General features: G+C 33.5%; 6 protein-coding genes and 1 long non-coding RNA gene across 8 annotated transcripts; 6 read left to right on the forward strand and 1 right to left on the reverse strand.

The window, feature by feature from the left end:
- The first annotated feature begins 4474 nt into the window (after nt 1-4474).
- LOC111699959 (uncharacterized) lies at nt 4475-24654 on the forward strand. Of its 2 annotated transcripts, none has more exons than XM_023470763.1 (8): nt 4475-5083; nt 6490-6601; nt 7906-8079; nt 10273-10430; nt 13432-14067; nt 17855-17933; nt 20247-20320; nt 20871-24654. In XM_023470763.1, exons 1-8 carry the CDS (start codon nt 5072-5074, stop codon nt 21183-21185), a joined length of 1560 nt encoding a protein of 519 aa, XP_023326531.1. In that variant the 5' UTR covers nt 4475-5071; the 3' UTR covers nt 21186-24654. The 2 variants fall into 2 exon arrangements, with proteins under 2 accessions (XP_023326531.1, XP_023326538.1); XM_023470770.1 differs by having other exon boundaries at nt 20247-20325; nt 20871-20977.
- Nucleotides 24655-26907: 2253 nt separating this feature from the next.
- LOC111700023 (serine/threonine-protein phosphatase 6 regulatory ankyrin repeat subunit C) lies at nt 26908-28975 on the reverse strand. Its single transcript, XM_023470839.1, has one exon. It carries the CDS (start codon nt 28843-28845, stop codon nt 26947-26949), a length of 1899 nt encoding a protein of 632 aa, XP_023326607.1. The 5' UTR covers nt 28846-28975; the 3' UTR covers nt 26908-26946.
- Nucleotides 28976-36761: 7786 nt separating this feature from the next.
- LOC111700015 (uncharacterized) lies at nt 36762-74328 on the forward strand. Its single transcript, XM_023470826.1, has 30 exons — nt 36762-37115; nt 38470-38579; nt 38896-39009; nt 39833-39920; nt 42397-42612; nt 42796-42851; nt 43001-43014; nt 43094-43178; nt 43757-43868; nt 44508-44667; nt 47662-47772; nt 48036-48093; nt 50142-50221; nt 51356-51488; nt 53155-53195; nt 57226-57411; nt 58826-58890; nt 60826-60946; nt 61088-61249; nt 61330-61442; nt 62077-62119; nt 62776-62877; nt 63091-63166; nt 63902-63962; nt 68025-68169; nt 68493-68529; nt 69395-69500; nt 69996-70105; nt 70675-70783; nt 73883-74328. Exons 1-30 carry the CDS (start codon nt 36762-36764, stop codon nt 74006-74008), a joined length of 3294 nt encoding a protein of 1097 aa, XP_023326594.1. The 3' UTR covers nt 74009-74328.
- A 9820-nt stretch (nt 74329-84148) lies between these two features.
- LOC111699770 (uncharacterized) lies at nt 84149-98688 on the forward strand. Its single transcript, XM_023470506.1, has 6 exons — nt 84149-84265; nt 85548-85619; nt 92027-92097; nt 94215-94325; nt 96895-96953; nt 98521-98688. Exons 1-6 carry the CDS (start codon nt 84199-84201, stop codon nt 98660-98662), a joined length of 522 nt encoding a protein of 173 aa, XP_023326274.1. The 5' UTR covers nt 84149-84198; the 3' UTR covers nt 98663-98688.
- A 433-nt stretch (nt 98689-99121) lies between these two features.
- On the forward strand, nt 99122-108403 carry LOC111699725 (uncharacterized). Its single transcript, XR_002764804.1, has 4 exons — nt 99122-99224; nt 103504-103544; nt 103873-103927; nt 107680-108403. It is a non-coding gene; the product is annotated as an uncharacterized LOC111699725 (long non-coding RNA).
- An 8112-nt stretch (nt 108404-116515) lies between these two features.
- LOC111699885 (leucine-rich repeat serine/threonine-protein kinase 1) lies at nt 116516-130153 on the forward strand. The gene is made up of 6 exons (XM_023470645.1): nt 116516-117067; nt 117159-117241; nt 117590-117848; nt 118676-118883; nt 119057-121529; nt 125156-130153. The coding sequence occupies exons 2-6, from the start codon at nt 117204-117206 to the stop codon at nt 129756-129758; spliced, it is 7581 nt and encodes a 2526-aa protein (XP_023326413.1). The 5' UTR covers nt 116516-117067; nt 117159-117203; the 3' UTR covers nt 129759-130153.
- Nucleotides 130154-141845: 11692 nt separating this feature from the next.
- Nucleotides 141846-144161, forward strand: LOC111699717 (uncharacterized protein PB18E9.04c). The gene has a single exon (XM_023470448.1). The coding sequence runs from the start codon at nt 141846-141848 to the stop codon at nt 144159-144161; it is 2316 nt and encodes a 771-aa protein (XP_023326216.1).
- Nucleotides 144162-144179: the final 18 nt, after the last annotated feature.

Below are 144179 nucleotides of genomic sequence, written 5' to 3' on the forward strand. Positions count from 1 at the left end.
TGTCGTCTTCAATGTTTTTTAACTTTAGTTTATTATGAAACTGAATATAATTGTTCTAAACTAGACTTTTCAATTTCAATTGTAAACATTTTCTCTTTGTAAACATTGTAAAACAAACACACACAAAAATTTCTCAGATCTATAAAAACAATTTCGTGGATTTTCAAAATTTTCAAAAATAGAATTTTTTTAGAGGCAAATTTTTGAAAATTCGATCATCAATAAACCTTCCCTAGTTTGGGCCTGATCGGTTTGACGTTTATTGGATACAAAGGAATTGAGTTTTAGCCACAAACTAAAATCTTCTTATCCCAATATCTTAGCAACCTGATGGTGCAAACCTTTGATATTTCAAACTTAGATTACTTTATCTATAAGTATTAATAGTTTGAAATATCTAAGGTCTACGACATTGGTATACAAAGATAAAGAGATTAGAAAATCAGAGTTAGTGGCAAAAACTCAACTCCTTTATCTAATATTGCAAATGAAACCTATGTAGATAAACTGTCCTTGATCTACGCGAATCCAGCTGAAAATGCAGTTCTAAACTAGACTTTTCAATTTCAATTGTAAACATTTTCTCTTTGTAAACATTTTAAAACAAACACAAACAAAAATTTCTCGGATCTATAAAAATAATTTTGTGGATTTTCAAAATTTTCAAAAATAGAATTTTGTTAGATTTATGTAAGAACTAACCATGTTTTTATTGTTTTCGACTATACATCAATTATATATTCATATGTTTACTAGTTTAATATATTTTATATCTCAATCCTCGTTGCGTTTAAACTGTACCATTATAATTGTGTGCAAATAAATAGATTAAATTAAATTTATGATTAAAAGGATGAGCAAAGGCTACATCTTTTCTCTTTGTAAACATGTTGATTTCCTTGAAAAAATCATTAAAAAATACCAATATAATAGAAATATATTCAACACTTTGCAAACAAACTTTAGCTTGTCGTATTTACAATTTTAGTTTTTCATTAAATACATCTATTTACTGATTATTTGCGACTAATCAATTGATCAATCAATTGATCAATAAGCAAATTAATCAATTACCAACGCCCCCCTATTGTTTTATAATGGTGTAGTGTTGTTTAACTCGGCTTGGATATAAAGATATAAACGCTTAAAAAAGGTAACTTTGTAGATTAGTTAAAGGGAGTGTTCGCGAAAAATGAAAGGGGGTATAGGCTTAATGCGATAAAAAAGCGCTTTTGGTCGCTTCTAATCTCACTTCTATCTGTTGCGTCTATAAGGAGAAAACTGTTAAAAACTACTAATACCGAAGAACGTAGTGTCCATACAAATTCAGAAAGATGCAACATACGACTTAGACCGTAAAAAAATCTATTTAATTTCAAACAAATCATTCAGATATTACACCCTATGGTCATTGATTATCTTTCGCCACATTTGTATATAGTTGATTTTTCATAATATGTTTTAATTGTTATGATCAGAGAGTTACTTATAAAAACATTTATTCCTGTTTCGAGGATTTTTGGTAATGAAGACACATTTTCATATTTTCCAGGAATGTTCGAAAACAATGTTATTTTAAAAAATAAAATCAAAACAATTAGAGCAATAGGAGTAATCCAAATTTCCAATTATCTCCGGTTCCTCCATGTTTTCTGTTATTGATTAAAACTCAGTTATGATATATAAACACATCGAATTTCTGAAATCTTTATATATGAGTTTATTTATAAGGTTCCTTTAATTTCATTTACTTGAATTTTCAATTTTCTATAATTTGTACTTTGGTCTTTGAACGTAAATTTTATAAACGTATTTTTAAAAGACGACATTTATACAAGTAGTAACCATCCAAAGGATGTATTCTTACAGCTTAGCTACATGAGGCCATTCCTTCTTTCATTACATTGTTGATCGACCATGTGAAGTCTCTGAACTGTGGTCGTACTGTGGTCAATTGAGTTATCTATCTATCAGATAAGAATTTAGCATGAGAAATCTGGCGGCCACACATGGGCCACACTATGGTCCTCCAAAGTACGACCACTGTTCATACATTTTGATCGAGAGAACGGGCTCAGTGGTCAACAGAATAATATGAAATCAATCTTAGTTAATTTAATGCTGTGAAGTTCAATTATAGTTCAAAAGCAAGGGTTGGAAATTTACGATTGAATCTAACGATGGTTAAAATTGCAAAAGATTAACAGATAAATTATACAGTGATAACCAGAAAACAATGGAATAGGAAGACGACATTCTAGCAATACTTACGGGTAGTTTTTTCTGGACACTTCTGTCTCATACTTATTGGACTTTTTAAAGTTATAACTTGATTACAAAAGTTGTCCTCCTTTTTTGGTTATTACTGTAAGCCAAAAACCGATCAAAGAATTAGCAGAAAAACTGGAGAATACAGTCAACCTTAACTATGTAATTGTTTATACAATTAACTTTTTTTAGTTTTATGATTAAGGAAAATTACACTGTTAATCAAAATTTAGAAATGTTTAAATCCCAGATATATGAATATACAGCAAGGTTTTTATAATGTCGTATTCTCAACATATTTAAGATCAAATGCCGCGGAAAAACGAATTTACAATATCAATTGCTGTCCTGCATAATTCCTTTTTAACTTGAATTAAAAATAAAAAAACAGTTTCTTAAGAATTATCAAAAAACTTCATGACTCTACAATGATATTTGGATATATTTTCATAAATCATGTTCAACCCTTTGAAGCTAAGAACATCTCAGCAGCTTTCTTTTTTTGCAGCCCAATGATGAAGCATAACAGCTGTCATAAGCTTTTAAATAAATTTCAAGACGACATTTCATGCACTTTTGCTATGCACAGGGTGTCCCACAAAACATGGGAATTCAATAATTAATTAGATATCGTCTTTGTTATGAATTAGCATTGTAATACCTGATTTCAAAAGCCATAATAGTGTTATGTCTGCTAGAGTTTATTTTATAAAAAGGGTAAAAGACTGTAAAGATGTGTCTATAATGTCTCCGCAAGATAAACAGTGAATACGGACAAGTTTACTCTGTTTGTATACTGCAATTTTCTTGTTTTACTAAGTACAACCGTGTGCAGTCAAAACATAAACAAACAAACATAGCAGACGAAACAATAACAGATTACAGCTTTCTCAGTAGGTATCACTATACTAAATCAAAGAATTATTTAAAAAGACGATATCGAATTTCGTCACTGAATTCCCATGTTTATTGGGACACCCTGTGTTTCATTGTGATATGAAAGACGATTTCTCCCAAAGAATTAAACATACCAAGCGTAGTGCGTGACCCATTAAGAGTATACAATTCCCCATGTAGATGGAAGCTAATTTACTGAAGCTCTTTTCCCTTATGCACTAACCGCAGCTCTCTGCCTCCTAGCGTTTCCAACCCGCAGTGTATGGATCAGAGCGTGTCAGAGCCTGACCAAACCATTCTTAGACTGAAAAAACGCCCAGTAGTTTTAAGATATAAAATCCCATCTGATTCCAAAGCTTGCCTTGCAAAATGATATTAAACTAATTACTTTCCTGGATAAAAGCAAATAAAAATGATGAATTCAATATTCAATTAAAGAAAATTCATAACAAATCTGAAAAGTAGCAAACAAAGAATGATGCTTCAGCTCTTGAATTCAAAGATCCAAAGTTTTAAGGCAATTTTTGACTTTTGTCCACAAATTCAATTTAAAATTGTTTAACAGGCGAAAGTTTAATCTCTGTGATCCTAAAAAATAGTAAATTTTAAGAATGAAAAGAAAATCCTTAAACAAATATTAGAATTAGCCCAACCAGCTCTTAATCTTGATTAGTGTCATAGATATATTCAAGATGTACCTACATTATGCAATACATGTGTCATTATATCTTACATTAGTGTAGAATTATGCAATACATGTGTCATTATATCTTACATTAGTGTGAAATTATACAATAAATGTGTCATTATATCTTACATTAGTGTGAAATTATGCAATACATGTGTCATTATATCTTACATTAGTGTGACATTATGCAATACATGTGTCATTATATCTTACATTAGTGTGGTGACATTATGCAATACATGTGTCATTATATCTTACATTAGTAGGGTGACATTATGCAATACATGTGTCATTATATCTTACATTAGTAGGGTGACATTATGCAATACATGTGTCATTATGTCTTACATTAGTGTGACATTTTGCAATAAATAACATAAAAATGCTTTGAAAAATTTGTTTCTGTAGTTTCTTAGACTTTTTTACTTGATCTTAAAATTGTATTTTTCAAGAAATATTTTTGGTGAAACTTTCTTATTTTTCATAATTAAATATTCAGAACCTTTTTATCTATCTTCTCCCTTTAAACCCTCTACACCTACTCCACATTTACACCTTCAATCTTCATTCATATCTGCAACCCCTCCCTTTCCCTCCCCTACTACAAGCCTGCTTAAGCCTGTATTCCTGCTTGAGCAACACAGTGTCCAAGAGTGGATCAATGTTCCTCTGGTATTCTACCACTAGAGCTAGAACTCAGTTCTCCTAATCTCTCATCAGCTTCAAATAGTGAAAACAAATATTCCGCCATTGTTTAGTTTTTTTCTCTTCATGGAGAATGTATTGTTTATTGTGTATTATTGTGTGGTAATGTGAGTGTTGGAATGAGTGTGTGTGAAGGAGGATGAATGTGTATATGGAGGAGGGTAGAGGGAGGCTGCTAGGATAGCCAGGGCTGGAGTGTTCTCACCAACCCTGGAGGATCCTCACACTCAAAACTAGAGTTTACCACACCATCTCCAAGGGGGTGTGGCAGTAGGCGTGGCGACCTTACTCCCTCCCGCCTCCCTCATTAAGGAAACTGAGCTGAGTGAGTGAAGATAAAGTGAGGTTGTGTGATCAGGTTGGATCAGAGAAGGATCAGGAGAAGGATCGGAGTATGGTAGACCTGGAGCATCTCAAGGCCGAGATGAATGGTAGTGGTTAGGATAAAAGACTGGTATTACAAGCCGAGGAGCGGGGGCGGGACGTGCTGGACACGCCCACCCCCAATCAGCCATGTCTGGAGAGGTAGATCAATAAATTAGTGTCTCCCAGTAATTTGACATAAAGCGACAATCAAGCTTTCCAATCATACAGAATTTATTTTTCCATTTAATATCATTGTTAAGAAAGGTTTTAATACCTGGAGAAGGTTCGAGATGTTTTTAATTGTTAAAGAAAAGTGTCAAGTCAGGTTGTCATTTCTTGACAAGGTTTTTAATGTCAAAGTTATTATGTATGTCAAGTTTTATCCAAGTTTAGTGCTTTTAATGATTCTCGATAATATTAAGGTTGTCAAGGATGTCAAGGGTTTCAAGGTTGTTAAGGATGTCAAGGTTGTCAGGCTTAACAAGGTTATCAATGTTATAGAGCTTGTCTAAATTATACAGGTTGTCAAGGTTATCAAGGTTATCAAGGTTGTCAAGGTTTTTAATGTTGTAAAAGTTGTCAAGGTTGTCAAGGATGTCAAGGTTGTCAAGGTTTTTAATGTTGTAAAAGTTGTCAAGGTTGTCAAGGATGTCAAGGGTGTCAAGGTTTTTAATGTTGTAAAAGTTGTCAAGGTTGTTAAGGATTTCAAGGTTGTCAAGGTTATCTAGGTTGTCAAGATTGTCAAGGTTGTCAAGGTTTTCAATGTTGTCAAAGTTGTCAAGGTTGTCAAGGATGTGAAGGTTGTCAAGGTTGTTAGGGTTAACAAGGTTATCAAAGTCATAGAGCTTTTCTAAATAATACAGGTTGTCAAGGTTGTCAAGGTTTTTACATTTTGTCAAAGTTGTCAAGGTTTTCAAGTGTGTCAAGGTAGTCATTGGTTGTCAAGATTGTCAAGGATGTCAAGGTTATCAAGGTTATAAAGGTTGTCTAAATTGTCAAGGTTGTCAAGGTTGTCATAGTTGTCATGGTTGTCAAGGTTATAAAGGTTGTCTAAATTGTCAAGGTTGTCAAGGTTGTCATAGTTGTCATGGTTGTCAAGGTTGTCGGGTTTGTTAATATTATCCAGGTTGTCAAGGATGTCAAGGCAATAAAGATTGCCAAGGTTGTCAAGGTTATCAAGGTTATGAAAATTGTCACAATTGTTAAAGTTATCAGATAATTTGGTTTAAAACGTGTTTGCTGAGATTTTTACTTGATTTTAAACGGATTGGAGTATAATATGACAACGCGTAAACCACTGCTAAATAAACGGATTGATTAGTTGACAATATCAGAAATGATGAAGTGATTAAGCTTACTTTTTCTCTTTTTAAACATCTTTAACAGTTCTTGGAGTATAATATGACACGCGTAAACCACTGCTAAATAAACGGATTGATTAGTTGACAATATCAGAAATGATGAAGTGATTAAGCTTACTTTTTCTCTTTTTAAACATCTTTAACAGTTCTTGGAGTATAATATGACACCACGTAAACCACTGCTAATCAGTTTTAAATCTTCAGGATCGACGAGGAACTGGAAGCTCGGACAGGAGACCGGTTAAAGTCTGGAACGCGAAGAGAAATATAAAGAAGGCTCTTGTGGTTGGAACGTACGACGAGTTCCTTCGGAAAGGTAAGACGGAATGTTATTAAAGGGACTGTATGCGTAGTTTCATGTTTATCTGATAAATAATGTGGTGGATAATTGTCGTTTTTCTAGGCTTAAAAGTCATTTGTAGAGAAACAACCATTGTAAATAATAAGTTTTCAAAATAATAAACATAGATATTGAATTCATACTTGATAAAACGAAGCTTTTAAGGGTACCGTTGTAAATGTGTTATGTCATCTTTGCATGGATGGTCACTTAAAATTACGCTTACAGTCCCTTTAAAGGATTTACGGATATTAAAGTCAAAACGCTGGTTAATTCATAAAAATGGAAAAGGACAAGAGTTAAAACCATTGGATCGTAAAAGGACTAGGATGGATTTCAGGAAACGGGACGTTTAGACAAGAAACAAAACGTTTATTCATGAGTAAGAACGTTTATTCGGAAAACAAATCGTCTGGAACTTTTGTGCAAAACTTCTCAAGACGAATATTTTAGAGAAAATATTTTAGAGAACGGACTTTTTCGCAAAATTCGTCAAGACGGATATTCGGAGAAAGGACATTAAGGAGTAATTGGGATTAAAAAAATGGTACAACGAGTATTGGAACTCCAAAAATTAATAATTGTATACCTAGTAGAGAAGTGGGAAAGGAAGGAAGATTATTTCAAAAATTTTATTATTGGTTTAAAGACTACGAGACGACAAAAGAATTTTTTAACTTTAATCATTTATTTTAGTTCAGTGTTGTGGGCAAAAGCTCAAGCATACAAAAAACCGATATATCAGTAAACCTGTTTTAGTTCGTTATAGAAGTCTTTCTATTTTTGAATTACTCAAGATTGTTAAAAATATGTATATCCCAACGTTTTGTGTTACGCCGTTGTTTTATTTTTCCTTAATCTTAGCTATGGTCGAGTTTAGATAGACAATAAATAATTTTTGTCAGACTTAATGAAAATGGAACTCTCAGACGTACACCCAATTGAAGTGTGTCCTTCTGTCCTTTTTTCTGTCAGACATTTTAAAAAAATCACTTTTTATAAGAATATTCATCTGTTTTTACGTCTACTCTTTCCTTTCGTGTTTTGCAAACTCTGAATTTTCTAGCTCCGTAAAAACGTTTCTCTCCTATTCTCCTATCTAAAGACGCAAAAAGAATAGTTTCAAACCACACAACTCTTAGTTATGACACCAGAGCTGAAGAAATCTATTATTTATTAGTAAGGAAACTTGACTTTGAATAGAGGACGGTTGACGGGAGAAGAACTAAAGAAAATATAAATAATGGCAAAATAAATCTATTTCATCCTTAAATATTAAGGACGGGAAAAGCTGTGTCTTGGAGGAGGAGAATCCCTCCGGGTAGTCCTAGAGACTGATGGAACCCAGGTAGAAGATGCAGAATACTTCCATACTCTACCAGAGAACACAATCTTTATAGTTCTCCGAACCGGAGAAGCTTGGACTCCACCAGGAGAAGATATTGTATCTCAAGGTAAGAATCTAATGTGTTTAGGTTAGGTTAAGATAAACAGATATTCACTAAGTTTGCTGTTTTGTAAAAGGAATACAGGGGGGGGGAGGAGTTGTCTAGACAACATTTTTATTAAAATTGATTATTTTAATCTCCAGCCTGAGCTAGGATGGATTAGTTTCTAATGTTGACTTTTTACTGCAAAGTTTTGACTTCTGGATATTGAGAAGTCACGTTTAAATATGATGGATGTAAAGTTTTTATATCAAACTTTCATTTATCAGAACATCAATTCTCAATCCTTGTATTTGTACATAATATACATTATGTTTTGTATATCTCTATTATGTACATAATATACATTATGTTTTGTATATCCCTATTATGCACATAATATACATTATGTTTTGTATATCTCTATTATGTACATAATAAACATTATGTTTTGTATATCTCTACATAATATACATTATGTTTTGTATATCTCTATTATGCACATAATATACATTATATTTTGTATATCTCTTTTATGTATGAACTTTTATTTTTTATATACCTTATTCTTTGAATTTTTGTAAAAAAAAAATCATTTTCCTTCTAACTTTATGAACTTTTATTTTTTATATACCTTACTCTTTGAATTTTAAAGCTCAATTTTCTTTAACTCTAATAAATATATTTTTTTTCTATTTACTTTTAGAGTTCAGGTTTTTGCTCTATTTATTTATCTCTATAAAGTACAGGATCCAGAATATGAGTTTTCATGATTTCCAATTTCATAGAAAATGTTTTGGATCAAAGTTTACGTTTTATTCTTCTTCGTTCAGATTATATTTTACAAAAGATTTTAAATTTTTCTTTTCAATTTTCAAAAATAAATCCAATTTTTTAAAATTTTCAGATGATTACGGGGAGGAAGGGGATAAGCTTTTTTTTCTTGTTTAATTATCAAAGGAGCAAGATTTTTTTTTACAAATTTATCAATATTTTGAGTAAAAAAATAAACTTTTAATATTTCGTATTATTTTCTTGCATTTGTGGTTTAGCTGTATTTCTTTAAAGTTCAAAGATATATTTTCAGAAATTGTTCTAATTATATATATATCTTTCAGCAGATAAAGATTTAAGTTTTTCTACGTTGGGCTGAAAATGAAACACATGTTTTTAACTTTAAAGGGACTCTGCACGTAATTTCAAGTGATCCTCCACAAAAATTTCTATTCCAATATATATATATATACATATTGGTATGATCAATTCACAACGATACCCTTTAAACCTCTATCCAAGTAACATTGAGAAAGATATCGTCATTTTTCTCTTAAATAAGTGTTGAATTGTGTTTATTTACTCCGTTGTGTCTGAAGCATATATGCGCAAGTTACTTAATAAGGAAACAACAACTCAAAATAATCAACTTTTGGCCAGACAAATAGGGATATCTTATTCATCCTTGAGCAAACAAAAGTTTAACGGGTACCATAGTAAATCACACGTGCACTTTATAAACTGTGGGGCCCCTTGAATATAGGTTTACAATTCCTTTTAGATAATTGTTTCACGGAGATGAATTTTTACTACAATGTTTATTGGGCAAGAGGAAAAACGAATTTGATTTTTAAAATTATTCTTAAACCCAAAATGTTTTTAATCTTTGTGACAGAAACAATCTCAAGAACTGACAAGGGTCAACCCAGACCGAAATATATTTTCAATAAATGTGAAACTAACATCTATTTTGTTACTCTACAGTTTGGTCCATCATCCATCACCGAATTTTAAACCCAAAAATGTAATTTGATCAAATATCGGAACAATTCCTTTTTAGCACAGTTTTGTATAATTTACCTATTGTAGCTATATTTTCAAGGAAAATAAGAAAATATTATGTATACATGTAATGTATAGTGTTTATATTGTGTGATAAATAAACATAAATCTCTATATATATATATATTATATACCTACTGCTGCAGATATATTTAATATTACTTCTATTGTTGGATAATCAATGCTTTCTTAGACAACAACAGAAGTTACTTGCTAACAGAGTTTGATCTTTGTATCTCAGTCATTTTTCTAGCTTGAAATGTGTTTAATTCGTTAATTTCTCCATTATATTTGGTGAATCGAGAATGCCCCTCCTCAATTGAAAAGTCACTTGTTTTAAATATTTTCCTTTATAAATAAAATTTGTTTATTAATATATTTCAGTGGTATCTACTATACCAAAGATAGTGTGTGAGACCCTGGCAGCTCTAGGTTTGCAGGAGGAGATTCCATCCTGGAAGATCATGGATAACAAGGGGAAGATAACGGTGGTTCTTCATTGGGAGAAGGATCATCCACCTGGTCATCCACCAAACCTACAGGTAATATTACTCATCCATCATCCACCAAACCTACAGTAATACTACTCATTCATCATCCACCAAACCTAAGTAATATTACTCATTCATCATCCACCAAACCTACAATAAATATTACTCATTCATCATCCACCAAACCTACAGTAATATTACTTATTCATCATCCACCAAACCTACAGTAATATTTTTCATACATCATCCTCCAAACCTACAGTAATATTACTCATACATCATCCACCAAACATACAGTAATATTACTTATACATCATCCACCAAACTTACAGGTAATATTACTTATTCATCATCCACCAAACCTTTTAGTAATATTACTCATACATCATCCACCAAACCTACAGGTAATATTACCCATTCATCATTCACCCAACCAACAGTAATATTACTCATCCATCATCCACCAAACCTACAGTAAATATTACCCATTCATCATCCACCAAACCTACAGGTAATATTGCTCATCCATCATCCACCAAACATACAGTAATATTACTCATACATCATCCACCAAACCAACAGTAATTTTACTCATCCATTATCCACCCAACCAACAGTAATATTACTCATCCATCATCCACCAAACCTACAGTAATATTACTCATACATCATCCACCAAACCTAAGTAATATTACTCATTCATTATCCACCAAACCTACAGTAAATATTACTCGTTCATCATATACCAAACCTACAGTAATATTATTCATAAATCATCCACCAAACCTACAGTAATATTACTCATAATCATCCACCAAACCTACAGTAATATTGCTCAAAAATCATCCTCCAAACCTACAATAATAATACTCATCCATCATCCACCAAACCTACAGTAATATTACTCATTCATCATCCACCCAACCAACCAGTAATATTACTCATCCATCATCCACCAAACCTACAGTAATATTACTCATCCATCATCCACCAAACCTACAGTAATATTACTCATTCATCATCCACCAAACCTACAGTAATATTACTCATTCATCATCCACCAAACCAACCAGTAATATTACTCATCCATCATCAACCAAACCTCTTTTACATATTACTGTCATCCCACCTTTATTCATTTATATTCCACATTGCTCATTTTATTTCATCCATTTTTAGTCATCCACCATCTTAAAGGGACGATGGATGCAAATTTAAAGAAAGCATAATTTCAAGTGACACTCCATGCAAAGAGGGCAACGTCCGATTCACAACGGTACCATGGAAACCATTGACTGTTGATTGAGTAAAGAGAGCTTTTTGTTTATATATATCTTGAAAACCACCTGAATCCCTCTGAAACGCGGTGTACGCTGTGTACAGTTGATGCGCTACTTGTGTAACTTGACATTATCGAATCTTTTGCTTTTAATAACTATAGAGGAAATCATAAGAATCAGCACTTTGCAAGCCAGATAAACGACAAATATCAGCATTATTGAGCAGTTAAAGGTTTAAAATGTACCGTTGTAAAATGGGCATATAGCTTCTAAAAAATGGAGGGTCACTTGAATTTACAACAACCGACAGTCCTTTTAAAATTCATCCTCATTCTCCCATTTCTTTACTTAACCTCGTCCACCCATCCTGAGCCATGCTGCGGAGTAAGATATTGAGGAATATAAGTCCCCGGGGATTTTGACTCTATACAACCGTCCCCCTTACCTCAATGGCCCTCTATAAACCCCCTCCCCTCCAGGGCCTCAGTGCAAATCATCCACAGTTTGTGGGACGAGAAATATAAAATAAATTGTGTAATTCGTAGACAAGGAGAATAGGAACATATTTTATGGTTCCGGTATCCGGTATGTCGAGTCCAGAACCTAGAGCTGAATCTAAATCTAAACTTGAATATATCTGATAAGATCAAGAGACAAGCCTAGATCTTTACAAAAAGCTAAACCTTGATTATAATACCTAAATATATCTTTTATTCAAAATAAAAGGATATGTGATCCCAGTTCTAACTCTATTTCTAAACCAAGATCCAATTAAGATATGCAATTATTTCTGTACCAAGATCTAAGCCTAGATCTAAACCAAGATCTAAGCCTAGATCTAAACCAAGATCTAAGCCTAGATCTAAACCAAGATCTAAGCCCAGATCTAAACCAAGATCTAAGTCTAGATCTAAACCAAGATCTAAGCCTAGATGTAAACCAAGATCTAAGCCTAAATCTAAACCAAGATCTAAGCCTAGATCTTAACCAAGATCTAACCCTAGATATAAGCCAAGATCTAACCTTAGATCTAAACCAAGATCTAACTCTACATTAAACCAAGATCTAACCCTAGATCTAAACCAAGATCTAAGCCTAGATCTAAACCAATATCTAACCCTAGATCTAAACCAAGATCTAAGCCTAGATCTAAACCAATATCTAACCCTAGATCTAAACCAAGATCTTTTCCTAGATCTAAACCAAAATCTAACCTTAGATCTAAACCAAGATCTAACCCTAGATCTAAACCAAGATCTAACCCTAGCTCTAAACCAAGATCTAACCCTAGGTATGAAGCAAGATCTAAGCCTGGGTCTTAACCAAGATCTAAACCTAGATCTAAATCAAGTTCTAACCCAAGATCTGAACCAAAACCTAAACCAAGGTTTAAATCAAGATCTACCCTAGATCTTACTCTAGATCTGAACAAAGATCTAAACCAAGATCAAACCTAAGATTTAAACAAAGATCTATGCCTAGATGAATAAGCTATGGATCCAACAGTTAAAGTAGAAGAATAGACAGATAGTGTAGAAGTATTGAATACCAATCTTAATATATTGGGAAATGTAATCCCCCCCCCCCCATCCACCACCCAATCCAAACATAATATATATGACAATAATTCAGTTGTAAATTAGATAAAAACAAGGTGAGATGAAAATATCTCACTATTTATCTAAAGAAAGAAGAGTGCCAAGTTTTGGAGAAAACATGGTCAGAACCATGATATCATCAAGATCCAAGACTTATCCTAAATTTTGTTTCAGGTTGGGTTACCTAACTCCAGTCTGAGTAGAGGACCGTCAAGACAGTCCTCCACCACCTCAAACCTGGCAGGGAGCGGGGGTAGACTACTCGGAGTAAATCCTAGATCCAGATCTTCCGTTGCTTCAACTCCTTGCCTGAGCAGAGATAATTCTCGAAACTCGAGTTCAGATCCTAGGCATCTCCACCAGCAGCAGGGGCTGATGATGCAAAACAGTGGAGAGTCAGGATATAATATGCATTCTCTTATATCCAAGGAAGGGAAGAGAGAGAACGTGAGTAACGATGTCTACAAGAAGTGTGTCGGACAAACCCCTCAGGTGACTGTGATAAACGCGGATTCTGATCAAATGCCTCCTGGAACAGCTAAAACAAGTTCAGCAGGACACCTGCTAGGAGCCAGACCTATCATTCAAGGAGCTCCAACTCCCCGCCAACTCTCAAGGCAGGGCAGCTCACTTGAAAGCTCTGCATTGCATACGCACACTGTAGAATGTGCTGGAGGTGGAGCTAGGCTGCATCAGCCGACCACTAATCACAGTCGAGGCTCCCCTACTTCCAACGAATGTGATTTCCACTGCTGTTCTCTGCACGCGGGTCATTCTACGCACAAAAATGCCGCAACTTCGCCAATACAGGTGAGATTACAAATGAGATTGAAGAACTAACTTACCTAACTTACATAGTTCAACTAATTCTCTTTTATTCATAAATTTCCATCTCATGCAATAGACTTTCTACTTTAATTTCTTAAACTTCAAAATTTCTACACAATTTTCCCTAGATTTCAAATGAGAACCTAGAAAACTAGAAAACGAAACGCTTAATCATTTCTCTCTCTCACACTAGATCTTTTCTTCTCTCTTCCAGTCCAAGGCTATGCTATGGATCGGTCGAAGAGTTACTGATTTTCAAATAACTTTTTGTCCTTCTATCTTTCATAAGAAGTTAAAAATATACCCATCCCTTCAGGGTTATTATTGATATACCAGAGTATCCTGTATCCAGGGTTAGTATTGGTATAGCGGAGTAGGATTAGTTTACTGTATTCAGGGTAAGAATTAATATACCGGAGCAGGTTTAGTTTACTGTATTCAGGGTATGAATTAATATACCGGAGCAGGTTTAGTTTACTGTATCCAGGGTTAGTATTGATAAACCGGAGTATTTATATACCTGAGTAGGTTTAGTATCCAGGATTAGTATTGATATACCGGAGTATTTATATACCGGAGTAGGTTTAGTTTACTGTATCCAGGGTTGGTATTGATATACCGGAGTAGGTTTAGTTTACTGTATCCAGGGTTAGTAATGATATATATACCGGAGTAGGTTTACTGCTATCACCAATATTGAAGATGGAAGTAGACATTACACTGCGTCGAATATAGAAAACTATTGGTAAAAGGTTTAGTTCCAAGCAGTTAGAAGCAGTTAGGATGGTCAGAATTCTTTTCTTAGATCTAGTTGATTATTCCTAACTATAGTTTAAAGAGAAAACTTTCCTGTTACCGGGACCTATCTTTCCACACTCACATCTATTAAATAGAATGTTTCACACTCTGCAGATTACAGACCAATTACAGAACATGTTGCCTTACTCCATGGTGGAATTGTCTTCTATAGATGTGTCAGTAGGAGCCAGAGTGAGGTTAAGATTAGGATCTGCAAAGTTAAGAGTATTACATCTTAAATATCGAAGTTTTTGTAATATGTTTGAGTAGTGAGTAAGTGTTTTATAAGTCTCTAAGATGATGACAGAACAGCATGAAAAATGCTTTATGTAAATTACACAAATAGACCTAGGTTGGGTTTTATTTTTTTTAATCCTTCTAAATACCGGTTTTTTTTTAAATTTTCTTGGGTCTATTGCGACAAATTTGCAACAGGCCAACGAGGGAGGGAACCTCCGGACGCCATGAACCTCCACTGTGCAGACACAAGCCTCTCAGATTCGCTAAACAGACCTAGCCTCAGCTATGCAGTAATGAGCATGCGCAATACATCAAAATGTGCCTGTGTAATACAGGAGTCTTTAAATAACCTTGCGTTTATCAATTATCATAAATAGTGCCCAATTATGATTAATAAAGTGGTATATAAAACTTTAAACATTTTTTACATGAAAAGGAAAATATTTAGAGAAAAAATTTGAATTGAATTTCATTTAATCTTTTATAATCTTTGATTTTAGCGATACCGTTTTTGTAGTTCAAATTAAATCTAGAAAATTTGTATCATTTATTTAAATCTTAACATTTTCAAAAAAAAATGTATTGTATAATCAAAGATTACAACAAAACAAACTTAATTTACTCCAGAAATATTTCTCCAAATATCTCCCTTTCTGCTTAAGAAATGTTTAAAGTTTTAGTATAAATCTTATAAACCACTTTATGAGTTCATATATGTTTCTAATCATGACAATCAATCAACAACTCTAATCTTTAGTAAAATTACTTTGCCACTAGGTCAAAACAAAGCTGTTCTGTTTGATGGAGGCTCGTTAACTGCATGGCGGAGGCACGGTTTGCATAGTGGAGGCTCGGTCTATCTGGAAAATCTGGGAGGCTCATGTCATCCGGGGGTTCCCTCCCTCGACCAACTAATAAATCATGTTTCATATTTTATAGATCTTAGCTCTGGATCAAATAACAGGAGGGTGCGATTCTGATTATTGTGATTTTTATCCTTAATCGTAAAGAAAATATTGGAAACTAGAGCGTGCCAAAATCTTACATGCTTCGTAAAACCATTTCCGGTGTTGTATACTCCAGGATAGATCGGAGCATGATATTTGAGATGTATGTATAATGGTTACAGGACTCGCAAAATAATATTATCATTATTCCGGACAAACAAAGTTCGGAAGTTTTTTTTCTTTACAGAAGCAAGATAAACAATTATCCGGAGAAGGTTTACTCCTATTAGATAAACATTATACCCGGAGTAGGTTTACCGTGTATTGGAGTAAGACAAACAATATACCCGGAGTAGGTTTACCATGTTTTGGAGTAAGATAAACAATATGCCTGGAGTAGGTTTACCGTGTATTGGAGTAAGACAAACAATATACCCGGAGTAGGTTTACCATGTATTGGAGTAAGATAAACAATATGCCCGGAGTAGGTTTACCGTGTATTGGAGTAAGACAAACAATATACCCGGAGTAGGTTTACCATGTATTGGAGTAAGACAAACAATATGCCCGGAGTAGGTTTACCGTGTATTGGAGTAAGACAAACAATATGCCCGGAGTAGGTTTACCGTGTATTGGAGTAAGATAAACATTATACCCGGAGTAGGTTTACCATGTATTGGAGTTAGACAAACAATATGCCCGGAGTAGGTTTACCGTGTATTGGAGTAAGATAAACATTATACCCAGAGTATGTTTACCGTGTATTGAAGTAAGATAAACAATATGCCGGAGTAGGTTTACCGTGTATTGAAGTAAGATAAACAATATGCCCGGAGTAGGTTTACTGTGTAGTGGAGTAAGATAAACAATATGCCCGGAGTAAGTTAAAGGTGTATTGGAGTAAGATAAACAATATGCCCGGAGTAGGTTTACCGTGTATTGGAATAAGACAAACAATATGCCCGGAGTAGGTTTACCGTGTATTGGAATAGGATAAACAGTATATCGTGAGTAGGTAAACTCTACATAGGAGTAAGATAAACAATATTCCCTGAGCAGGTTTACTCTGGTCTGGAGTAAAATAAACAATATACCCGGAGTTGGTTTACTCTGGTCTTGAGTAAAATAAACAACATACCCGGAGTTGGTTTACTCTGGTCTGGAGTAAGATGAACAATATACCCGGAGTAGGTTTACTCTGTTCAGAAGTAAAATAAACAATATACACGGAGTTGGTTTACTCTGGTCTGGAGTGAAATAAACAATATACGCGTAGTTGGTTTACTCTGGTCTGAAGTAAGATAAACAATATAACCTGAGTTGGTTTACTCTGGTCTGGAGTAAGATAAACAATATACCCAGAGTAGGTTTACTCTAGTCTGGAGAAAGATAAACAATATACCCAGAGTTGGTTTACTCTGGTCTGGAGTAAGATAAACAATGTACTAGGAGTAGTTTTACTCTATGTCTCAAGTACCTGAATATATCTTCATTAGTCATAATATATCAGAAAGCATTCAAGGTTTTCTTTATTTAATCTCAATACTTGGGAAGCTTTCTATGGAACCTAAAACATTGTTTAAATATTACCGTACAATTATAACAATTTATGTCCCGGGTTCGAAACTGCAGGCTCTCTGGCTAAACAACATATTTATTTCAATCATTATGACGTAAAGAGCCGTGACTGGGAATATAAACATATTGCTTTGATTTTGAACATTGAAGCTGCCTGTTTGATATGATGAGCTGACTTGAATATTAACCTCAGTGTTGTTGTTTAGGCGGAGGATGGTAGACGAACATTACCAAAAGGTGCTCATGTCAGATTCGATGTTGAAACCAGAGGATCTCATACTAAATGTAATTTTGCCACGGATCAAACTTTAGTTTTTTAATAACTTTACAGAGTCCTCAACTAAAAACCATCTAGGTTTTTTTTAAATCCAGGTGCACCCTGTTATATAGTCTATATATCCTTGTACACCCTGTAGTATATTCTATATATCCTGGTACACCCTGAAGTATACTCTATATATCCTGGTACACCCTGTAGTATATTCTATATATCCTGGTACACCCTGAAGTATACTATATATATCCTGGTACACCATGTAGTATACTCTATAGATCCTGGTAAACCCTGAAGTATACTCTATATATCCTGGTACACCCTGTAGTATACTCTATATATCCTGGTACACCCTGTAGTATAATCTATATACTGTTACACCCTGTAGTTATACGCTATTTATCATGATACACCCTGTAGAATACTCTATATATCCTGGTACACCCTGAAGTATATTCTATATATCCTGGTACACCCTGTAGTAAACTCTATATATCCTGGTACATCCTGTAGTATATTCTATATATCCTGGTACACCCTGTAGTATACTCTATATATCCTGGTACACCATGTAGTATACTCTATATATCCTGGTACACCCTGTAGTATACTCTATATATCCTGGTACACCCGGAAGTATACTCATATATCCTGGTACACCCTGTAGTATACTCTATATATCCTGGTACACCCTGAAGTATACTCTATATATCCTGGTACACCATGTAGTATACTCTATATATCCTGGTACACCCTGAAGTATACTATATATACTGGTACACCCTGTAGTATATTCTATATATCCTGGTACACCCTGTAGTATACTCTATATATCCTGGTACACCCTGAAGTATACTCTATATATCCTGGTACACCCTGTAGTATACTATATATACTGGTACACCCTGAAGTATACTCTATAAATCCTGGTACACCCTGAAGTATACTCATATATCCTGGTACACCCTGAAGTATATTTTATATATCCTGGTACACCCTGAAGTAAACTGTATATATCCTGGTACACCCTGTAGTATACTCTATATATCCTGGTAAACCCTGTAGTATACTCTATATACTGGTACACCCTGTAGCATACTCTATATTCTATACACCCTGTAGTATACGCTATATATATCATGATATACCCTGAAGTATACTCTATATTTCCTGGTACACCCTGTATTATACTTTATATATCCTTATACACCCTGTAGCATACTCCATATATCATGATACACCCTGCAGTATAAATCTTGTTTCTTGAGAACCTAGAGAATCCTATTATTTTTTACCAAAGGAAAACATGGTAATTGTCCGCACTATCTATCTATCTTGTATCCTCTATCTATCTATCTTTCTATCAATCTTTCTTTCTATCTTTCTATCTATCTATTCCATTGTCTACAGTTCTATCTATCTATCTATTAATCAATTTAGATTATTAGCAATATGTATATGTACTTTCAATGTAAAAAAGCATCATGTTTTCTTTTCCTGTTTTCCAAGTTCCAGGGGCGTACGAGGGAGGGGCCTTTGTGCACGGCCCCCACGCGTGCCTCCCCTGGGAGGGGGGCTCATTTAATATTACAATTGCAGACTTTTTGAAAAATAACCTTGGATTCTTGATTTTAAAGACAGTACTTTTAAAGCTTTTCATTATCTTTTTTTAATCATTTTGTAAATTTCTTTTTCATTTCTTCAAAGTTCACAAACCTATAAAGAAGTTTAACTAATATAGAATCAATTGAGAGGTTTAAAGTGAATGCAGACATAATTTCAATTCTGATTCACAACAATACCCTGCTAACCTTTGTCTGATCAAGTATTACATCAAATATCCATGTTTTACATTTTGAAAACTGATATAATAATTAATCCTATGAAAATATAGAAACCTTTAAGAAACGTTTCTATTTTTCACCCCTTGAAGCTTACACCGCAGTATTTAGAGGGATTGTCTGATGAGTCCACTTAAGAAAATTACATAAATAATTTATTAACACTTGTAATATGTAATACATGAAAAACTTTGGAGAAAAAAATCATTTCATCCTCCGCTATTTTGATCCACAAAAATCCTTACAAAACTAACATGAATATATTTATGTTACTTCGCCCCCAGGGTTTAAAAGTGAACACTCCTTTAAGTATTATGATACTGTCAACTAAATATTGACTATCTCAACCGGGGAAACACTTTTTACTGGATAAAACATCATTTTAGAACGCCTCGAGGGCAGTGCAAACTATTTAATGGAAATTCCGTTGGAAGTTATTTACACCAAAAGCTTGTCGCTTGATCCGTGGCAAAATGGCTCCAGGTGATGCAATCATACAGATGGATGAGACGGAGAATGGAGGAGAAAGTTCAGATTCTGACGGAGATGGAGGAGAGGTGAGGTATATTTTAATTCATGATCATAATCAGTCAATCTCCAATTTCTAGAAACATTCATTATTTCAGGAAATTTTTAAATTTTAGAAAAAAGAAATGATTCATATTCTAAAAGTGATACTTTTGATAATGACCGTCTGATAATGACCGTCTGATAAGGATCGTCTGATAATGACCGTCTGATAATGACCGTCTGATAATGATCGTCTGCAAAATACTTTACGTCACGTGATAAGGTTGACTTACTCGTTTATAACTTGATGCTCCGTGACTATAAAATACCTAAACCTTTAATATATATATAAATATAGTAATAGCTTGGGGACCCAGCTTTTCCTGACAATATAAACGTTCCCTTCTGAAGTCAACCCATTCAACTAAGAAGTTTCAAAGTAAACTTATAAAGTTTCTCGTGGTTCTACCGATTTCTTTATTCAAAATTGGAGGCAAATAGGTCAAGGGGTTCCTGAGTTATGATTGGACATACAAACAAAGAAACAGAGATTACTACTTATGTATAAATAGGGTTCTTGATATCGTTGTGTTGCAGGGTGAGGAGGGAGTGACAACCACCAAATTTCTTCTCCTGGTTGATCAACTGTCTATAGATCAGAAGCATCATCTCTCAATCAAGGATATTGGAATCATCCTGGAAAGGTTGAGCAGTAAAATTCTGGATGTAGAGAGGTTGGATAGGGATAAGGAGGATACGGATATATTCAACTGGACTATTAAAGCAACCATTCGTGGTGATGTGATGCGAGAGTTAGGAGTTATTTATAACTCTAATTACTATTCAATCAGCGAGCATCCTGCATACCTACCAGACCCGGCTTCTCCAGAAACAGAAGAAATTGGTGAATAAATCTAACCCTGTCTCAAGACGCAAGAACGCGTCCTATTCGTTTACTCACGATACTTATGAGGAGTTAAAAACTTTGAACCACTGCCTCCTTTAAAGATATGAAAAAATCTAGTAAATTAGTTGATTTTAGGACATCTCAAAAATAATGTAAGGTTGCATCAACGTTTGAAATAGATTAAAAATAGTGTACTGTGTACATTGCAGTTTAATTACACGGTGCACTGCATGCACAGAATAACAGTACTGTTCTGTGCAATGTACACTGTGCACTGCGGAGAATAGCAGTTTTGCGCTGTGCAGAGCATATTACTTTTGTGAAGTGGATGTTGCACAGAATTACTGCACTGGGCAACAAACATCATAACTGTACTGTGCACTGTGCATCATAACTGTACTTTGCGGCATAACTGTACCATGCAGCATAACTGTACTTTGCACTGTGCATCATAACTTTACTATGCAGCATAACTGTACTGTGCACTGTGCTACATATCTGTCCTCTGCACTGTGCAGCATAACTATACTGTGCACTGTGCAGCATAGCTGTACTGTGCACTGTGTTACATGACTGTACTGTACACTGAGCAGCATAACTATACTGTGCACTGTGTTACATAACTGTTCTGTGCACTGTGCAGCATAACTATACTGTGCACTGTGCAGCATGACTGTACTGTGCACTGTGTTACATAACCTTTCTGTGCACTGTGCAGCATAACTATACTGTGCACTGTACAGCATAACTGTACTGTGCACTGTGTTACATAACTGTACTGTGCACTGTGCAGCATAACTATATTGTGCACTGTGTAGCATAGCTGTACTGTGCACTGTGCAGCATAACTATACTGTGCACTGTGCAGCATAACTGTACTGTGCACTGTATTACATAACTGTACTGTGCACTGTGCAGCATAACTATATTTTGCACTGTGTAGCATAGCTGTACTGTGCACTGTGCAGCATAACTATACTGTGCACTGTACAGCATAACTGTACTGTGCACTGTGTTACATAACTGTACTGTGCACTGTGCAGCATAACTGTACTGTGCACTGTGCAGCATAGCTGTACTGTGCACTGTGCAGCATAACTATACTGTGCACTGTGCAGCATAACTGTACTGTAAAACAGAAACCAAGAAGTTTAACCATCTTATACCTTCAAGAGTTATTTAAAAGTTTTAAGCTCTATAAATTGTTGTCTGAGCAGAACAAAATCATGCATCTACTCAAGTACAGCTGACGTTGAAATCCCTAAATTTAAAGTGTCATCTTTCACGTGTTTGACTGAAAGTACCGCAATATATGTTAATGTCCCCATCTCATGTTATACCCTCAGTAGAGGGTAAAGTACGGGTAGCAGAATATGCTGAGCATGTGCCAAACCAATCTCTAGGTATTCAAGTAGTTCTTCGAGAAATATGTCCGAGTCCGTATCTGCCTCTACAGGTGATATGTTGGCTCGGGAGAAAATATCTTTCTCCTATTTATTGTGAGATTATACTTAGACCTATGTTTCTCTATGGAATCGTATTCTAAGGTATCCGCTAAAGCAGGAGAGAGAAAATTAAATATACACACAAACATTTTTTGTCAAAATCCCGTCAATAACAAGATTCTTTAATATTCAAATTATTTGTAAACCAGTTTTCCTGATGCTGCATTTTCTGGTCGCATTTAATTCATATCAATTTAGAACATTCAGTCACAGAGTAATTAAATTGAGAAATGTTTTTGTGTGAAGATTGTTGTTCGAAAATTTCAAAATTGTATATTTTGGACACATCTTCCAAGGTGTTGAAGGCTGGTATTTGATTTTAATAGCCGCCATTTTGATTTACATATTTCAACAGAAATTGCGGGAAATGGAAAAGAAAACTGGCGGCTGATTAAGTAAAACTCTGGTGTTCAACTTGATTTATTTGCTCCTGATGGGGAGAATGCCGCGGAAGAGTGCCACAATTGCTACGAATTTGGTCGTAATTTCAACAGTTTTAAAGAAAAGGTTACTTTGTAAACAGGATTGTCTTTTTTTAATTCTCAATTTCTTAAACACAATTTGGTATTAATTCATTAACAAATTCCTAAGTTGTAAACTTTTCAGTTGCTCATTTCTTTATATGAATAATTAGCATAAGTATATTGGTATATTTAAGGCATAATAATAATCATTTTTTGATTCTAGAAAATATGACTAGTTTTTACATTTTACAAATTATACGCAGTTTTCACTTTTTGAAAATATTTGTTGTGATGCCCCTCCCCTCCCCTTTACTTGCTCAAAATATGAGTGTTAACTATCAGTTTAAACTGAAACCGAGCAAGCTGTATATATTAATAAAAAAATCAATAATAGCGAATAAACACATCGCAGCTTTGGTCTTGAAAAATGTGCACAATAAACCGCTCAGGCGTTCTTTTATACTTGCAACAGGATAGAAGAAATTACAAAATATACGAAATGTTGTTTTTAATAAATTCTACGACAGTTTGAATAATTGGTTGCTGACACTGATATATTTTTTAACAAATGTTTAATGATGCAAAAAAAAGCCTTTTAAATAAAGGATCTTTTATATAGTAAAATATTTATTTTTATGTTTTGTTTCAAGATTTTATTCTAGTCAAATTATATTATAATGATTTATTTAAAATATCTGTTGGAACCCTTCTCAATCATTGAATTCTAATATTTATTGATTTAAAGTATGTGTACAATTCACTGTACACTGTACGGATCTCTGTATGTGTACAATTCCCTGTAGACTGTACGGATATCTGTATGTCAATTCACTGTACACTGTAAGAATCTCTGTATTTGTATAATTCATTTTACACTGTACAGATATCTGTATGCTTTTCACTGTACGGCAAAGTGGGCAAAAAACATCAAATTCACGACAATGTACAGCTCATTTTCACCGCTCAGAAAGTTGATTGTACAGATCACTTTGCTTTATAACCCACTTTACATTTTCAAGTCAGTGTACAGTTTATTATGAATTCTGTGTAGTAGTTTGTCCACTTTGCAGCTCACTGTGCGCTGAACAGCTGAATTTACACTGTACAGAAGACTACACACTGCAAAGTAAACTGTACACTGTATAGTTCTCCATGCAGTGTAAACTGTACATTGTATTGTCTGCTGCAGTGTATAGTGCAGTGTACAGTATACTGCAGAGTGTACTGTAAAGCATACTGTACAGTACATAGAGAATCCGTTAACCGAAAGTCAAATGACTTTAAAGATTCCAAATTTTTTTAAATGATGATTTGATGAAACCAATGAATGGGAAGTGGAACCTCAAAGGTTTGGTTCCTTATCTCCGGTTCTCTGAACCCTGTCTCGGAAAACTTCTGAAGAGTTTTGTATCTGAACCTTGATAAAGATCTGAGAGAGGGAACCTTTACCTGGTTTTATCTATAAATAAAGTTTGTTCTTTGGTGCTAATATAATTATCATTTACTTTGCAGCTCTTGCAGTGGGAGAGAAAACATCAAAGAGTTAGGGGAAGATTCAAAATAAGAAAAAAGGGGGATTTTTTTTAAAGGTTTGATCACTCAAGAAAAAATACTTTTTATTTTCAACGTAAAATTAACAAAAGTAAATTTTTTAAAAGTATTTTTTAACATTTACATGTTTCATAATATAAGGAAGAAGAATGACGAGATTTGTTATGATAATTGTTAAAACAACGAAGAAAAAAGATATGTGGAGTTATTATTGAAATATTGAAATGAGATCTCGAAAAGAGTCGAGAATGACAAGACAACTTTCAGAATAAAATCGTATAAATCAAAATTAATTGGATTACGTTATAAAATGAAATTAGGAGAAAGAGAAAAAGGATGAAAAGTATAAAAGATGAGAATGAGAAATTGAAGGTTAGAGATAAAGAGACAAGTTGGGGAAAAAAAGAGAAAATTATGAAGACCTGGAGAAAAATAGGACAGAAAGGAGAAAAGAAGGATAAAACTGTTATGATTTAGAGAAAATGAGGAGACGAACGAAAAAGTCAGGATGGTTTAGAGGAAGTTAGGATTAGATCGAATAAGATTGAGAATAATTTTTTATGTTCATTAGTAAATTAAGAACTAATTAACAACTGAAATAAAATAGAGAATATTCTAATATCATTAAACATATTTGATTGAAACTATTGCAAAATGATTGAGAATATTCGGATAGGATTGAGAATATTCGGATATGATTGAGAATATTCGGATAGGATTGAGAATATTCGGATATGATTGAGAATATTCGGATAGGATTGAAAATATTCGGATATGATTGAGAATATTCGGATATGATATAGAAAATTCGGATAGGATTGAGAATATTCGGATATGATTTAGAATATTCGGATAGGATTGAGAATATTCGGATATGATTGAGAGTTTTCGCGTAGGTTTGAGAATATTTGGATAGGGTTGAAAATATTCGGATAGGGTTGAAAATGTTCGGATAGGGTTGAAAATATTCGGATAGGATTGAGAATATTCGGATATGATTGAGAGTTTTCGCGTATGATTGAGAATATTCGGATAGGGTTGAAAATATTCGGATAGGGTTGAAAATATTTGGATATGATTGAGAATATTTGGATAGGATTGAGAATATTCGGATAGGGTTGAAAATATTCGAATAGGATTGAGACTATTCGGATATGATTGAGAGTTTTCGCGTATGATTGAGAATATTCGGATAGGGTTGAAAATATTCGGATAGGGTTGAAAATATTTGGATATGATTGAGAATATTCGGATAGGATTGAGAATATTCGGATAGGATTGAGAATATTCGGATAGGATTGAGAATATTCAGATAGGATTGAGAATATTCAGATAGGATTGAGAATATTCGGATAGGATTGAGAATATTCGGAAAAGAACTTTTAAAAAAATATTTTTAATTAAGGTTGGGTAAGACATAAGATAAACATGAACTTTTTTAACCGCTAAAGGTAAGTTGACTATGCCAACAGTCTAATATATATCTACATTCATATTTATTAGAGTGTCGACTATTCACAGCAAGGTCATAATGCAAGGAAAGTTAATTGCAGTTGAGTTTACTCTGCGTACCTATTGAAACCAGTTCTCTCTGGGCGGAATTTGTAAACAAGTATAGATGCATCAGTGTTCGTTTAGTATCCGAGATGGTTAAAAGCATTAAATTTTGATAATTCACATAATAGTTTTCTATGATTTCATTTTCATTGATTTTTTGTGTGAAAGACGGATCTCATGTACGTCAGAATTTGACATCTGTCTTGTGTTTACATTACCGTATACTGCAGTACAAAAGATGCGTACACCTCTGAAATAACTTTCCTTGTATTATAACCTTGATTCCCAGAGAAAGCTCAACTAGGAAGACGACTTAAAATTCCTTTCTTCATTTAGAACTGATAAAATATTTCTGATGGAAGCAAGAAATCTAAAAATATATTTTTTTAAACAGAAATCTTTTTTCTAAACGGAGTAGGTTGGCATGCTTATATGCTTTAAAAAATCTTAGTGTAATATGAACCAAGGTTGTATAATAAGGTTGCTTTCTTTCGATGCACTCAATCAGTGACGTCATATAAGGATTTTATATCTATATTTAAGAAACGACATTTCTCGTACATTGGAGCGCATCGAGAGTAAGCAACCTTTTAATACAACTTTGATATGAACACTTTAAACTATTGATATCTATAAATTTAATAAAAGAAATTTTATTTACACTATTTAACATAAATACTTCAATATTTTTAACAATTTATCCTGTTGGAGCATTCTTTTCTTTTCCCTGATTTTTCAATCATTCCTAGGATAGTTAAACAGTCCTTTTCCTTGGCATGATCTGCAGGACTCATCCCCTGTCCGTCCTTTACACCCTTATCCGCACCTTCGTCCAGAAGCAATCGAACCAGACTAATATTTCCAAACCTGCAGGCAAGGTGGAGGGGGGTCATCCCACTGTGATCCCTGTAATCCTTATTAGCTCCGGCTTTTAGTAGATTTGTGATATAGGAGAGACCGGTCTTCTGACTTGCTGCATAGTGGAGAGGAGTTCGTCCCAACCTATCTCCAGAGTCAAGGATATTCACTGCATCCGAACCTTTCTTTCTCAGGATATACTTTACAATAGCCTCACTTCCCCATCTAACAGCAAAGTGTAGAGGGGTTGCTCCTACCCCGTCCCTGGCATCAATATCAGCTCCGAAGTTGACGAGGAACTCGAATACATCCTCTCTACAGTTTATTGCAGCATAGTGTAAAGGTGTCTTATCATCCTCATCTCTAACATCAACCTTGTAGTGTCCTGTCTGGAGTAGGATTCTTATTACGTCAGGTAAACCTTGAGAAGCCAGGTAGTGAATAATCGTCTCCTTAGACTCTTCATTTATATACAGGGTTGGATACTTCTTAGCCAGCCAGAGTAATATAGCCTGAGAGTCATACATGTTAGCGTATTCAGTATACTTCCGACCCTCTGTATCCTCCATATATATATCCGCTCCACATAGACATAGAGTTTTCACAGCATCTAGAGAGTTACATAGTATTGCGTGATGAAGAGCTGTCAGTTGCTTTTTATCCTTAACATCTACAGATAGGCCTGCCTTCACAAGCATTTTTATATAGTTGGATTGATGGTTTCTAGCAGCATGGTGGAGAGCAGTTAAACCTTTAGAATCCTTACTGTTGATATCTGCTCCTTCCTCAAGTAGGATTTTGGCGGAATCAATCCGTCCTGATATAGCCGTGTGTAATAGTGGAGTTAATCCGTCCTCGTCTTTAATTGAAACCTTTCCTCCGTGTGATATCAGGTTTGATACAACAATAGTAGTTTGGATCTCAGTTGCAACATCTTGAGAGGATCCACAGCAGAGATGTAATCCTGTTTTCCCCTCCTGATCAGTTAGGTTTACTTGACACTTATATCGGAGAAGAATCTTGACACAATCACAAAAACTTCGCTCTGCAGCAAGATGTAGTGCGGTCTGCTTATCTCTGTTTTGAGTATCTATAAATCTTAAAACATCCTCGTCCGTTCCCTGCTTCTTTGCTCGGCAAATCAGCAGGTTCATAGTTTGGGAGAGTTCCCTTAGAGCTGCAATATGAAGAACTGTTTGACCAAACCTATCCTTTCCCTCCATATAGGTTTCATAATCAAGCAAACTCTGAACAATCCTGGTGAAACCGTTCTGTACAGCGTAATGAAGAGGAGATCTCCGACAAGTATCAATAATCGATCCGTCCGCTCCTCTAGCTAGTAGAATCATCACAAGGGTTTGCCGCTCATCCTGACATGCTAGATGTAGCGGAGTAAGCCCATCACTGTCCTGTTGGTTCGGATCTAATCCTTCGTCCAGCAGTTTATTGAGTTTAAACACATCATCGCAGAGAACTGCGTGGTGGAGCTGAGTTCGATTATTATCTTTAGGTTTAATAATTGGTTCTCTTTCTATCTCTTTAGCAGAGTCTCGCCCGGAGTCGGATTCAAGTTCAAGTTCAAACTTCTTTCTCCAGGCACTGTCCTTCCTGACAGGAATATCCTTGACAGTATCCTTATCATCCTCCTCTTCATCCTCACCATCAGCCTCGTTCTCAGTATCCGTATAGTACTCATACTCATCATCAAAGGAAGACTCTTTCTCTTCCATCCTCAAATTCCTTTCTAATCTTAATATCTGAACCAAACCACGTCCTTGTATCTCTATCTAAGAAAGAAACCAAAGAATAGAATCTCTAGAACTGAGAACGAATCAAGGCAGTAAGTAGTCTCCGGGTGGGTTGAGGACTGAACTATGTTTGAGGATAGTTAGATCATCTGCGTGTTTTAGAATTTGCTGACATCGTCACTTCCTAGTCAAGGAAGAAAAATTACGAGGATAGATAAAAACAAATATGTCACGAAAATAGAAATTTAATTTTACCATTTTCATCACAGGTCCAACCTTATAAAAAAAAACTTTTTGAATATATTTTTTTATGCAATTTGCTACGAATCGACCCATAAGGTCCACTTTGTGTAACGGAAAAAGACGACTTTTTGTAAATATCACGAAACATAAGATAAATTCAATCAGAGGAAATAATTTCGTATTTTCTGGTGTCACAAATTGGCAGCAAAGGTCTAAAGGAAGAAGATAAAAAAGTTCATTTTAGAATCTTTGCTTCCGACTTCATTCTACAAAATCATTTCAGACAGAGTTTTTTGATATCAACCTATTTGAAGTATAAGCTGACAGCTTAGAGAGTAAAGGGAGTGTTCACTAGTTTTAAAAGGTAGAGAAAGTGCCGTGGAAAGTGACGAGTGTTGTTATGGGCGATAAATTTGTCTAAAACAAGTAAATGCTTTTAAAGGGACTGTTAAGGGAAACTGAAAGGGGGTACATATCATTTTTAGGCGTCAGGAGCCTGTACCCCCTTTTATTTTACCTTAGCAGTCCCTTTCAGGAGTCGTGAATTAACCATACAGGTGTATAAGAGGACAATAGCCTTAAACGCTATGTCTAACCAAGTATTAATTAGATATCCATGATTTTGTTTTCAAAAGTTCCCAGCTCTGATTATTTTCATTTGTGATTTCTCTGCAAGAGGGACTTGCGCATTTCTTCCTAATAAGAAACTCTTTATTTCGAGTCAGAAATTACGCCATCTTTCACATTTGTATAAAATCAAGGTTTCAAGGGTACCATTGTAAATCAGTTATTGCCATCTTTCATTCACGCTTACAGTCCCTTTACAGTCCCTTTATAGTCCCTTTACAGTCGACCTTTTACCCTATTTTTATCCGGCCGTAGATGAGATAGATAGATAAGAAAGTTTTATAAAGAAATTCGATCCCCATTCAAACATTAATAAACTATTTCGAACATTTGTCCTACAATCTCATTCAGAAATCGCAAATATTCACTTTAGTATAATATCAAAAAAAGAAAAGTTATCATTACAGGTTTATACAAAAAGATCAAACGTTCTTTATCAGATAGTCTGCAAAAAGTTTTAAGTTTATTTAACTATCAATAAATAAACACGTTTAAATTCCGATGATGAGTATATTTATAAAAACCTGAAGAATTTGAACTTTCACAAGAAAGGTAAGGATCAGAAGCGTCATATTTTCTAGTATTTTGAATTAAAGGAATTGAGTCTTTGCCACAAACTCTGATTTTCTAATCACTATCTCTTTGGAACCAAATGTTGCAGACCTTAGATATTTCAAACTATGAATTCTGTTAGATCAAATAATTTGATTTTGAAATATCAAAAGATAACAACATCGAGTTCTAAAGATATTGAGGTTTAAATATTTGATTTTGTTCCAAAGACTCAATTCCTTTAGAAAGGTTTCACGGAAGAAAGTTAAGAAGAAATTCTCTGATTTGAATTAAACTGAATGAAAGTTGTTGAAGGAAGTCTTTATCTGGTACCAAACCAAATAATATCTTTTAACCAGCCAAGAATCTGGTACCAAACCAAATAATATCTTTTAACCAGCCAAAAATCTGGTACCAAACCAAATAATATCTTTTAACCAGCCAAGAATCTGTTACAAACCCCAATAATATCTCTAAACTAACTAATAATCGAGTACAAACCCAAATAATATCTCCAAATCAACCAATAATCTGTTACAAAACCCAATAATATCTCTAAACTAACCAATATAATCTAGTACCAAACCAAATAATATCTCCAAATCAAGCCATAATCTCGTACCAAATATCATGCAATTCTAAAATGTATATATGCTATATACATGAAAACAAGAAAAGATTATTTAAATCTTGAGTATCTAAATATAAGGGTAATCTCTGTTTGATTGTTTGTACCATTGATCATAATTCATGAACCACTGGACCGAATTTCCTCAATTTTTTTTGGAATCTCGGTAACTGATTTAGAAATTATAATCTGAATAAATTGAAATTTACAGGACAAACTTCGGTTCCAGCCAAGGCTGGGTTCCCAAGCTATTAAGAGAATAGTTCTGAAGAATATCTGAAGAAGCTTTTATTACAATTTCAGTAGAAATTTTTAAATATTTAAAAAATATATTTTTTCCCCTTTTAACAGTTTCAAAGTTGAAACGCTTAAAAATTCTTTCTTTGATCAAACTTTTAATTTAGCTTCATATTCATTCATTCATTTAAAGTGTTTTCTTAACCTTTTTTCAGCTTCATGGATTTTAGGAAAATTATGAACATGAAAACTTAACATATGTGTAAAAATATTCTCATAAATCTAAAGGAATTGAGTCTTTGCTACAAACTCTGCTTTTCTAAACCTTATATCTTTGGATTCAAATGTTGTAGACCTTAGATATTTCAAACTATGAATTCTGTTAGATCAAATAATATAAGTTTGAAATATCAAAGATTTACGACATTGGGTTCCAAAGATATAGAGATTATAAATTCAGAGTTTTATGGCAAAGACTCAATTCCTTTATTCTTATATATGTATTCTTTGATGAATTAAATAAAAACTGAAATAATAAATCTTTATTATACATAAAATACGAATCTCTGTATGTTTGTAAGTTTGTTCATAAGTTATGAACCCCTTGACTGATTTGCTTATATTTTGGTCGGCCGGGTGCATGAGTCGTTAGAACCACAGGATTGTTTATATTTTGTTTGGTTCTCTATATTTTGAACACATTGTCAGTATTTGAACAATTTTTTCGTAGTTTAAACATATTCCACGTATTTTGAATATAACGTATTTTCCATATTTTGAACATACTCTCCGTATTATGAACATATTCTCCGTATTATGAACATACTCTCCGTATTTTGAAGATATCCTTCGTATTTTGAACTTATTCTTCGTATTTTGAACATATACTTCGTATTTTGAAAATATTCTCCGTATTTTGAACATATTCTCCGTATTTTTGAACATATTCTCCGTATTTTGAACATATTATCCGTATTTTGAACATATTCTCCGTATTTTGAGCATATTCTCCATATTTTGAATATATTCTCCGCATTTTGAACATATTCTCCGGATTTTGAACATATTCTTCGTATTTTGAACATATTCTTCGTATTTTGAACTTATTCTTCGTATTTTGAACTTCTTCTCCGTATTTTGCACATATTCTTCTGAAAGGAATTGAGTCTTTGCAAAAAATTCTGATTTTCTAACCACTATATCTTTGGAAACAAATGTTGTAGACCTTAGATATTTCATACAATGAATTATGTTAGATCAAGTAATCTGAGTTTGAAATATCAAAGGTTTACAACATCGAGTTCTAAAGATATTGTGGTTTAAATATTTGATTTTGTTCCAAAGACTAAATTCCTTTGGACATATTCTCCGTATATAAGACATATTTTTCGTATTTTTAACATATTTTACTTAATTTTGAATATGTTTTCCGTTTTTTGAATTCTTCGTATTTTCCGTTTAGTTTTTTAAGGAAGTCATTTTTTGCCACAACCTCAAATTTTCTCATCCCTATATCCTTGTAACCTGATGGTATAAACCTCTGCTTTTTCAAACTTAGATTATTTGATCCAACAAAGTTCATATCTTGAAATATCTAAGGTCTATTCAATTAGGTTCTTAAGATATATATTAGAAAATATAAGTTTGTGGGAAAAATATTTTTAAACAAGGTTTTCGTATGTTCTTATGTCAAACGTAGTTTTCCAAACAAAGTAAAAATATATATGAATTCCATATTTTTTTAATCAAAATCAAAGTATTTTTTAAAACTAGAAATTTGAATAAGAGAAAGAATTTCTTTTCTCACCTCTATTCAAAGTTTGAAACACTATGTCATGTCTAACCTTCAAGTTTGGTTTCACTGGGACACTACGGAATTATATTACTCCTGGGACACCCTTGACTTATATTACTCCTGGGACACCCTGGAATTATATTACTGTGTGTATAAAGTCCAGATCAAGCACCACATGATTTAATGTGTCATAAGAGAAATATTGAGAATAAATCAAGTTGACCGGATCATCGCCTGATTAAGTTTAAAGTATGATAAATTACATTTACAATTTATTAAGATTACACAAACTTTCAACCCAGGGGTTTAATTCTAACAAACTCCAATTTTTACAGTTTTGATCCGTTTTCATCGGTTCTAGATAAAGTATTAAAAGGTTCCAAAACTAAACTAAATGTTCGAAGAAAAAAAGTAATATTGAAATAAACTAAAACTATTACTATGATGAATTTATTCAGCTAATGGGTAAAAGTATTGATGATTTATGAATGTGATCCATGCAGAGCCCCCCTGCTGGCCTTATAACGTAACAAGTATAATTATAATGTTGCTAGTCAATAAATTCTTTACCCGGTATTTTCCAGTTTTTTTTGTAAATCAATTTTTAACAATATTTTTATTAAAAAAAACACTAGTCCATGTTTGCTTCAAATATTTGTTTGCCATTAAGAACAGAGACTCAGCTGGCAAAAGTATATTTATGGACTGTCTGAAGTGTTTCAAACAATTTTTATGGACTGTCTCTAGCCCTTAAACTATATTCATGGACTGTCTCTAGCCTTCAAACTATATTCATGGACTGTCTCTAGCCTTCAAACTATATTCATGGACTGTCTCTAGCCTTCAAACTATATTCATGGACTGTCTCTAGCCTTTAAACTATATTCATGGACTGTCTCTAGCCTTCAAACTATATTCATGGACTGTCTCTAGTCTTCAAACTATATTCATGGACTGTCTCTAGTCTTCAAACTATATTCATGGACTGTCTCTAGCCTTCAAACTATATTCATGGACTGTTTCTAATCTTCAAACTATATTCATGGACTGTCTCTAGCCTTCAAACTATATTTATGGACTGTCTCTAGCCTTCAAACTATATTCATGGACTGTCTCTAGTCTTCAAACTATATTCATGGACTGTCTCTAGTCTTCAAACTATATTCATGGACTGTCTCTAGTCTTCAAACTATATTCATGAACTGTCTCTAGTCTTCAGAACTATTTTCATGGACTGTCCAGTATCCATAGCCTTCAAACTATATTTAGAGAGCGTCTATAGCCTTTAAAACTACATATATTCATGAACTGCTTCTTGTCTTCAAACTATATTCATGGACTGTCTAGACTTCTCCATACAGCGGTAGGCAAATATATCAATACAATGAAGACGACTTTTTTATTTTAGTTTTAATTGTTAACAAGGTTTTTCGAATTCCAAGTTTACAAAGTAATTAAAGAGAATCTTTTTAATTGACACCTTTTATTGACTTCTATGTTTATTTGTATTTATGCTTTAACAGCTTGATATAACTCAAAATTCAAATCGAAAGTTGTCTCCATTTTATTGATTTAATCGCCTACCACTGTAACTACATTTATCCATTTTTTCAAAGATTAAAAATTTATGAATTTCTTTTTTAAATCCGAGTTGTTTTACATTCCAGGAGAGATCTTTTTACTTACAATTCAATTTACAGAGAGAATGTTGAAAATTTGCATTGTGTCAAAAATACTGTGCATTGACATTGAAATAACGAAATTGTTGAAAAGAGTTGAAAATATTTGAAAAGTTTTACTTTCTATTCAAACAGTGGATTTGGACTTGTTCAATGCATTCAATGGATTAATAATTCATGTTGATAATATTTTCATTAAAAGTTTGCAGTTCTAACACCCGACCCTCTGGACCGGAACTTTAGGAGATGATTCCTGGTTAAAACCCGAGTTTACTGGTTTGTAGTGAGAACCAGAAAACAATGGAATATGAAGACGACTTTATAGCAATACTTAAATGTATTTCATGTTGTTACAAAGCAAGCAGTTTTACTAGACACTTATCAAATCACTAACTTAGTGAAATGGGTCTGTTTACAATGTACAATTGCTGTATTTCATGCTTATTGACTTTTTAACATTATAACTTTATTTTTAAAGTTGTCTTACTATTTCAGAATTTTCTGGTTATCACTGTATCCATCAGATATCCTGGTTTAAACTCCAGTTTGAAGGTTTACATATCTCTCCGTTAATCTCCGCTCACCCTGCTCAACCAGGGATAACATGAGAAATTCCCCCTTGAGACAAAGAAACTGCGTCTTTCCAACCCAATGTCGAAGACCTTTGATATTTCAAACTATGAACTCTGTAAGACTATATACTATATAGTCTAAGTTTGAAGTCTGATATTTACACCATTAGGTTGCAAAGATATGGGCATTAGAGTTTGTGGCTAGAACACAAAAAAGTAAAAATTAGTCAGTGGGGGGTTGAAATCAATGGCAAAAATGTAGTCTTAAAAATCGGTGCAATATTAGTGTGCGTCCGGATACTCTTTAGTACAACTCGACCATCTGTCATTGTTAAAAAAAAACAGAATAATATTTGTCCTGCTGAGTCTGTTTATTCATTCCTCAATGACTAGACATGTTAGAAAAAACAAGTTTTTTGTTTCTAACCATGAATAAACAAGTCAAGTATTGAGAATAAATATAATATTTTATTATTATTATAGATTACACATTTCGAAAAACGTATTTTATTTTTCTATTTTCTTTCTTTAACAATGGACACATTATTAGAGATGATTTAAACAAAATAATCTTTTTGAATAAATTCCAAGGTTTCAAAGAAGACAAAAATTGTTCAATAATATAGAAAAAATGCACAATTTGCATATACAGGGTGTTAAAGTCGTTTATTCAATGCATGCCAAAGAAAGTGAAAAAACGAGGCGCATGGATCGAAGACGATATATAAGTCGTCACTGAATTCCCATGTTTATTGGGACATTCTGTACAGTGATATCAATAAGGGTGCACACAATGGTTGACGCAAAAGAGTGTGGCGTACATGAATAATCTTTATATGATTAGATAATGACATAAATAATGAGATTGATGTCGTAATTTTTACGTGACCCTACAGTGAAAGGTAGAAATGTTCGATAAATTCAAAAATATCAATCGCAATATTGTTTATTTTAGTTTTTTTTTTAATACTAGAAAAATAAAGGTTAAAAGCTTATTGAAGGGGATCGAAACTCGAATTGAACATATTTTCAAAAACAAATATTTTTACCTGGAAAAATATTTTTACATCGAAATCCTATTTAATTCAGTCTATTGCAGATATTCTTATAGATTTTCCAGAAATCTGTCTGTCCAATATTCTATTCTACTCATCTATTCTGTCCAATATTCTATTCTACTCATCTATTCTGTCCAATATTCTATTTTACTCATCTATTCTGTCCAATATTCTATTCTACTTATCTATTCTGTCCAATATTCTATTCTACTCATCTATTCTGTCCAATATTCTATTCTACTCATCTATTCTGTCCAATATTCTACTCATCTATTCTGTCCAATATTCTATTCTACTCATCTTTTCTGTCCAATATTCTATTCTACTCATCTATTCTGTCCAATATTCTATTCTACTCATCTATTCTGTCCAATTTTTGCATCTATCCTATATAATCCTAATATTTAAAGCAATGTGTGAAGAACTAAGGCGGGGGAGGTATATCTAAAGCAATGTGTGAAGAACTAAGGTGGGGGAGGTCTATTTGTAACCTTGTTCTATCTGCAGATGGTAGAGGAAGAAGATTATGATGAAGAGTTTGTCCTGGAGAACAAAACGGGCTCCAGTCCCAGAGGTAGGCCTAGAGAGTCGAGAACTATGTCTGCAATGAGTCGGAGAACTGAACTAGATCAGCCTAGACCCTTGTCAGCTGACCGTCAAGAGAAGAATCTTGGGGAGCCTAGGAGTTTATCTGCTAGAAGAAGTTCCCTTGACGAGATGGGTTCCATCAGTGTAATAGATGGTGACCTTAGTCCCAGTACTAGTAGTCGGAGAAGGTTTGTGTTTGATCATCTCTGGGGTATACCTGGAGATACAGGAGATACTCAGCTTAGGTTTCTTCAACAAATTAATAAAAAGAAGGTATGATATTTACGTTTTCTGTACGGTTCTTTATTATAAGAATATGTAAATATGTATTTGGTAAGAAGTGTTTTTTGCTTATTTGATTTTGTCTTTAAGCAAATAATTTTACCGGCAGCTTGAAAATCATCTTTCAAAGCGAATTGAGTCTGTGAATCCTGCAAAATTGCTGTGTTTCTTGTTTATTGGACTATTTACAATTTTTACTACTAGTTATCAGTCGTTTTCCTAAATCAACAGTTTTATGGACCTCACTGTACTGTACTGTATCAGGATACTATGTACTGTACTGTACTGTATCAGGAGACTATATACCGTACTGTATCAGGATACTATATACTGTACTGCATCAGGATACTATATACTGTACTGTATCAGGATACTATATACTGTACTGTACTGTGTCAGGAGACTATATACTGTACTGTATCAAGATACTATATACTGTACTGTATCAGGATACTATATAATGTACTGTAATAAGATACTATATACTGTACTGTATCAGGATACTATATACTGTACTGTATCAGTAGAATATATACTGTAATGTATCAGGATACTATATACTGCACTGTATCAGGAGACTATATACTGTACTGTATCAGGATACTATATACTGTACTGTACTGTATCAGGATACTATATACTGTACTGTGCTGTATCAGGATACTATATACTGTACTGTATCAGGATACTATATACTGTACTGTATCAGGATACTATATACTGTACTGTATCAGGATACTATATACTGTACTGTATCAGGATACTATATACTTATCAGGAGACTATATACTGTACTGTATCAGGATACTATATACTGTACTGTATCAGGAGACTATATACTGTACTGTATCAGTAGAATATACTGTACTGTATCGGGAGACTATATACTGTACTGTATCAATAGAATATATACTGTACCGTATCAGGAGACTATACTGTACTGTATCAGTAGAATATACTGTATTGTATCAGGAGACTATATACTGTACTGTATCAGTAGAATGTATACTGTATTGTATCAGTAGAATATTTACTGTAATGTATCAGGATACTATATACTGTACTGTATCAGTAGAGTATATACTGTACTGTATCAGTAGAATATACGTAACTGTATCGGGAGACTTTATACTGTACTGTATCAGTAGAATGTATACTGTATTGTATCAGTAGAATATTTACTGCAATGTATCAGGATACTATATACTGTACTGTATCAGTAGAGTATATACTGTACTGTATCAGTAGAATATATACTGTACCGTATCAGGAGACTATAAACTGTACTGTATCAGTAGAATAGGTACTGCACTGTATCAGTAGAATACGTACTTTACTGTATCAGGAGGTTGAGTACATAGTCCTGACAGGACGAGAGAAGAATGAGAAGGATGAATCCTGGTACTGGAGAACATTTTCGTCCTACTGCATTCATTCGTCCTGGCATGGTTTCAAGTAAGTATAGAGTATGCATGACATGTTTTATATTGAGTACATAAGGTAATTACATTAGCACCTCATGTGTATGTACTCCAGGTATCTGGTGTACTGGAAGGATATATATATATATAGATGTACTGTATGAACTCCAGGTAACTGGTGTACTGCAGGGATATATATATATAGATGTGCTGTATGTACTCCAGGTAACTGGTATACTGCAGGGATATATATATATATATGTAATGTATGTACTCCAGGTATCTGGTGTACTTCAAGAACATATTTATATGTACTGTAAGGATATAGTTATGTACTGTATGTACTCCAGGTATCTTGTGTACTGCAAGAAGCATTTATCGGAGAGGATAATATGGTTCCTCCTGTGTCTGGCAGGTTTAGCTGCTGCTATTGTTCTCATGGTTCTTGGTACTACAGAGTTCAGGTTTGGATTTATAAATCATTAGCTCTATATTATATTTAGAATTAGACTATAAGACCCCTTTCGAGTTTACAGAGATATTTGTATTTTTTTGTTGTTTACTGTTTTGGTTTAATTATTTCTTATATCTAAAAATATTTAAAGTGTCATCAACCATTTACCTTTAAATCTTTATCTGATCTTTTTTCTTCTTCTGATGTTAAGAACATTTATTATTTCTTTTTCGTCTCGTCAATAAACCAGAGATCCACAAGTCCCTTCATAGAAAACCCTTGCACTAACAAAGATTCATTTTCATTTTCGTTGATGCCCAATTTCAAATCTAAAATAGCTTTTATTAAAATTCGTTGAGACTGGATAGTGATATCTCTTAGTGTATCTTATTTTTGTTCAGGACTGATTATCCTCGATACCTCTGAGGATTATATTATTATTCAGAATGGATAATGTGGTTCTGGATATCCCCGAGGATTATATTATTGTTCAGGATGGCTAATGTGGTCCTGGATATCCCCGAGGACTAAATTATTGTTTAGGGCGGATAATATGGTCCTGGATATCCTCGAGGATTATATGTAATATTGTTAAGGACGGTTAAGATATCTCCGAGGATATTATAATATTGTTCAGGACGGATAATTTGTTCCTGGATATCTCCGAGGATTATATTATTGTTCAGGACGGATAATGTAGTCCTGGATGTCTCCGAGGATTATATTATTGTTCAGGACGGATAATGTGGTCCTGGATATCTCCGAGGATTATATTATTGTTTAGGACGGATAATTTGGTCCTGGATATCTCCGAGCATTATATTTTTGTTCAGGACGGATAATGTGGTCCTGGATATCTCCGAGGATTATATCCCCCGGTTTCCTGATCTAATTCTCTGTCCTGTATTCACTATTAGCAAGGGAACCAAGAGATATAAAACTAATTAAACAAAATAAAATTAGGAGAATAATTAAAGAATAATAAAGCGTATTTGTATGTATTCTAATTCGGAGAAAATCAAGATAGTTAAAGAAAAACTATCTTTTAGAAATGAATTTGAATGAGAATTGTTTATATGCAATACTTTATTCTAAAGATCGAACTTAAAGTTTTTTCTTCGATATTTTAACTGTAAATGAAGCTTTACCTTCCTTAGCTCTCAATTTTTCAGGAATATTACTTGGGAGAGACACCTAGCGGCCAAAAAACGTGTAATATCTGTCTGACTGATTGAATAAAATTGACTTTGGTGGAATAATGCTACTCCGTATAATTAAACGGGTTCTACTCTCTTTTGGGTATAAAGCGTTTTTATCCATTTTCTCCCAAACAGAAGTAAAGTTTGTAGCGATAAACCCGATTTTAATTCTGAAAAAGCCTAAAAAATCGTCTTTGATTTTTAAAAGGGTTTCAAGACTAAGAAGTTTTCAGTGGTACATCACAAAATTTAAATTTCAAGTCAAGCAAATGTTTTGGTACACAATTTTTCATTTTGTAGCTATCAAAACTCAAAGACGAAATCGTGGAACGTCCCGTTTATAGTTCTATTAGCTTATTATTATAAGCCCCTTGACAGCGACCATTGTAGGCGAAAATATTTATATTCAGAATATTTACTTTAACTTACTGGTTCCTCAGAAACTGAATGCACTTTATGCATAATTTAATTTCAGATTTTTCGCAAGTTCGATTAAATATTCATCGTTTTGAAGATGAATATAAATCTTCAGAATATGTTGGGCCTTGCAGTTCTTTAATAAAGATATATACAATGCATCTGCAGTATTTTTAAAGACTTACATTTAGCTACAGAGCTTCCTATATCAGATTGGATTATCTCCTAGGTTTAAAGCTGAAAGACGTACATAATTCTCGAAAAACCTAGTGTTTTCTAAATGCAAATTTTTATAGTAGGCGTATACAATTTTTCTAATTAATTTAATCTCTCTGAATTTTCTGATTAGTCTTGAAAATCGCAATTTAGTGCAATAAACAATCCCGAAATTATGTGGGGCAGGCATCGTCTGAATGAACTATAAGTCACGGTTTGGATGATTAAAAAATCGTCAAATAAAGAGAATTTGAATGTTCAAAACATATATAAGCTATATAAAAAGATGAGACTGTAAAGACGACTTGAACGCCTAAAATACAACGATCCGAAGGTTGAATAAAGTCTCAAATACATTCTTTCAATTTCTTATTTCATGATCTTCCAGAGAAAGAAACAAGTTTACAGCCGTTGGGAACCATGTCTGTATGTCAGGAAACAGACAGTATAAAATTCCGTCGATCGTCTCCGAAGTCTCATCCTTTGTGGGTAACCCTGTACATCACATACAATGTAGAGTAGGAAAAATCTAAACTTGGAACCAAATTAGAGGTCAGCTGAATCACAAGTTTTAACTTTTAAACAAAGATTCGTGAAGCTCAACCAATTATAAAGTTCTTAAAACTGTAGATACTAAGATACTATATAGCTTGATGATCTAATTATATATAAAAGTATAGAATAACATTGTAAACATCGTTAAAACAAAATTACTAACAAGCATATTTGAGTCTTGATACAAAAACTTGACTCACCGCAAACTGGAACTTATATATTTTTCATTTATTTAATCAAGGAATGAATTTAACTTCCATTTTGATTTGCTTCAACATAGCTTAAAGAGACTGTAAGCGTAATTTCAAGTGACCCGGTCCATGTAAAGATGGCAAGGCCCGATTTAAAACAGTTCCATGTAAAGCTTTGTCAGTTTAAGTATGATAGATATCCATGTTTTTGTTTATTTTAATTGTTTATTTTCATTTGTGGTTTTTCTCTACAAGTGACTTTTGCATTTCATGCTTATAAGAAAAAATGGAGAAATTATTAGAATTCAAAACTTTTCGAGTAAATAAAACGACGTTTATGATCAGATTATGTTTTCAAGTGTACCGTAAATCGGGCATTGCTATCATTGGATGGAGGGTTAATTGAAATAACGCTGATGGTCTCTTAAATTAAAACCCGTTTTCAAAGTCGTGTGAGAAATGAAAGAAATGAAAGAAATCTGAGGCCGAATTTAAAGAATTTTAGCCGCGGCCCGGGCTCAAATATGGTTGGTTCCACTTGTATTAAATTTTTCAAGATTTAAGCCGAAGCTCAATTGAAACCGGTTTCTGGGGGATTTTAGACGCGGCTTAAATTCATTAAATTTGGACTCTGAACATCCTATATTATATGATTATGGTCATGCAATTTAAGAAGTTGTTCGGCCAAAACCCCCTTGTTTCTGTTCATAATTCTGTACTCTCCGCTCAGAGTTTTTTTTCTTTTTTTCACGGATTTTATGTTTTCTATGAAGACTATATTTGGTTTTACTAAACTGGCGTAAATATCTTGGATTCTAGAAAGATGAAGTTGAGAAGCTCCTTCCTCCGATGAAACTTCTTTGGGACAGTTATCCTGCTCCCAACGCAGGGTTTTCCCAACCGAATAGCCTACCCTGGAGAAACGAAACCTGGCCGGTTCAACAGCTCTTCTCTAGGATACTAAGGGTTGGAGCAGGGCTGGGAGGGTCGGATTGCTCGGATATTGTAAAAGAATGTTTGAAGGATGGGATAAAGGAAAGGATGAAACCAAAAAAATATTGAACAAATTTAAATTAAACTTAAATTAAACTTTTAAGCAATCAATGTTTCTATCTCCTGTTTCCTCCTGTATCCTCCCGTATCCTCCCGTATCTTCCTGTATCCTCCTGTATCCTCCTGTATCCTCCTGTATGTCTAATATATGGTTTTCTCCTGCAGATGGATTGCTGCTCTTCCTCCCAAGTGTACGAGGGAGAACATGGAACCTGTATAAGGAACAGGATTAATTCATTAACAAATATTTGAATATTTTCTTGAAATGTTTTATTATAATGTTTAAAGAACTGCTTGAGTACTTTAATCGATTTCTTCCTTTGTATATTTAAACTAGTTAATGAATTGCAATTAACCTGTATTGTGCTAGGATCCAAGGTCTAGGTATTAGAATAATAATTTATAAAATATACTCTAATAGATTTAATATACTATGTACTAGGCTAATAAATCTATATTTTAGGCTCTGAGAGAGATAGAAAAGGAAATGAAAACTTGAAAATAATCTCTGGAGATTTGAAAACTGTTTCTAAAAATCTCAATATCAGGCACACTTATAAATAATCCATACAACCTTATTTATAATTTCTACATCACGGTAAGGGGTTACAATTAATGTTCAAATTAAAAGATTATTTGGAAAAAATCTAAAAGAAAAGATGTATCCAAATATTTAGGTATATTTTAGTAAAAAAAGTCAAACATTTTTACATTTCTTTCAGAGACTGTTTTATTTGTAAAAAAATGTTTATTTTTTTTTGAAGACTTTGGTGGATTTGGGACATTTTTTCTGGCGTTTTTGTGAGAAAGACTTTCTTCCAATAACATTACTTTCCTTCGGTGACTTAATGCGATGGATCCGAGTTTTTTTTTATAATTTCTCACAGAAATATCATCAATAACCCTTTATTTAAACGACATTAAAAAAAATCTTGATTTTCTAATGTTACAATCAAGGTTCTAAATTATAGAATTGTACAATTTTATAAAAGTTTGAATATTATCAAAACATGATTTCCCATTATTTCCACCCCGCCATTAAATAGTTTTTCTTTGTAACATATTGTGATTTTTTTGCGTAAAAATCTCAATTCATCCCCTATGTTTTTAATGTGTACTGCACTAGTGTACTGCTTGGGAGCGTAAAATCAAGGAGAATTGGTCCACCGATAGTTTCTGCAAAATATTTTGCTAGTTCAGGACTCTGTGACTCTCAGTGGGGAGATAAAGAAGCACGGGTAAGTTAATCTCTTTAAAAATTCAAAAGAACTGACCTTGTATATTTTAATTTAAAGCGAACCTTTAGTCAAGGAAAGCTATCAACGATTCACAACAGTATGTATTTATTTGAGAAATGAAGGCAGAGAAATTGTCGTTTATTCTCATTTTTTTTATATTGTATAAAAACAAATTCAAGATATATTTTAAACTTTGGTTTAGAAATTCATGTACTTTCTCTAGATAAAACTAAGTATTGAGATTTATGTTGCGTTTAGAGGAAAAACAAAGATATCTCAGTCAGAGCTTCTTAATAAAAGGTTGTAAGGGCATCGTTGAGAATCGTTTATGACAATCTTTATGTTTCCATGACAAGGATATCCTGGAAGTGAAGAGTTGGGAATGATAAGAAAGATAAGGAAAATGAAATTAAGAAGAATGATTTTAAGTTTTGTTTTCTTATCGTTAGAAATCATTCTTTTCAAAAAAAAATGTGAATATTTCAAATTCAAGGAAAAGTAATTGAGAATTTTATTTTTGGATATTTTAATTCCGAAAAAATACTAAGTCGAACTTCAGATTTCAAAAAAGTTGTTGGAAGGGGGGGGCGTACTAGATCGTGAGAGCATCATCTGAATGATGATCCTACTCGTTTTCAGGTATTTTGTCGGAGTTTAGGGTTTAGTGGTGGAATTAAATACAAGGACGAGGTTAGACCTACTCCAGGTCCTGGGTTTGGTCAGCTCCTGGGTAGGTTCAACTGTAGAGGAGATGAGATCAATGTTGGAGATTGCATCCGGGATACTCAATATATGCCAGGTTTAAAACACTATATATGTATATATTATATAAGAAAATAAGTATTCAAACATGATTTGAAGTTTTATTGTATCTATACAATATATATCACTGTCTAGGATATATATATTGTATATATATATCAGTGATGAAATATCAAACACCATATTTGGTCCACTATAATGTTAACTATAGCTGGCTAAACGGCTGGACCAAATGGGCAGATTTTTTTGGTAACCCTGGGGTGACATAGGCTAAACAATTAGGTCATTTTTGAAAATCCATAGGCTCAAAATTATGATTTAAAAACCAAGCACGGGTAAACGGTGGGGGTAACTATGAGTAATAATATAAACTTGGGGAGCGCCGTGCTCTCCAGCTAGTTTATAAATATATAACATGTATATATATATACATATATCAGAAGGATTAATGCTCTGCACCGTTTACAAAAATTGTAGATGTGATAACCGCTACACCACGGAAACTGTTGTTGGAAACATTTGAATATATTTGTTTATGTATGTACTTTTATAAGTTATATTCTGATGTGTTTGTGTATTATGTATGTTGATGAATGTTTTATATATATAAATATATATATTCATTCTTACTGACGATTGCATAAAGCATGAAACATTGTGTTTATTAATAAAATGTTATAAGAAGATTATTCCTTTTTGAATGATCTATATTTTTGTATATATCAGAAACATTAATGCTCCACCGTTTACCAAAATTATATTTACTCTTTTGTACCTATACTAGACTTCCAGGGTGCTTCGCCCATCTTCTATTTCAGTTGTGAACATTTTCTGTTTGTATCCATTGTAAAACAATAAAACAAAGTTCGCGGATTTTACAAAAATATTTCGTGGTTTTTCAAAATATAATAAAAACTTTTTAAATTTGAATCATCCATAAACCTTCCCTCATGGGGTCATGTGAGGTTCCACACAAAATTTGGACCCGATGAGTTCAGACGTTTTGACGTTCATTGGATAGAAACAGACAAACACCCACCCATACAAGCAAAGTATATACATACATGTCCTTTTACAATTTTAATTCTGATGTGTAGTTTATGTCTATGTTAGGAAATGTTAGTAGACTGCTGAATCACAAAAAACCAAGTTATATGATTGTGTTGTATAAGCAGAAATAAACATAAAGAATTCAAACGAGCCCAGGGGAATTTACATATATAACGAAAAAATGCATACAAATTATGCAATCTTTAATTTGATTTATTTTGTTATATTTACATGTAAAAGTGTGGTTTAAGCATTTTTGATGATTGTCAAATTTTAAAATTATATGTATAATGTACATTGAGAATTGCACATATACATATACGTTCTGTCCCAGGTCGAATTATCTCCAAACTTAATCACTGTGAACTAGACCGAAGGAGAGGGTTTATGTGACATTACTGGTTTGACTTGGTTACCTTGTAGCTTTGATTTTTTGAAAAAGTGTAAGAAAACTTAAATTTATCCGGTTAGTCATGATTGGAAACTAAATTTATCCGGTTAGTCATGATTGAAAACTAAATTTATCCGGTTAGTCATGATTGGAAACTAAATTTATCCGGTTCGTCATGATTGAAAACTAAATATATTCGGTTAGTCATGATTGGAAACTAAATTTATCCAGTTAGTCATGATTGAAAACTAAATGTATCCGGTTAGTCGTGATTGAAAACTAAATTTATCTGATTAGTCATGATTGAAAACTAAATTTATCCAGTTAGTCATGATTGATAACTAAATTTATCCAGTTAGTCATGATTGAAAACTAAATTTATCGGGTTAGTCATGTTTGAAAACTAAATTTATTTGGTTAGTCATGATTGAAAACTAAATTTATCTGATTAGTCATGATTGAAAACTAAATGTATCCGGTTAATCATGATTGAAAACTAAATTTATCCGGTTAATCATGATTGAAAACTAAATTTAGTTTGACGTGAAACGGCAAAACACAAAAGATACAAAAGAAAACTCGGATTTTCTGCATGCAAATTTTTTAATTAGTTTTACACAAGATTTAAGAATGACGTTTCCTGGGAATTTCAAAAACCATGACTTTATTTCCAGTGACATTTTGTCTTCGGACTTCAAAAAATATGACTTCTTTACCTAACTTTATTTCCAGGTTTTTTAAGAACATTTTTTCCTGTGACTTTACATGATTTCACTAGAATGGGATTATTTAGTATGTATTTGTACTGTACAGCTTGCTCTTGCTAGCTGAACTTCGGTCCGGTACATGAAATGAACTGGAGAGTACAGTGCCCTGTGTCTTATAAGATTGGTGTTGGTTAGGTAAAGTTTGGTTAAGACAGGTCGGTAGGGTTGGATAACCAGATTTAATATAAAATATATTACAGTAAAACCCTTAATAAAGAATACATCGGAAGAATTTATCAAATGTCGCCTTACAATTTTTCAATCTGTTTTATACTATATTACATAAATTTCAGTATTTGTGAAAATAAATAAATAGCCATGAATATATGCGGGAACGCTTTTAAAGAGTTCCATATAATCATTTTATTAAAAAACTAAATATCTGCAACATTCCATTATCAGAAAGTGAAGAATACGACATTTGATGAACTCTTTCGATGTATTCGTTATTAAGGGTTTCACTGTAGGATATTAGGAAATCAGTAAAATCTAAGAAATACTATCGATATGATAAAGTCCTTCTATCATATATTTATATTTGAATGTATATGTTAGCTGGCCAAACTGCTGGGCCGAATTGGCTGAAATTTTATGAGGAAACTCATGGGTACCCTGGGGTTAACATAGGCTTAAAAAATTCGATTTAAAAAAAAAAATTTAAAATTTTACGGGCAATGCCGGGCACTTCAGCTAGTTTAACAAAATATGAAAAAACGTAAAACGTAAAACATAAAGTCAACCGAAAGACTTAGTAATGAAATAAAACCCATTTAACAGATCTACAGATTGAACTATTTTTATTTTATTTCAAACTTTTAATCAGATGATTGCAGTACACCAACCAGTAGTACAGTACAGTGTGACCCAGGAGGTTTAAATGGAGAACATAAACAAACAAAGACGAGCGGAGCTCCGTTCTTAAAATATGGATCAGGGATAAAATTCTGTCAATGTTCATTTTTTTCACTGTCGATTGCAATCTCAACTTTAAAACTTTTGATTCATATTTCTAAGAAAATGAATGACCTTCTTTTATGGTTAAAGAAGGGGGGAGGTCACTTTTGTAGGGTACCGTTGTGAATCGGGCATGCCCCCTCTTAATAAATTTTTAGAAAAATATTTAATTCTTTTGAAACATTAATGTTTAATGTCTGGCAAAAACATGAAATCATTGTTAAACAGGATTTTAAAATTTAGGAGAAAAATATTTTTGTAAAGAAGGTTTCGGGGATTTAGAAGCAACAGTATTCTGCAGGTAACTAACCCTACCCAGATAAACACTACTTACCTTTCTAACTACCTACCCAGATAAACACTACTCACCTATCTAACTACCTACCCAGATAAACACTACTTACCTATCTAACTACCTACCCAGATAAACACTACTTACCTTTTAACTACCTACCCAGATAAACATTACTAACCTTTTCTAACTACCTACCCAGATAAACACTACTTACCTTTTCTAACTACCTATCCAGATACAAACTACCTACCCGGATAAAAACTTCTTACCTATATAACTCCCTACCCAGATAAACACTACTTACCTATCTAACTACCTACCCAGATAAACACTACTTACCATTTTTTAACTACCTACCCAGATAAACATTACTAACCTTTTCTAACTACCTACCCAGATAAACACTACTTACCTTTTCTAACTACCTACCCAGATACAAACTACCTACCCGGATAAAAACTTCTTACCTATATAACTCCCTACCCAGATACACACTTCCTACCTATCTAACTACAAACCCAGATACATGCTACTTATCTATCTAACTACATAACTAGTTACATGTTTACCCACATATCTAACTACCTGTCCAGATACACATTACCTACCTATCCAACTACCTACCCGGATACACAATACCTAACTATCTAACTACCTACGTACCAAGATACATATTTACCCACTTATTTAACTAACTAAACAGTTACATATTTACCTACCTATCCAACTACCTACCCGGATACACAATACCTAACTATCTAACTACCTACGTACCAAGATACATATTTACCCACTTATTTAACTACCAAACCAGTTACATATTTACCTAACTATCCAACTACCTACCCGGATACACAATACCTAACTATCTAACTACCTACGTACCAAGATACATATTCACCCACTTATTTAACTACCTAACCAGTTACATATTTACCTAACTATCTAACTACCTACCCAGTTACATATTTACCTACACATCTAACTACCAACCTAGATACACGCTACCTACCTATATAAAGGGTGTTGAGAAAAAAATACACTTCACACTTTTTTCTCTCACAGCTCAGGCTTAATTATTACCCGATCATGATGAAATTTACATCACGGTGTCTCTCAGGGTGGACACTAATCTGGAGTATACTGTATCCCACCATTTCCAGACAAAAGCAGAACCAGTTCCTTCACTTCTCCTTCAACATGGAGAACAGCTGCTGGGGACCATTACTATAAGCTGATCGGACCATATTTTATTGCATAAAGACATGTATCTTACTTTCCAAATCTTTTCCTTGTGTAAATTGTCTCTTGCTGGCAGGACTAACTTGTAAACAGCCACCGCAGCCAGCCTTTCAGCTGTCAGCAATAGTTTAAATCAATGTTTGGTTTACACCTGACTATAACCACGAAGTTTAATAATGTCCGGCCTATAATTGAGAATAGTTGGGCCATGGTAAAAAAGAAGGTTGCAAGGAAGAAATGTGAAAATCTCTATCATCTGAAGCAGTGTGTCGAGAATAGGAAATCCCAGCCGGGTAGGCTGATCAGTACCTTTCCCATGAGATAAAGCAATTATTCAGAGCAGGGTTGACCAAATCCGACACTGTGATATAAATTTTATTATAATCGGGTAATAATTAAGTCTGTGAGAGAAAAAAGTGTGAAGGTTTCTTTTTTAGCACCCTTTAACTACTAACCCAGATACACACTATCTGTCTATCTAACTATCTTTTTACCTACTTATGCATCTATGTGCACATTTTTTCATATATTTACTTACAAACAAGCCACACCACAACAATATATTTATAATTCAGAATATTATTTTTCTTCAAAAAAAAAGTAATCAGTTTTTTCTTCAAAGCCTTAATTAGAAAAACTTTATTAATATTTGATTTCTCTATGATAAAATCATAATATCTATATTGTCAAGATTTTAGAAGACTCTTCAAACATGATTCAATCCCTTTATTGACTTCACAATATAAATATTTATATTTCTAAAGAAAATAACTCGAAATTGTGTATTTTATCAAAATAATATATTTTTAAAGAATGCTTGGCTGGAGTGTTGGGAAAATTAAACCAAACCAAACACTTCGAAATCCAGTAGTGTACACAGCTTCATGTACAGGTGTGTAAACAATACACTGGAACCCTAGTAGTGTACACAGCTTCATGTACAGGTGTGTAGACAATACACTGGAACCCTAGTAGTGTTTACAGCTTCATGTACAGGTGTGTAAACTATACCTTGGAACCCTAGCAGTGTACACAGCCTCATGTACAGGTGTGTAAACAATACACTGGAATCCTAGTACTGTACACAGCTTCATGTACAGGTGTGTAAACAATACACTGGAATCCTAGTAGTGTTCACAGCTTCATGTACAGGTGTGTAAACAATACACTGGAATCCTAGTAGTGTACACAGCTTCATGTACAGGTGTGTAGACAATACACTGGAACCCTAGTAGTGTAAGTATTCGTATGATTTATCACTCAAAGCTTTTTCTGTGGGTTTATTAAACTTATTTAGATTGAAGACTCAGAGAAATAAACGTTCGAAACCTTATTATCATCCTTTTGTTATGAAGAGCGTTGAGAGAAGGGAGTCTTACGATCCGGTCCTGAGAAATACCACACGGTACATATATTAGGTCTTTAGGGAAATCGCTAAGTAGCGAAACAATATCGCTAGAGCTGGATTTTCGAACATTTCTGGAACATATGAAAATGTCGTCTTCATTTTCAAAAATCTACGAAACAGGAATAAATGTTTTCAAAAGTAACTATCAGATTGTAAGAAATAAAAAAATATTATGAAATATCAACTATATACGAATGCGTCGAAAAATTATCGATGATTATTGGTGTAATTTATTAATGATTTTTTAGGAATTAAATTGATTTTTTTACGATCCGGGACGAATGTTGCAACTTTCTGAATTTGTATGGACCCTACGTTCTTCAGCATGAGTCGTTTTCAATAATTTTCTCCTTATAGACGCAACATATAGAATTAAGATTTGTAGCGATCAAAAGCGCTTTTTTTCGCAGTAAGCCAATACCTCCTTCCATTTTTCGCGAACACTCCCTTTAAGATGTTGTTTAAATCTGGAAATCGATATTTTAGTGAATCCACCAATTTTCAGATAGAACACCAAGGGCATCTCATTTAGCGTTGATATCAAAGGGTGAATAGGGCAGTTAACTCGTAAAAAGAAGTACCATCTGAAATTACGTATACAGTCTCTTTAATGTTCAGGAACTGAGACGCATATCCTGGATTGTAAGACCAACTATACGGAGAGCGGATTGTCCTGTGACTCCGTCTGGATTGAATGTTCTCCGGGGTTTCCTCTCCGGCTCCGACTTGATAATCCTCTCCCTACTCTCAGGAACAACATCATGTTAAACATTTCTTATTTTTTATCAAAGGATTTTTATATCAAGTTTATTTACTAATTTAACTCACATTGTATTTCCGTCAAAACCGGAATTCCTCAGAAGTGTCTTTAATTGACAGTACTTTGACAGTACGTTTACAGAACTGTTTAATGATCTACCCTATATACCTGATTGATAATACTAAAATTTGGCCAATTTGGGTTTGATCATGACCTCCCTTCAATTAGAGAGTGAGTTTAACTATATTGGTAGCTCTTATAGTTGCCTGTGACCAAATTTAATGATATTTGAGAAATTGTTGGATGGAAGCAAGAATGTAATGCAAGGAAAGTTAATTGCTGTTGCGTATACTCTGCGTACATATTGAAACCAGTTCTCTCTGGGCGGAATTTGTAAACAAGAATAGATGCATCAGTGTTCGTTTAGTATCCGATGTGGTTAAAAGCATTGAATTTTGATAATTTCGATATTTCACATAATAGTTTCCTATGACCAGAATATTTCATTGATTATTTATGTGAAAGATGGATCCCATGTCAGGCTTCGACATCCGTCATGTGTTTACATTACCGCCCAGTGACAGTACACTGCAGTACAAAAGATGCGTACACCTCTGAAATAATTTTCCTTCCAAAGTTGAAAGAGCATAACTTGTACCTGCTACTTTGTCTAAATTCATGAAAATCCCTTTAAATCACTTTTTCCGATTTGAAAACATTTTAATTAATTAATTAGAATTTGAATTAAATAAAATGATGGGATGCACTGATCCTCAAGTCTCTTTAATTCTATTCCTTCTCAGAATTACTTTTTTTTCCCAACCCGTTCCAAGTTTCCTTCTGTAGTTCTGTTTCATACAAATTCGAATTTTCTCAAGAGTTTAAAATTAACGTATTACCTAATTACAATGGAACAAAGAATAAGGACCGGGGAATTGAATTAATTTAACATTTACTTTATTTTAGAAAGAAATTTTGTACGTTCATGCAAAACTTAAATGATAAGACACGCACCTCAACCTAAGTCTGACCGCGTCAACCTTGTTGCACGGCTAGTCCTATTGAGTGTCTGCTTTATTTACCCAATGTCCGGGCGATACAGTACAAACTGGGACCGGAAAGGTTGACCCGGCTCGGAAATTCAAATGTACTACGGCTGCTCGTAAAGATATTGATTACAAATTTTACATCAATTTCACTGATAAAGTTAACAGAACTGCAAGCATAATTTCAAGAGAGCAATGCTCGTTTGAAGATAATTGTTTGATTGTTTACGAAGAGAAAATTCCGCAGATAGAGCAACAATCAAAAGTTAAAATGTGCTTGAAACGCCCTGAAAGCCTAGTATATTACAAACGAAATGTTTTTTTATATTTCAGCTTAAAATAAAGATAAAGTGGGGTTTGACAAAATGTAAATTAATTCAGTCGGGACAAGAAAGTAAAATTATTTTGTCATCAGGGATATTAAATATTTTCTTCAAAAACTCAAATATGTCAAATATTATTGCCAAATTTTTATATTTCTAAATTAAATCTATTCAAATATTTTTTTGTAAAATTCCAAGGCTGCAAAAACTGTTTTCTATTGTAGAGCTAACACCATCATAAATAATAAATATGCCAAACAGAGTTTTTACATGTTTTTGTAATTATAGTTTCTCCGAAGTTGGACTCGGGATCGGGAATTCTACAGCAGGTATAGCTAGCTAGCTAGCTAGCAGGTGCAAATATAGCTAGCTAGCTAGCTAGCTAGCAGGTGCAGGTATAGCTAGCTAGCAGGTGCAAATATAGCTAGCAGGTGCAGGTATAGCTAGCTAGCTAACAGGTGCAGGTATAGCTAGCTAGCAGGTGCAAATATAGCTAGCAAGCTAGCTAGCAGGTGCAGATATAGCTAGCTAGCTAGCAGATGCAGGTATAGCTAGCTAGCTAGCAGGTGCAAATATAGCTAGCTAGCTAGCAGGTGCAGGTATAGCTAGCTAGCAGGTGCAAATATAGCTAGCAAGCTAGCTAGCAGGTGCAGGTATAGCTAGCTAGCTAGCAGGTGCAGGTATAGCTAGCTAGCAGGTGCAGGTATAGCTAGCTAGCAGGTGCAAATATAGCTAGCAGCTAGCTAGCAGGTGCAGGTATAGCTAGCTAGCTAGCAGGTACAGATATAGCTAGCTACAAACTTCACACCAAAGTCAACAATGTCAAAACTTCTGCGGCTAATAAAATAAAAAAGTAATTTAGCATGAAAAATACAAATTAATTTATTTTCCAATCCTTAATTAATTTTCTAATGGTTCTTAGAAAAAGAATGGTGGCCTCATCACATTAAATATTTGATTGAAAGAATTTTTAGGACATTTAAGGAATCTCACTCTTTTTAGGGCTGCAACTTATCTAACACTGAGCTAAGAATTATTTTTAAAAATTTCTCAGGAAAACAACGTCAACCCTTATTTCCACCTCCAGATTGGGAATAACTAATTTCTTTTAAATTAAAATAAAAGTGTTAAACGGGGTAGAAAATTATAAATGGTCATTGACAATACGTTGTCTCGTTTTGAAGTTTTAAATAGGCACCAACAAAATCGTTTAAGATTCCAACATTTCAAACTGTATTCCGTAAAATTTTGCCAGGAAAAAAGCTAAGGAAAAATGGTTCGTTTAGAAGAAAAAAGCGTAAAAGTAAAATTTCTCATATCTTTGTGGAAGTACGAAACTCTTAAAATATAAAAGAGGAGGTTAAAATTGGATTAACGAGAGAGTTAACAAAATACATCTGTTGCCACATTTTTCTCCTAAATCAATGTATAAACAATAAAAAAAAAATGTTATTTTGAGAAACTCGAAAAATATTGTTGAAAATTAAAAACAAAATAAATATAGTTTTCCCGCTCCATTAATTAAAGATAAAAAAAATAATAAAATATAATTTTTGAACCGTTTTGAACCAAGGTATAGAGTTTAGGAAAAAACTGGTCAAGTGCTGTCCTAATATGTCACAATATAGTTTAAACAATTTAAATGGTTTTGCCCTTTTCCCGAGATTTTGTATAAAAATAATGGAAATTGTATAATGTGTATACGCTTCCATATCCCACCCTAATTTCCTTGCATAGTTCAAGAGTTTAATAATAATAGTTGCTCACTTCTTAATTTCCTTGCATGGATCAAGAGTGTAATAATAATTATAGTTACTCACTTTACTCTTCCATACCCCACCTTAATTTCCTTGCATAGATCAAGAGTGTAATAATAATAGTTACTCACTTTACGCTTCCATATCCCACCCTAATTTCCTTGCACAGATCAAGAGTGTAATAATAATAATAGTTACTCGCTTTACGCTTCAATATCCCACCTTAACTTCCTTGCATAGACCAAGAGTTTAATAATAATAGTTACTCACTTTACGCTTCCATATCCCACCTTAATTTCCTTGCATAGACAAAGAGTTTAATAAAAATAGTTACTCACTTTACGCTTTCATATCCCACCTTAATTTCCTTGCATAGTTCAAGAGTTTAATAATAATAGTTGCTCACTTCTTAATTTCCTTCCTTGCATAGACAAAGAGTTTAATAAAAATAGTTACTCACTTTACGCTTTCATATCCCACCTTAATTTCCTTGCATAGTTCAAGAGTTTAATAATAATAGTTGCTCACTTCTTAATTTCCTTGCATGGATCGAGAGTGTAATAATAATAGCTACTCACTTTACGCTTCCATATCCCACCTTAATTTCCTTGCATAGTTCAAGAGTGTAATAATAATAGTTACTCACTTTACGCTTCAATATCCCACCCTAATTTCCTTGCAGAGATCAAGAGTTTAATAATAATAGTTACTCACTTTGCGCTTTCATATCCCACCTTAATTTCCTTGCATAGTTCAAGAGTTTAATAATAATAGTTACTCACTTCTTAATGTCCTTGCATGGATCAAGAGTGTAATAATAATAGTTACTCACTTTACAACATTTCTGAAATCAATAAGAATTCTTTCAATATTATCGAAAGAAACATTGAATAAAGTGCACATATTTGTCAAAAGGTTTAATAAAAGGTTGATTGTACATTTTACAATATGTACAATGTTTAAAATAAAAACGAAAAAGAGGGTTTATTTTGTACATATGTCTTGTACATGCTTTGGAAACATTTAACGGGCTATAAGAGAACGCTGTGATGTATACAATGTTTGTACCCCTCTGAGATAAGTACAAGTTTATCAGACTCTACTGCTCGAGAAAATGTGTTATATTAAAGGTTGAAAATAAATTGCCTTTAGTACGTCAATATGTATACATAGGAAACCCCAAGCTACACAAATTAGGGTTTATGACTTAATGGGACTGTAAGCGTAATTTTAAATGCCCTAAATGCAATTATGGCACTGTCATATTCACAAAGAAACCCTGAAAAGTTTTGTATGATCAAGTATGAATTTATAGATATTGATCATTGATCAGGATATGTTTTCAAGTGTACGGTTGTGAATCGGGCATTGCCATCCTTGCATGGAGGGTTACTTGAAACTACTCTTTGAGTCTCTTTAATTATCTATTATGGTGCAGAATTTCAAGACTTTAAAAGTCATCATTTAATGATTGATTGGAACCTAACAATGTTTATTTTTTGAGTTACTTATTATTTTTTTGCCATTTCAAGTTTTTCTATCTATATTCTGTTTAATTTCTGGTCATTGTAAAAAAAACATCTAGTATAACATTGATTTTTTAAGCCCGGCCTTCCTACCTTGCAGCGCACAGGAAAACTCAAATTTTAGTTTCAATTTTTATTTTTGTTTTGATGCCGGATTGATTGGATTGAAAATCCCCTAAAACCGAGAGAACATGCATCCTCAAAAAATCCTAAAATGTAAGTTTCAAATATTCACCTAAAAGGAAAAAAAAGGTAATGAAGAATAATTTCAGTTTTCCTTCACACTTCTGAAATTTTTCATATACTTTCATCATTTGTTTTTCCTGTTCCTTTCTCAAACCAGAAGTATTTCCAAATCAACAGCTATGGAAACTATGCATCAAAAATTTAGATTTAAAATCTCCAAATCTACCTTTGGCAACTCTGTTTTGATGAGAGTTAGTTCCAAGCAGTCCTAATAAGTCACGTGTACACAAACCAGGGGGCATTTTTCTAAGGGGAGGCTTAGCCCCCTTTCACTGCAAACCAAGATGTGCACGTTCTCTGACAAAAATCGAAATGTTTTTTCTCAAATTTCCTGGTTTAAAGATAAGCTAGAAACAAACGCTTTGTATTTTTGAAATAAATCAGTCTAGGGCTAGATAAAAGAAAAGTGAGTTTGTGAGGAAAACCAAAGGCTAAGACGTTGCGACACTTTAAAGTCAAGGCTATCTATTAATGTGAAGTTTCAGAGTTTTCTAAATTTTAGTGTATGAGAACCCGAAAATCCCCTGGAAATCATAGATTTTACCGATCCAATGAGATGGGGGGGGGGGGGTTAGCCTCCTCAACATCCCCCACACAAATTGGATTTACAGATTCAACCTGACAACAAAGAATGTAATATCACTAGAATAAGAATGTATATAATTTACTTTATTAAGATTTTTTGTATCTCTTACACAATTTATTATTTCTACTTCTACACACGTTGAGACACAGCTGTGGAAATTATGCATCAAAAATTTAGATTAAGCCGACTTTACTGTGTTTGAGCGTCCACTTTTGTGTCAGCTCTGATCTTGTTATTTGTTCAGGGTATCCAGTTGTAGAAACTACGGGTGCTCCGGTCTACATCTGCAACAGTGGAACCAACCACCTGGTTCCAGGTCTAGTTTGTAGATCTCTAAGATTCCAGCAGGGTTCAAGGCTTAGTCCAGCACTCTTCAGGAGAATAGAAACTACTCCGCCAGTTTTTGGGTTTCAGTATGTCAGATGCTTAGGTGAGTTAAGGTTTCAGTATGTCAGATGCCTAGGTGAGTTTAGGTTTCAGTATGTCAGATGCTTAGGTGAGTTTAGGTTTCAGTATGTCAGATACTTAGGTGAGTTTAGGCTTCAGTATGTCAGATGCTTAGGTGAGTTTAGGTTTCAGTATGTCAGATGCTTAGGTAAGTTTAGGTTTCAGTATGTTAGATACTTAGGTGAGTTTAGGTTTCAGTATGTCAGATGCTTAAGTGAGTTTAGGTTCCTGTATGTCAGATGCTTTTGTGAGTTTATGTTTCATTATGTCAGATACTTACTTCTTACTTCACATATTTCTTTTTAATTATAAGTATTCGTACAATTTAACCGTTCAACTATTAGTATTCTTTCGATATCACCTTTCAGTTATTAGTATTCCTTCTATACTCACATTCAGTTCTCCCATATTACCCTTTAATTACTGGGATCACTTTTATTTACCTTTACTTCCTTCATATTCTTTGAACTGCTAGGGTTTCTCTCATATTTCCTTCATTTACCTTTACTTCCTTCCATATTCTTTGAACTGCTAGGGTTTCTCTCATATTTCCTTTCATTTACCTTTACTTCCTTCCATATTACCTTTGAACTGCTAGGGTTTCTCTCATATTTCCTTTCATTTACCTTTACTTCCTTCCATATTACCTTTGAACTGATAGGGTTTCTCTCATATTTCCTTTCATTTACCTTTACTTCCTTCCATATTACCTTTGAACTGATAGGGTTTCTCTCATATTTCCTTTCATTTATTGGGATTCCTCATATTTTCACAGTTTAATAATTGGTAGATCTCTCAAAGGAATTGAGTATTTGCCACAAACTCCGATTTTCTAATTTTTTTATCTTTGCAACCTAATGTTGTAGACCTTAGATATATAAAACTAAAATTTCTGTTGGATCAAATAATCTAAGTTTAAAATATCAAAGGGTCAACCCATCAGGTTACAAAGATATAGGGATTAGAAAATTTGAGTTAGTGGCAAAAACTGAATTCCTTTACTTTATTTCTAAAACTATAGATTTCCTAGATTGTGATTCGTCCAAATGTCTCGTTCAATTGCTAGGATTTTTTTCTATTTTATTTACGAAGATTTCTCCGATTTTCCCTTTCAGTAATCAGGATCATTTCCTTGCCTGATTTTATTAACTAGGGTCCTTATCATATCAATACCATAATCACCTTAATATAAATGTACGCCCCCTTTACTTTACCTTTCAGTTACGGATCCAATCGGTCTTATTCCTTTCTCTTAGAATTATATATATATTAGAGTTATATATCTATTTAAATATATATATGTATATAAGGAAAAGTTTAATTTCACATTTTAATCAAACATTTCTTTGAGACTGAGAGAGTGGTAATTTTTTCTTATTTTTTAAATCAATTTATAGGAGAAGAGAGTTCAGTGTTCTCATGTGATCTGTCTCCCTGGGGTGTACACGGATGTAAAAGTGAGGTGGGTACACCAAACCTATTATTGAAATAAAAAACAATAACTAAATATATGGATTAAAGATTAATGACATCCCAAGTGTAAAAACCTTTCTCATTACTCAGATGTTTTAAAAGTATTTAGGTCAAAGTCTAAAATACACAGTTCATATTTCATATTCATTCATATTTTTATTCAACTACAAAGCACGAGATAATACAAAAAAAATCACGATTTACTAGGTAGTTTGGACCCGCTTAACCAGAGAAGGTTGTTTTAGTTGGTTGGCTCATTATAGGGGAATGAGAATTGTAAATAAATAAATGGGTGAACACTGCACAATGTACATTTTAAACATAATAATGATGATAAGTCAGGAAAAAGATAAAGACGAGGTGAGGGAGTATAAGGGAAAGGAAGGGTTAGAACAGAGGGTAACATATGTTATTAAAATCATGTTTATGAACTACAGGGTGAAGAAGATAGTTAAGACTAAGTTTATCCAAATTACACACAGTTTTTTTTACAGATATGATTTGCATGACTATCTAAATAGATCTTGGCGACTTTTCTTTTAGAACGATTTTGCAGATTTAGTTTCTTTAAGCTCTAATTCAATCGAATTCCATATTTTTGGAAATAAAGCGTTTTAAAGAGAACCCGTCCAAGTTTATATGATTTTGTTCTATTTGGTTCAGCTAAAGAACTAAACATATCTTGGAAGGAAGTTGGAAGGTTTTCATAAAATTATTTATGCATAAAAGATAGAACACCTAGTTTATATGTATCATCAAGATTTAGGAGTTCTAATCTGAAAAATATTGGATCTGAATGTACTTTAATAAATAGTAGGGGCCCAAGAACATTTCCCTGGGGAACACCACATAAAATTGTTTTTTCTTTAGAAAAAAATACCATTTATACATACATTTTGAGTCCTATTGACGAGGTAGTTTTGAAACCAGGTGTTAGCTACATTTTTAGAATATTCCCAATGTAAATTCTGGTTGTGGTTTATTAAGATTGTGTACACTAAGACAATGAAAAAACGGGTCAGATAAACTTAAGTAAGTAGATGATTCCACATTCTTTTGACTCAGGATATGAATTACTAAATATGTGATCTAGTAATGTTGAAGATGCTTGAGTAATATGTGTAGGGAGAGTAATTAGCGGAAGAAGTGAATATGTTAACAGGTTGATAAAAAGTTAGATTTAGCATTGTGAGAATTGTTCTTCAGCAGATTAATATTTAGGTCACCCATAATTTGAATTTCTTCAGCTTTACTCAGTAATTTGTCGGATGAAATTTTTTTCAAAATAGATTCCATAATTTCAATAAACTTAATGATATCAGAGTTAGGAGGTCTATATACATTGCCAATTCCTGTGAAGAAACTTTGACTGATTGATTCAAAAAACCCTTTCCTCAAAGACGGATATATTTTCCAAGACCTCAAAATCATGTTCATTAACTTAAAATTATATAACAAATTATGAAAATCTGAAGTATCAAACTAAAGAAATCCAATATAGTAAGCCAAATAAATACCCTGTTTTCAGCATATCTATTAAAAATCCTCTAATATACTTATTTTTAACAAAACAACTTTAAAAAGGATATGATGATAGAGGGCGTCCAAAATCCTTTTGGATCGTGTTTAGTTTTGAATTTGTATTTTTGGAACTGAATAGAATATTTAACCTTTAAATTTTATAAGTTTAATTTTTTTTCTTTGAGAATTTTGTAAGTATATTGCCGTTAAAGCTTGGAAATAACCAAATTTGATATGGGATGATCTTCATAATAAGACAAAAATATGCCAAATTGGCAGGGTCTCAAACAAAAGATATATCTGGGTTAAGCTATAGCGTAAACAACGTATCAAATCAAACTGCAATCTCAAGTAAAAAGTAAGAAAATAATTGCAAATGATGTATGACGTTTTCTCCTTGCAGGATCTGTTTACAGTGCTGTGCTATAATGGTTCTTCAGTGGGAGATATAGTCCCGGAGATAAAAACCGAACCCGTCCAGACCAATCTTCTTAACAGAGTGCAAAATATTTTCAACACTCCAGGTTTAATTGTATTAAAAAAAAAAAAATTATTCTTCAGCTTTGAATTTAACCAAATCAACCATCTTTCGTTTACATTTTTTTCGAAGTTAGTAATCACTTTTTCAAGACGATTAAAAATTCTGTATCCGATACCTATTTTAGATCTGAGGATAGTTAACCCCATTGTGAAACTTGGAACTCTTGTAGCTCCGATCTGTAATTTTGGGGCGAGTTTACAATTGGTCGAGCTCGTTTGTAAACAGGAAGGACATCATTGTGGGTTCATCAACACAAACAAAACGTACACTACTCAAAATATATCAGGTTAATGGTGCTCAAGTATTATTCTTGTAAATCATTAAGATAAATATAAACATATATATTTCCTTTTAAACTCTTTTCAGTCGTCTCTGAAATAAGTTGTGGAGCAAATGCGCAAAACTTAAAAGAATGCCATGTACAGCTGTCATCTTCTTGTGGAGATGATCGTCTTCTTTCGATCACCTGCATCAATAAGGAAAAAATATATAACACATTTCATTAAGCTAGAACAGAAAATCGACTTTTAGATTCAAGTCATAATTTTGAGTAGTCCAATGAGCATGAGACACAGCAATTGTGCAGTGTAGACAGACTCACTTCACTTGATAAGCGATTAAAAAACTTACTAGTAAAGCTTTTTTCTTTGTAACCACATCAAATGAACTTTAGTATTGATTTAATGTCGTCTTCCTATTGTGTTCTGGTTATCATTGTACAGTTAAATGGTAAAAATCACATGCTAAAATTGCATCTGGAAAAAGTATTATGAAAATTCGTCAAGTGAGAAAATAGGCAACTTTCTGAAATGAACGGAACGTACAATCCCTTTAATTTCAAAATAATCTTTTAATATTAAAACTTTCGAAAAAAAACTCTGTTTAATTGAACAGAGCTGGGATATCAAGATCAATGCTTGATCTCTATCTTTTGTTAATCTTTAATCGATATCCCGGACCCTTAAAGGGAACTGAAATTAAGAGATTAGGCATAAATCCTCAAATTAAAAGTGTCCACAGTGGATATTGAGATCAAGCGAAAGGGATTATGAGAATCCTACACAATAGTTCCCTGCTCTGATGTTATTTTCATGTTATTCCTTTTTTTGACAGGAGAGTCCTCTCTACCAAGAATGTGTTTTCCTATCTTCTAAAGGTAATGGAAGATAAATTGAATACAAAAATATCAATGTTAAAGAAGAAAGGAGGGTTAGGAAGTAGATACTTCAAGATATCCTGGAGATATAATCTTGATTTTAAAGGCTTCGTTTACATCTGTTACAGGAGACCTGGAGATATAACCAGGAGTTTTTTATTCAGTTTATCTCTGTTACAGGAGACCCTGGAGATGGAGTTTTAAGGTTACGTTTGTGTCTTGTCTTGTCTTTGAGATATATCTAAGAGTTTTAAAGGTTCGGTTTATCTCTGTTTCAGGATAACCTGGAGATATAACCAGGAGTTGAAAGGTTCAGTTTATCCCTGTTTCAGGAGAACCTGGAGATATAACCAAGAGTTTTTAGATTCAGTTTATCTCTGTTTCAGGAGAACCTGGAGATATAACCAGGAGTTTAAATATTTGGTTTATCTCTGGTTTAGGAGCAACTGGAGATATAACCAAGAGTTTAGAGGTTCAATTTATCTCTGTTTTAGGAGTAACTGGAGATATAACCAGGAGTTTAGAGGTTCAATTTATCTCTGTTTTAGGAGCAACTGGAGATATAACCAGGAGTTTAAAGGTTCGGTTTATCTCTGTTTTAGGAGCAACTGGAGATATAAACAAGAGTTTAGAGGATCAATTTATCTCTATTTTAGGAGCAACTGGAGATATAACCAGGAGTTTGAAGGTTCGGTTTAACTCAATTGGAAGTAAAGATGAGTGTAACAACAAGTTCCTCAAAGCTTTCATACATTCAGGTTTGGAATTTCAAAAGTTATCAAGGCAACTAAACACTCACTTTAAACTTCAATTTTCTTCTCTCTTTTTCTAACATTGCCTCATTGATCAAGCAAAAATATCAAATATCTACGGATATACAGATTAGAATATTAGAGTTTGAGGAGTGTAATCAGTTCTTTATCCGACTTCTTAAATACAATTCATGCACTATATGTAGAGTATAATTGTAGATGAAGCAAGTAATGAAATTAGAATCCAGGATTCAAGATCTCAGCTTATAAACATTAAAACAATCTCAACCGACAGGTATCTTTACAGAAAATTTTAATTAATCCTCCATTTAAAGACTAACACATGTCCTATTCACAAGAGTACCCTCCGAACAGCTTTGTCTGATCATAATAGTTGTTTTTCAATCTAATATTTCTAATTTCTAATTTCTTTGAATTCACATTCAGCAGAGACAACATTAAAATTGACAGAAATTATTTCTTTTCAATCTTTAAATCTTTAAAACTTTAAAACTTTAAAACTTTAAATCTTTAAATCTTTAAACCTTTAAATATTTAAATCTTTAAATCTTTAAATCATTAAATCTTTAAATCTTTAAATCTTTAAATCTTCAAACCTTTACGTCAATAACCGGTTTCAACAATCCAATATTTTGGCTTTCTAGTCTTCAGCAAATATCTGATATTAAGAAATTTCCATTTTTATCTTAAACTCGTCAAAATTCACAGTTATCATAATTTGAAATTCACAAAAATGAAAACCATTTGAGATTCAGAGATATATACTAGCTTGGGAACCCAGATTGCCTGGAATTTTTCCTACAAAAGTCTACCCCCTAAAAATCAAACTGAGATGAATTTTCTTCTCTTTTTCTGGTTTTCTTGGATGATTCTTCTTCCTTAATTGGTCAATTTAGATTTCTTCCCCCCCCCCCTCCCTATCGTTTTTTTGCGATAACTCAAAAAGTATTTGAGCCCCTTACTCTTCAGCTTTTAATTAAAAAAACCCTAGCATGAATTTGTATACCAGGGAAGTGGGATGTGAGAAGAGTGAAAACTATGACCAAAGAATCTGTCAACAACAGTGTAAGGTAAACCATTATATTTTCGTGGGATTTTCTACTTCTGGTTGTAAACTGTACAGTGTATACACTTGATTCAAGGACACGAAACGCTCTAAATGGTGTGGTAACAGTTCGCCCAATAACGTTTCACCCAATCACGTTTCACCCAATTTTAGGTAAAATAACGTTTCACCCAATACTACGTTACACCCAAATTACGTTTCACCCAAATTATGTTTCACCCAATCTACACTTATTAAAGAGTTTCACCCAATTTTTTTATTCTACTAAAACATACATTGCCGATGAGTTATGATTTCCGATCATAACTCAAAAACCCCTGGACCGATTTGCCTCAAATTTTGATTGGGAAAAACAAGAGAATTGTGGGAATGTTTTTAGATTGGTTTAAAAAAATCTAATCTGAGTGGGTCGACTCATATATACAAATATATTAATGCAAATTGTTGTAAATCCGCAACTTTTTTGTTCGAAATATGCAAAACCACATTTTATCTGACCATGGCGGCACAGTTACATGTAGCTAAGTACATCTCCTCAAAAAGTGGGAAGCCCATTCTTATTGATCAAAATAGCCATGAATATCGACTCAAATCTGAAACGGGAGAGTCTATATACTGGGAGAGTCAAAATAAAATTTGCAAGATTTTTTTTTTGGGGGGGGGGGGGGAAACTCTTAAGTTAGTGTAGTTTGGGTGAAACGTGTGTTGGGTGAAATATATTTTGGGTGAAACGTGAATTGGGTGAAACGTTATTTTGGGTGAAACATTATTTTGGGTGAAACGTTATTGGGTGAAACGTTTTGGGTGAAACGTGATTGGGTAAAAAGTTATTGGGCGAACTGTTACCACACCCTCTAAATGTCTAGTATTTCATAAATTTCAAAAATAGATTAATTGTTCTTAAGTTTTTTTGGGGGAGGATCTCAATAGCACAATTTATCCCTCTATGAAGGCAATATTTGTAATTACAAAGCTAATCACATCTGTTTAATGAATAAGACAAAAGTATGAAAACAGTACAACAAAATGGCGGTTTTTTACTTTTTTCGTCTTAATTACACAAGTCTATGCTCTTTGGCTACAGGCATAGAATGTGAATACTTCAATTTTCAGGACAGAAATAAAATGAATAAATTAAAATTTAATATATATCATCTTAACCTTTAGTAAAATCTTTCATCTAAAGCCAAAAACTAAAATCAAGATAAAATTTCAAATTCAAATATAAGGATCTTAACTGTAAGCACTGTACGTTCTGTGTAAACTGCATATTTGTATAACTGAAAGTACAGTGTGCACTGTGTGTACTGTATAACTGTATAACTGTAATCACTGTGCGTACTGTGTGAACTGTTTAACTGTATAACTGTAAACACTGTGTGTACTGTGTGAACTGCTTAACTGTATAACTGTAAGCACTGTGTGTACTGTGTGAATTGTATAACTGTATAAATGTAAACACTGTGTTTACTGTGTGAACTGTATAACTGTAAGGCTTAAGCACTGTGTGTACTTAGTGAACTGTTTAACTGTATAACTTTAAGCACTGTGTGTACTGTGTGAACTGTTTAACTGTATAACTGTAAACACTGTGTGTACTTTGTGAACTGCTTAACTGTATAACTGTAAGCACTGTGTGTACTGTGTGAACTGCTTAACTGTATAACTGTAAGCACCGTGTGTACTTTGTGAACTGTTTAAACTGTTTAACTGTATAACTGTAAACACTGTGTGTACTTTGTGAACTGTATAACTGCATAACTGTAACCACTGTGCGTACTTTGTGAACTGTTTACTGTGTGAACTGTTTAACTCTATAACTTTAAGCACTGTGTGTACTGTGTGAACTGTTTAACTGTATAACCATAAACACTGTGTTTACTGTGTGAACTGTATAACAGTATAACTGTAAGCACTGTATGAACTGTATGAACTGTGTTAATTGTAGGAACTGTTGGAACTTTAGGAACGGTAGGATCTGTATGATCTGTATGAACTCTATTAACTCTTAACTCTATTCATATAAACTTGTTGAACTATGAACTCTAAGAACTGTATGGTCTCTATGAATTCCATGAACACTATGAACTATATTATAATTTTAAGAATTATAATATCTAGTTTCGACAAATTCCAGATGTATGTATGTATCTACCTACTCAGCAATATTCCAGTTTCAAAGAAATTTAGTTTTTGCCTAAAGCTTTGAATTTCAAATCCTTATAACTTTGCAAACGCTGTTAGATCAAATAATATAATATTTTTTTATTTATGACAAAGGCTGTCCTTTCCATTCTAACATTTCTTTCCAGTTTCTGTAACCAATAACCATTCTCTTGTGTGTAGTTCATAACTATGTGTTTTTAGTTTCTAGTGCTTCTCGTATTATTATTATTATTATTATTATTATTATTATCATCATGTCCTTCAATCGAATTTGTTGTAAAGAAACTGAACCCTCGTCACAAACTCAACTTTGCTAATACTTACATTTTTGAAATCTGAGATGGAATTTAAAGAATTTGAGCCGCGGTTTAAATCCGCCAAAATCCGCCAAAACCAGGTTTAAATTTAGCGCCGGCTTAAATCTTGAAACATTTGATACAATTTTAAGTAGAACCAACCATATTTAACCCGCGGCTTAAATTTAAACCGCCGCTCAAATTCTTTAAATCCGGCCACTGGTTTCATAGACCATTGATTTTTGAACCCACGAAATCTGCCAGATCAAATATAAGTTAAAATTTAAAATGTCGATGGTTTACACCATGAAGTTGCAAAGAGTTTGAGACAAAAGTTTGCAATTTCCTTTTTTATGTCTTTTTACGATTATTGATTGTTCGGTTTTACCCTTCCCTATATTTTAAGATTTTATTTCCTATTTTTGCAAGATTTTAGGGCATAGTTTCAAGACTCTGAATTCCTTGTAAAAATAGGATCGAAAATCGATATTCTTAATGTTCATCTTTCCATCTATTCTGGGCAGCTTATTTTTTTTCTAAATTTTAAATATTTCATCAAACAAATGTTTTTAGTTTCTGCAACTACAAAGGGAATTATTTGGGCTTCGTTGATCTTTCACGAAAACTTTGGAGTTAAAGAAAATGTTTGAATTAGTTTACTCTTGTAGAGTTTCCGAGCATTCCTTTTTCATAATTTTAGTCATGGATTTTTTTACTTTCGTCTTTTTTATTTCATTTCATCATCATTAAAACCTTGCTTTTGTGACTGGGAAATTTTTCATATAACAAAATTATATATACAAAATTAGGGCTTTTTTAGGTCATTTGGTTAAAAAATTCGATTCATTTGGTTTAACACTTTTGGTTCAGTTAGTTGAAAACTTTAGGTTCATTTGATTCAACATTTTTGATTCGTTTGGTTCAACACTTTTGGTTCATTTAGTTCAACATTTATGACTCATTTGGTTCATTTGGTTTAAAACTTTTAGAACAGTTAGTTCAACAGTTTTAATTCATTTAGTTCAACACTTCTGATTCATTTAGTTCAACACTTTGAGTTCATTTAGTTCAACTCTTTTGGTTCATAAAGATCAACACTTTTGACTCATTTGGTTCATTTGGTTTAAAAACTTTTGGTTTATTTTTTTCAACACTTTTGGTTCATTTGGTTTAAAACTTTTAGAACAGCTTTAATTCATTTAGTTTAACATTTTTGATTTATTTGGTTCAACATTTTTAATTCATTTGATTAAAATTTTGGTTCATAACCTTGAGTTCATTTGGTTTCACACTTTTGATCGTTTGGTTCAAAACGTTTGGTTCATTTGGTAAAACACTTTAGATTCATTTTATTCAACACTTTTGGTTCATATATAGTTCAACACTTTAGATTCATTTTATTCAACACTTTTGGTTCATATATATAGTTCAACACTTTAGATTTATTTTATTCAACACTTTTGGTTCATATATATAGTTTAACACTTTAGATTTATTTTATTCAACACTTTTGGTTCATTTATTGTTCCACACTTTTGACTTATTCGGTTAACAACTTTTGGGTCATTTGGTTTAAAAAGTTTTACATTATTTTGAATATTAAGGCTCGGATCTCTGAGTGTCTGTGTGATTGTGCTCCCTACTCCTTGATCCCTCTTCATCTACTAGGATCCCAGGTTCACAACACTGGATCAGGATACATCCGTCCTTGCTCCAATATAACCTGCTATTCTAACCTTCACAAATCAGGGATCAACATTCTAGATTCTAAAATTATAATTTCTAAATTAAAGATATATATATATATATATATGTTGCTGTGATTTCATAAAACATAAAATCTAGGAGAAAGCTATAGTGTTCATCAATTCCAACTACCGATTCTAAATAACGATTCTCCTAATTAAAGATATCATGCATTACCAATGCAGTCAGTCATATTTGTCGACGCGTTTTTCTTAGATATTTAATCTAGTAAATAGCTAACCACGACTGTTTGCTTATTGGAACTTTCTTTAAAAACATGTTTTTCCTTTGTATTAAATATAATTTAAAATGTTGAAACTGTATAGTTTGGTTAGCTCCGTACAATCTACCATTAGCACTAAGGTAGGTTTTATCAATGATTGTAGATCTGAGGTGAAGGAGTTATGTTTTACCAATGAGAGTAGATTTGAGGTGAAGGAGTTATGTTTTACCAATGAGAGTAGATCTGAGGTAAGGAGTTATGTTTTACCAATGAGAGTAGATCTGTGGTGAAGGGAGTTAGTTTTATCAATGATTGTAGATCTGAGGTGAAGGAGTTAGTTTTTACCAATGAAAGTGGATCTGAAGTGAAGAGGGTGGGTTTTACCAATGAGAGTAGATCTGAGGTGAAGGGAGTTATGTTTTACCAATGAGAGTAGATCTGAGGTAAAGGGGGTGGGTTTTACCGATGAGAGTAGATCTGAGGTGAAGGGAGTTATGTTTTACCAATGAGAGTAGATCTGAGGTAAAGGGGGTGGGTTTTACCAATGAGAGTAGATCTAAGGTGAAGGAGTTATGTTTTACCAATGAGAGCAGATCTGAGGTGAAGAGGTAGGTTTTACCAATGAGAGTAGATCTGAGGTAAAGGAGTTATGTTTTACCAATGAGAGTAGATCTGAGGTGCTATTGCTTAGCCGGCTATATATATATATATATTCATATACATATGTAATGTAAAAGATTAAAGTTAATTTTTAAAATCCTTTGCATTACTGAACATTTTTTCCGGGATTTCCATGAAAAATAAATGTTTGAAGTTTCCCGCCTCAGAATGCGGAAAATATTTTGATTCAACATAAAAATACTTTTTTGTTTTTGTCACAGAATACTATAAACCTAGTTTAGTTATATATTAGAAACTATTTTTGCATTTTCATAATAAAACAATTTTGATGAGTTACTGAATTAAATTGAGCTTCTCAGATATTTATGGTGTTTTTATAATCAGGATTTCTGGAGCAGCTGGTATAGATGGTGAGAGTTCCTGCTCCGGGGTTCAAGATTATTGTTCATGTCCTCCTCCCTGCTCCCATACACAGTTCTCCTCTCAGATAGTAAGCAGAAGAGGGGGGGGGTCCCATACACAGTTCTTTTCTCAGATATCAAGCAGACGAGGGAAGGGGGGGGGTGTTCCATTTTGTAATTGTAAGCCATTAACTTTCTTTAAAAATAGTTATAAGCAAAGAAATTGAGTTTTTGCCACAGACTCCAAAAGCAAAGTATTTTTGCAATCTTATGGCGTAAATTTTTGATATTTCAAACTTAGATTCTTTGATCCAACAGAATTCATAGTTTGAAATATCAAAGGTTTACATTGGGTTGTCAAGATATAGGGATTAAAAAATCAGAGTTTGTAGCAAAGACTCAATTCCTTTAAAAAATTATTCACAAACTGATAAATACATATTACTAATTGATATTAATTTTTGTCAAGATCGAAATAAATTAATGAAAAAAAATTTAATCTATAGAAAAGTTTTTCTTCTTTTGTTGCAAGAACATGATTTTAACATTATCAGTTCTCTTCCCAGCCTTGATCAATCTATTAGATTTGGGAGAAACCGTGTGCTGAGACTAGCCTGGAGATGGTTCTAGATCCTACCAGCACCGTCTCTAGAAGGGTGGCTAGACGCTCAACATGGATAGATGATCTTGTCAGGTCAGATATAATTATCCTTAATAAAATTTTAAAATGTTACAGAATGAACAATAAAGTAATAATGAATAGGAACGTGTTATTTCTGTAAATCGATATTGATTTATTCCACGAACTGTTTCTTTTTCGTAGTTCGTGAAAAACAGTTTTTATAAAATTATCTTAACAGAAGCATAGGATGGACATAAAAGTAATACCAAACAGTTCAAAGGAATTGAGTTTTTGCCACAAACTCAGATTTTCCAATCCCTATATCTTTTCAACCCAATGATATTTCAAACGATGAATTCTGTAAGATCAAATAATCTAAGTTTGAAATCTCCAAATCTCCAAATCTCTGCATCCGGATGCAGAGATATAGGAATTAGAACATTTAAGTTTGAGGCAAGTTATTTTTGAGAGCCATCAATTATCGCGGCCGGGGACTGGTATATGGGGATTATCTGTATGAAAGAAAAGATGGAGTTTTAATTAAATATTTGTCCTTAACCAAGTTTTTGGTTAAGATCTTTAGATTTAAGTAGGGTAGTGGAGGGGGGGGGGATAATTTTAATTTTAATATTTGTGTAAAGGTGTGGAGCTGTGTTCTCTCTTCTCACGGGATTAAGTTTAATTTCTCTTTTGGAGATTTTATATTTTCTCACCTGGAGACTGTACGAGGAGTATACCAGTGATACCAAGGTATACCTAGATATAAATATATTTTCTTATCTGAAGACTGTACGAGGAGTATACCAGTGATACCAAGGTATACCTAGATATAAATATATTTTCTTATCTGAAGATTGTACGAGGAGTATACCAGGGATACCAAGGTATACCTAGATATAAATATATTTTCTTATCTGAAGACTGGGATATCTGTTTTGTCAGATTGGTTGCGTATTTGCTGAATACGATCTGTTTAAACCTACTATTTCTATACAAAATTGTATATATATGAATTTTCGTATAAATTTTTCGTATAAATCAATTTTTCCTGACAGGAACGTCAGATATAACTTGCATGGGCCGCGATCAAGAGCTAAAGTGATTAGCTTTCAGCCTATAAACCCTTTAATTTTTCCTTTACAGTCCCTTTAAAATGCATTGATTTTCTTTAAACAATAAAGAGTCTTCGGAACCATATCAAATTTTCAAATCCCTATATCGTTGCAACCTGATGGTTTAAACCTTTGATGTGTCACACTTCGATTATTTATCTAGAACGGAATTCCCAGTTTGAAATATCTAAGGTCTACGACATTAAGTTGTATTGATACAAGGATTAGAAAAAATCTGAGTTTGTGGCAAAAACTCAACTTCTTTGTGAAAAGAGATAAAAGGGGAAAAGAGACAGATTAAAAAGACTTAAAGAAGTATTTATAATTCAGCAAAAAACTGCTGAAACCTGAAACCTGAAACCTGAAAAATGATGATTTAATTGAATTGTTCCTTTTTCAAACTCAAAGCAAAGGAGTTGAACGCTTGCCTCATACTCTGACTTTTCAATCCTTTCTCTATGCAACTTGATGATATTCAGTGTAGACTTTTCATAATTCAAACTTTCACTGTTAGATCTAACAAAATTCTCAGTTTGAAATATCAAAGGTCTACGAAATCAAGTTGAAAAAATACAAGAAAACTTTAGAGCTCGGAGCAAATGTTTAGATCCTTTGAAATTAGCTATAGATAAGATGTTTAATGTTCAGTCGGCGATATATTTTATCGAACACTCTAGAAGAATTGTCTAACAATGATTTCTCCTCTATAAATGTAATTTGTTACACAAAACTATTATAAAACCTTTATAATGCGGAAAATGAGATTCAAATTCTTTTATTCGAAAATTGTTTTTATGCCAACTTCTCCGCAAGATTTAGACGTATAAATAAATAAGCTTAAAATAGTAAAGCTCTGTTGGTAAAAACTAGCTGAGTTTTCAGTTCTATTCTCTAGACCAAGGAAAATTGAAATTTTGCACTGCAAAGAGAAGATTTTTAAATATTTTAGAAAACATTTAAGGGTTTTATGATTAACTCCGGAAATACAATCCTTTGACAGTTCAAACCCCGGAAAGAAAACTCCGGAAAGACAAACCCCTGACAGTACAACCCCCGGAAAGACAAACCTCTGAAAGTACAAACCCCAGAAAGTAAGTAAGGTAAGACCAAACCCATGGCATTACAAACCCCGGAAAGACCAACCACTGACAGTACAAACCCCGGAAAGAAAACTCCGGAAATACAATTCTCTGACAGTACAAACCCCGGAAAGAAAACTCCGGAAATACAATCCTCTGACAGTACAAACCCCGGAAAGAAAACTACGGAAAAACAATTCTCTGACAGTACAAACCCCGGAAAGAAAACTACGGAAAGACAATTCTCTGACAGTACAAACCCCGGAAAGAAAACTCCGAAAAGATAAACCCCTGACAGTACAAACCCAATAAAGAAAAACATGTCCAAGGATAGACAAATAAGATGAAATCATGTACACTACACAACAAGACAAAGAAGATGGAAACAACAAATAAGATGAAAAACATGTTAAAGGATAGACAAATAAGATGAAATCATGTACACAACTAGACAAATAAGATAAAAAACATGCAAACATAAAAAAATGGCAATATATTAAAGATCTGAAAACTTGTTATTTTTTTGTAAATCATCACATTTATTAAAAACTTTTCATGTGAATAAAAAAAAAGATTTATCATATTTTAAAAATTTTTCAGAAATTTATCGTTGTAAGGTCGTATTACATACAAATCTATCACAATATCATATTTCACTCACAAAAAAATAATAGTTTTAATATTTTTTTTGCTTTATCTAAACTATATAGAAATCCAATAAAGATTTAACAATTTCTTTGAAAAGTCTTTGATTTAATCACCATTGAGGACAGTTTTCTTAGAACTTATTCTTGCTTTTAAAGAGAGAGTTGCCTATTCTTTTACATTTATATTTGCATATACTGAGCTGAAAACTCTAGAATGGTGGATATTGAGATTAATGCTTGATCCTTTCTTTTTCTTAATCTCGAGACTAACCTAATCTTGTACTTGTATCCTGAAAAGTGTATAAAATGTAACCAATCAGAGCCAGGAAATTTGAAATTTTGCGCGCCATTTAAGATTAACATACAGAAACGGGAGGGACTCTCTAATGGAAAAAACCGGTTTTTGATTTTTCTCTCCTTTATCCAAGAAAGAACGGTTTAAGAAGAAAAACAAAAGTGTGTCCATTGGATACTTAGATTAAGTAGTCGGGATTAAGGATATCTCATTCTAAAGTTTTCAGCTCTGAAGAGATTACAAAACAATATTAGTGAATCTGTTCCAAGATTTTTTGAAAGATTTCCCGGATTTAAGATTTCCGTCGTCTTCCTACACACAAAATATTGAGACAAAACTGAATATAAATATAAAACAATTTTTTTCTAAAAATATATTCAATTTAATGTAATGACTGTAGTAAAATGAAACTCTTTACAAAATAAAGGAATTAAGTCTTTGCCATAAATTCTTATTTTCTAATCCCTTTATCTTTGCAACTCGATGTCGTAGACCTTTTATATTTTAAACTTTCAAACAATAAATTGTTATCTCAAATAATCAAAGTTTGACATATCAAAGGTTTACACCATCAGGTTGCAAAGAATAAAGATATAGGAATTAAAAATTTGTGTTTGTGGCAAAGACTCAATTCCTTTAAGATTTTTTTTTGGAAATATTCATATTTGGAACCTAAAACAATATCCAAATATTCATGCACATTCCTTTTAATGCAGAATGTGAGAGGTGGAACTATGAAGAACGATAGATCTGAGTATAGGAGACAGGATGACAAGTTGAAGGGTTACTCCGGAGAAGAGTTCCAAACCTCGTCATCTATTGCATCCGCCTGGTTGGAGTGATAAACAATTATTCATAATTTTAACTTAAAGGGACTCTTGGCGAAATTTAAATTGTCTCTCCATTTAAAGAGTAGCGTGTCCGCTGCAAAAAGACCCTTTTTTAAATGTTAAGTCAGTTAAAATAACAATAACAGTCCATTTCAAGGAAAATATTTAAATATCTAGAAAATATCTACGTGTACACTGTACGATGAACATCTGAAACCATTTTGAAACTTCAAAAATATGTTTGCATTAAATTCCCTTTGACTCTCTGAATCATTTAATAAGCCTTAAAAATACAATATACGACTGTTACATATATTTATTCAATAAAATAATCCAACTAAAATTGTAAATGTTAAACAAAAAATAAATATTCTAATTTTTAGGTAATATATTTTTTTTGTTTCGAGCCTTCTGAGTTAAAATGGGTTAACTCTAAACTTGTGTTTTTTCCAATCATTGAATAAGCCACAAGAAGATTATATTCAGGACAGAAGACTTAATTTAACCCCGTAATCGTTAAATAAAAAGAGTTTCAGGTCGTCTTTACAATCTCATTCTTTGTGGGTAACCCTGTACATTAGGAAGATTTATCTTGTTTATCAACACAGTGTACTGCAGTTTCTCAGTACCTGCACTGTACTGTTTATTGTTTAAATTTACTCCAAGAGAAGAACTACCCATTTTTCTCCTTGGATATAAATATACTTTTAGAATGGGTGAATTAGTTTATATATTCGCAAAGCTTTATTTTGGCGAGCCGTAACAAAATTAATTGAGTTTTTGCCACAGAAAAATCGCAAAATTGTAATAAGAAAATTCGCAGGAGAGAGGGCTCAGTTAGCTTCTAAATAAGAGGAGGGAGGGCCTAAACTCATATTCTAAATGAGAGGAGGGAGGGCTCAGCTAGCTTCTAAATGAGAGGAGGGAGGGCTCAGCTAGCTTCTAAATGAGAGGAGGGAGGGCTCAGCTAGATTCTAGATGAGAGGAGGGAGGGCTCAGCTAGCTTCTAGATGAGAGGAGGGAGGGCTCAGCTAGCTTCTAAATGAGAGGAGGGAGGGCTCAGCTAGCTTCTAAATGAGAGGAGGGAGGGCTCAGCTAGCTTCTAAATGAGGCTTCTGAAAATTTCTTTGGTAAAAGAACTGAGTTTTAGCCACAAACTCTGGTTTTCTAATCCCTATATCTTTGTCGTAGACCTTTGATATTTCAAACTATTTATTCTGTTAGATCAAATAACCTAAGCTTGAAATATCAAAGGTTTACACCATCAGGTTGCAAAGATAAAGTAATTAGAAAACTTGAGTTTGTGACATGAACTCAGATCCTTTCAAGATTTACCGAAGAGCAAGTTTATAATTCACTTTATATTTAATAAGCACTATTCAATAGTCTAGATAAAAATTTAAGAGTCTATATATTCTTGTTTTAAAGATTTGGATGGATTTTTGTTCAACATTTTTGTACAGAGGTTTTTACCTATTTTTTAACTTTATCAATTTATTCATTTTTAATTTTTTTATGAAACAAATTATTTGATACATGTATTTAATGGAGAATGCAGATAATCATTTTTCCAATCTTCTTGTTTCCTGGCTGTCCTGTTTTGCTCATTCAATTAGCTGCATACCCCCGCCCCCCCAGGATGGTTAATATGCAGTTTCGAGATGCTGATCAGGCAATTTGTAGTATTTCAATATCAGCTCTTGAGTTTCTATATTTATTCCAGTTGTTTTTGATATCGGCCATCTATGCAGGTTTATTGCTGACATTCTTGTAATGAGAACTTACCTTTGTCAGCTGCATTACATGTATCAGTGTCTTGCAGTAATTTAGAAAGAAATTAAAAGACCTCCTAGTCTTAACTGCATTCGACTAGGTTCAAGGTGATTTAGATGTACCCCCTAGGAAAGGAACACACAATGAAACCAATGATGATCTCTCTCAGAAAGTTTTAATTAAGATTCCACAGCAAAGCAGTTTCTGAGTTCCACTATATCTGCTCGTGAAGTAGGATAAGGTTGGAATTTAGGAGGTAGGCGGATGAGGATGGGGGTGTAAGGGTAACAGGTATGAGAAATACCATAGCCCTTACTTTTAACGTGTATTCCCACGTGGACAGATTTTTTAAAGAAAAAATAACCCGCTAAGCATGCTGTCCCATCGCTTTAAAACACGGGGAGTGCGTCTTTTGCCTATCATTGTCAGAGGTCTGCCACGAGTAATCCAGTTTCCATTGTGAGGAGGGTGAAAAACCAGTTTATGGTATTTGATTTAAAGTAAGTTGCCGGCTAGCTGGAGAGAAATTGGTAAATTTTTGTATTTGACAACTTATAGATTGGGAATGCGGGAAACCTTTCCATTTCAATTATTCATTTAAATTTTTCAAACCATCGAAAACTCCAGTTCATTTCAAGTGCCAGGGTCACCTTCAAGCTGCTAGAGCAAGAGCAAGCAGTGTTTATTGTTTAAACTTACTCAANTTTTCTGTCAATGTAAGGACATATATATATCTCTGAACTTCATCCCATGTTAAAGGTTACAAATCTGTTAATTTGTTTTGTTTTACGAACGTTGGGTAGTATTCGTATAAAATACAGTCTCTAGCCAGCTCATGTGTTAATGGTAGACATTTTCTTAATAAACATTTTTTTTCGTCTATGCATAAAAGTAGTAAATAAAGTAGAATTTAAAATCTAGCAAACATCAAGTTCTAACTCTCCATTAATAAACCCTAATTGGATTAAAATAATAAGAATTACACTACTTTGTAAATTCATGCACATTAATATTTTATAGATTAACAACTTTTTTATGAATAAACAAAACAGAGAAACCAGTTTGCTTTAGAGAAAAGTTGCCTTAAAGTTGATAATGGATCCCAGTAGAGTTGGATAGTTAGATAGCTGAATAGTTGGATAGTTAGATACTTTGATAGTGGGATAGTTGGATAGTTGGACAGTTGGATAGTTGGATAGTTGGATAGTTGGATAGTTGGATAGTTGGATAGTTGGATAGTTGGATAGTTGGATAGTTGTCTGGACCTAGAAGTTATAATTTTATCAAATTCTAGGTTTATCCTGATCCTTCTTACTCCGTAGTTGTCTAGACCTAGAGTTACATTCTTGGTTTATCCTAATCCTTATTACCCTGTAGTTGTTTAGACCTATAAGATACATTCTTGGTTTATCCTGATCCTTCTTACTCCGTAGTTGTCTAGACCTAGAAGATACATTCATGGTTTATCCTGATCCTTCTTACTCTGTGGTTGTCTAGACCTAGAAGACAAATTCTTGGCTTATCCTGATCCTTCTTACTCCGTAGTTGTCTAGACCTAGAGTTACATTCTTGGTTTATCCTGATGATCTTAACAGTAAAACCTCCTGTTGCTCTGGGGCCGCTCTCCGTCCTCTCTACCCCTATCTCTTCTTCTCTCTTATATTCCCTCTCTTCTCTCTATTCCGACGAAGGTCTCTCAGTCAGTTTAATCAAGGTTCGGTAGACTAACAGTAATCTGCCAACAAACTTTACAGCTAGGTTGGTAAGAAAGGAATTGAGTCTTTGCAACAAACTCTGATTTTCCAACCCCTATATCTTTGTAACCCAACATCGTAAACCTTAAATATTTTAAACTATGAGTTCTGTAAGATCAAATCATGTAAGTTTAAAATATCAAAGGTTTACACTATCAGGTTGATATGATAAAGGGATCTTTGTAATATGGAGGGGAGGGGGCTACTATTATTTATATAGCCCATTTCCTGGGGTGAAACGATATCTTTGTTTTAATCCAGCTTATCTCATATTTCATCTATCTTTAAGAGTCAAAATTATAAAAAATACCCCTATCTCTTCTTCTCTCTTATATTCCCTCTCCTCTCTCTATTCCGACGAAGGTCTCTGAGTCAGTTTAATCAAGGTTCGGTAGACTAACAATAATCCGCGGATTTTGGTTATCAGTCAACAAACTTTATAGCTAGGTTGGTAGGAAAGGAATTGAGTCTTTGCAACAAACTCTGATTTTCCAAACCCTATATCTTTGTAAACTAACATCGTAAACCGTAAATATTTCAAACTATGAGTTCTGTAAGATAATGTAAGTTTAAAATATCAAAGGTTTACACCATCAGATTGATATGATAAGGGATTAAAAAATATTTGAGTTTGTGACCAAGACTCAATTCCATTTGAACTTTTTTCTGCGTAAAACGGTAAATAATTACAGTTCAGTTACCCTCTTGGATGACTATTTCAAAAAATACTTACCGTAATAAACTTTTCATACTTTGTTCCGATTCCAAGATAATGTTTTACTTTCTTCTGGTTGTTAAGTCCCGACCATGACATTTTGTGTGACTAAAAAGAGTAAAAGAGTTGTTTACATCCTACGGCGACGTTTTATTATGACAGCTTAATAAATATGTAGATTTATTGTAAACAATAGCAATGATTGTAAACAAGGATAAGTATAGATAAGATTGAGCAGGACATGAACATGGATAGGTGTAGATGAACAGGACTGGAGGACCAGGCCTGAACAAGGATAGGTATAAATGAACAGGACAGGAGAACCAGGCCTGAACATTTACATTTATTTGTTTCTAGTTCTAGAGCTAGTTGTCCTAATACATGAGAGTAAAATGTAAACCAACCCTATTCACTTATTCACTATCCTTAGTTCTAAACCTTCTTGCATTGTACAATAATATAGCTTTCTACATGTATCTTATACCTACATGTAGATATCGTATAAAACTTAACTATTTCACATTTTGTCAATTAAAGACCTCAATCTCTCAAAATATATTATTTTCTAGGGATGGGAGGCGTTAGAAGCGAGTCGTGACATAATTTCTATTGATTTCTCCGTGTTTATTTTTAGAGTGACATGTCCGATTCACAACGGTACCCTCAAAACCTTAATTTGGGTAACAATGATCGAGAGAGATATCATCGTTTTTCTGTCTTGAAATGTGTAAATTCTAATAATTTCCGTCATTGTGAATGCTGCAAAAATCCGTAAATCACTTCTACAGAGGAATCACAATTGAAAATAATCCATTAAAAATGAAAAAAACAAGGTTATATAATTCAGTCTTGATTGCAGACAAATGTTAGAAGGGTTCCGTTGTGAATCCTTGTAATATGGAGGGGGGCGGGGGTACTATTATGTATATAGCCCATTTCCTGGGGTGAAACGATATCTTTGTTTTAATCCAGCTTATCTCATATTTCATCTCTCTTTAAGAGTCAAAATTATAAAAAATATTGTTTAAGCAAAACGTGTTTATTAAGTTCTAAATTGTATAGTTTAACATAATAATATATGTTAAGATGTAAAATAACATTCAATGTTAATCATAGCACGAAATATTATTACGTCATCATTAAACCTATTTTAGATTACATTACATTTATACCAATACTTTATTACAAGACAGATCAGTTTTAATACAGTTCTTAGCTTCTTCGCTCCTGTGTATATATATATATGCATGTCCCTTATAGCTTGATCATAGCTGGCCAAACGGTCCAACCAAATTGGCTGATTTTTTGGCACCCACGGGTGACGTAGCTTAAACATTTTCTTAATTCCACGGGCAACGGCAATCGTGATTTAATACCAAGCGCGGGTAAACGGCGGGAGGAACTATGAATAAACCGGGGCAATGCCGGGCACTCATAATTAAATATGTTTTGATATAATCTCTATTTTTTCGAGAAAAAACACACGATTACTCATAAAGGATGAGACTTCAGAGACGACTGTACGGAATGTGTTTAATCCTTTTTCTTATATTCCTGGTTCGTGCAGCCCAAAACCAGCTGCTTTATTTTCTAATTTTCTAAATCATTTCGTAAACTATTAGAATGCTAAAATGAAAGCAGAAAACCAATATCCAACTGCAAATCGTCATCTTCTAGGAGTTTTGAGTCTCATCCTTTGAGGGTAACCTTGTAGCTCTATTGTGATTTTTTTCGATGATTCTGCCTCCATTTATGTAAAAGAAATCTCAGGGATTATATAACAGTGTTTTTGCATATTTTTGTATGTTTTATGTTTAATTAGAGTTTTTGTCACTTTATGCTTGTTTTACACAAATTGAACAAAATTCTGTTGACGACGGGTTTTTATGAAAATCATTCTGCAATTGCAAGGAAAAATAACTGAAATACTTAGGTTCTTCAGAGTTCAGAGTTCAGGGTTCAGGGTTTATGGTTCAGGGTTCAGGGTTCAGGGTTCAGGGTTCAGGGTTCAGGTTTCAGGGTTCAGGGTTCAGGATTTAGGGTTCAGGGTTCAGGGTTCAGGGTTCAGGGTTCAGGGTTCAGGGTTCAGGGTTCAGGGTTCAAGATTCAGGCTCTAGGCTCCAGGGTTCAGGGATCCGAGTTTGCATGGTTCATGTTAAGAAGGTTAGGAATTCAGAAATTCACTTCTAAAATCTTACAATATAAACAAACAATTTTTAAATTAAACTGCCCTGGGTCCTGACATGAAAAAGTAAAATGAAGATTTCTTTTTAAAAATTTAATTGAAAGAAAATATATTTTTTCATTTCATATTTAGAAACCCACTCGCTGGCTTTGAGTTAATCATGAATTTATCTAAATTTCATAAATTCCTAGAATTCTCTGGAAAACATTACGGTTTCTCGGAATCAAGTTTAGATTTTAAAGAAAACTTTGAATTTGATTTTCAGCCTAAAACTCAAACCAGGGTATCGTCATGAAACCCAGTATCGGAAGCCGGGTTTCACGAACAGAGTTAGGCAATTTTGTAGATATCAAAATATTTTCTTAGGAGATATTATTTTACATGGAATTAGTTTTATGTTCTCTCTGTATTTTCTACTTCTTGATGTAAATCTACAAAAATGTATTGACCCCAAACAGGAAACTCGAGAGTTTCGTTCAACGTTACTCTTTTAAATTTGGGGCTCTGTCGGTTGATACCGTACTGTACTTTGTACAGTGTACACTTTGTACACTGTATACTGTACAGTGTTAAGGTGTAGAGTAAGGTACATTACTTTACAAGGTACTAATGCAAGGAAAGTTATTTCAAGGTGTACGGATGTCACAGCCTGACATGGAATCAATTTTCACAAAAATAATCTATGAAATATTCCTGTCATAGGAAACTTTTATGTGAATTTTCAAAATTATCAAAATTAAATGCTTTTATCCTCCTCGGATACTAGACGAACACTGATGCATCTATTCTTGTTTACAAAATTCCGCCCAAAGAGAACTGGTTTCAATATGTACGCAGAGTAGTGTACCGCAATTAACTTTCCTTTCATTAGAACTTTGATTCCACCTATTAAAATATTTTTTATATCGAAGATGTACACAGAGAACTAATACGGCAATTCTGCAAGGGTGTTCCATTGTTCTCTGAAAAAATATTTTTGGTAATAAAGTCCTTAATTTTGGCACTCAAGAGTCCTGTGGAAAAAAGTCCTTGAAATAAAAAATCTCTGAAAATACAGTCCTACCATTTTAACATTTATTTTCTAAGACTTTTTCCTGGTTCCAGTATGATTTTATTCACTTTTTATGAAAATGCATTCGACTTGACCCGTTTTCCCAAGACTTTTTTTCTTCGGATACATTTTCTGTAGGACTTCAATTCCTGTGATCTTGTTTCGTAAGCCTTTACTTGCAGCCACGGCCACACTAAACCACAATTGATTTTGGTTAAAAATCTAACACTTTATCTCGTCCTAATCATATTTGTTATAGAAATATATTTTAGAATTTTAATAGAATTTTCTTGGATGTAAGCTGAAAACTGGAGTAGACAGTTGATACTTTGTTTTCATTTATCACAACTGAATTTGATTTGTCTCAATAAACATTTATTTATATTCTGTCTAAAACTTTTTTTATATATTATCTCAACAATTTAATATATTATCTCAACAATTTAATATATTATCTCAACAATTTAATATATTATCTCAACAATTTAATATATTATCTCAACAATTTAATATATTATCTCAACAATTTAATATATTATCTCAACAATTTAATATATTATCTCAACAATTTAATATATTATCTCAACAATTTAATATATTATCTCAACAATTTAATATATTATCTCAACAATTTAATATATTATCTCAACAATTTAATATATTATCTCAACAATTTAATATATTATCTCAACAATTTAATATATTATCTCAACAATTTAATATATTATCTCAACATTTTCATATATTATCTCAACATTTTCATATATTATCTCAACATTTTCATATATCATCTCAACAATTTGATATATTATCTCAACATTTTCATATATTATATCAACATTTTCATATATTATCTCAACAATTTCATCTATTATCTCAACATTTTCATTTATTATCTCAACAATTTCATCTATTATCACAATTATTTCATTTATTGTCCCAACAATTCCATTTATTATCACAACAATTTCATTTATTGTCTCAAATTTTGTTTGTTGGCCCAGCAATTATACTTTCATGTCCCAACAATTCCATTTATTGTCTCTTTAATTTCATTACTTAAAAAGAAAATCAGCTTTGTCACAAGAAAATCAGCTTTGTCAGAAGAAAATCAGTTTTGTCACAAAATTACCATTTTTATCAATAAAAATTTCATTTAATGTCACAATTTAATCATATCATTTTCTTTTTCAAAATTTTTTTATTTTCACGACAGTTTTCGCCCTGAAAGCCATTTTGTAATGCAAGCCGGATTTATTCTACCCACTTCCTCCTCCTTCTCTGATGAAAACACTGAGCTTTAAAAGTTTTTATATTAACAGTTTGTTAATAGTTTCATGACTTAACAATGAAATTGTTTGTTTTCTTGGAATTTTAAATTCAAGGAAATCCTAGTTTTTTCTTTTGTAATTAAATCAAAATTCATTATCTGAAGATATTTCTATTAAAATGTTTAAAGGAAAGGAACACAATCGAAAATATGGGAATCAATTCGTTGATATGTATATATATATATATATATATATCTACATATTATAGCTCTTCGCTCATATATACATATATAAATATACCATATTTATATTTATATTTTAGTTATAGCTGGCTAAACGGTTGGACCAAATGGGTTGACATGTTTTTAGGGAACCCATGGGTATTGGGTACCCTAGGAGTAACATAGGTTAAAAAAAATTAAAGAATGTCTTTTGTTTGATTCCTATTTTATAAAACCCAAACAATTTAAAGACTTATAAATAAATTGTTTTATCTACTTTTTTTGACTTAATAATTTTGGTTTCATGTCACAGATTTTCTACTCACCAGAATTTGCATGATCTCCATTTTTTTCTGACCAGAATTCTCACTGTCTCCATTTTCTACTCACCAGAATTCTCATTATCTCCATTTTCTACTCACCAGAATTCTCATTATCTCCATTTTCTTCTCACCAGAATTCTCATTATCTAAATTTTCTTCTCACCAGAATTCTCATTATCTCCATTTTCTTCTCACCAGAATTCTCATTATCTCCATTTTCTTCTCACCAGAATTCTCATTATCTCCATTTTCTTCTCACCAGAATTCTCATTATCTCCATTTTCTTCTCACCAGAATTCTCATTATCTCCATTTTCTTCTCACCAGAATTCTCATTATCTCCATTTTCTTCTCACCAGAATTCTCATTATCTCCATTTTCTTCTCACCAGAATTCCCATTCCAAGTATATTTTAGATTGATCATGCATAAATATATTTTAGATTGATCATGCATAAATATATTTCAGATTGGTCATGCATAAATATATTTTAGATTGATCATGCATAAATATATTTTAGATTGATCATGCATAAATATATTTTAGATTGATTATGTATATATATTTTAGATTGATCATTCATAAATATATTTTAGATTGATCATGCATAAGTATATTTTAGATTGATCATGCATAAATATATTTTAGATTGATCATGCATAAATATATTTTAGATTGATCATGCATAAGTATATTTTAAATTGATCATGCATAAGCATATTTTAGATTGATCATGTATAAATATATTTTAGATTGATCATGCATAAATATATTTTAGATTGATCATGTATAAATATATTTAAGATTGATCATGTATAAATATATTTAAGATTGATCATGTATAAATATATTTTAGATTGATCATGAATAAATAATGGTTTTCTCTGGAAAGGATTAACAAGTTGAAATCATGGTCCGATCAAGACAAAGCTCTACTGAGAGGAAATCTCCAAAGAAGGGAAGCTTCAAGGAAGCAGGTAGATAAAATTTTATAACATCCCTTCAAAGATTTTATAATACCTAGCTGTATGATGGACTATGTAAATAATTACATTTATGGTCCATGGACTGCAGGAAGATAAAATAAAATAACAATTTTTTATGGTCCCTGGACTGGAAGATGATAAAATTTAGTAACAATTATTGATAGTCCCTGGACTGGAGGATTTTTTTTTAAAGTAAACAAACCTTAAATTTTATTGCCAATGAATAATTATTAGTCATCTGGGTGTGTCAGTTAAGGGGGGGGTCAAACTTGAGCAGTGTTTATTGCTTCTAAAAAGATTTGAGTGCAAAAATCAGAAAAGTTTGCAGAAATAAAGTTGTATAAAAAAGAAATGACAGCTAAAGCTAGAATGGGAAAAGTTTTGTATTTAGTGTTGGTAACTGAAAACCACATAAACTAGGCACAAACTAGGCACACACTAGGCACAAACTAGGCACAAACTAGGCACAAACTAGGCACACATTAGGCACAAACTAGGCACAAACTAGTCACAAACTAGGCACAAACTAGGCAAAAACTAGGCACAAACTAGGCACACACTAGGCACACACTAGGCACAAACTAGGCACAAACAAACAAAACAAAAGTTTTGTATTTAGTGTTGGTAACTGAAAACCACATAAACTAGGCACAAACTAGGCACAAACTAGGCACAAACTAGGCAAAAACTAGGCACAAACTAGGCACACACTAGGCACACACTAGGCACACACTAGACACACACTAGGCACACACTAGGCACACACTAGGCACACACTAGGCACAAACTAGGCACACAAATTTGATCAATGGTTTTTATGATTTTGATATTTTGATTAATAAATAAAATACAAAATTTGTTATATAAAATGTTTTCTTGGATTATGTTCTTGTTTAAGGAAATTTTAATTGCACTTGATCTTTTGAAAATTTTTTCAAGATTTGAAGTTTTTTTTCGAGTAGTTGATGTTTTCGAGTAGTTGATGTTTTCGAGTAGTTGATGTTTTCGAGTAGTTGATGTTTTCGAGTAGTTGATGTTTTCGAGTAGTTGATGAAAAATTATTTTCTGAAAATTCCCGATACAAAGGTTCAATTAAATACCTTGTATCAACAAATTGTCTATTAACTGTAAGTAACGAATTAACATCAAAGGATGCTTTGTAACAATATCAAATACATTTCAGTGTTTCTTTAATATCGTTTTCCAACTCCACTTTTTTCTGGTTATCAGTGTTTTTAGAGACACCCTGTTAATTCAAATTTTATTTTTACAGGGAGCAGCAACCTCAGAAGATTTGGTCAAAGTATCAAAAGGATCGTTCGTGAGGTTGAAGAAAAAAGCTTAGGTCAGTTTAAACTTTATATTAGAGTAGTTTAGGTCAGTTCAAACTTTATACTAGAGTAGTTTAGGTCAGTTCAAACTTTATACTAGAGGAGTTTANAGTATATTCTATAACCTATAGTTTAGTTGTGGGTAAACCCTGTAGTATTAAGTATATTCTATAACCTATAGTTTAGTTGTGGGTAAACCCTGTAGTATTAAGTATATTCTATAACCTATAGTTTAGTTGTGGGTAAACCCTGTAGTATTAAGTATATTCTATAACCTATAGTTTAGTTGTGGGTAAACCCTGTAGTATTAAGTATATTCTATAACCTATAGTTTAGTTGTGGGTAAACCCTGTAGTATTAAGTATATTCTATAACCTATAGTTTAGTTGTGGGTAAACCCTGTAGTATTAAGTATATTCTATAACCTATAGTTTAGTTGTGGGTAAACCCTGTAGTATTAAGTATATTCTATAACCTATAGTTTAGTTGTGGGTAAACCCTGTAGTATTAAGTATATTCTATAACCTATAGTTTAGTTGTGGGTAAACCCTGTAGTATTAAGTATATTCTATAACCTATAGTTTAGTTGTGGGTAAACCCTGTAGTATTAAGTATATTCTATAACCTATAGTTTAGTTGTGGGTAAACCCTGTAGTATTAAGTATATTCTATAACCTATAGTTTAGTTGTGGGTAAACCCTGTAGTATTAAGTATATTCTATAACCTATAGTTTAGTTGTGGGTAAACCCTGTAGTATTAAGTATATTCTATAACCTATAGTTTAGTTGTGGGTAAACCCTGTAGTATTAAGTATATTCTATAACCTATAGTTTAGTTGTGGGTAAACCCTGTAGTATTAAGTATATTCTATAACCTATAGTTTAGTTGTGGGTAAACCCTGTAGTATTAAGTATATTCTATAACCTATAGTTTAGTTGTGGGTAAACCCTGTAGTATTAAGTATATTCTATAACCTATAGTTTAGTTGTGGGTAAACCCTGTAGTATTAAGTATATTCTTATTAAGTATATTCTATAACCTATAACACTATAACTTGAAAACTAAATGTACAAACAAATATTTGTCTTAATTCCTGAACAATTCTACATAATCCGTTTTCCATTCAACACTAATCTTTCATCCTTTCCAGTTCTAAACAAAACTAAACATATTTGATTTGTTTCTCATTCCCAGAATATTCTCGTCATTCCCGAACCAGTTTATTCATTTTTAAGCACTCTCTCATTCACAAATCACAATAAAATTCAGTCTTTGCAACAAACTCAAACTTTCTTATCTCTATATATTTGCATCCTGATGTTGTAAAGCTTTAATATTTCAAACTTAAATTATTTGATCAAACAGAAGCATAGTTTAAAATATCTAGGGTTTACAACATAGGGTTGAAATCTGCAAAGATACAGGTATCAGAATTTGTGACTAAGACTCAATTTCTTTCAAACGATTCTCGCATTATGAATATTTTTAATCTTTTTCCATCTTTAAATGTCCTATTTTAATCCTTAGTTATTTCAACATTTTCCCGGATTCTTTCCAAACTTACTTTATAAACATGGTTTTTCCTTTCCATTCTCATTCCTGAAATACTACCTGGAATTTGATTCTGGAGTTTGGAGAGTATTTGATGATGGAGCATGAATAGTATTGGATGGTGGAGTTTGGAGAGTGCAGTGGTTAAGTGTGGAGAGTATTGGAGTATGAAGTGTGAATAGTACTGGATGATGGAGTTTGGAGAGTGCAGTGGTTAAGTGTGGAGAGTATTGATATATGAAGTGTGAATAGTACTGGATGATGAAGTTTGGAGAGTGCAGTGGTTAAGTGTGGAGAGTATTGATATATGAAGTGTGAATAGTACTGGATGATGAAGTTTATGGNTGAGTTTTGAATAGTGAATTTTGAAGTGTGGCTTGTGCTATGTAGATAATATAAGAGTTTGGAGTGTGGTAATTTTTTAAACGATGCGTTGTGGAGTGTTGCTGGTGGATCGTAGAGAGTATTGTAGTGTGGAGTGTGGCTAGAGGAGTGTGGAATTTTAAGTGTAGGTATTTTGAATGTTGGAGTGTTGAGTGTAAAAAGTATTGAATGGTTAATTGTTGGGTGTGGAGAGTATTTAATGGTGGAGTGTGGAATGAGGTGTTCGAAGAGTATTGAATGGTGGAGTGTTAAATGTGCAGTGTTAAGTTTGGAGAGTATTGAATGTTGGCTTGTGGAGTGTGGATAGTATTTATTGGGGACTTGAGGAGTATAGAGAGTATTGAATGGTGGAGTGTTGAGTGTGAAGTGTTGAGTTTGGAGAGTATTGGATGCTGGCTTGTGGAGTGTGGAGAGTATTTATTGGGGACTTGTGAAGTACAAAGAGTATTGAATGGTGGAGTGAGGACAGTATTGAATGGTGGAGAGTGGAATGTGGAGAGTTGAGTGTGAATAGTATTGAATGGTGGCTTGTTGAGTGTGGAGAGTATTTAATGGTGGAGTGTGGATAATGGAGTCTTGAGTTTGGAGAGTATTGAATGGTGGAGTGTAGTTTGTTGAGTTTGGAGAGTATTGAATGGATTCTGATGTATACCTTTACAGAAATATTTGAGATACTTTTTTCCTGTATTCTTGGCGAATTCTTTTCACAGGAAATTAGACCGATGATCAATGGAATAAGAATGGGAGGTTTAAGCAAACATTTTGCATAACTACATACTTTTACATGGCCGTTCATAAATGAAGCCTTTTTTATCTCATAACAGGTTTTCAGCGCTATATAAAGTTTGATTCCGATATTTCCGCCTCTTATTCTTGTAAAAGGAATTGAGTATTTGGAACAAAATCAAATATTTAAACCTCAATATCTTTAGAACCCGATGTTGTAAACCTTTGAAATTTCAAACTCAGATTATTTGATCTCACAGAATTCATAGTTTGAAATATCTAAGGTCTGCAACATTTGGTTCCAAAGATAAAGTGATTAGAAAATCAGAGTTTGTGGCAAAGACTCAATTCCTTTAAGCTTTATAATGTTTTTTAAACCGCCATTTATGTATACATTAAAACACAAAAAATGTCACGAATTTTTTAGATTTTTAGCGATTTAAAAAAAAATTAGGAAAAAGTCTTTTTTTAATACTTAATCATGTTTAGAAAATTGGGGTTTTTTAAATTGTAATTTAAATGCCAATTTTCACATATTTTCACATTTTACAATTATTATTTTATCATAATGTTTTAATGAAAACCTTTTAAAAAAAATTATCATTAATCATAAACAAGAAAACTGCAGTCTTATTGAAATTTGAGATTATATATTTGCTTGAATTCAGAAATCTATTTCAGACTATCTTTAATATGCCGAAAAAAATATTTATGCAGTTCAAAAATTATAAATATCATGAGATCTGAGCTGAAAATTTTAGGATAGAGGATATAATCTTTTACTAATCTCAAGATTAATTTCATCTTCAATTTGTATCTAAAAAAGTGTATAAAATTAATCCAATCAGAGAGAACTCTCATTGGTCGGAACAAAGTTCCAAAAAGAAAAAGTTGAAAGTGTCCACAATGGATATTCAGATTTAGCGATCGGGATTATTATCGGGGTATCCAATTCTAAAGTTTTCAGCTCTGGTTGACTTTCAAGTTTTACCAAAGCTGAGCTGAAAACTTTAGAATGCAATAATATCCTTAATCCCGATCGGTAAATTAATCTGGAGATTAATATAAAATGGAGAACAAGCCTTATTTAATCTGGAGATTAAGAAAAAGAGTGGATCAAGCATTAATCCTGATATCCACCATTCAAAAGTTCCCAGCTCTGAAAACTTTAGAATGGGATATCCTTAATCTCAATCGATTAATTAATCTGGAGATTAATAACAAGAGGAGAACAAGCATTACTTAATCTCGAGGTTTAGAAAAAGAGTGGATCCAGCATTAATCCCGATATCCACGATTCAAAAGTTCTCAGCTCAGGTCATGGATAAGTTTTTTATACTTTCGGGAACCCTTAATTGTGAACAAGTAATTGCAGAATAAAATATCGCGGCGTAATCCGTAATTTTTATTTACGTATTCAAGAAACCCCCATTGCAGACTCATTGCTTAGTTCAGTCTGCTTTATAATGAGAAAAAAATCTCACTATTTATTTGTGAAAGAATAAAGGGATTGGAATGAAATATGGTTGGGAATTTCCGGAGAATCCAGTCTGGTTGTAGAAATAAACTTTTTGACGGATAACCTTACACGTTGGGGTTTGTTCCGTTTTGCGCAAATGAATCGACTAGAACAATAATATACAATAAACATCGAATATTCAATATTTAATCAAAATATCAATCTGTCCTCGTGACCTTTGAAAATTCTCATATTTAGTATTTCTTCTATAATAGCGTAAATCAAACAGATTATTACATTTACAATTAACAGATATAAATTCCTATAAAAGTGACTCTCTACGCTAAGATGACAATGCAATGGTATACCCTTGAAACCTTTATCTGATCAATAATGCAGTTTTTCTCGGTTTAAAAGTGTTTAATTCTGATAATTTCTTCATGTTATCCTGTAGTAGATAAACTATAATTGAAAATAATCAGTTTTAAAATTAGACACATTGATATATTCAGACAAAGCTTTTAATGGTACCGTTGTGAATCAGGCATTGTCATCTTTGTTTGGAGAGTCAATTGAAATGACGCTTACAGTCCCTTTATTCTTAGCTATTTGATGAAAGTCTAAAAGTAAGTTAATCGGTTTTTTTTAGAATCTTTGAGCTTGGTAATTTGACCTGGAACTATGCAAAACCATGCAGAAGCATACAGAAGCATACAGAAGCATACATGAACCAATTTAGTAAATTAGTTTTCTTTGCTTCTCTAAGTTTGGAGAGAAAAGAAACCTGTGTCTGAATTTAATGAATTTAAGCCACGTCTCAAATCCCCTAAAAACCGGTTTTAATTGACCGCCGGCTTAAGTTTGAAAAATTTAATACAAATTTAAGTGGAACCAACCATATTTGAGCCGCGGCTGAAATTTAAACCGCGGATCAAATTCTTTAAATTCGGCCTCTGATCGGTTAATTCCCAATTTTGCATTTTCTACGCTATTATAGTGATTGGCATCGGTTTGAGGTACTTTTCCAAAATCAAGGTTTTTTGCCCCTGTCAAGGTACTCTAAATGCATCTGAGATGTTGAAGACCAGCATAGCGAAATCTTATATATATATTTGACTGAATGTTTGAAAAATATAAATTACATATTTCTTACAGTTTAGTTTAGCCAGGACCTCTCCAACCATTGCTGGTTGTTTTGAATGAGATGCACTTTTTCACTGGCGATTAATACATATTTAATTAAAATAGAATAAAATGCCTAAAGCTAATGCATTCCACCAAGCCACTAAATTGCATTAAACTAATACATTCCACTTAGCCACCTAACTGCATTAAGCTAATACATTCTATCAAGCCACTTAATTGCACTAGGCTACTATATTTCACCTATCCACTTAATTGCACTCAGCTACTACATTTCACCTATCCACTTAATTGAACTAAGCTACTACTACATTTCACCTATCCACTTAATTGCACCCAGCTACAACATTTCACCTGTCCACTTAATTGAACTAAGCTACTACATTTCACCTGTCCACTTAATTGAACTAAGCTACTACATTTCACCTGTCCACTTAATTGCACTCAGCTACTACATTTCACCTGTCCACTTAATTGAACTAAGCTACTACATTTCACCTGTCCACTTAATTGAACTAAGCTACTACATTTCACCTGTCCACTTAATTGAACTAAGCTACTACATTTCACCTATCCATCCACTTAATTGCACTCAGCTAATACATTCTACCCAAGTAGATTCTAGTAAAATAGATGGCAACGTAGAATTTGTACACACTCAGTACAGCTGTATTCTGACGTCACAAGTGTCAATTTAGTTTTTGTGTCCGACAAAATTATTGATAATAGTGATAATTATGGAATAAAGAGTGCTTATCATAAAGTGAAATAAGTGCAATTTTATGTTCTTTATTTTCTGTTTTTACGCTTTTTTATATAATCTTGGAAAACATGTCAACTAATGTGATAAAAAAAATTCGTTTTCCTTGTTATATTTGATACTTGAGACGTTGTGTATGATTGGTCCATTTCTCTATTGCCAAATATTGTACTAAATAATCTATTTGATTCTACCTAGCCACTTATACTTACTTAGTTATATACATTCTCATGAACCTAGACATTGGCTCACTTTGCCAATATATAACTCCTACCCACTTACTTACTTAGCTTATACTAGCTCTATAAAATAGTAATCTAGATCAGGTTCACAGTACCTTCATCTAAATATATTTATTTATCTATATATATATCTGATCTAACCTTCTCCTGTTTAGTTGAAGAGTCAAGGGAACGGTTAGTCAGTAAGAACGTTCTCTTCCAACTCACAAAAGAGTCTCTTCAGGAGGTTTGTATTTTGTTCATAAGGTTTATATTTTTTTCATGAGGTTTGTATTTTGCTCATAAGGTTTATATTTTGTTCATGAGGTTTGTATTGTGTTCAGGAGGTTATTATTGTGTTCAGGAGGTTTGTATTGTGTTGATGAGGTTTGTATTTTGTGCATAAGATTTATATTTTGTTCATGAGATTTATATTGTGTTCATGAGGTTTTATTATGTTCATGAGGTTTATATTTTTTTCATAAGGCTTATATTTTGTTCATAAGGTTTATATTTTGTTTATGAGGTTTTTATTGTGTTTAGGAGGTTTGTATTTTGTTCAGGAGGTTTGTATTGTGTTCAGGAGGTTCGTATTTTGTTTATAAGGTTTATATTTTTTTCGTGAGTTTTGTATCATGTTCTGGAGGTTAGTATTGTGTTCAGGAGGTTTTATTTTGTTCATAAGATTTATATTTTGTTCTTGATTTTTGTATTGTGTTCATGAGGTTTGAGTTGGGATCATGAGGTTGGTATAGTCTTCAAAAGGTTTGTATTGTGTTCATGAAGTTTGTATTAAGTTCATGAGGTTTGTATTGGTTAAGAAGGTTAGTTCATGAGGTTTGCATCGTGTTCAGGAGGTTTGTATTGTGTTCAGGAGGTTAGTACTGTGTTCATGAGGTTTGTATTGTGTTCATAAGGTTGTATTGTGTTAAGGAGGTTTTTATTGTGTTCAGGAGGTTTGTATTGTGTTCAGGAGGCTTTTATTGTGTTCAGGAAGTTTGCATTGTGTTCATAAGGGTGTATTGTGTTCAGGAGGTTTCTATTTTTTAGGAGGTTTTTATTGTGTTCAGGAGGTTTGTATTGTGTTTAGGAGGTTTAGTATTGTGCTCTGGAGGTTAGTATTGTGTTCAGAAGGTTAGAATTGTTTTTAGGAAGTTTGTATTGTGTTCATGAGGTTTGTATTCTGTGCAAGAGTTTAGTTCATGAGGTTTGTATTCTGTTCAAGAGTTTAGTTCATGAGGTTTTTATTCTGTTCAAAAGTTTAGTTCATGAGGTTTGTATTCTGTTCAAGAGTTTAGTTCATGAGGTTTGTATTCTGTTCAAAAGTTTAGTTCATGAGGTTTGTATTCTATGCAAGAGTTTAGTTCATGAGGTTTTTATTCTGTTCAAAAGTTTAGTTCGTGAGGTTTGTATTCTGTTCAAGAGGTTAGTTCATTAGGTTTGTATTCTGTTCAAGAGTTTAGTTCATTAGGTTTTTATTCTGTTCAAGAGTTTAGTTCATTAGGTTTGTATTGTGTTCAAGAGGTTAGTTCATGAGGTTTGTATTTTGTTCAAGAGGTTAGTTCATGAGGTTTGTATTGTGTTCAGTGTGTTCTTATTCTTTGTCTAGATGTATAAGAAAATAAATTTCTGGTGGTTTTCTCGCCCTTGAAGTATTTTCAATAAAATAGAATGGCTACCTTCAACTGCTTGTAATAGAATGGTTACCTTTAACTACTTGTAATAACGTTTCTATCTAAATTGAATTACCTTTAATGCAAGTTCTAAATAGTTTTCGGACACTTCGTCATTTTTGTCTGTGCTCCCAAAAGCGGGGGGGGGGCTTTGGGTTTAGACCCCCCGCACTGTAAGATTGAAAATTAAGGTTTCTAACCCTTTCACTGATCATCGTGGGCAGAGAACTCCGTGTGTATATCTCCAAACTGGTGTTTAAATTGCCGTAAAACTGGAGTCCTCGAAAATCCAGAATATTCGATGTTCTACGCAGTTTAAAAACTCAAACGTAAACTATTTTTTCTGCAACAATTGCAAGAATTTCAGTAAAGAATAATTCCATAGATTAATTAACAATAAGTCCGTCAATGGTTTAGCGGATACTGTTGTGCAGTTAGAATGACATCTGAAGTTTCTTTAAGCTTAATAAAAAAATATCATGTTTTTACCAAAAAAAAATATAGTTTTTAATCTGATTTGATTAAAAATGAAAATAAATAATCATCCTTTATATTTTTTATTTCTGTGTTTTTTCTTTCTCTTTCTTTAAAAGCTTGATGCCCAACAAATGCATTTTTTGATTGAATTTTGATTAGATATACAAAATTTGTACAAAAAACAGAAAAATACGATTTTATAACATTTTTTCAGTCGTTTCTTGATGTTCTAAACAGTCTGGTAACTATGCAAAATGCATATTTGGATTCTAAAAGTCTTAAGAATCTATTCCAGAGATACTCTAAGCTGAGGGAAATGATAAAGGTAAGCTTTAAATTTTTTTAGAATTTTTGTATCAAAACTTCTTTTTGGCATTTTGTTTTTTCAGCCTTGAAGGATCTGAGTTCTTGTTACAATCACTGATTTTTTAATTCCTAAATATTTGCAACCCAAAGTCATAGACCTTGGATATTTCACACTATAAGTAATCTTCCATTATCATAGTGTAAATTTTAAGAATTTCGCTTCTTTGAGAATATCCCTGTAGAACTCAGTGCCTTGGGCATATCTAAAAGGAATGAATCATGACTCCTGAACCCTTTGACTGAATTCCCTCTAATTTTTTATTGAAAAACTCGGTAGAACCATTTTCTTGATTTAAAATTCTACGTGGAGAATGTTTGCCGACTTTTATGGAGAAAGATTAGTTTTCAGGCAAAGCTGTGTTCCCAATATAGTAAATTATAAATTACTAATCTCTGTTTGTTTGTTTGTGTGTCCGATCAAAGCTAATGAACCCATCGACCGATTTGCCTTAAATTCTGATTTGAGAAATTGTTAGAAGTAGAGGGAAAGTATAGATTTCCAGACAACACTTGGTTTCCAAGTCAGTTAAAGCATAAAATTAACTTAGGACCCCCCCCTCCTCATTAAATTTCTAATTTGAAAACTAGTTATTTTAATATTTTCTGATGTAGACGTCATCCATAAAATAGTAAAATATTATTTCTCACACTTCAAGTCAATATTTTTGATGGAAGAGATTTTGAATTAATCTTTGTTTAAAACTTCTTGTCAAGACTTGGTTGAATAAGATAACGAAATCATTCTCAGTTCAATTTAAGTTTAGAAAAAGATTCTATTTAAAGAATATTTTGGGAAACATTTAAACTTTTATTTTACCCCCCTTTTTATTTTAACAATTTCTATTAAAACAGAATTATATATTTTTTCATAAAATCTTTTTTTGATTTAGGGAAAAATTAAATTCCAAATTTTTTGTTATTTTCTGTGTGTGTGTTTATAGCAAAAGGATTTTTAAAAACGATCGGCGATGATTGTTTTGATAAATCCTTATGGTAAATCGTGTTGGTTGATATCTTAGTTCAGAAAAAAATTCTGCATAATGTCATAGAGCCAAATTATCCAGAAAACATTTTTTATGTTAAATATAATATCAAATTTTTGTTGACCTCTTAAAATTCAAACAATCTTTAATGTTTAAAAACGGACCCCAAAATGAGAACCTAGAAAGAAAAAAATGTTCTTTAAAATACATCCTTGCATTGAACAAGATGTTTGATTTTGATATCCACTGTGACAACTATGAAACCGGATTGAAATCTGATTGATCCCATCATTAATCCCGAGATTTACAATACATTTACACTTTTGGCTACAAATGGCAAACGTTCTTTTTATAGTAACATCTAAAAGAAATAAATGTACAGATCGATTTTGGCGAAATTTCTACTTCATCTCATGTTTTTTTTTAGTTTAAACAAAATACCTTCGAAACCATAAAGTTAAAAAAGGAAATACTGAAAGAAAAGAAAAATATTTCCAATAAAACCTTTCAAGGAAAGAATATCCCAATTCTATTAATAGAAACATATTAATTAAGTTTTGATTACTCGTGCTTTCTGAGATGAAACCTTAAAATATTAAATGTAATAAAATTAGCTCGTTTCAGTAATTTTGATTGAAAAAAATATTTTTTATTAAAATAAAAAAATAATTTATGTTTCTTTCACGTCTTTTTTAAATGTAAAATGTTGACGAAAAACTGAAAGGATATCACATTAATATTAGCAGTTATAGATCTGTTCCATCCATTTACCTAATTGTATTCATAGGATTCATAGAGACTGTAAACATAATCTCAAGTGACCCTCCAGTGATAGAGTGGCATGTCTGATTCACAATTATACCCTTAAAGCCTTAATAAAGAATAAAATAGATATCATTGTGTTTTTAAACTGTTTTTTTTGTGGTTTCTCTGCAAAAAGTTAGTTTCACTTCAAAAACAATGGAGGAATAATGAGAACTAAAGAATTGTCCAGTTTATAAAAAACTAGAAATACGACATTATCTTCCACATTATTGATTCAGGTTTCAAGAGTACCGTTGTGAATCAGGCATTCCCCCTTGTTTTAAGATGCAGGTTTACTTAAAATTAGAATGACAGTCCTTTTCACAAGAAATCCATTTAAAACATCTATCCAAGAACTTTTTTATTCTAAAAGGGTTCAAATAAACCTACTCCTTGAATCAATGCTTTACTACAAATCGAAAATTTAGCGCATTTTTGCGACATTCGACGTCAAACATTCAAACTTATAAAAATTATATTTCATCCGACACAGGATTCAATTTCAAGTTCTGATGTTGCTCATGAGCAATGAGCAACTAGTATTGTACTTCATTGCTGCTTTGAAACCTTTAAACCCTGCATAGTTGCAATTGCAGGCTCAAACTAAACATATTTTTCAAAATATATCCTTAACACTTCCTTAAAACTTTTAATAAATACAAATATATTCATTCTTGTCATAGTTCATGAAAACTTAAAAAATAAAGGTTCCAGTGAAAAATCCTCCTGTAAAATTTCTAGGTTCTTCTCGTAGCAGAATCTAAGTGGTGGTCCATTAGTAACCTTTCTGCTCAATCCAGGTAGTCGTCTTCCTTGATTTATATGTCGTCTTCTCTGATACTGGTAGTCTGCTTATAGTATAGACAGTATTTTTAAACACATTTAGTCTTTCTTTAGTGTAAGCAGTCATTTTTTAGTACACGTAGTCTGTCTATGGTAAAAGCGGTCTTTTTCCAGTACAAGCAGTGCTTGCTTTAGTACAGGTAGTCTTCAGATCTATTATTCTTTCCTTGGTACAGGTAGTATTTCTTAATTAGAGGTAGTCTGTCATTACAACGGTTAGTCTTTCATTGGTACAGGTAGTCTTTCTTCAGTACAAGTAGTCGTTCTTTACAACAGTTAGTCTTTCCTGAGTACAGGTAGTCTTTCTTCAGATCAGTTAGTTTTTCCTTAGTTTAGGTAGTCTTTCTTAAGCAGAGGTAGTCTGTCATTACAACAGTTAGTCTTTCCTTAGTACATTTAGTCTTTCTTTAGTATAAGTTGTCTTTCTTTAGTATAAGTTGTCTTTCTTTACAACAATTAGTCTTTAATTCAGTTAGTCTTTCCTTAGTGCTTGTAGTCTTTCTTCAGATAAGTTAGTCTTTCCTTAGTACAGGTAGTATTTCTTAAGTAGAGGTAGTCTGTCATTACAACAGTGAGTCTTTCATTGGCGCAGGTAGTCTTTCCTTAGTACATGAAGTCTTTCTTTATAAGAAGAAGTAGTCTTTCTTTGCAACATTTAGTCTTTCCTTAGTACAGTTAGTCTTTCTTTTTTACAAGTAGCCTTTCTTCAGTACAAGTAGTCTTTATTTAGAACAGTTAGTCTTTCCTTAGTACAGGTAGTATTTCTTAGGTAGAGGTAGTCTATCATTACAACAGTTAGTCTTTCCTTAGTACAGGTAGTCTTTCTTTAGTATAAGTCTTTCATTGTTAGTACAAGTAGTCTTTCTTTACAACAATTAGTCTTTTCTTAGTATAGGTAGTCTTTCTTCAGATCAGTTAGTCTTTCCTTAGTAAAGGTAGTCTTTCTTTAGTAAAGGTAGTCTTTCTTTAGTATAAGTAATCTTTCTTTACAACAGTTAGTCTTTCATTAATACAGGTAGTCTTTCTTCAGATCAGTTAGTCTTTCCTTTGTACAGGTAGTATTTCTTAAGTAGAGGTAGTCTGTCATTACAACAGTTAATCTTTCATTGGTACAGATAGTCTTTTTTTAGTACAAGTAATCTTTCCTTAGTACAGGTAGTCTTTCTTCAGATCAGTTAGTCTTTCCTTAGTACAGGTAGTCTTTCTTTAGTACAGGTAGTATTTCTTAAGTAGAGGTAGTCCGTCTTTAGTTACGATTATTTTTCTTTTGAACAGATAGTCTTTCTTTGGTAAAGTCAGTTTTTCCTTTCCTTCACAACAGGTAGTCTTTTATTAGTCAAGGTAGTATTTCTATTTTCTGTACAAGGAGTCTGTCTTTAGTTAAGATAATCTTTCTTCAGAACAAGTAGTCTTTCTTTGGTCAAGTCAGTCTTCCATTATCACGGGTAGTCCTTTTTTAGAATAGAAAGTCTATCTAAAGTACAAGTAGTCTTTAAAGCTAGAATTAAGTGTTGTTTTATTTAGATGCGAGTCCATACCAGAGTATATAGAGAGATCAAGTAAACTAATCCTACGGAGCACAGGAAAAAACATACAGTGCATTAATAATCAATCAAATCAAGAAATTATTTATATCTTTGCAAACTTAGATAAAGTTCTAAATTGATCAAAACAGTTCACTGACGAAAAATCCAGAAAAATGAATGAAATATTTACCTATGAAGATACTAAACTTAACAAAATTATATATAAACTTTAAGTTAAAAAAATTCAGTAAGCATTTTTTCATGATGATCTTTTTTATTTTTGAGAAATATATTAAATTTAAACGACGTTGATAAGCGGTATCATACAGTGAAACCCTTAATNATTTCTATATAGAGAGAGGACCTAAACCTATATTTCTATACAGAGAGAGGACCTAAACCTAAATTTACATACAGAGAGAGAACCTAAACCTATATTTCTATGCAGAGAGAAGGGACCTAACCCTATATTTCTATACAGAGAGAGGAACTAAACCTATATTTCTATACAGAGGGAGGACCTAAACCTTTATTTGTATTTCTAGACTCTGTTAAGATTTTGTAAAATATGATGAAAACTATTCCAATATTTCAGGCGAGACCTCGAAGGAGTTGAATGAGATGAACATGAACCTCGTGAATGACCTCTACAAGCTGATCAAGAAGTACCTCGCGCTCAGAAACATTGTCCGTAGCTTGAGGGTTTGTATATATTTATTTAGAGTTTCTGTTGAAGTTTCGTGTCTTGATGTTCTAATATTGATTACCTATATTGTTTTATAATGTTTTGTGTACATTTACACTGTTATACATTTATAAAGATTTTAAGGTTGGAAATTAAAAAAATTTATGGAAAACGAAAAATAGAAGAAAATCCAATTTTTCTGGTGCATACATTCTTAAAGTATTAACATAAATAATTTAAAGAATTTGAGCCGCGGGTCAAATATGGTTGCTTTCACTTAAAATTGTGTTCAATGTTTCAATATTAAAGCCGGCGCTCAATTAAAACCGGCTTTTGGCGGATTTGAGATGCGGCTCAAATTCTTTTAATTCGACCTCTGGATGATATCTACAAAAATGTCACCCTGTCGTAAGCTAAATTAAAGAAAATTTTAAAATACTTTAAGACTGAGTTTGAATGGAACTAACCAATTAATTAGGAAATAGTTGAATGATTGATCTATTTTTTTAAACCGCTGCATAGATCCGAAACTTATTGTTATGGAGAAACCACAAAATTATCAATTATTTTCAGATAAAAAAACAAGAATAATTTTGTCATACCTGCCCTGACCAAGGTTTAAAAGAGCATGTATATCTCTTTAAATGAAGGACCACTTGAAATTAGGTCGACAGACCCTTTAAGTTCCTTTTTTAATATGCTTAGAATACATAATTAAGAATTAAATCCCAACAATAAATCAGAATTAGGTATAAATATTTATATAAATCATGTGTGCTGCTTCAAAGAGAAACGAAAAAAGAGTGTTTTTGTCATGTCCTCAGGACAGAGTGATAAAATCAATAAAGAGTTGAAATTGAAAAACGTCTCTCAAATATGATTTATAGATATTGAAGACAAAGTTCGTAGATTAGAAGAGGGAGGGGAGGAAGGCCAATCACAATAATTTCTCGTCCGAGCCACATTCTCTTCATTTTCTCGTCCGAGCCACCTCAAAATCCTCTTTTTTCAATATTATTTTTTTCAGTTGTCTAATCCTCCCAGATAAGACAATTTTTTAAGAATTGGGCCACGTTTGGGCATTACTGATATATCGAAATTTTGTAAATCAAAAAAAAAGTTTCAATTGAATTAAAGTTTTCAAGATTAATGTCCTTAAAAATCTTCAACTCTTTTACGCGCATTTTCAGGTATTCCTGGTGAAGAATGCCGCATATAATTCCGAGTTTATAGAACTTCAATCTTTTTTGTTAACTATAGTGAAAACCATAGAATTTTTCCTGATGATTCCACGGGGAAAATGATAGGCAGAGGTATGCCAAATGTTTTTATTTATTTTATATATTTATATTTTTATTTTATAACGTTAGCCATTGCGGAGGAAGAAGAGATTTAAGTTTTACCGAAATAAAATTTTATATAATTCTCATGGGTTTGAAGATTCCATCATGAAGTGATAATTGCATTGGCCAGATTTAAAAAAATAGTTTTATCTTCGATAATGGGAAACTTTAAAACACATAATAATCAAAGGATAAGGATTGTGAAGTGGCTCGGACGAGAAAATGAGGAGAATGTGGCTAGGATGAGAAATTGTTGTGGCTGGCCTTCCTCCCCTCGAAGAATAGTTTCGATAGAAATTGGAACAAAATGGCGACTTCTAGTTTTACAAACTTCGGAGATTTTTTAATATGTGTGATGTCATTCTAAATAATCTCTTAATAAAGGAATTGAGTCTTTGTCACAAACTATGATTTTCTAATCTCTATATCTTTGTAATCCAATGCCGTAGACCTGAGATATTTCAAACTACGAATTCTGTTAGATTAAAAAATCTAAGTTTGAAAAATCAAAGGTTTACACCATCAGGTGGAAAAAATATAGGTATAAGCAAATCAGAGTTTGTTACAAAGACTCAAGTCCTTTGCCACACACTCTATTTTTAGAATCCCTATACTTTGCAACCCAATCTCTACACCTCAGATATTTCAAATTATGAATTCTGTTCGATCAGATAATCTAAGTTTGAATTATCGAAGACTTAAACATCAGAGGCCGAATTTAAGAAATTTGAGCCGCGGTTTAAATTTAAGCCACAGCTCAAATATGGTTGGTTCCGCTTAAATTTGTATAAAATTTTTCAAGATTTAAGCCGGCGGTCAATTAAAACCGGTTTTTGGGAGATTTGAGACGTGGCTTAAATTTATTAAATTCGGATACAGGTTGAAAAGATTCTTTTATCTCAGTCCATGGTGTAAGGGGTTAAAGGAATTAAATGATAATATACTCGTAAAGGAACTGTAATCCTAATTTTAAGTAATCCTCCGAGCAAGGATGTTAATTCACGATTAACCTTTAAAAGCTATGTCTGATCAAGTAAGAGATATCCATTTTTTATTAATTTAAGCTTTTGTTTTCATTTCCGGATTCTCTGCGAAAGTGACTTCTTTTTGCTTCTAAGAATCGATGGAGTTTTCAGAAATGAACTCTTTTTGAATCAGGAAAACGACGGATATAATCTTCCGCATTTGATCAGATAAATGTTTTAAGGGTACATTGTAAATCGGGCATTGCCATCTTTGCATGGATGATCACTTGAAATTACGCTTACAGTCCCTTTAAATTACAAGGTATTGCAATAAGCATGGTAATGTGTAGACAATTTAAAAAATGTCTTTGATTTAGAACTTTAATAAATGTTGAATATTTAATGAAGTCTTCATGAACCCACAATCCACATAGATATAAAATATTTACACAATTTTAATTCTTTTTTTAACAAAAGGAAACCTACCTGAATTTTTTAATATATATATATCCATTTAACATTTTGAACTTTTTTATGAATATACATACCACCAGCCATTACCGTGCGTTCACGTAAAAATACCTGGTAGATTAAAAGACGATTTAAAACTAGTCATTATTGGATTTAACGGTTTAGTCTTTATCCTAGAGAACGGTGACTTTTGATTACAATTTGACCTGTTAAACATCATCTTTTCGCCTCATCTCTTTTTTTTAACGGTTTAGTCTTTATCCTAGAGAACAGTGACCTTTGATTACAATTTGACCTGTTAAACATCATCTTTTCGCCTTATCTCTTTTTTTGTCGACATACGCGTTTTAAACGAAAAAGTACAAAAATACAACTCCGTAAGTTTTAAGATTATTGAACTATAGACGAACACGTGATTAAATTAAAATAGAAGAAACCGAATGTATTTTGCTCTGGTTAGCCAGAGGTCTGTATAAACTATCTTAACCATCTAGCTAGCTTAAACAAAGCTTAAAAGGTATTTTTTACGAGCCGACAAATTTTATTTTAAGCATAAAGTTTAAATTGAAATCTGAAGAAAAGAAAAAGTCATTTGTGTAATTTTCTTATTTACTTAAAGATTTCTCAAAAGTCAAAAAGTTTAATCTCAATTAAAACCTAGAATGATGTGTTAAATGATAGGAAAAAAATTTTAATGTAAAATATTTTTCAAGGATTTTTTTTAGAAGTTTAAATGTAAATACGAGGTTTAGAGTACACTTTGAAATTTAAAGTTTAACCTAAGTATTTTTGGCGCATTCTTCAGAGGATTAAAAATTAAAAAGCTTCCATTACGTATTCTTGAAAAGAAAAACAATTTTCGTGCTTTTAAAAATTAGAATATTTCTTTCCACTCCACCCTAAACTAAACTGCAGTTATCAGTAATACAATGACCAAAAGAAAAGCTAGTTTTAGCAGAGAGTGACTCTCAAACTAAACATGCAAGGAACTGGTTCAAGTTTCTCTCGCTGTGCACACGAGCAAAAAAAGAAAATTAATTATAGTTAAAACATATCACGTATCTATACAAAAACTTGTTCTGTCTGCCTGTAATCTGTATGGTTTGAGTTGGCTGGCTGGGTATTCAATCAACGTAAAAACAGATGAACTGATCGAGCCGATTTTATAAAAAGAAAATTTTAAATGTCTCAACTTTGAAATTTAGAAATCCCAAAGAACCCATGTCAAAAATTTCATTTCCTGGGATATTTAGAAAAATGAAAATTTCCCTGTATGATAATAAAGGACTGCAGTGCAGTGTGTTTGGTAAATTATATTTCTAAGGGTGTCTGAAATGGGGAAATTATAAAAATTATTTTTTTTAAATATTTATGACACAGTTCTTATTAACTTTTAAATGTCTGTTTAAAATGAAACAGCTGTCCCCGGGGAGGCACGAGAACAACTTTAAATAGAAAACAAAAAACAAATATGACATTTATTTGTAGAAATTAATTAAAAAAATTTTTTAATTTAGACTGAGTTTAAGGACAGTAAAATCTACCCTATTCTGCCAAGGTAAGAATATTTGCAAGGCGAATAACAAATTTTTTTTAATCCGGGGTTCGAAATCGTTTCAAGGGGAGGGGGGGTACCCTACAGTCAACTTCTAAAGAGGCAGCATTCCAAAAGTTATTTCCCTTTTTACTAAATGGTTTTTTTAACATTTAAAAACTGAAATACTGTAAAGTTGAAGAAGTCCAATATATATTTTGATGTACTAAACCTTTTCCTGACATGAAACATATAAAAAATTAATGAAAACTGCAGTATACTTACCATTTATATATTTTGTTTTCTTTTTCATTTTTGTATAATTGTAAAATTATAGTTTCTAAATTGATAGGTATTTTCTGCTGAAGGATATGGTGAAAGATGCCACCCACCATCCAGATTACAAGGTGATAATAATCCCTTAGATTACAAGGTGATAATAATCCCTTAGATTACAAGGTGATAATAATCCCTTAGATTACAAGGTGATAATATTCCTTAGATTACAAGGTGATAATAATCCCTTAGATTGCAAGGTGATAATAATACCTTAGATTACAAGGTGATAATAATTCCTTATATTACAAGGTGATAATAATCCCTTAGATTACAAGGTGATAATAATTCCTTAGATTACAAGGTGATAATAATTCCTTATATTACAAGGTGATAATAATTCCTTAGATTACAAGATTATAATAATTCCTTATATTACAAGGTGATAATAATTCCTTAGATTACAAGATTTTAATAATTCCTTTTATTACAAGGTGATAATAATTCCTTAGATTACAAGATTTTAATAATTCCTTAGATTACAAGGTGATAATAATTCCTTAGATTACAAGATTTTAATAATTCCTTAGATTAAAAGGTGATAATAATCCCTTAGATTACAAGGTGATAATAATCCCTGAGATTACAAGGTGATAATAATTCCTTAGATTACAAGGTGATAATAATCCCTTAGATTACAAGGTGATAATAATCCCTGAGATTACAAGGTGATAATAATTCCTTATATTACAAGGTGATAATAATCCCTTATATTACAACGTGATAATAATCTCTGTTCCACACAAATTCATCTCAAAGGGACTGTCAACGAAATTTCCTTCATTGAAAGAATTACATGAACGATTCACAATGGTACCCTTAAATCCTTTAGAAGAGATATTCTTGTTTTCTCTCTGAATAATTATAAACTTTAATTGCAGATTATATTTCTAAAAGTGACTCGCGGTTTTATTCAAGGGCATTCAATAAAAATCCTCATCGTTAATCAGATTGTGGGTTGAATCTGTCAGATATCTCTTTAATTGAAAGTCATTTGAAATTACGCCGACAATCCCTTTAAGATGAATTCTTTGACCCGTTACAATAATGAGACATTTTTGAGCCACATCTGTACTAGTCACAATCTTTTATACAAGAATTAACCCCTGAAAATGAACGCATTTTAGTCTCTGAAAATTTTCCAAAAATATTTGATTCTTGAAACTAATTATCCTTGTCAAATATTATGTTGAAAGGATAGGATCGTCTCGTCACCAAACTTAGCTTAATTTTAAGAATATCTTAATTTAACAATTTAGTGACGTCAAATTAATTCTGATTTTGGTTTGAGAATTTTTTTTACCGTGTCTATTATGGAAAAGTACTGAGTTACCCAATTCTCCCAACAAGGACAAATTATATAAGATCTTCAATTCACGCTTGTACCATCTTATTCTATTTTTTCTAACTTCTTTTTTTAGCATTTCCAAGATTATATTAGATGTTAAAGACCTAGTTCAGAAAATGGAATTCCGGAAACCAGGGTTTCATTTAATCATGAACCCTTAAACATAATGTTTACAAATAAATAAAAGACCAAGGATTTTTTCTGAAATTGAAAATAAATGAAAGACCATAAGTATTTTCTTACTTTCATCCTTAATTTTATATTTATAATAAAAACATTTTAATATTACTGGTTGTTCTTTGAATCTTGACAATTTTTAAATGGCTTCATTTCATGTTTTCCCATCTTTGGATTTTTTTTTTGCTGGCTTCAAACCTTCTACAGCGAGAACCATCTTATGTGTTTGTGATGCTGAAGCAAGCGGAGCAAAGTCAATCCTAGCTTTGTCGGGTCAATATTTTTAAAATGTTCTAGCTAAAAAAATAAGTATATCTATCTCATTCATGAGCAGCAAAAGGTTTAAAGGGAACCATTGTGAATCAGACATGCCACTTGATAATTAAATTATCATAAAAATAAGTCCACTATCCCTGTAAACAATTGAGTACCTGAAATGCCTCCCAGTCCCCATTGTAAATAGATCCAACTAATGTTGGCTGCCTGGACAACCTTCATATTGGGATAGAGCCTGAAAGGAATTAAGTCTTTGCTACAGACTAAAATTTTCTAATCTTCCCAACCTAAAAAACTTAGATTTGTTATCTTACAAAATTTAGTTAAAAATATCTAAGGTCTACGACATAGGGTTTAGAAAATCTGAGTTTGTGGCAAAGACTCTGCTCCTTTTCAGATTTTCTGTGTTTATCACAAAACACTCAAAGTTCAGCGACTAAGATATACAACAATATGAAAAATTCAAAAAAAGACTAAATGGACACCTTGTATTTGTATGTTATTAAGATTTTTAATAATCTTTTAAATAGTTTGATATTTGATATTTACAAATTTATGACAAACCATGGTTTGGGATTAAATAATTCAACAAAGGGCTGTTAAATCATTGAGGGACTCGATTTGTAGACTTATAAAAAGATAAAAGGTGTATTAATAATGGGATAAGATTAATAAGGATGAGATTAGATCTCTCGAGACATCAATACAATTTACACTTTTGTCATTTATAAATAGAATTAGGTTCGGTCCAAGTTTTAATCCAAATTAGAAAATATAGTTTGCAAAATGCAGGGGGATTTTAACCCAACCCAGTTTTCTTCAAAATTGACATTTTAAAAGATCGCGATTTAGAAAAATTTCCCCCTGAATTTAAGATGTAGAGTTGAATGTCACACTTCCTCGCAGGATGATTTATCTTTCTATAAGGAAGTTCTCATGCATTACATGAAGTTCGTTGCATAACATTCCTATTGAGGCAGTTCAATTAACAGGCAGTAAGGTCATTTGACAGTACGCTCACTGCCTGCATATCTATATATATATTATCGTTGGTTTCAATATGTACACAGAGTGCACACAACCGCAATTGACTTTCCTTGCCTTACATTCTTGGCAATGTCAGTTTCACAACAGCACCCTTGGAACCCTTTTCTGATCAATTATGTGGAAGATATTGTCGTGTTTCTATGTTAAAAGTGGTTTAATTCTGATAATTCCTATATGTTTTGCTGCAGTAAAAATTCATTAAGAAACTTCAGTTGAAAATAATCAGTTTACAAAATTGTAAACATATATATATCTAATTCATAGCTGATCAGACAAAGCTTTTAAAGGGTACCACCGAGGTGAATCGACCGGGTATTGACATCTTTGTATGGAGGGTCACTTAAATATACGCTTACAGTCCCTTTAAATTGGAGGGGACTCAGATGGTATTAAGTCTTCACTTTCAACCCCATTTTTACCTTTAGAAGCCAAATTTCAACCCACCATTCACAGCCATTTTTATTCATTCTGAGTTTAGCACTATATATATGAGAATAAAAATATACACAAATCATATGGCCGTGTCAAGCCAAAAAATAAATAAACTTGTTTTGAGCTTACATAAAAAGATCTATACATATTATGTACAGGGTATTGACAGTTCTATAATTAAAGGATTAACGAACATGTCTCCTAGTCCTATAGGTAATCACTAGTGCTTGTTTATCAAGACTTAATCTTCACGACAGGATAAACAAATTTAGAAAGAAAAAAAGTTAATCTTTTATAAAGCACAGTAATTGTAACAGGACTGGACAGAAACTCTAATATTCTAATCTCTACATATGATACTCTGATAGTGTAAACCTTTGACATTTCTAACTTTAAACATCCAAAATACATTGTATATAAAAAAAAATAAAAGATAATGATACATTAACTACATAGGAATGCGCCGAATTGAATTTGACAATCATAACTTGTAATATCTGAATAGTTTAATAAACAACTTGGCTTAAAATTTGTATTGTTTAGGAGGTTTACCATGAGTCTACAATTCTTAAAGATTAATCTGAAAATGATGTTCTCAAGATCAACTCAACTGTACACTGTTTAGTGTACTGTATGCCGTACACTTGCTTCAAGAACAGGTTTTCTCAACAAAAGATGGAGAATAGTAACAGCCAGGGTTGTGTCAGCTGTATATCTCAACCTTCTTGATTACAAAATCCTAGATAATAATAGCATAAAAAAAAAATTTGAGTTTTAGAAAAATACCCGATTTATAATTTTAAAGATATTTGCTTTTTCATAATTAATTTGTTTAATATTGATTAACAAAATGCTGCCAGATTAAGATTAAAAATGGTACCTATCTCCCTTTGCTCTCAATTCACTTTGAGCTGAGTGAGATAAAAGTGCAGATAAATTCCCATTACTCTTTATGGCATCCCTCTAACTATCTTAAATAAATCCATTAACCCCCCCCCCCCGGAAAAAAATGTACAATTGTTTATTTTTATAAATAGTGAAGGGAGGATGTGATTGTTTTCAACCAAGACCTTGTATCCCTCTCTTCTACATGAATTAAATATTTGAACCTTTCGTGAGAGACATTTACCAGTGGATATCAATCTGTCGTAAACATAGAACTAATTTTCAATATATCTTTGGAACCCGATTACGGGGATTAGATTGCCACAAAGTTTTATTTTCTATTCCCAATATATTTGCAACCCGATGTCGTAGACCTTTGATATCTTATTCTATAAATTCTGTTAGATCAAATAATTTCAAAATGTGAAATATCAAAGGTTTTACACCATCAGGTGGCAGGATCTAAGAATTAGAAAATTTTTTTTGGGGAAAGAACTCAATTCCTTTTCCATAAATCTGAACCTTTAGTAAAAGATTTACTTATAAATTGGAACCTTTTGTGAGAAACCCTATATAACTAAACATTATGTGACAAAATCCAAAACTTTGAACGTTTTTTCAAAGTTTAAAAAAATTGCCAAAGACTATTTTTATAAATGTTAATGTATCATAAATGTATTGTTTGTTTTTATATAAAAACCACCAAAATACACCTTGGAATAATTGTAAAAATAAAACATATCAAAACTGTTCTAAACTTTTAAAACCAGAGTACAACAAGTCATGGTTTAATACTTTTGAGCGAGCAAATATTCGTAATATAAATTTATTTTAAAAGGAAGTGTTCGCAAAAAAATGAAATTGAATTTTGGTTCGAATTTTATCATTCTTTTAATTGATTTGTCATTCAATCCCTTACTACTTACAGCTACTTTATTTGTTATCAATTCCTATTTCTTATAATTGATTTGTTATCAATTCTTACTACTTACAGCTACTTTATTTGTTATCAATTCCTATTTCTTATAATTGATTTGTTATCAATTCTTACTACTTACAGCTACTTTATTTTATCAATTCCTATTTCTTATAATTGATTTGTTATCAATTCTTACTACTTACAGCTACTTTATTTGTTATCAACTCATATTTCTTATAATTGATTTGTTATCAATCCTTACTACTTAAAATTGATTTGTCATCCATCCATATTTTTTATAACTAATTTGTTATCAATCCATACTACTTATAACTGATTTGTTATCAATCATTTCTACTTAGAATTATAATTGATTTGTTATTAATCTTTACTAATTATAATTGATTTGTTATCAATTCTTACTACTTCAAAGTTATTTGTTATCAATCCTTACTTCTTACAATTGATTTGTTATCTATCTATATTAGTTGTAATTGATTTATTATAAATAATTTCTACTTACAATCGATTTGTTATCAATCCTTACTACTTACAGCTGATTTGCTATCAATCTTTACTAATTATATTTGATTTGTTATCACTCCTTACTACTTACAATTGATTTGTTATCTATCTATATTAGTTGTAATTGATTTGTTATCAATCTTTACCAGTTAAAATTGATTTGCTATGAATCCTCTTTAGTTATAACTGATTTGTTATCAATCCTTACTGCTTAAATTTGATTTGTCATATATATAAAATAGTTGATTGATAAAATAATTGATTTTTATCAATATTTACCAGTTATTTTTGATTTGTTATCAATAATTACCAGTTGTTATTGATTTGTTATCCTTTATAGTTATAACTGATTTGTTATCAATCCTAACTTCTTATAATTGATTTGTTATCAATTCTTACTACTTATAAATGATTTGTTATCAATCCTTACTTCTTACAATTGATTTGTTATCTATATCTATTAGTTGTAGTTGATTTGTTATCAATAATTTCTACTTACAATTGATTTGTTATCAACCCTTACTACTTACAGCTGATTTGTTACCAATCTTATGATAGATTTTTTATCAATTATTTCTACTTATAATTGATTTGTTATCAATCCATATTAGTTATTATGTTATCAATCCATATTAGTTATTATGTTATCAATCACTTTTCCATGGGTTGAACCAATCGTTTTAAACGATTCTTTTATTCAAGTTTTTCTTTTACATATATTGTAAGATGTTATAGAAAGATGATAAGATTCCTGAATTAATTAAATCTCTTAATATTTGTTTTCATTAGAGTATATGTGCATGTAATACAACAAATAATTATTGAAGATCAAAACTTGTAAATTTTAATGTTTATTCTGTGCCGTACTGCTGTATGTTGTAATTATACGTGTAATTTTAAAGAGCTGTACAATAATACGAAATAAATTTAAACAATTTAATTTTGTATACGCATTACTTTTTACTGTGTTTTATTTCTTGTATTTAACATTAATGTCTAAACGCTATATATATATATCTGAAAATCTAATGCGTTTATTACTTTTTTCCGACCAATTAAACTAATTTAATCTCGAGTTTAGGAGAAAATTAAAAGTTTTCCAAGTCTCTTTGTCAAATTATAGAAACATTAAACATGTGAGGGCTTAGGGTTGCTGGATATTTTCTTCATAAAGTTTTCTTATTGTAGAATTCGATTTTTAAAAATGAATGGATGGATGCAGTTTCAAAATAACAGCAAAATTATTTTAATATTTTAAATAGCATGAAAAACATTTCATTTTTTTTATCTATTGATCTTTAATGTTTTTGAATGTCGACTTACATATTTTCGTAAATTTAAATCCATAACCTTTTATTAGATAGTAGTACGGCTTTCGTTAACGAGCTGAAGAAAAGTTAACGAACATTAGGAATATCTACCGTTAGCACCTGTAAAAATAGAAATCGTTGATGAACGGTAACAAACCGTTAGCTAAACTAAAAGTCAATTTTTTGGGTAAACACACGAAAGTCTACAATTAATGGGCAGGAGCGAAAACAAGGGAGGGGGCAGTAGTCCTCTTGCCCCCCCCTGGGATGTCCTCTTTAAAAAGTACAGTTGAACATTTTCTTGGCGCTTTGCGCCATTTATTTTTAAATTTTACTTAGTATTTCCCTTTTATCTCTCCCCCCACCTATTTGATAAACAATAGCTATATGCTCCGTATATGCAATTGTTTAGCATGTCTTCCCGCAACCCCCATAAAAGTCGGGGGGAGATTACGTAAGGGAGAATAATGAGGACGGAAGACTAATGATAGTCATCAGTAGACTACTCAGGACTTCAGAAAGTAATACAGAACTATACAGAGGAATACTTTATTATATATAGTCCTTGAATTGGGGCTACAATGGGCTATACATAGGAGACATGTAGTTGACTTAATATAAGGCCAGGAGGGGGGGGGGGCAAAACTCACCATTTGGGGGGGGGACAAAAAAATTTCCCCCTCCCCCAGGACAAATAATATTTGAATGCTTGGAGTTTGACATGTACTTTTCAAAACTGAAATGTTCTTGTCCCTAGCTTCAGTTTGATTGGAGTAATTGACCAAATCATGTTTGATTCTTGCTTGAGATCTTGCATATTTTAGTTTACACAGGATTTTTTAGATGCTTAGTAAATAAACAAAACACCGAGGGACATGGAAGGCCAATGGCCAATGGCTATGCTATAAATACTTGCTAAAACTTTAATTTTCCTTTGTAAACCTTTGAAATTTCAAAGTTTGAGCATATTGCAAAGACATTCCACGCAAATCTGCCCCTTTAGTGAAAGTAAATTCAACCTTTATGAAGCAAAAGTCTGACCGGGCCAACCTTGTTGCACCGGCTAGTCCTGTCCATAGAGCTAGGTACAGTACAAACTGGGACTGGAAAGGTTGACCCGGCTCGGAAATTTAAATGTACTACGGCTTCCCGTGCTTCAAACATAACTTACGGCGACAATATTTCTTTATGTTTTAAATATTTTTCAATTTGACTCCACAATTTCTGTTTTCTCGAGTTTTAATAAAAATTCTTTGATCCGTTTCAATTCACATTTAAAGAAAACTTTTAGATGAATCCTTCATATTTGAGATTCTTTTCATCTGATATTAGATTATTTTCAACACATTTAAAGAATTAAACATTTTTTTTATTTCCAACTTTTTACTTAAACTATTAAATAAGTTCTATTTCTGAGTAAATTTTATTCCAAAGCATTTTTTCAATTCTTTGATGGACTAGAAGTATGAGAAGGGAATACAAGGTAAAAATTTGTGAAACTGAATTGAATATGTAAATAAGTAAATAAGTAAATAAGTAAATAAGTAAATAAGTGAATAAGTGAATAAGTAAATAAGTAAATAAGATTTTTGATTTCAAAAGTGTTTAATTTACAAAAGATGTATGTACAATGCAGTACAATGCAATACAATGCAGCACATGTAATATAACTAAATCTGTATTATATGTTTCTGTACTTAGATCTTAAAGATGTTTGTGAAATTAACTTTAATTTGACGAGAAAATTTTGCCGAAAATCGAAATCGAAATAGTTTTACTAGTAACTGTTAAATCACTTAAAAAGGGTCTGTTTCAGTGGCGCAACTAGAACTTTTCTGAGGGGGGGGTCGAAATTTAATTTTGAGGGGCTGCAGTGGGGTGTACAAGTGGGCTAGCCCCCTTATCGACAAAAAAAAATCAAAAAAGCGCTGTTTTCATGATTTGAAATAAAAAACAGTATTTTTTAATTGTGCTCAATAATATACCAAATTATTGTTTTTGTGTTTAAAAAAATTTACTTCCAAAACCTTTAAAATGAATGACATGAGTAAATCAATTGAACATGGCGCGAAGCGGCAACAAATTTCTGTTCTTTTATATGTCTTATAATGTCATATTCACTTTGTATGTATGAAGTCAAATATTACCATAGATAAATAAATAAACATATTACAGTCTACTGCAGCTTTTTATAAGTCATCCAGTATCGTAGGTCCTAAGTAGTAAGTAGTTCCTGGCAGTACTTGACAATATTTTGTCTGTCCATAATCCATAATAGTCTTTTTCTGATTGAAGTCCCTCTGTCCTTGTTTGCCAGCAAGGGTCTTCCTGTTTTCCTCTTATAATTGGCAAAATTTGATAAAAGATGGTCCACAATTATGATCTTTAGATCGTTTTTAAACAAATCCCAATCCTACTCTCTATCACTTGAATTACAAATATAAGCAAAAACATAAAAATAGAATATATAGAATAAATAATACAAGCAAAACAACTTGAATAAACGAAGAAAAGAAAAAGAAAATTGTGTAACCTTTACAATACGGAATTTTTAAAATGAATAATGTCAAAACATATAAAATGAAAAACACAAGAAAAAAACTAGAAAACGTACCTTACTCGTTTGAAGAGTATTGAATGACTGGAAAGGATTGACTAGTTGACGGTCAAATACATGATTTCGATCAACACTATAACGTACTGTTGGTAATACGCATTATTCATTTTTCAAAAGATTGCAATTAGCATTATGTTTTCTTGTTCAGTCCTGATCTCACTGAGTTGAAAATCTGGATGAAGTATGATTCCTCGACCTTCCTGACCATGCTATCCCTGGACCTGATCTTCCCGACCATGCTGTCCTTGGACCTGATCTTCTATATAGGAATGAAGGATACATCTGCATAGGAGTGTCCAGGGGCACGAAAGGGAACTCCTGGCTGTGTAATGATGCCTCTGTGACCCCTCAGCCTTTCTTTAGCCTCCTTCCATGTCTCTCCTATATATTGAGGATGGGAAGGACAAACTCGGCCTCCTCTCCTACATGTAATCATGTATATAATATTTGAGGAGGAGCAGGTCAGCTTATCCTTAATCCTCATCTTTTCTCCGGTAGAAAAGATTATCACCTCTTCAACAGTATTCTTTCCCATCTGTTCTCATACAGGGCAGGGAGATTTATTACAGGGTTTAAACCCAGCCTTATCTCTTTTACCTTGTCAATCATGTCTACTTGGAAGTTTAGACTTAACCAAGTGATCCTTACAATTCTCCACTCTTTGGTAGCATACCATAGGAGGAGAAGGTTAGATTTTCTTCATTACTGGATCTTCCATTAGAATCTTCCAGGATAATTTTAGAGTTTCAGAAAACCTTGGGAGTCTAGTCTGGTTTACATAGATAATGAACTTTTCCAACTCCTCTCTAGACCCAAGGCAGAGAAAAAACAACTCATCAGTAAATCTTCTGTAAAACTGTATTGCAGTTCCAGTCCATTCTTGCTGCATCTTATTCTCTCACCAACCAAAGTGTGGGAGCTGCCCTGGTTCCAATTGCTGTTCGCTAGCTGTTCCCTCCCTCTGTAAATACGGTTTGTCTCTAAATTCAAAAATATCGGAACCCAGGACAACTGTCATTAATCTGGTGAGGAAGTCTGTCCGTACTGATTTATCTGATCTCCTCTCTCCTGCAGCTCCTGCAGCAACCAGTCCTTCTTCCCAAGGAACATTGGTATACATAGCTACAACATCCATGGATATTGGAAAAGCATAATGAGGTAGAAGTCCCAAATCATTTCACTTATCTTTTTCTCTCAACAGACCTGATGTATCTTCAATATAGCTTGAGAGTTTCATTACATCTGCCTTCAGATGATGATCAACAAATGTTGACAAAAACTCTGTATTATAGAGCCAGACCCAGATACAACCTCTCTCAAGGGAGGTAAATTTGAACTGGGTTCAACAGGTTTATGATCTTTTTCAAGATCATAAAGTTTACCTGGAGTAGGTTTGTCTGGAACCATGAAAATAGCATCCTTCTGCGAAATATATTCTTCTCTTACTATCTCACTCACTAAATCCCTCACAATCTCCCAGTACCTCTTTAAACAGTCCTTCTTCACCTCAATGTATTTGGGTGCCTAGTTTCCAGTTATATCTATGTAGGTCTCACCAAGCTTGTTTTCCATAACTTTTACATATAGACCATAATCCAGCACACATACTCCTCCAGTTTTATCTGAGGGTTTTATGATTATCTCACACTCCTTTTGTTTACGCTGCAAAGTTCTGATATAAGCCAATGCATGTACGGCACTTAGATGTTCCTGCAGTTTTGGTGGACAAGGGTGGTTTCTGGGAAAATTAGTTTTAATAGCCTTGTCCTGAAATATACTCTGGGTCTGAATCCCATCCTCATCTTCTCCGCTTCTATCATCTTCTTCTGCTTCCTGATTTTGCTAAACCAAAACTCTTTCCATCTGCATGCTCTGGAGTACCTCTGATAGGCTAGTTCTACTTTAGTTCTATTCACTGTTCTGCGCATCGGACAGAAATGTAAACCTTTATTTTTACTTAAACTCGTTGAGCTGTAGTTCGAACAAAGTTTCAATTTCTTTTGGTTCATCTTTCTGATCTTTCGTTCTCTCTTATTTCTGCTAACAAAGCTCCTGGAACTGCGTTTTCCTATTCCAGAGTTTTTTGGTTCACACTGTTTTACTATGAGTTTTACTTTATGGTGCCCTTGAACGATTTTTCTTCCCTTGCTAAGTGCTTTTAATTTGTTTCTTTTCCCGAGTAATTTCTTTTGTGGTCCAGCAATTTTACCTGGTATTTAATAGAATACAAATTCCCAGGAAAATTCTTTTCTGAAATATTAACATTTTTTAAACATTTTCTCCAGAAATTGAAGAACAACAGAATAGTTTCTTTAGTCTCACGTAACCACTTTTTTCTGAGACTTACCTCGATCGAGACTCTCCTCATAAGTTTAATTGCCCTAATATCTGGACAAATTTCTTCTTTTCTCTTTTATTTGTCAAAACCCACCCTTCCTCAACAATTCGAGAATTCCTTTCGATCAAAAACTTTCTAAACTAAAACCGTCTTCATCAATCTTTCCTTTCAGCTCTTAATGATTTATATAATACTAGCTTGGGAGCCCAGCTTTGCCTGGAAACTAACAATTCTCTACAAAAAGTCAGCCCACTGAATCCATAATCTTAACCCAAGCTAAGGATATTGACTTGCATGGTTTTCTACCTATCAAAGTTTGAGGCAAATCTGTCAGGGGGGGGGGGGCGAATGTCCCCTGCCCCCCCCTGTATCCGCCTCTGCCTCTCATTTCTACGGGCCTGATTGTATATTGATAAACCTTTCCTTTCATTAAAAGCATACAAAAAATTGATACTTTTAACAAAATGAATGTCATTTTGGGTGCTTTGGATTCTTACTCTTGAGTTTAAGATTTGAAAAGTGTAAGCTCTGAGTTTTAGGAGGGGCTACGCCTCCCCCCTTCACAGGTCTAGGGTGGAGCACTGCCCCCCCCCTGTATACGCCCTTGTTTGGATGCCTTAAATTTAAATGATAGATTTATTATATACATGATATAGGATGAAATAAATCAAGTTTTCTCTTTAATATTGCTAAGTTTCGCCACTAGATGGGGTTGGTTGTAACACAAACAGCTGATATGAAAATGTAAATTTAGTTATATATCTTTTATCTAAAACTATACAACATACATACATAGAATTTTACTAATAATGAGATAATTTAACTCATTTAACTTAAATTAAATTGTCATTAGTGACTAAAGAGATATTTTATACAGTGGTTCGTGTATTATATTCAAGATCATAACTTAATTTAAATGCTCGTTACAGAAATATTGATTAAGCCTTAACAATTTTTTACATTTTCATACATCACTAGCTGAAGGCCCGGCGTTGCCCGTGGTAAAAAAAACGTATATAAACAAATTTCGGTAATTTCCTAGTAAACGGTTTTTGGATTATATAGATAACAACTATGATATTTTGCCTTTAAATTGAAATAGCTTTTCCTGGCAGTATTTACTATTTATATATGTTTGTTTAACCCTTTCCATGTCCTTTCTGTCTGTAGGACATCGTTTTGTTGTTCTTTTTCCTTTTAATTTATCATATTGCATAATTGGCTTCACAATCTTTTCTCTCTTTTCAAGTTTGCATTTATTACATTTAGCAAGGGCATATCCCTCGGTGTAAAAATGGCAAAGACGGTGCCCTTCCTGTATAAAAGCCACTTATCAGGCAATTTTTTTTCTCTTTCCAAAAATGTTAACTGGTAAAAAGTTTTCAACACGATTGAGGTTAAAAATACTTAATTTTTATTTGTGTTTAGAGAATGTGGGCGGGAGGAGGTGAAGATTAAATAAAAAAAAGCAAGATGGAATCCTTAATTGATATTGAAGATTTCTCCGGCAGGTAAATCAGGCGCCTCCAAGTTTGACATTTCATCTAGGAATTCAGAAATTTGTCCTGTAGGGGGGTTTTGGTTTTTTCTTTCAAGTGGGGGGGGGGCGAAGCACCCGTTGGGCCCCAAAACTCCATGGAAACCATAGATTTCACTGATCTAGGGGGGGAAAGAGCTCTCATCACATAGCCCCCCCCCCCCCTTACAAATAGATTTTCGACTTTCCTTGCGAAATATCTCTCTTACCCTCTCTCTCCTTGAAAATTTAACCGTCCTTGAATTATTTGATGGTTAAAAATCAGCTTTTAAAATCTTAATTTCTTGAATATGTGTATATAACTCCCGGTATCATTATCTAGGTTGCTCCACCAAGCAGCTCTCTGGGATAACGCAGAGTTGCTGGAGGACTTGTTGAACGGTGAGGAGCTGGAGTTCATCAACTCTGCAGACTCCTGGGGAAGGACTCCTCTCCATGCAGCTGCTACCACAGAAACTTCGCAATGTCTTCGGATACTTGTTCAAGCAGGTTCAGATATTAATGCGCCATGCGGGCCTAGGGGAGAATGCCGCACTCCTTTACATATAGCAGCTGAACATGGAAATGTACAAAATGTACAAGTAAGTAATTTTGTCCATTATTCTTTAGGCCTATAGAACAAAAAGGATTAGTACAGATACAGAGTCTGTTCACTGTACAGACTTTAAAAAAAAAAACGACTCCTAATTTATGTATGTATGTATATTATGATTTAGTATTAATAAAAATAATGTAATATAATTTGAACAAGTGACTAAAAGGTTACATTTTTTAATACTTTTCTCAATTGAAGTTTTTATACCAGGAATGGAAACTTTACACTTCTAAACTCGGCATTTTTTTTCTTTTTCTAAAACTATGTTCATATTAAGAGAAAACTAAAAAGATACGAATTTTTGCCACAACCTCAAATTTTCTAATCCATATATCTTTCCAACCTGATTGTGAAAACCTTAAATATTTTTTAGTTTAAGTTGGGTTATCTATCAAAATTTAGAGTTTTAAATATCAAAGGTTTTCGACATCATGGTTGCAAAGATATGCGAAATATTTTATTATAATTATAGAATATAGAGATATTAAGAATTTTTTTGAAATTTCAATTGATTATATCATGAAAATGTTTAATTTTGGACGAAATCATTCATATCTTTAATGATTATGAAAGCACAAAAAAGGCAGATCATATTTTTGAGATTGCAGGCCTGGGGTGGGGCTATTTAGTTATTTTTTCATAAAAATATTGCCAAAATTTTGTTGCCAAATAGATGCCGCTTAAAGTAAGGCCAGGGACGACTTCATGTCTTCAATTAATTGATGAATTATAACCACACTTTTGATGACAAAATTTGATGCAGATATTTTTTTGGGGATATAATATTTTTGAATTTCAACAATTCTTTGCAAGGTTTTGGTTGAGGCTGGAGCTGACCTACTGGCCAAGGACGCCCTGGGTCTCACACCCCTCGACCTCGCGGACAAGATGGATCACACTGAGTGTATGGAGGTTCTCAGGGAGGCTGTGGATAAGAAGGAACAAGAGAAACAAAAAGATTTCTATAATTTGTTAGACGCCTGCGCTGCTGGTGACATAAACACTGTTAAAACTATTCTAGGTAAGAAAAAGAGATAAAATAATCTAAGACTGAGAGTGATAAAGAGTAAAAGAAAATTTAAGGATAAGAAAGAAGGAAAACTGGTAAATTACCCACTCTTGGATTAAATCATGTATAATGTATATGCCCTTGTTCAGTAATGAGAGATTGTGAAAGTATCTGTTTATTTGTAGGAACTGACAGCTATGCCGCAGACCTGGTTAACTATGTACCCAACGGTAGCAGCAGTCTCCTCTTCAAATCCTCCGAGCATGGGCAGAGGGAGGTGGTCAAGTATCTATTGGAACGAGGAGCCCGAGCACAGATTCATCCTGTAACTAAATACTCTCCTCTGTATATAGCAGCGTATAATGGAAAGAAGGATATTGTTGAGATATTATTAAAAAAGTTCCCTGAACTAATAAACATGCAGACAGTAGAAAAATGGCTGCCACTCCATGCGGCGTGTTTCAACGGACACGCAGCTGTTCTGGAGTTCTTGTTAAAGTACAAGTTCCCTGATGATATATTAATCAATTTCAAAGATAGAACAGGATGCTGGAAATATGAACTTCCGTTTGATATAAACCAGCGAGATCTTTCCGGTCAGTCTATTCTTTACCTGGCTTGTTGTATCGGTAACCTGAGGATGGTTGATCTTCTCCTGGAGTTTAGAGTTAAAGCAACTAGTACAACCCTTCCACCTCCAGATTCAGAGGAGGAACCAACAGAGAGAGCTCCAAAACCCCGTGGAATCGGTCTGCAAGCTCTTCTTTCAAAATTTCAATCAAAAGAGGAAATTCTCAAGTCTAACGAGACCTGGATTAAACCTGTAGACCTTGACCTGTACTGTAATCAGGGTTCGGAGACAGCTCTTCATGTTGCAGTGAGGAATCGTCATCATGCTATAGCCTCCCATATCTTAGCCGCCGGAGCTGTTCCTAATCTTGCAATGCAGAACCGTCGGAGTAGTGTTGACGGAGAAACCTTCTCCAAGTCCTCGACTTGTTTGCTGGAGGCAGCCAAGAACCGGGATATGGGAATGATAGATCTTCTTCTGAGATATGGCGCTAGAGATGATCAAAACCTTGCACTAGCTGCTGCCGCTAAGACGGATGATTTCTTAGTAATGTCTAAACTGCTTGCTCTGAAGGCTCACCAGGACCAGGAGTCCAGTGTAAACAAGAATGCTATTGCTGAAATGCATATGGGAAGATCAATGAAAGGTAGGTCATCTGTTAGTTCTCTAACCTACAACTCAATGTGTCCAAGCACCCCTGTTATGATTAACTGGCATCAGACCGGAGCACTAACTGTTGTTAAAGAGCAGTGGCTCACAGAATGTGCCGTAAAACAGAACCCTAAGCTAAGATTGAGCCCGAAATATCAACCAATGGCTCTTCATGCAATCACCAGGTTAGATTTATCTAACAATGAGATTATCCAGCTCCCAGAGGTTCTCTGGTCCCTGCAGAGTTTGAAGTTCCTAAGTCTGGCTGGGAATAAGTTGGAGATGTTAAACGACTGTTCCTACTCTTCTCCATGGTTAGAGGAGATACAACTGCAGGATAATAGATTAGAATACATCCCTACTAATCTATTCAAACTCCCTCTCCTGTCCATTCTTGACGTGTCTAACAACAAGCTCCAGAATGTTCCATTTGCTCTCTGGACGTCCACCTCTATCCGGGATATAAACTTGTCCCTGAACATGCTCTCCGATCTACCGACCTCACTGAGTATGCTCCGCCACGAATCCGTCTCTTCACTAGGGGCGGAGAGCCAGATGTACGATTCCTCGTCTGTTAACAGTGATGTCGGATCGGATAATGTCTCAGTCCAATCAGATCCTGAGGATTCTATAGATATTGAAGACGATGCTAAACAATTGGAGGAGAAAACCTCCCAACTGGATCAGATCCAAGTAAACCACTGCAACAAGTGGAAGTCTAGTCTAGTCATTGTAGAGAAGGAGCAGTTGGATCCAACAATAGATAAAGACGAATGCAAGCTCCAAAGTCTAAACCTTTCTCACAACTCCTTCCGTGAGATCCCTCTAGGTCTACCATGTCTAGCTCCTCATCTTACCCGTCTTCATCTCTCATATAACTCATTATCAACGATTGGACCTTTATCAAGATATCCAGCCTCCTTGAAACATCTAGATTTATCCCACAATCAGATAGATTCCTGGCCAGGGGACATGGAGACAGATGGAAACTGTTATGCTCTTCAGGAGGGGAACCCAACCACAGGAAGTTCATGCAGTACTCCGGAGCCTAGGAAGGTTGGCAGATATCCTGTCCGACAAGGGTCTAGAGTATTCTGTCCGCACCGGAGACACATCAGGATGGAAAACCTGAGAACTTTGATCCTGGCAGATAACCTGCTCCGTGAGGTTTGTCTGTATGTTTCGCACCCGGATAATTTCAGTACTCCGTCTGAAGATCTGACCGAGGTTGGGAATGATATCTTGACTCCTAAATCTAAACTGATGTTCAGTAACCTAAGTATGCTGGATGTGAGTAACAACTCCCTAAAATGTATTCCTGTGAGTACAAGTGAGATAACTAATCTCTCCGTCCTGAATATCTCCGGGAATGAAGGTATAACTGATCTGCCCCCGCAGATGGGTCTCCTCTCCAGACTCTGGAACCTGAATACAAGGTAAAGATATTCTTTATTTGATACCATTTAAGGGGACTGTGAGCGTAATTTCAATTAACCCTTCATGCAAAGATGGCATTGCCCGATTTACAAAGGTACCCTTGAAACCTTTATCTGATCAGTAGAAATGGGCAAGTCACTTCTGTAGAGAAACCACAATTGAAAAATAATTAGTTGTTTCCTAAATAAACATTTACTACTAATTTATACTTGATCAGACAAAGGCTTTAAGGTACCGTTGTAAACTGTGCATTGCTATCTTTGCACGGAGGGTCACTTGAAATTACGCTTACAGTCCATATAAGAACCCCGGCATTGATTATAAAATCGCCATTTGTATTCACAATTAAAAAAAAATCTTTAATTTCTCTTCTATTCCTACTTCTTTTCTTTTTCTTTAATAATATATCTTTCAGGACTATTATTTTTATTTTTTCCTTGTTTTTCCTTTAACATCCCTTGATATTCATTACTTAACATTAGGATAGGACTACTGAAAGAAATGTATACTTTTTTCAGTTAATTTTATATATTTAAACCATTTATTTTGCCAATCTATATTTAAAAACGTAAAAAAGCGGTTTGAAGTAAAATCTTTAATTAAACATTTTTTTCTTGACACAAACCATTTTGGTGTGAGTTCTGTTGCATATTAACCACATCTGGGATATTTACAAATATTTTTGATATATTATTATGTAGACATTGTATTTTACTCTTGGACATATTCAATTCCATTTCAATTTAGAATTCACCTTGAGTTCATTAATTGTGTTAAAAAGAGAAGAAAAAAGCTAGATGTTGTTTAATAATGCTAAAGAGGATTTTATTTCATAGGAGAGAAATGTATTTTATAGGAGAGAAATGTATTATCTAGTAGGGAATGTATTATCAATGAAGGAAATGTATTATCTAGGAGGGATATGTATTTTCTAGTAGGGAAATGTATTTTCTAGTAGGGAAATGTATTTTCTAGTAGGGAAATGTATGATCTAGTAGGGAAATGTATGATCCAGTAGGGAAATGTATTATCTAGTAGGGAAGTGTATTATCTAGTAGGGAAATGTATTTTATAGGAAGGGAATGTATTATCTAGGAGGGAAATGTATTTTACAGGAGAGAAATATTTTTTACGAGAAAATAAATGGATTATATAGTAGGGAAATGTATTATCTATTAAGGAAATGTATTATCTCGTAGGGAAATGTATTTTCTAGGAAGGGAATGTATTATCTATGAAGGAAATGTATTTTACAGGAGAGAAATGTTTTATACGAGAAAATAAATGGATTATATAGTAGGGAAATGTATTATCTAGAAGGGAAATGTATTATCTAGGAGTAAAATGTATTATCTAGGAGTGAAATGTATTATCTAGGAGTGAAATGTATTATCTAGGAGTGAAATGTATTATCTAGGAGTGAAATGTATTATCTAGAAATGAAATGTATTATCTAGGAGGGAAATGTATTATCTAGAAGGGATTGTATTATCTAGAAGGGAATGTATTATCTAGAAGGCAAATGTATTATCTAGAAATGAAATGTATTATCTAGGAGGGAAATGTATTATCTTGTAGGGTTGTATTATCTAGAAGGGAAATGTATTATCTTGTAGGGAATGAATTATCTAGAAGGGAAATGTATTATCTTGTAGGGAACTGTATTATCTAGAAATGAAATATATTATCTAGGAGGGAAATGTATTATCTTGAAAGGAATGTATTATCTAGAAGGGAAATGTATTATCTTGTAAGGAACTGTATTATCTAGAAGGGAAATGTATTATCTTGTAGGGAACTGAATTATCTAGAAGGGAAATGTATTATCTTGTAGGGAAGTGTATTATCTAGGAGGGAAATGTATTATCTTGTAAGGAACTGTATTATCTAGAAATGAAGTGTATTATCTAGAAGGCAAATTTATATTATATAGTTTTACTCGAGTTTAGTGATAAGCGTTGTTTTTTTCGTTATTTAAAATTTTAAAGTTGTTTATTTTTTAAGATATTAGACTGAACCATTGATTTTTCTCTGTCAGACTCCCACTTTTGCAAATGCAAAATGTTAAGTAAAAAAACTTGTAGAAAATCTAATTTTGAATCATTAATCAGACCTTGTAGACTTTTTGTGGAGTATCCTGAAAAACGGATTAAATATGATGCCAAACCCTAGTCCATTTCATTTCTGTTTCGTGATAAAAAATTCATAATATCCATTATTCAATTTATTCACTTTCTTCAGCTTTGGAAAAAGCTTTGGATAAGAAATTCTTATTTTTTAAATGTCTTTTTCGCTTTTTTGTTTGTTGTAACGGTTTAACTAAAATAAACAAAAATTCACAAAGTCACTTAGATTCATTAAGGAATTGAGTCGTTGACCCAAACTCTGATGTTCTAATCCCAAAATCTTTGCAACCCAAAGTCTTAAACATGAGATATTTCAAACTATGAGTTCTGTTAGATCAAATTATAATAATCTTTGTTTGAAATATCAAAGGTTTACACCATCAGGTTACAAAGAAATATGAATTTGAAAATTAGAGGTAGTGGCAAATTCTCAAGTTAATTTTCTTTTACAAGATACAATTTCTGTGATTTCTTTAAAGGGAGTGTTCGCGAAAAATGAAAGGGGGTATAGGCTTAATGCGATAAAAAAGCGCTTTTGATCGCTACTAATCTTACTTCTGTCTGTTGCGTCTATAAGGAGAAAATTGTTAAAGACGTTTCATACCGAATAACATGACGTCCATACAAATTGAGAAAATTGCAACATACTACTTAGACCGTAAAAAAATCAATTTAATTTCAAACAAGTCATTCAGATATTACAACCTATAGTCATCGATTATCTTTCGCCACATTTATATATAGTTGATTTTTCATAATATGTTTTAATTGTTATGATCTGAGAGTTACTTATAAAAACATTTATTCCTGTTTCGAGGATTTTTGGTAATGAAGACGACATTTCCATATTTTCCAGGAATGTTCGAAAACAAGTTGTAAGCTTAATATTATTTAAAAAAATCAAAATCAAAACTAGTATGAAATATCAAATATATACAAATGTTGCGAAAGATAATCGATGAATATCGATGAATATCTGAATGATTTGTTTGAAATTAAATTGATTTTTTTGCGGTCTAAGTCGTATGTTGCAATTTTGTCAATTTGTATGGACGCCATGTTATTCGGTATGAGACGTCTTTAACAATTTTCTCCTTATATAGACGACAGATAGAAGTAAGATTTGTAGCGATTAAAAGCGCTTTTTTATCGCATCAAGTCTATACCCCCTTTCATTTTTCTCGAACACTCCCTTTAAGCTACTTTTTATTCTATTTCTAAGCAAAATATGATGTCGGAACTTATGTGTTGATCTCGATATCAAATGTGGGCACTTTAAAATTTAAGGATAAAACTTGATCCGTCATTTAAAGTTATCCCTGCAGGGTATGACCGCTACAGAAGAGGAATTAAATTAAATAACATGGAGATCAATGCTTAATCTAGAGATTCACAATTTGCTAAATTTCTGACTTTAGGAAACTTTAGCTGACCTCTTATTTGAAGTGGTGACAACGTGTATATTTTTATAATTATTTAAGTATTTTTGTTTTGTTTAGGGGATGTAACCTACAGGAACCTCTGGCCTCTATGACGAACTCAAAGCACTACAAGACGATGGATATTATCGGATATCTCAGATCGGTCCTTGAGGACGCTAAACCATACGCCAGGATGAAACTGATGGTTGTTGGAGTTCAAGGTATCGGGAAGACGACCCTCTTAGAACTACTCCGAGCTGAAGGAGGATCGTATAAGAGAACCAGGCAGTCGGAGCACTGGGCTAGGCGAATGGGAAACAAGAACATGACGATGAAGAGCGGGAGAGGAGTGAGTATGAGCACTGTCGGAGTAGATATCGGAGATTGGACGTATGAGAAGAAGAATAAAACCCAGAATATGTTTGGACCTGTTGTGTTTCGAACCTGGGACTTTGGTGGACAGCAGGAGTACTATACAACACATCAATACTTCCTCTCCAGGAGGAGTCTATACCTTGTTCTCTGGAAGATCGGAGACGGGGAGAAGGGTATAAATGAGATCCAACAATGGCTGATAAATATCCAGGCCCGGGCACCCAACTCCCCGGTTATAATTATAGGAACCCATCAGGATGTGACTAGTACTCAGTTTCCGCCCTCGTTTAGTGAATATTTACAGAATAAGATTAGGGATAGGTTTATTAACCTTGTGGACCCGGAGAAATGTGGGTTACCTCGAGTCCTAGACTCTCTAGAAGTGAGCTGTAAAACCAAATATAATATTAAACATCTTGCAAACCTTATCTACGATACTGCATTTAGTCTCAAGTCCCAAGGGAGTAAACAAAGGCTCCTGGAGCAGAAAATCCCCGCAACCTACCTCTACCTGGAGGAGATAGTTGGAGATCTGTGCGTAGAGATGCGACACACTGGACACGATCCTGTCCTAGGACAAGTGGAATATGAGGAACTGGTCACATCTCATATGAAGTCTAAATACAGTACAAGCTTCAGGGATAGTGCGGAGCTTCACCAGGCGACAACTTTCCTACATGAGAACGGAGTCTTGCTCCACTATGATGATGCAACCCTACGAGATCTCTTCTTCCTGGATCCACAATGGTTGTGTGACATGCTCTCACATGTTGTCACAATTCGGGAGATCAATCCTTTTGTGAAAAATGGTATAATGCTTCTTGAAGATTTGAAACATGTTTTTAAATCCTCAACTGCCGTTTCTCTCTCTGCTAAATCCTACATCGTGAATCTACTTAACAAGTTTGAGGTTGGATTGACCTGGGATAGCAGAACCCTTCTCATACCTTGTCTTCTACCTACAGAAACCATGTTGTACAGCGGGATACCAGGGATAGATAGCAGGGTTACCATCCCTCTTAGATCTAGAGGATGGGCACAGAGAGGACGAAGATCTATTAATACTTCTGCAACTACTGTTGTTGGAAAATCATCATTTTTCACTCAAGATCTAGAGGATAAAGGTCTAACGATGCAGAATCGGAGCAGAAGCGTCCCAGCCCGACGTTTACTGAGATCTAAAGATATCTCTTCTCCAATCGATCAATCAAGAAAAGAAACAAAAAAGATTCCTCGAGATTATGATCTCTCTCATAGATCTGAGCCTGATCATGCAATCCATAGATTGATTCTTCTTGCCTATCTCCCCTCTGGATTCTGGTCTAGATTGCTGACAAGAATCCTAGGTGATGATTCTGTTGTGGAAACAATTAGATCCTATTTTGTAATACCTCAGGAGGTAGAACAGGATCCTCATCTGGGACGAATTATCAATGAGCATAAACCTGAGTGGGTTTGCTGGCAGACAGGGTTGGAGCTACAGTACCTGGATACTATTCTCTTCTCAGTAAGAGAGGTCCTCCCTAAGTCTATGGCAACACTGGATTATCACAACATGAATTTAATGGTGAAGCAAGAGGGAACCTGGGCGAAGGTTGATCAAGCAGGTTCAGCAATTATAGAAATATCCCTCCCCCAGGATACAGTTGTGATTAAACGTCCTGTAAAGGATTCTGGGAAAAGAGAATCTATTGGATACCAAGCTCTGGTTCTGGATCCCTGTCCTAGAACAGTTTGCCAGTTCTTGTCTATGGCAGTAGAGCATATTGACCAACTGCTAGAGGACTGGTATCCCAGTCTAGGTACTAGATTTGTTCATACATCAGAAGGGAAAATGTTGGTAACAAGGCTTGTCCCTTGTCCAAGATGTCTGACCAATCAAACAGACAAGGAGCAGAATGATCCCTGGAAAGATTGGAACTTTGTGAGTAGCAGACAGGTTGAAGAGCTGCTGGCGGAGAACAGGGTTCTCAAAGCATCTCGACAGTCCAGGGAGAGCAGGGATAGTGGAGTAGGACGGGAGAGTCCCAGGAACGGAAAGGGGACTTCTGAATCTATGGAACGGAAGCTCGATGTAGCAAAGCATGGTATTGGAGCACAGGAAGACAAGGTTTACACATTTCTGGTTGAAGAATGCATTCTCTACGCTTTTGATGGAAAGAACGCTGAATGTCCTCTACATGCTGAACTATCCTTAGCTCAGATGGCTCCTGACACAGTATTTCTTGACCTTGGAGAGAGGTTAGTCATGTCCTCAGAGGGTATAAAGAGGGGTTCTCTGATTGGACGTGGTGCATTCGGTTTTGTATTTGGTGCAACATGCAGGAGTAGGGGTGGACAAGGTTTCAGAGATGTTGCAATCAAAATGCTCCAGCCAGTAAACCCTGGACCCAGAGCCCGATCTTCATCATTAGCAGCATACAAGGCTGCGATGACAAAGTGGGAACGTGATCCTATGCAATATGCTTGCAAGGCCTATTGTACAGCAAGACAGGAGCTTAATATTCTACTGCATATTAAACACCCTCATGTAGTCCCATTAGTGGGTATCTGTATTAAACCCCTAGCCATAGTACTAGAGCTAGCTCCAGTTGGAGCTCTTGACTCAATGCTTAAACATTACAGAAGATCTGGAGCTAAACTATCCATCCCATCAATCCAGCAGATCTGTATTCAGATAGCTCGAGCTCTGGAATATTTACATCAGCAGCGTATTATATACAGAGATCTTAAATCTGAAAACGTTCTTGTATGGAGTTTACCACAACCCTTCGAGGAGGGAGATGCAACCAACGTCCACATGAAGTTAGCCGATTATGGGATATCCCGAGCCTGCTTACCGACCGGAACCAAGGGGTTTGGTGGGACAGAGGGTTTCATGGCTCCGGAGATAATGAAGTATAACGGAGAAGAAGAATATACGGAGAAGGTTGATTGTTTTTCTTTTGGGATGTTTATGTATGAATTGTTAACACTTCATCAACCATTTGAAGGACAGGAGACGGTAAAAGAATTGATTCTTGAAGGTGGTAGACCTCCCCTCACTCAACGTGAACTCTCATATCCGTCCTACTTTGTGGATTTAATGGTAACATGTTGGTCTCATCACTCCAGGGATCGACCTACCGCCAGCCAGATAGTTTCCATTGCTTCAGCTCCCGAGTTCACTCATTTATTGGATACAATACTCCTGGATCAGAAATCTTGCTTTGCCTCTAGCTCAACCACCAGCCTAAAACTAGGTAGTATAAATGGACACCAGGAGCTCTGGCTAGCTTCTAAACTGAATAGTATGATAAGCTCTGAAACCCAGCTCAATGTGTTGGACGCAAATCAAGGAGGTTGGTTGAATCATTTCATTCAAAAGGAGAAGCTGGTCGACTCTGTCACAAGCATGACAACTGTCCAGGACGCTATCTGGGTTGGTACTAGTCAGGGAGAAATACATTCCTATAGCTCATCAACATACAAGAAGATTTTCTCTTATCATATGGACCCTGGAGCTGAAAACCCGTCTCCCATTCGATCTTTATACTTTATAAAATCTTCAGGGCGTGTAGTGGTTGCTCTCCACAATGGAAGAATATTCTTATGTCAGTCTGACATGATCCCTGTGAACCCTACAGGTGGAGAAGGAACCTTTATCCTCACCGAGCTGGGAACCTCAGGTTGTGTTCATTGTGTCACAAGTATACTGAAAGCGGAGAACAAGGTTGAGGTTTGGTGCGGTCAATCTCAGGGAGCAGTTGCAATATTCTCCTTGACAGACAGTGTAGTAACAAACCAGGATATCATGAACCATAACCTGGAGCTAGGGGAGGTGATGCAGGTTGTGTCTACTGAGGATAACAATCATGTATTTAGCTACCTGTATCCAGGTTGTTTGATCTATCAGTGGGACGTCGAAACTAAATCCATTACATCCAAACTAGATTGCAGTAAACTTATTCCTTGCTCAGAGTCTTTAAAAACTATCAACATTGATGACCAGTTCTCTCCAGGTAGATGTCAAGTTTCCACCTTGGAGGTAGTTGGAAACCTGCTTTATATAGGAACCTGTTGGGGTTGTCTAGTAGTTGCTGAAACCTCTAATCTCCGACCTGTAACCGTCTTCAGACCCTTCGGGGAGGAGATACAGAGCCTGGTCAGCTTCAGCCCAATGTCTGGGAAGCAGTGCCTGGTGAGTATAGGACGAGGATACAGGAACCTGATCAGTAGGTTCTGTACATCATCAGGGACAGAGGAACTGGAGACAGAGAAAATATATGCTCTACTCTGGCAGACCGACTCGTGGATCATGGTGTAATCAAATACTACAGCGAGCTAGTTATCCAGAAAAGGTTTTTAAGGATACCATCGTGAATCGGTCATGTAACTATTTTAACGTAAAAATTATTAAATCCAGTCGACAATTCCCTTTTTTGAGCTAAAGGGATAAATGAAGGTTTTAAATATATATCTCAAGGTTTGTATAAAATTTAAAGATCGGAGCTTTGATCAGGTTATTCTAGGGGTTCATGTTTATGGTTGAAGGTTGTCATATTTAATTCTATCCTAACCAAGCATATTAGATGATATTTTGTTTATGTAATATATATTTCATTGTTATTGTGTTTTATTAAGAACTCGTTCAGATTTTAATTTACATTATAAACATCAGACGATATAAAAAAAGAATGAGTACAATTTTCTGACAACATTTTTTTGTGCAGTTTTTTTATTCAGAGAATCTTGTTTTGTAATTATTTTTGGGAAAATGAGGTATAATAAGAAGGAAATAAGAAATAAACATTATTGGGAGAAAAAAAATGTAAGAGAATTTTTGCTAAATAATACTGATCTGAATCCTAGATTTTCTCTGAAAAAAAAATCATTTACTGAATTTTTAACAAATGAAAAAATGTCGAAAAAAAATTGATGTTTATGCTGAAACTTGAAACAGAAGTTTTTAATACTCTCGTCAGTTGACATTTGTTTTATAGAGCAAAAATTTTATTTAGCAGGTTTTTGTAATTTTTTTTTGCTCCTTGGATCCGGACCCGTGGAAGCCAAAATGTTGTGTACACAACGGATCCAGATCCTAAGCACTGAAATATGTACCCCCTTAATTTTCATGAATCTCGCATTCCAAATTTTGTCAGTTTTTAAAGGTTGCATTAAAAAAATATCACAAAATTTCTCTCAAAGCTTAATTATAAAAGATAGCAAAGTATAAATTGCATAAAGGTTGTATATATTATATATGGTGTAAAGTATATGTTTTATGGAAACTATATAATCTATTATGTCATCACTAACAAAACCAAATTTATACACTGTGATTTAGTTTTTTTAATTTGTCTTTGTATATTCTGTATTTTGTTAATATTTGTCGAAATTTAACGCTTTAACATTGGTTGAAATAATAAATTTATTTTTCAAAATGCTAATTCGAAAAATTAGTTCTTTCCGTGTTTGCAAGTCTCATATTTTTAACCATGGTCGGCGTTTATATCAATACAATGAAGACGACTTTTCTATTTAAGTTCAGATTTCTAATAATAAGCTTTTTTCAAATTACAAGTTTACAAGTAAACAAAGAGAAGATTATATTTTACAGCTCAGCTTCTCTTAGTTTCCGTGTTTGTGTTCTATCCATGCTGTTTTAATTGCTTTGTGGAAATCAAAATTAAAATCTTAAGTCGTCTTCTCTGCATTGATATATACGACGATAAATCTCATTTTAAAATCTAGAATAATTTTAACAAAGAAAATTTAAAAAATCGGTTTCGACGGAGGATGTTTAAAGTTTGGGTAACGAATTTAACAGTGTGTTACACAAAACATGATATCCTTAAATATCATTTATTTACCCAAATTCAACGAATAAACCTCTAAAAAATACCTTTTATCGAAGAAATTGAAATATGAAAAGAATGAATCTGTAATTTTGAACGCAAAGAAAAAGATGACTACATGTTTGAAATACTAGGACTTCAGGCATTCACATATCTTAAAGACTACGGCATTCTCTACTTTTAAAAAGTTCTCATGTAAAGTGGAACACACTTGACAAACTTTATTTACTTATTCGGAAGGAAATGTTTTCCTAGAATCACTAAACCTCGTCTGTCTGTCCAAATTTATATCACGAAACCTCTTCATAATTTACTTGTACTTTATCCTTATATTTATAGACTAACTTCTATGTTGGAGTAAAGGGAAATACAAATGATGGAAACATAAGAGTTGCAAACCCCAACGACATTTTAAAAAGATCAATAATGAAATCTCAATTGCTTGAAACGAATGACAAAACCATGTTAAAAAAATCTGAAAGATATAGTTGCCATTAATTAAAAAAATGAACGACATACAGGGTGTCCCACCAAACATGACAGTTGGTGAATATTTTAAAATGTCTTCTTCCCTAATTTTTTAAGTTGTTTGATACCAAAGAGAATAATAATAAACATTATATTGGCAGTTTTATTATAGTAAAATCGATCACAGATTAAGATATATTGGAGTAAAAGATTTTTCTACCGAATTACACTGCAAAAAGTCTTTAAAATCCTATCCAGTATTTGGAAAACGACATTCTAAACTATTCATCAACTGTCATATTTCGTGGGACACCCTGTAGGTCCCACTGCAATAGTGCAACAGAATGAGTAAATTCCTAAATACTAAACACCAAATGACGTGTACTCAACGGTACAAGAGAGAAATACTAATATATGATCATGGAATCTGGAGGACAATATCTCAATGTACTATACTACAGGGTGTCCCACGAAACAAGACAATAGCAAGACGATTTTGAAGGTCGTCTCAGACCTTTGAAATAATTTGCGGAATGTTTTCGTAAACTTTTTTAGGAGTAAAATTCTAGAATTAATAATCACAAAATACCCCTTGTCTTGGCATTTCCAAATTGTGGTCTGCCTTTTTTGTGCTTTCAATATTACCTTCAGATTTCGACAACTTTGGTTTTATTTATAAAAGTTAAATCTGAACGAAATTCTTAATATCTCCGGTAATATTGACAGCACAAAAAAAGCAGAGCACATTTTGGAAACGGCAGGACTAGACGAATTTTGTGGATATTGTTTCAGGAATCATATATGTGAAAGAAGGTTGAAGACTGAATGTCACAAATAACTTCAAAGTTAAAAGGCGACTTTCAATGCGTCTTGCTTTTAAGTCCTATGTTTCGTGGGACACTCTGTACCTAAAGAACATCCATGGCATTTGGTACCCATTAAATGAATAATTGAAGTTTTATTGATGAATAATGTTTTTTTTTTGCAGTAATTTAATTTATTCTTGTAAATGTTCACAAATTATATGATTGTTGAAACATCGATGTATGGTAGTGTATACTTGCAAGTTCATATGGAGTTTTGAAATTAATAATTAATTTACATTTAAAATTCTTATTCCTTGAAGGTACTTAGCTCTACTTTTCCTTTAATAAAGGTATAGCATGAGCTTCCTAAATGTACAATTTCCAAACAACAGTTTCCAAAATGTCTAAGCTGCAGTGCTTGGCCCCCCGAGTGTATCGTAGTTTTAGTCTAAACCTATCCTTCTAAGCTGTAAAACATCTGTCCTGTCAACCAAATTGTCATCTAATAGAAAAAGTCATAATTGGGAAAAGATCACACTTGGGAGATTGCCCCTTGGAAAAGTACTTGAAGCCTCTTTTTTTGCCTTGGTAATATATCCTTTGTATAAATCTTCATGTAAGTACATCAACCTTTATCTCCAGCACCCTCTAGACTGAGATTTTAGACCTGCAAACACTGAGGCACGTGTTCATATTCAAACACGTGTTTTCGACAGATTTTCTCTTTATATTTAATTCTGTAAAGATTGGCGGAGAGGGGAGAAATCAATAGTCCGGTATTATCCCTGCCGAGATACATATATTCTAGGGATATTTAAATAATATACAGCTAATAGACGGAACACAGGGATATAATACAATATTCTTTACAACTAACCAATTAGGAGACAAGCTGTATAAATAACCGATTAGGATTCAAGCTACATAACAAACCGATTAGGATTCAAGCTATATATATGACCGCTTAGGATTCAAGCTATATATATAACCGATTAGGATTCAAGATATAACGAACCGATTAGGATTCAAGCTATATAATTAACCAATTTGGATTTAAGCTATATAAAAAAAACCGATAAGGATTCAATCCATATAAAAAAACGATTAGAAATCAATCTACATAAATAACTAATTAGGATTCAAGCTATATAAATAACCGGTTAGAACTCAATCTATATAAATAACCGATAGGATTCAAGTTATATATATAACCGATTAGGATTCAAGCTATATATATAACCGATTAGGATTCAAGTTATATAAATAACCGATTAGAATTCAAGTTATGTAACTAACCGATTAGGATTCAAGTTATATAAATAACCGATTAGGATTCAAGTTATATAAATAACCAATTAGGATTCAAGTTATATAAATAACCGATTAGGATTCAAGTTATATAAATAACCGATTAGGATTCAAGATATGTAACTAACCGATTAGGATTCAAGTTATATAAATAACCGATTAGGATTCAAGTTATATAAATAACCGATTAGGATTCAAGTTATATAATTAACCGATTAGGATTTATGCTACATAAAAACCCGATGATGATTTATGTTATTTAAATAATCGATTAGGATACAAGCAGTATAACTAACCAATTAGGATTTATGCTACATAAAAACCCGATGATGATTTATGTTATATAAATAATCGATTAGGTTTCAAGCTATATAACTAGCAGACTACTAACCATATAAATAACTACTAAGGATCCAAGTTATATGAATAAGCGCTAAGGATTCAAGCTATAACTTTCTGCTTGGGATTCTAGCGGGCTGAGATATTTGAATGAAACATTTAGCACTTTTTAAAGAAGAGAATACTCTAGACAAACATACAAACTTAATTTGATTTTAATCCAATGAGGATTCATTAGCTCCTCCGGTAAAATTTAGTTTTAGGATTGAGCTAAATCTAGTTTCAGGATCAAGATAAATTTAGTTTCAGGATTAAGCTAAATTTAGGTTCAGGATTAAGCTAAATTTAGGTTCAGGATCAAGATAAATTTAGTTTCAGGATTAAGCTAAATTCAGTTTCAGGATTAAGCTAAATTTAGTTTCAGGATCAAGATAAATTTAGTTTCAGGATTAAGCTAAATTTAGGTTCAGGATTAAGCTAAATTTAGGTTCAGGATTATTCTAAATTTAGGTTCAGGATTAAGCTAAATTTCGTTTCAGGATCAAGCTAAATTTAGTTTTAGGATTAAGCTAAATTTAGTTTTAGGATTAAGCTAAATTAAGTTTTAGGATTAAGCTAAATTTAGTTTTAAGATTAAGCTAAATTAAGTTTTAGGATTAAGCTAAAGTTAGTTTTAGGATTAAGTTAAATTTAGTTTTAGGATTAAGCTAACTTTAGTTTTAGAATTAAGCTAAATTAAGTTTCAGGATTAAGCTAAATTTAGTTTTAGGATTAAGCTAAATTTAATTTCAGAATTAAGCTAAATTTAGTTTCAGGATTAAGCTAAATTAAGTTTTAGGATTAAGCTAAATTTAGGTTCAGGGTTGAGCTAAATTTAGTTTCAGGGTTGAACTAAGCGTCTCTCCTAAGTCCTGAATTTGAAGAAATCTATATTTTCCTTTCATTCTTTTTAGAAATAGGACAGTTTGACATGATGCTGGGGTAGACGTGAGAATATAAAGAATATCCAGATACAAATTTATGACTCAGTGATCATCGATCCTGATCTTTAAACCCCCTCCCTTTCCCTCACTGGATCGATCAAGGGTGGAAGGATGAAAAGGTTTGCTCTGGGTCTTTAAATATACTGGGAGGGACGGAGGGGAGGGAGGGATATGTAAATTATATTAACTTGTTTTTGGTTAAAATTTCACCCTAAATGTAGAAATTTGACTGTAGGACCTCTTACAAAATAAAAAATAATTTTCCCATGGGCTTTCCACAATGGAATTCTTTTCACATCTCTTGAAATATATATTCCTTAACCCTTAAAAACGGGATGGAAGGGGGGGATACAAAAAACATAAAATATTCGAAAATTAACTGGACTTTCAATATACATGGCATATATGGCACACTCATACTTCGACTGTTAGGCCTTCTTTTACACTTTTCCCAAAAAAAACTGCTGGTCTCTCATAACAGATAAACATTATTTTCTAGTTATATAATGCCTATAAATACATATATGCTGGACAAATCAAATGTTAATTACCCGTCCCCTCTGAAACCAAATGTTACGAAGTCCATATGTTTCTCATCTGAAATAATCTATTTTTCTCTGCATGGGTCACAACCCCTGTCATTTTTCTACAACCCTTTTCTACACTAGCTCCCTATACACTTCTCTCTTTTAACTCCACTTTTTATACCTTTCCCTTTACACTTCTCTCTTTTAACTCCACTTTTTATACCCTTCCATTTACACTTCTCTATTTGCACTCCTCCCTTTACGAGTTTATCTTTACAATAGCTCCATTTACTTTTACTTCACTTCCATATACTTCTCCTTTTCCACTTCTCCCTTTACATATGTTCCTTTATACTTCTAATCTACACTTCTCCCTGTATACTTCCCTTACACTTCTCTCCGTACAGTAACTTCTCCCATTACACTTTTTACTGTAAGCTTCTCTCTTTACACTCCTTCCTTTATACTACTTCCTTAACACTTCTCCTTTCACACTTCTGTATTTTCACTTCTCAGTTCTCACTCTATACATCTCCCTTTACACTTCTCCCTCTACACTTCTCACTTTACACATTTCCCTTTACACTTCTCCTTTAACATATCTCCCTTTACACTTCTCCCTCTACACTTCTCACTTTACACTTTTCCCTTTACACTTATCCTTTAACATATCTCCCTTTACACTTTTCCCTTTACACTTCTCCCTGTACATTTCTCACTTTACACTTTTCCCTTTACAGTTTGCCTTTAACATATCTCCCTTTACACTTTTCCCTTTACATTTCTCCCTTTACACTTCTCACTTTATATTTTCCCGTTATACATCTCCCTTTACATTTATCCCTTTACATTTTTCCCTTTACATTTCTCCCTTTACACTTCTCCCTTTACACTTTTCCCTTTACACTTCTCCCTAAACACTTCTCACTTTACACTTCTCCATTTATACTTCTCCCTCTATACTTCTCCCTTTACACTGCTCCATTTACATATCTCCCGAAACACTTCTTACTTTACACTTCTCCGTTTACACTTCTCCGTTTACACTTCTCCCGTTACGCTTCTCCTTTTATACTTCTCCCTTTACATTGCTCCATTTACATATCTCCCTAAACACTTCTCACTTTACACTTCTCACTTTACACTTCTCACCTTCCCACTTTACACTTCTCACTTTAACACTTTTCACTTCATATGTTCTCCCTTTACACTTATCTCTTTAAACTTTTTCTTTGGTACGCACTTTATTGTACTTCCAAACCGTCAATTTAACTACCCGTCACTGTATTGATGTTGACCTGTATATTTGCTCCAAATACTACCATCCATTCCGTCCTTCAACCTTCTATTAACTCTTCGCTGTAAATTCCATCCTTTTTACCAACACCCCTGAACCAGTTTTATTCCAACCCCCTGAAGTGCAAATAATCTGTGCAAATTCCTAGTATTGGCGCATACATCTTCGAAAGTCCATTCCTTCCCGGGAAGGAATTTAATTTTTAAGCAGCGTTTATCTTTGAAATATTTGGTTTAGCTCTGGTTCAAATTTGTGAATTTTATCTTGTATCAAACTACAGGGTAAAACTTTTTATTTATTGTATGTAAAAGCAAATATAGTTAGACCTAATCAAGGAGATATTGAGCAGTCCAAAAACGTCACAGCAAAGTGTACGGAAACCCTATCGCCCCCTCCTTCAATTCAATATCTCCTTGGACCTAATAATAGTTTGCAAATTCATTTTCATCTATAGTTAATAGTCCATAAATATCTATATACAAAATTTTATCTTTCTCTCAATTTTCTGTCTAACTATATCTCGTGCCTGTCTAAATATATGTCTATCTATGTCTCATGGTGTAAGGTATTCAATATCTCTACTCTACAGAGTTACGTATAAATCAGATATATCGGAGAAATAAGCGTCTCGTCAGTCTTTTCAATCCACATACGTATGTGTGAGAATGTTTGGTGCTGAGGGATCAAGAAAGGAAATGTTTTTATTATATAAGGGTGGTGTGATAAGGACAAAGCGAGGATTAATATGAAAGCATCATCAAGATTTCAAATTTATCCCTAATTATTATTCTAAGAGGAACTCGGAACTATTAATCATTTACTCTGTCTAATCATTTGTTTAGTTGAATAGAAGAAAATATAAATTAAAACCTAATACGCTAGACACGCGATCTTAATAAATCCAACAAAACTTGCGACTTGCGCCGTAGAAACAGTTTACATCTAAATAATAAATGAGTTCAAGTAAAATGCAGGTGTTGAACAAGTTGAAACCGTCTTAAGGTCATGTAGTGTCTGTAAATGATGGAAGGTTACGATTTAATCTGATGGTGTTTAAGTTTTAGTGCTTTAATTATCTACCATGTTTTGATAAATATTGCTATCAATATGTAATTATGTTTAAAAAATATGAGATGAAATATCATACTTATATAGCGTCCTGTAGGTTAGAATTCAGGATAATATTGTATAAAGAAGTTTAGGATTCAGGATAATATTGTATAAAGAAGGTTAGGATTCTCCAGGTTCAGGTGATACAATGAGTGCACTCATGAATATTTAAGAAGATATGACACAGTACCCTCCCATTCCTACCCCTCCCTCCTCCCCATCTTACTTCTACATTACATTGCAATATTACAGACCCTTCTTCTACATTACATTGTAATATTACAGACCCTTCTTCTACATTCCATTGTAATATTAGAGCCTAATTTTTCATTACATTGTAATATTACAGAGCCTTCTTTTACATTACATTGCAATATTACAGAGTCTACTTTTACATTACATTGCAATATTACAGACCCTTCTTCTATATTACATTGTAATATAACAGACCCTTCTTCTACATTACATTGCAATATTAGAGCCTACTATTTCATTACATTGTAATATTACAGAGCCTTCTTTTACATTACATTGCAATTTTCAGATCAAAAACAGAGGCAAATTGTGAAAATCACTTGATTTTGTCTCAGAAAGCTTCCAAATTCATGGATTTTATTCTACAAAAGAACTACACTCTTCCTAACAAAACTATATTTATTCCTTCTTTCTTCCCTGCTTCCCTTACCCCCCCCCCCGTCCTCCTAGAGTTCCAACTATTTTCTTGATCCAAAAACCTGCATGGTTGATTTGGTTTAAAGATGAATAAAATCTAGACCCTACCGGCACTGCACACACATGAATTTCTTAAAGTTTATTTTCCTTTAAGTTTCCGACACATTCTAGCAGTATAATCCTAGATTCCAGCAGTGTAATCCCTTCCTAGATTCCAGCAGTACAATCCTCTCCTAGATTCCAGCAGTATAATCCTCTCCTAGATTCCTGAAGTATAATCCCTTCCTAGATTCCAGTGGAACAGATAAATATAAGAGAGTAGGATGGGATGAGCTGGATGGATAAATATAGGAGAGTAGAACGGGATGAGCTGGATGGAAAAATTTAGGAGAGTAGGATGGGATGATCTGGATGGATAAATATAGGAGAGTAGGATGGGATGAGCTGGATGGATAAATATAGGAAAGTAGGATGGGATGAGCTGGATGGATAAATATAGGAGAGTACGATGGAATGAGCTGGATGGATAAATATAGGAGAGTAGGATGGGATGAGCTGGATGGATAAATATAGGAGAGTAGGATGGGATGAGCTGGATGGATAAATATAGGAGAGTAGGATGGGATGAGCTGGATGGATAAATATAGGAGAGTAGGATGGGATGAGCTGGATGGATAAATATAGGAGAGTAGGATGGGATGAGCTGGATGGATAAATATAGGAGAGTAGGATGGGATGAGCTGGATGGATAAATATAGGAGAGTAGGATGGGATGAGCTGGATGGATAAATATAGGAGAGTAGGATGGGATGAGCTGGATGGATAAATATAGGAGAGTAGGATGGGATGAGCTGGATGGATAAATATAGGAGAGTAGGATGGGATGAGCTGGATGGATAAATATAGGAGAGTAGGATGGGATGAGCTGGATGGATAAATATAGGAGAGTAGGATGGGATGAGCTGGATGGATAAATATAGGAGAGTAGGATGGGATGAGCTGGATGGATAAATATAGGAGAGTAGGATGGGATGAGCTGGATGGATAAATATAGGAGAGTAGGATGGGATGAGCTGGATGGATAAATATAGGAGAGTAGGATGGGATGAGCTGGATGGATAAATATAGGAGAGTAGGATGGGATGAGCTGGATGGATAAATATAGGAGAGTAGGATGGGATGAGCTGGATGGATAAATATAGGAGAGTAGGATGGGATGAGCTGGATGGATAAATATAGGAGAGTAGGATGGGATGAGCTGGATGGATAAATATAGNCTATCCACTCATATGAAGGGTTTAATTGTTAGCTTATGAAGGTATATACATTTTTCGTGATTAATGAGTAAGGTTTTGTTTATTGAACAGTTCTAGTTTTTTTTCGGCTGAAATCCATTAATTTGCCCCCCCCTCCCCCACCCCCATGTAGACAGGAAATTATATAGATAAGAATCAATTTTATAAAATTACGATTTTAGTTTTTTACAATTCGATAGCGGATAGGTTCTCATGCTTTCAATTTAGACTTTCGGAACTTATTGAATCTTCAACACCCTAAGGATGATGCAATGATCCGGTTTTTTTCTGATTCAGGGCAAAATTTAGTTTCTCCGAAGAACGAACATATTCTCCGGGTGCATTGTATACTCTCCCCAGTTCTAATATCATAATGGAGAGAGGGAACGTGAGGGAGAAACAATTAGATTATACAAAGTTTTGTCACATAAATAAATACAAACTTGAGACGTATTTTACATAAATAGAATGGAATCTAGGAACTATATTGGAGAAACCAGGTGCTGAAGGGATCAATATAACTTATTTGTGAAGAAATATTATATATTTCATATATTTAGAGAAATCGGTAGCAAGGAAGGGGGGAGAATATGTACATTAACATGGACGATTTTTAGTGGGGGGAGGGGGGATAGAACTTCCGAAGCAAGGATAGAGGTATGTAACTCAAGAACTTACAACTTTACAAGTAAAAAATGTTTAATGGGAGATGATCTGCCACAAAGAACAAAAATGATTAAAGACCTGTTTCATTCTGATTCTTTCTATCTTCTATCTATATAAATTTGGCTTGTTTGTCTGTCTGTTTGTTTGTATCCAATAAACGTCAAGACGGCTGAACCGATCGGGCCCAAATTTTTTGTGGGACATCACGTGACCACAGGGAAGGTTTATGAATGATAAAAAAAAAAATTTTAAAAATGTGTTTTAAAGGTTTTTAATTTGTAAAAAAATTTAAATTCTTGAAAATCCGCAAAATTTGTTTCTTCTTTGTTTTAAAATGTAAACAAAAAGAACATGTTCACAATTTAAATAGAAGATGGGCGCGAATAAACGCCTAGTTATGATAAATCTAGAAAACACAAAATACCATTTTTTAATTATTATCAATAATCATGAACAGAAAAAAATAAAAAGGGTTTTCGTGTTTCTGTTCAGACGGGGGTGGGTGAGACCGCCGCCAACAATTCACCCAGATATCCCGAGCGTCCAGTTTCAGCGTGGGTTTGAGAGTGAAGGGATGATGGAAGGAGAAGAGTAGTGTTGAACACAGCGCAGTATATATATATTAGACAATATACATATCAGAAATCCATCCAGTGAACCTAGTTCTTTCTCAACCTAGACGTAGAACCTAGAAACAGAATATATCTCTGGTTTATCCACCAGAACCTGGACTGAGTATTTAATCCTGGATTTAGGGGGAGGGTTGGGGGCCCCCTGCTCAGTCTTACTGGATCCGTCCTACAGATGTTGTGACACAGTTAAATATCCTCTTTATACTCCTGAATATGTGATTAGACAGTGTGCGGAGTAGACGAACCCGTGCAGGTGACACACAGTTCACAAGATTAACAAGTGCTACGTAAACCTCTGTTTTCATTCATAAAAACTTGTTTAAACATTGAAAAGCAGCTGATAAGTTTAGTTAGTTATCTCTCTCCTTGGATTATGAATTATTGAATTATTGAGGTGAATCGATACCTTGCTCCGGTGTGCTCCTGGTTTCGTGACAAGTGACGAGTTTGAAAATGTCACTGAATCTAATATCATCTCTTTCCTTTCTCAAGAACAAGCTCGGAGTAAAACATGAAATCAAAACCAAGAGTTCAAAGATTGATCTCTACGCTGGTATTACAGAATCCGATCTAGATTCTTCTTCTTCGGAGTCGGAAGATTCTTCTCCCGATAGTTCTCAGTGTCCTAGTCCGAGCACAGGCTATAATACTCCGGATACTAGATTGAAACCTGGTCCTACAGCAGATATTCTACAGAAATGTCTGGATATCTTGAACAGTGATATATCCGACTCTGAAACCCTGCCTCAGCCTGATATTGTGAAGGAACCCAATAAATCCTTGAAGCCGGAAACCCAAGAATCAGATGAAAAGAAGGCTGTTAGAACTCTGCCCCAATTTAGTCAGGGGCTTCTCAAGATTGCGTCTCCCCGGCGTGAGCAAGAATACTCCTCCAGTAAAACCTATAAATCAGGCTCTTGCAAGGACACAAATTTTCAACCATTAAGTGTCAATGTGACCAGTTCAGGGGCCGAGAGCAAGGGAGCTTGCTCGAATAGTGAAAGGGGGGGTTCCCCCTCCCCCGAACTAGGACGGATTTCTGAAAACAGTTCGGATAGTTTTGATTATCCCGGCCCCCCGGAGTTAGAGCTCATGGTTTCTCTAGTCACAACTTCTGTCCCTGCTACAGTGACCACTACCCAAGCCAAGCCAATATCTAGCTCTGTCCAATTTAATTCTCAAAGTTTTGCTCAAACCAAATCCATCCAATCCGTGACAGTATCCGCCAATAGTCTTATCCCACCTGAGAATGGAAACCAGGTTCAACAAATCCTTCTCCCTCCCGTTCCAGCAGGACAAGCTCAACAGATAATCATACAACCGTCCCACAACATTAACCAACAACAACAACATATCATTCAACAACAACAATCCTTCCTTGGTCCGAATTATCCTTTGGTTCAGATTGTTCAATCCGGCATTCCGCTGCAATTGATGGGCAGTCCAATCTCTTTACTCAGTGCCGGGGGGCAATTTCTAGGTACCCTAGGAGGGGTCAACAATCAGGGAACCCTGCTCAACAATCTACAGAGCTTTACAGCCCTCCTCCAGCAAAATCAACAAAACAACTCAGTTTCCAACCCGGCCCAACTAAATTTTCAACAAATCCCGAACAATGGGATGGTCCCGGTATTGCAACAGGGACAGTTTACTCAGAATCTTCAAAACAATCTTGTCTCCCAACCCAAGCTGCTCAACGCGATAACAATCAAACAAGAGCCAATTCGGAATAATATTGTGACGCCTCAACTCGTCTCATTCCCTGCTGCAAGCTCAGGAAACCTGACAAGCTATGCTCCTAGTTATCAGATTCAGGGTTCTCTCCCCTCCAGTACTCCAATTATCTTCTCATCAAACCATCAAAATCTGCTACAAAATGTCCCCATCCCACAGCTCCAGGCCTCGAGCTGCTCTCTACCACAGTTTCAAACTTCTAGCTGCTCAGTTCCGCAAGTTCAGGCCACAAACTGCTCTATATCTCAGCTCCAATCTTGTTCAAGCAGCTCCCTCAACCTTACTCCCATCTATTCCAATCCCATGTCAGCTCAATCAACCGTTACGTCCCAACCATCATTAATATCTCAAACCCCTGTGGTTACTCAACCCCCTGCGGGATCCCAAACCCCAGTTTCATCCTCCAATATCAACGTAGTTTCGACCTCTAGCTCCGGGTCCTCTCCTATGGCTCAACTGGTTCAGGATCCTGTTACAGGATTATACAATCTGATCACCTCTCCTGCTCCAGTATCCACCCCACTCCTTTATCCTTCTGCTACCTCAACCCCCTTCTCCTGCCCAACTTCAACCCCAAACCTACGATGCACTTCTACTCCCCTTCCACCAGGTACCCCTGGATTGGTTACTGGATCACCTAAACGGTCTGGAACGCCCCTCTCCAATTCTCCGAGCAAGCAACCCAAATTGTTGCTTCCCTCATTAGCGAGTAGTAAGGAGAACAGACCGGTAGTAGAGACGCCCCCTACTAAATTTATGTGCGGCGTGTGTAATAAATTCTTCGGGAACACCAAAAACTTACGAGTTCACATTTCCGAAATCCATGAAGGGAAGAGAGGTCAGTTTCCCTGTGATGTTTGCAACAAAGTATTTCCCCGAAAGCGGAATATGGAGAGACACAAGAACGCGCTGCATTTGAAGAATAACCCCGTGTGTCCTCTGTGCCAAAAAGTGGTGGTTAATATTGATGTACACGTGAAAAGATTTCATCGAGGATCTCAGGATTTCAAGAAGGAATCCGCGGCTACAGCTTAAATTTTAATTTTCGGGCAT

This window comes from Eurytemora carolleeae, unplaced genomic scaffold (assembly GCF_000591075.1).
Source record: "Eurytemora carolleeae unplaced genomic scaffold, Eaff_2.0 scaffold47, whole genome shotgun sequence".
NCBI classification, from domain to species: Eukaryota; Metazoa; Arthropoda; class Copepoda; order Calanoida; family Temoridae; genus Eurytemora; species Eurytemora carolleeae.

What these genes read in the sequence shown, in the direction of transcription:
- LOC111699959 (XM_023470763.1), top strand. An exon ending in CGACGAGTTCCTTCGGAAAG is followed by an intron (nt 6,602 to 7,905) that starts GTAAGACGGAAT and finishes TTAAATATTAAG; the next exon opens with GACGGGAAAAGCTGTGTCTT. An exon ending in CAGAGGATCTCATACTAAAT is followed by an intron (nt 17,934 to 20,246) that starts GTAATTTTGCCA and finishes AAATGGCTCCAG; the next exon opens with GTGATGCAATCATACAGATG.
- LOC111700023 (XM_023470839.1), bottom strand. Translation starts at nt 28,845, where the DNA reads ATGGAAGAGAAAGAGTCTTCCTTTGATGATGAGTATGAGTACTATACG.
- LOC111700015 (XM_023470826.1), top strand. Translation starts at nt 36,762, where the DNA reads ATGGTAGAGGAAGAAGATTATGATGAAGAGTTTGTCCTGGAGAACAAA. An exon ending in GTTTGAAGGATGGGATAAAG is followed by an intron (nt 42,613 to 42,795) that starts GAAAGGATGAAA and finishes TTTCTCCTGCAG; the next exon opens with ATGGATTGCTGCTCTTCCTC. An exon ending in AGTATACCAGTGATACCAAG is followed by an intron (nt 70,784 to 73,882) that starts GTATACCTAGAT and finishes CTTTTAATGCAG; the next exon opens with AATGTGAGAGGTGGAACTAT.
- LOC111699770 (XM_023470506.1), top strand. Translation starts at nt 84,199, where the DNA reads ATGGTCCGATCAAGACAAAGCTCTACTGAGAGGAAATCTCCAAAGAAG. An exon ending in GGGAAGCTTCAAGGAAGCAG is followed by an intron (nt 84,266 to 85,547) that starts GTAGATAAAATT and finishes TTATTTTTACAG; the next exon opens with GGAGCAGCAACCTCAGAAGA. An exon ending in AGCTGAGGGAAATGATAAAG is followed by an intron (nt 94,326 to 96,894) that starts GTAAGCTTTAAA and finishes TAAAATTTCTAG; the next exon opens with GTTCTTCTCGTAGCAGAATC.
- LOC111699885 (XM_023470645.1), top strand. Translation starts at nt 117,204, where the DNA reads ATGGAATCCTTAATTGATATTGAAGATTTCTCCGGCAG. An exon ending in ATTGAAGATTTCTCCGGCAG is followed by an intron (nt 117,242 to 117,589) that starts GTAAATCAGGCG and finishes ATCATTATCTAG; the next exon opens with GTTGCTCCACCAAGCAGCTC. An exon ending in GAAATGTACAAAATGTACAA is followed by an intron (nt 117,849 to 118,675) that starts GTAAGTAATTTT and finishes ATTCTTTGCAAG; the next exon opens with GTTTTGGTTGAGGCTGGAGC.
- LOC111699717 (XM_023470448.1), top strand. Translation starts at nt 141,846, where the DNA reads ATGTCACTGAATCTAATATCATCTCTTTCCTTTCTCAAGAACAAGCTC.